This window comes from Micropterus salmoides, unplaced genomic scaffold, assembly GCF_014851395.1.
Source record: "Micropterus salmoides isolate LMB-PRFRI ecotype aquatic unplaced genomic scaffold, ASM1485139v1 Ms_hic_scaffold_1, whole genome shotgun sequence".
Lineage (NCBI taxonomy): Eukaryota > Metazoa > Chordata > Actinopteri > Centrarchiformes > Centrarchidae > Micropterus > Micropterus salmoides.
The window spans coordinates 33417132-33561310 of NW_024040040.1; the positions used below are offsets into that span (position 1 = coordinate 33417132).

Below are 144179 nucleotides of genomic sequence, written 5' to 3' on the forward strand. Positions count from 1 at the left end.
CACCAGTCTAAATGGTTATATTGACACATTCTGCTTTATCACTGCTATGTAACACACACCTCTGTGCAGTACAGTAATACAGTACTGATCATCAGAATGTTTATGTTCTTAAGCACGATTTCAAGTAATAAGTTAGGGGTGTTACACCTGACATGCAGAATCAAATTCTACATTTCACTTACACCATTTCACTCACTATGGCCCTATTGGATCTTTGTGTAAGTGCATTGAACAAATGACTAAATGAAGCATCATTTTCTCCAACTGTAGAGTGAATATGGCTGGTCTAATGCATCCCAGGATTGTTTTAAAAACTCAAAAGTGGACACGCCATAGGGGACTACTTCTACTTCTATACGAGCAGCCGTAAATTAAACATACCTCCCTTCAAAGACTAATAAACAGGTGTCACAGGGTACACGCGTAGCAATATCTTGTCTCCTAAACAGCTAGAATAACTATAAAGTACTCTTGACAGCATGCAAAGCCGCACGAGCATCCAAATGTGTTATGTTGAAAATGTAAAATGTTATTTCAACCAGCTAGAAAAATCAAATCTCTGATTTATAAGTTTTTAACACTCCGACACTATACATACAGTCCCCTCTTGAGTAAAGCTGCTTCATTGTTAAAAGTTATATTTCTTGGGTTACAGCTGAAAAGATACGGTGGTGGTAAAGAAAGAGGATTTTTCTGTGGTAGGAATTTATTACATTTTGAAAGCATTACACTTAAAAAGGGCCATACAGCAAGTGTAAGCCCACCTCATCTTTTATTTCACTCAAGCACAAACTACTCATACCATCTGATTTTAAGGGAGCAGACTACAAATGTGAGGAAACAGAAAACATTCATGTGTATTCAATATATCATTCTGTGTTTAATTGTGAGTGAATTACATTTTTCTTCCTGGTAAACATCTCTGCTATAGCATGTGTAACAGAATCTACAGTATCCATTTCAGATTTAGCAGTGAATTATCCCTTTAAATCAAGGACATTAATAGTGATACCAAATGTTATTCATATAAATCTTTTATAGTGCAACTATAGGTGGCTATCTTTGAACTAAGACTTGGCATTAATTTATGTAATATTACAAAAACATTGTCAGTTCAATCTAGTCCAAGCAACGACATATACAGGAGTGGCATTTAAAACATTAGTTCCATCAGAGTGACACAGTGGGATTGTTTCATGTCCTTCACAAATCTATAAAGCTATTTTAACACAAAAGACACACACACAAAAGAAAAGTTAACTGAAAGATTTTCAAGGCACTTAGAAGTATGCATGTAGGGCATTAATAGAAGAACATGAACAAAATTCCATATACACGAGTCACATAATTAACAAATTAGTTCCAGTAGGGAATCAAGACAGACCAGTGATAGAAAAGGCACGTTTCTGTCTCAAACAAATGTAGTAAAAACAAAAATCCTAGCAAACAGTATGTGTTGCCATTCATCCATAAAGTGCATCACATGTCCTTTTCAACCTGTTGTTCTTGTACACTTCATTAACTCATTATCGAAGAGCAAAAAGAACAGCTGGTCAGCATGCACACCGCCACATGTGAAATCTCTGCTTCTGCCAAGTGTTATTTGGGTCTAAAAATATGGCTTTTGAGGATGATGTGTAGGCCTGGTAACATTCTCGATGCTTATACAGAGCCAACTAGGCTGAATAGTGTTTATCAGTCGCTTATGTCCTGAAATACCAGTAGAATGGTTCTGCATCTTATTTTTAATAGTCTTGATTTAATAAACCCAAGGCTGTGTTGTTAAAATAAATGTGACAGGCCCCTGCTCTAAAATGTCCCCTCCTACTGTTTTCAGAACTGTGTCTGATCAGTGTCTAAAGTCAAAACATCTGGATTTCTTTCAGATAAAGTTGCACCACTGTGATGTTATGGGGGGCGTGTTTCGGCAGTCCTTGAATGGAGCTGAGGTTCAACTTAAAATAAATAAATTATCAACTGTTTGAGTTTCTTAAAGGGTTATTAGTTCACCCAAATTACAGAAAAAACACCACCACCACAAAAAAAATTGTTCTCACCTACTCTTATTGCAGACAGTTGTGGTTTTATGTGCAGAGATTTAAGATATCTGGCTAATAAATATCTGCGTCCACCCTAATACAAAGGAGGTTAAACAGTTACTCGGGATGTTAACCAAGATTGTGGTCAAGATTGTCCACAGCTGTCCAAAAAAAACAGTTGAATGTGTCGAGAGTGAAAATTTTTCTCAATACGCCACAAATTTACAAACTTCCAATCAGCTCAATTCTATCATGATAGAGGCAGAAATCTTAGAAGTGGATTTCATAAAAGCTCCAGCAGGTAAAACCAAACTATCTGCATGGCAACACACCAGCAGGTGTAAGTAGAAAAATATGTCTCTAAAATGGTGAACTGTACCTTTAACTATATTCATGTCACAATATAATCTAATGTAACAATATAAGCCCACGTCAAGTCTACACTCGATTAACAGTCAAGGGGCCTGAAGAGGTCTGGTGGAAATATTTATGGACTTCACTTAAACTGGTATAAGGAACGCCTAGAAGCAAAGTGATGCATGTGTGTGTATCCAGAAACAGTGGAATGTGACAGGGAAATGACATGATTAGTTTACACATAGGCGATTAAAGTCCTCAAAAAGCAAAAATAGGCCACATTCCCTTGGTTTTCTCTGGATACAGCATGTTACGGTTTCTTACATTATTACATGATTATACTGTCACTTGCAGGACTGTGTTTGCCACAAATGACATATGGCACTAAAAACACAAGGGAATGTAGGCTTTTAGATTGCTAAGTGAGCATGACTGAAAGTGAAAGTTTCCCAAGTAAGGTCCGTCTACAACCTCAATGAGAGTCAATGGCAGTGGCATGGAAGTACCCGCAAACACAATGTTATAAATCCTCGACACCCACCTGGTTACTAACGCTTATCCTGAGACATTTCATTTGTCCAGACTTTTTTCTTATGTCTATAGCCACATGGGAGCGTTGTTTCTCTGGTTTGAGAATAGGGCTTCTTGTCACAAGTAAGGAACCATAAGGCATTGGTTCAAGTTTTCTGTAGATTGTCACAATTGTGAATGTCATCAAACCACCCAATGGTGCGAGTCTTCAAGTTGTCATCATTTTTTTGGTCAAGAAGCCAAACTTTGGCTTTGTGACCGCAGGATCAAATTTGATCCAAAAAGGCGGCCAGGGTAGGAAGTTCAAAAGTCAACAAGGAGGGCTGAGAAATCCCCACAGTTTAGGAAGATCAACTTAGTCTGAGGATTTCAGAAGTATAACCATGCAATTCCAGATATAGTTATTGTTCTTATAGTAAGTTGCACAAGGTCTTCTGTAGGTGTCAGATAAAATATCCCATGACCCATTGTACAGGGGGAAATTTAAGTGAAACAGTCTGTTCCCTTTAAACCCTTTACAAACATCTCAAGATAAAGGCTATGTCAGATCCAACTAAAAGACTGGAAGGTGAAACAACGGCTACAATCTGGAAGGTGGAAAGGGGAGTTGTGATGGGAGGAGGGAGTGGTACAGTCAAAGCGAGGACAGAAAAAACAAACATAGGGTATTGAATATCACTCAAACACAAGGAAGGCAGAGTGGTCCAGTGGGGGAGGGGGAGGAGGGAGGAGAAGGAGAACAGGAGGACCAGTGTTCGTTGTTAGTGTTCCAGCTTCTGGTGGTAAAGCTGAGTGACCTGGATGACCGGAGGAGAGCTGCTGAGCGACGGCCCACACCAACAGGCAGAGGATCGCACCGGTTGGACCTCACACCTGCCGCTGGAGAGAGGGAGGTCACAGCAGAGGAAATACATTCAGTGTTTGACTCATTCACCTCCACTTAAATCACTGTACCCCAGGTGACATAAAGCCAGAAAAACTGAGAGGATCCAATAGGAAATGTACAGTAGAGAGAGTAGGAGAGATGCTAATGTAGCCCAACGTGTGAGCTTCCTTGTGGGAGGAGACAGATACTGCACAACATGTTATTAACACCAGCAAGTTACAGTTAAAGTACAGGCCCACTGAAAAGACAGCAGAAAGATAGGTTTTTACCTCGGAATCCCTCCCATCTCGCACTTTATGGCAGATAATGGAGAAAAGTATCAGGACCTTTTACTACTGGTCTACATCCTCAAATATAACCTGCAGACATCATATGTTGTATACAGTACCAGGAATCCACACTCTAATTTATGACTAGACCCAAATCTAGGTCTTCATTACTATAAGCTCCAAGACAAAACATTCTGATATGTTGTTATAAAACATCAGAGATATCAAATGTCCATTTGTTGAATAAATTACTACCAGGAATCCTTTAAGATTTAGTGCTATTATTAGTTTACAGACTTTCAAACACATATGTATTGCTTTGCCTGGCTGATTTAACAATGGGATTTTCCTTGTGTGTCAACACAATTTGTTAACAGATGGGGAGAGGATGAAGGAAGACCTGAAACGCAACAACCTACATTGCCCGCAGAGTGAGCATACATCACCACGTGAAAGAGAGGCACGAACAGCATGTGTTAGTAACATTTGATGCAGGGGAGCAGTGCGGCACAGCCAAGAGATTTACAGAGCACAGAACACTGCAGTTCAATGAATCCAGACCACGGTTGGGACAAATCATTTTCAGGTCAATTTAAAAAGTGGAAATACTCTTCAGTACTTCCCTTTACTTTCTATAATTTGGCCAGGTGTTGTGACAACCCCGTTCTTTAAATGCGAAGGGTGTATGAGAAGATATTAGCAATTTTCCTAACTTAGGAGCAGTGAAACTGAATGGAGCCCAACCTTGATAAACATCATTGACTGCAAGCACTAAAAAGATGGGTTTGTTTGTTATTTTTGTTTGTTTTTCCGGGTAAATCTTCATACTATACTCACATGTCATATGTAGGGCAAGAATGGAGAGACAATAACAGCATCAATTTACTGTACTTATAGCATGTGAGTATAGTATTAAGACTTCAAAATCATTCAAACCAATTCTTTAACACCCTGATACCACAAAACAGGACACCTCCGTTGTAATACAGCAGGTAACAGTGGGATGCATGTTACTGAGTACTGTTAAGAGTAAGAAGAGACAGGATGCTATAGGGTAAGCCTGCTGAGCTGGTATTTGAAGTACCTCACATGTTATGGGGCCCTTTTTGTCAGATTGGGGCAGCACTGCTGTGAAATATAAGGGCAAAAAAACACAAGAAGGGAAAGGAAACATTTTAAAACTATGATGAAAATAATAATAATAATGGTAATAATCTTTTCACTTTAAAACCATCACTGATATCTTTACATAAGTACATGCAAATCGATAACATTTCAAAAAGGACAAATCACAGACTGACGAGTTTATCCAGACATGTGCTCAAGGTCAAAAGTCTTTGCTTCCAGTTTGGGCCTGAAATTCATTAAAAGGAAACTATCAATCAAGTTCACTGCAGTAGAATTTACCTCAACTGAAGAGGGATCCAGGCCCTTGCTTTACATTTGTATATGTGATCATATTTTAGTAAGAAACCTCCAGGTTTTCCAACTGTTGACGCAACTCAACACTCCATCTGTTTCACATTAAGAGCTTCCAGCGGGTAATGTGGCATAATTCATTTACTTCAGCGTAAGGCTTAAAGGCAGAATGAATAGGATTTGTTGATTGTGGTTTGTAAACACAACCTTCAAAGTTGGCCCCTCCTCCCCGGGTCAACGACTCCAGAAGCACACGCCTAATGCTGTATAGGACTCTGTAGCTGTATCAGTTCTTCAGTGTTAGAGAAAAAAACACACTGCCCAACAACATGTTAGCTATCCGCTGCTATAGATCTACTCATTACAGACACTGGATCTCCAACGATCAACTTACTCTGTTGGTTTAGGAATTATGGCAACTACCGGCGTGGCGTGTGTGTTAGACACAAAATTATTCTAAGATCAAACTCAGCACTACAGACCTCAAGGGTTATTTCCATAAAACATAGTTATTTGCATTAAGAGCAGTGTTAGGAGTAACACGTTACAAAAGTAACGCAATTACAGTAATGTATTGCTTTTTGCTGTAATGTAGTAATATAACGCATTATTAAAAAAAATCAGTAATATTATACTGAAGTGGTGTTCTGTTTTTTTAATAATTCACAAACACCGAGAAACATTTCAGCACCTGGGAAAAAAATCCATGAGTAAAAGATTAACATTATTTCCTTTTGCGGGAATCAGATGGTCCACATTGTAGGCAGGGTGCAAACTACAGGGGAGCTCGACTCCTCTTAACAAGACGGTAGCTCCCCTGATGGATCATGCGTAAATAGATTTCTATAGGCTGTGTGTTTGTGCTTTAATGAATTACTTTCTTAAATAGAGAGGCTGCTGTCACTTCATTCTGTCGGAGTGTCTGGAAATTCAAATAATCAATGACATTATGCTGCTGTACCTCGTGTGTAAATGCGCACAGCGTCTTTCTTAATGGGGAGATGATTCATCCTATTGAGACGGATGACTAAACAATAAAAAAGGGTTGAAATGTCTCTATTTGGACAGCCTGTTACCCTGACAGGAAGAAGCAAAGGTATCGGTGCATAATTTATGTGCAGCATTCCATGTTCACCCCTTAACCTAGTCCTCGACCCTTGAGCCACATTCGAAAAGCACTGGGAAATTAACTTTGGGTTCTGTTTTAGTGGCCCCCAGAAAAACAAATCTGGGGGAAAAAATGTGTTGTTGTCATTTACTTAGTGTAAAACAGCTAACTGTAGTCGAGGGGGAAGGGTGTAGTGAGATTTACAATGTGTTTGGCATTTGTGGTGGTTGTTGGTGCATGTGCTCCTACATCTTATTCACTACTTAATATGTGTGGCGTTTGTGTGTGTTTTTTTTACCCAGTCTCGACAGGCATGTCCTGATCAGCCTCTGCAGCAGACGACTCCACATCTGCATCTGCACTGCTTTCACTACCCTGAGCTGACAGACCACACGGAGACTCTGGGCTTACAGACTCACCACTGGCACAGACAGACACACACAAACAGATGGTTCTTACTGATTACATTTAATGCTATTTAAGCAATGAGAACTTTAGTGTTGTTATTTTCTCAATTGCAGTCTTCTGGTGGGAACCAGCTGTGGCTTACATGTATGTAATTTGTATGTTACATGCGAGTCTAACCCTTATTCTCATACCTTGTATTATGTGTGTGTGTTAATGCATGTCTACTGACTTGATATGTTTCTCCAGCAACAGGATGGCCTGCTCCCTCTCCTCTAGTCTCCTCTTCAGGGAGTCGATCTCCTTCTGCTTCTCTAGCAGCTCCTTCTGGAGACGATAGTTGCTCTCCTCCAGAGTCTCACAGAACGCCTGGAGGCAGGCGACAGCAGAGAAAAGAAAAACAAAGACCATTTGTTTCCAGCGGAAACGAAGGGTTGAGGGAAAATATAACGGGCCACACAGGAGAAGACAGGGATAACATTTCTGAGCAAGAACGAACATAATCAACAAGCAAACCTACAGGCAGGCTGTACATTCATCCCAAGGCATATTTAAATCTATAATTGTTTACAGGTTTTAAATGTCTGCCTGAAAAAAATGTCCACATTAAGTAGGCTTATTTTATGACTGCAGCTATAGGGAGCAAACTTGTGACATGTTTGTTTTTTTAATTGCCTGTAATGAGAGTGAGTTCCTGCCCTTGTCACCACATGCCATCAAACTACTTCATATCCCTGTAAAATGTGGGACGGTATCATTTATAAATGTTTAAATACAGAGTCCATATGATACCTGAGGTTTGGTAGTGACTTGAAAATTATACTTTATTTTGCTGAGTATAAGCACTAAGCACTCAGAAAAACACAACAAAAAAACCTACAGGTCCAGTAATGCAGCAGCTTTTATTTTTCACACAATTTCACCTTTCTATTTTCCAGGTTAAATGTATTTTCCTTTTAAATGTCTGTAATATCTGCTAAATCAGCTAAATGCATGTATCTTTATTCTGTGTATATTTATCTGTATGTTTCTGTGTTGCAGTGGCTGTGAAAACTAAAAGCAGCAACAGACTTACTAGATATCCTTAAGCTGATGGTACACAGAGCAACTTTTAGAGCAATCATGCAGGGCAACGTTGCCGTCAATGGTAATGAGTAAAGATTACCGCTGTAATCCCCTTCCCCACCACTTCGCCACCCGCACCGTCCCTATCCATTCAAAACATAGTTTGACTTGCCACTAGCAAGATTGCCCAGCAACATTGCTCAAAAAGTTGCCCCGTGTATCATCAGCTTTAGTGTCTATGGACATTTGTGTAAACTTCAGATACTTGAAAATGTTTTTATACTCCCAGCTATGCAAAACATAATTGGTTTGTCAAAACTACTATATGACTGTTCATTACCAAACCCTATTAAAATGACAAGCATGCTCTTTAAAAGGCCTTGAAGTGATATAGATAGCGGCACAAACACACAGTACATATTTCTGCATGGACATGCACACTTACTCTGCTCTCCTCCAGACTATCAAAAGGCCCAGGTGGGTCATCCAGACACAGAAACTCTCTCACTGCCTGGCTGTCAAGGAGAGCAAACAGTGTAACGTGAATATGCGTGTGCATTCTTGTTGTTATTGCACAGACCAGTGTGCTCAGTAACAAAAACAAAATCATACTTCACACACACACACACACACACACACACACACACACATACATAGCACTGACTTATCCAGCACAAAATAAAGAGTTAGAAACCAAGATAACAACTTTTGTCTGTTCTGATCAGTGTCGGCCAATGCCTGCACTCACTGTGGCTGCAATCAGTGTGACAGCTGTGGAGCGATGTTAGAGCTCCCCCTTTTGGGTTTTGAGAAGTTGGTGAAAAAGTTAGTTTCAAGCCCTAAATGTCTTCAGTCACCATCGTCTATTCTAAATGTTACCTTGTTTCTCCCTTCCTAAATGACAGCAGACCTAATCTAAAACCATTACTGGCTAGCATTAAATATATATTGTTATCCAGTAGAAAATAATGCAGTGGAGTGACAAACTACCCCGCTGTCCCTTAAACACCAGTCACGTTGTGAAATCTACATCAGAACACAATGTATTTTTCTATTTCATTAATAATAATTGAATTAAACATGACTTTTCTTTGTTTTCATATCAGCACTATATCTGCTATCGGCCATTGAAAAACCCGTATCGTTGACCATTAGCTCTGAGGTCACTGCTTTATGCAAAATTTTTGGTGATAGTTGTGACATCTAACTTTGAATGCTTCATAATTTACAGCAGGAATTATCAATGATCAGGTGACTACTTTACAAAGCACACAGTTCACACAAAAGGCTAAATAACTCCTTTTAAAAATTAAAAACTGTCACGTACCAGTTGGAAATGTCCTTGTGTGCAACCAGGTTTTGCAAAAAGGCCTGTAATCCCAACTGTCTGTCTTCCAGGAAGTCGCTGTCATAGTTGTCTTTGAACCACCGCTTGGGAGGTAGTGAGAGGCGGAAGCCTGGGAACATCTCCTTCAGCTAGAACACGCAAATACAGACAGAGCCAGGGATGAGTATCACATGATCTATCCGTACGTTTACAGCAGTTACAATAACGAGGTTATTGTCATGCATGGACATAACGCAGAGACAAAAGTGGCAAACTTAGTGATATAAGAAAGATAGTACATGCTGCTGCTCCCTGAAACACTCACACTCTACTTCTGCATTACATGCTCTTATCAAATAAATAATGAATATATTATATAATTTTATTACAGCATTAAAAATATGATCATATATTTCAAATTACAGACTAGCACAGATTTGTAAAAAAAAGTTCTATTGTGTGAAAATGCGCTTCAGAATTATGTTAACAGGAAACATGGGGGAAGACAGTCTCCTTTTATCACTTATCACAAGCTGAATTTCTTCTGTCTGCATATGTTCATAGTGTTGTGACAAACCACACTGTGCCGGTGCCATAATGCTGTCAAGTAAAGCTGGAGTCATGCACCTTTGCTACCAATACCGATATCAATATTTGAATGTTTAAGAAACATTTGTCCGACAATAATAAATTGGCCTTTTATACATTTTCTACATAAATAAATATTTTGATAGGGATCCCTTTAAATGAGCTATTTATCAGTTGTAACCACAAAGCAGCACATTTGCATTTGAAAAATAAACTATTTCTATTAACTCAAACATGTCTTTATTATTTCTGTACTTAATTTTTTTAAATTACAAGTGGACATATACACAAATGCCTATATATCTGTAAAAAAAAAACCCTGACAAAACTAAAGCTATTAGCAGCCAATAATATCAGCTTGCAGATATTACCATACTGACTTGCTGCTGTGGCTACGGTCGCTCCCCCCTTCACCTCTGGCAACGTATCAATACTGGTGTGCCAGGGTGAGAATGTCGCCACAGACACTAGATTTAAAAAATGAATACAGAGAGATTTTTCTGGCAGCGATCAGCACAGTTTGAACGCGTTTATCAACGGCTTGAATGTAACGGCCATTCATTTATATGTAAAAGTAACACACGCCTTAAACCATTTAACCCTGAACTCCATGCTGCTGTGTACACAGAACTCAACAGCAAATAATGTACATAATACAATGTTTCAGTGTCTAACACAGCAGGGGGGGATTGCATCATTACACCAAAATGTGAATAAAAGAGTTGTGTAGTTGTGTTCTCCTCTGGAGAACACTGAGATATTTTTTATAGACATTAGGATCCATTTTTCTGAAATGAAAACTTGTCACTATACCATCATAAATTAACTCAATCCAAAACCAGTTGCTGCTCTTTATCAAGAACTAGGACTGTCCACTTCCTCTGTACTGTCGGTAGTCACTTTTAAATCATTGTTGCGTGCATTTCAAGAGGAATTACAAAACATTGCCAAATGCTTTTACTGCACAAACTTACTTAACTGTTGTTTGCCTTGCCTCCCTTGAGTCTACTGTTCATTGTCCTGTGCTGACTGCCTTTACTGGAGCCTGCTGAGTTAATCATGCCTATCGCCAGCCTTCACTCCGGGTGTAAACATTAAAGAACTGCTTGGCAATTTACTAAATCTTCAAAAAAGAATTTTTGACTACATGTTGTCATCTTCGGGAAATACTGTAGTGATAACAGGCCCTGATGTCAGTTTGCTCAGCAGGAGGTGGAATGGTGTGTGCACGTATGCACACCTCCTTGTTTTGACAGTCGGTAGCTTGAGCTACAGCTATGTGCATAAACTTGGAATAGGGCAATGCTCCACACTACTACACAAAAAATGTTTGGTGCCAGCCACACAGTGTGGGGAAGTGCTGCGTATTTAAAACCGGATCATGTATTGACCATGCTAGGTTTCTCTGCTGCCGTTTTAGTTAATGACAGGCGCTTGCTCAGCCTTTGGCTTGTGTGTGAGGTTCACACGCAGCAGGCAAGCCCTCTTAAACAACTGTAACTTCACTGCTTTTTGCAATACTTCTTGATGTTACATATATGAATATCATCAAATGTTTGTACTTTTGTGCCAAACTGATTACAAATGCACTTGGTGTTGAAACATTTCCCGACTGTTAAATATATGACCAATGAGGTCTTTACAATTACAGTACGTGCATGGCAAAAGACCATCCAGTACAGTGTGAAGATTACTGCTGCCTCTGTGGAAAAAACCACAGGAATGGAGAAAAGGATGTCCACACCCCTTCTCTGTCCTCTCTCTCCTTGTTGAATGTAGGGTGTTCCCATAACCTGTGTCTCTATTCTTCTTGCCTGGGGTTACTGTGTCTGATTTAGTCAATTGTGCATTGCAGTAAAAGGTTTTATCAGTATTTTGTCGGCCTCCAGATATCATTTGTTGCAGCTTTCTAACCATCATCATTTGTTGCTCTAGGTTGTTTGTCCTCATACAGTGTCACACGGCTTAATATTTTTCCCTTCTGTACTCTGTGATTAGACTGTCCTTCCTGAAACCCCGGGAGACCTGTTCCCCTAGTTGGCTTGGGCCTGTTGGATATTCAGGAACAGAAGGCTTCTTTGTGTAGATCTAATCGCTTCCACAGTTCACTCAAAAACAAAAAGCAACCATGCTGAAAGCAATGCATTGATTAACAAGGGCAGATGATCACAAAATAAAGCTTCAATTAGTCCTAAATTTGGGACTGCGAATACCTTCCTCACAAACATGCCCACACACACCTTGTCGTTGAGTCTGGAGAAGTCTGTGTACCTTCTAAAAACAACCCAGCTCTCATCTGGAGTCTTCCTCACCAGGACCTTGAATACCTGCAGCAGAGATAAGACAACACACACACTGTAAAGCCCTGTTTACTGCAGAAGTACAGGACTTGTGAGAGATTGTCCTCTACCAACTTAACATGTGTGATGACTAAACATGATGCTTACAACCTAGAATCACATCACAAGACAGTTGTGCCACAGATACGATAAGTTCCAAAAGGCCGACGGGATGATATATAATCCAATTTTCTGGTTTCATACCGTGAACTTGGCCCTCTCTTCCATGACCTCATACCCTAGCAAAGTGGGGGTAATAGGCCTCTCCTCATCTTGCTGGCTGCCAGCAGGACCCGATATGGAGCGAGGACAGCTGGAGTACTCTATGGAGGGCTCTAGAGTCCCGTTCACCCTGGCCCGTGTCACAGTGCTCTGGTGGAGTGGTGGTGTCCTGCTCCGGTTGCCTCTGTCCATGCAGCGGGATTGTCGTTGGGAGCCTAATGCCTGGTCTTCCCCGGCCGCCCTAGCGATACAGGAAGAGGATGAGCTGCTGGAGACGCTGCCCAGTGATGAAGCTCGCTGTGGCCGGCTGAGGTTGCTGCTACCCCCTGACCAGGCTCTGTCCAAAGGCACAGGGACGGGCACAAAGGGTGATGCCATCTTCCTGAGCTGTGTGCTCCTGCCCTTGCCACCGCAGTAGCCAACAAAGCTTCTTCGCACCGACACTGACCTTGTGGCGGAGTGGTACTGTGTGATGATGAAGTGAAGCAGTAACGTTCACGCCGAAGGGCTGAAGAAGACTCTGAGTAAAAAAGACAAGAATCATTTGGTATGTACATTGTACTTATGATCAAAACTAACTACAAGCGTCCTAAATACAGACTGCAAAAATGGGATCGTAAGAATCCCATTGAATTTACTGCAATGGAGCAAAATCTGTCAGCGAACATAATCCTGAAATAAGGGTACCAGACTGCAAGGGCAAATGAATTATTGACAAGAGTGAGCTACATGTCATTCATCATTTATGAATTTCTGCATTATGTGTAAAGTTCATAATGGGAAAAGCATGTTAAGATCTGTACAAAATTAGCGTGTCAGATCATCTTGTCAACTGATTAGCTTTTCCTGTTCTAACTGAAATCTGAGCTGCAAAAGAAATGAATGAGCCATGATGCTTTAATTTGAGACAAAGGAAGAGGAAACTGCATGTTGGTTTTCATGGAAGAGCGCGGTCTGAAATCAATTAATGTTCAGACTGAGAGACTGGCAGCTACCTGTCAAACATGTTCACATTAGTTCAGCATCTGCGGAGCTTAGAGAAGCCAGCAACGTGCTTCGGTGGGACTAGAGTTTATAACCCTTAACAGGCTAGTAATACACATTTTATAGGGCGCATAGAAATATGTAAGGCCAGATGACACATCAACAACAACACAGAAGTACGAACTGTGTAAAAGATAAACATAAGGAGCTAACAAATGACAGATCTTGTTTATTGCTCACTCATGACTCGTGCAGCTATTTTGCTTAATAAACATGACGAAACAGCTGGGACGAACCAACGTTACCCCCAACATGGCAACGAAACGCTCGCTGCCTAATATTGTGCTTCATACTTTTTAAGTCACATTTTGACATCAAGTTAAGTGGCTTGTGATGTAGCTAGCGCGCTAACCTAACTGCGATACGTTAGATGCCGTCATTTTACCAAACAGTATGAACTCCATTAACAAAATGTGCCAATGTGTTTAGTTAGCTAGCTAGAGTAACGTTGCTGTGCTTATTGATTCAGGGCTGGTAACTAGAATTGACATTAAAGTAAAACAGGTAGGCCTAATACAGCAAATACTGTTATAGGAAGCAACCACCAGGCAACGCAGTTTTTAATCATAAGTTGACTGCAATAGTTTCAGCTAACGTTAGCTTAACTAGCTAAGTCAGTTGACGTTACAGTTGCTTACCGTTACTATTCACAACAGTCCAAACAAACCAGGCTAACTAACATGTTATTGAAATAAGAGATTCTTATAATATAAGATTGATGCCGAATTGGGTTCCAGTTATACAGTTCGTCAACGGTATACTTTTATTGTCTTTCTGATAACTTATTTGGCCAATAATAAACAAGGCAAGGCTTAACCGATTAATTTCTACACGGCGTTTGGCGTGTCTTCCATTCCCTGAAAGACCCTGGCATAACGTCCAAGGCTATAACATTACCTTCGCCTTAGCTGGTAAGCTAGGACGGGCAGCCTATGTTGACAAAGCTAAGATTACGCATGATGACAAGGACTTAAGCTTACCGTAGAAGTCCCGTATCTTTCCCTTCAAAAATAAGTCTGATATACAGCCCGATGTCTGGTTGTCATGTTGCTGTTTATCCACTGCAGTATCTCCTCTCCTGTCCTCTTCATGTTAGCTCGCTTGAATTCAAACCACGACCGCTGCAGTGCTTTAAGATATCCACATGAGGGCGCTGTAACACATATAATATTGGACTGAACTGTAATACAATTCCGCAGCAAAAAATAGTTATAATTTGTCAGAGCATCCCATCTGGTCAGCACATGCAAACGCTACTAAAACTACTTTATTTACCCTGTAGATAAATTATGTGAATACAGGCCTATATAGTGCTAAATAACTGCTGTTATGTGAAGTAGCATGCCACTGATGATCCCTGGAGCAGCGCAATGAAACCAATGCACATACAAATATGTGTGTACGTCGGATTCCTTGCATGACAATGATTACACTTGCAAAGGTATTTGTTGCAAAGTTTTCCAGTCCTAACTTTGAGAAGCCCAGTTTGACACAGCAGTTTGCACAAGCTGCTTAACTTTTAAAAATTACAAATGCTCAAGAGCATCTCAAATTCACTTGACCTTTCCAGACAAATAGATGCTTTTGAACTCTATTCTGTTATGCCACAACATCAGCATCTGCACTGACAACAGATACAAATACTAGGCTCTGTTTAAACTATTGTTTTTAAGATGTGTTATATAAAACTGATCTTAAACTGGTTTTAATCAGTTGATTTATTTCTGGGACTCACAGTGCCTTCATGAATGAGAAAATCCCATTTGTATACATCAGTATCAGTTTATTCTATTCATTCTTATCTGGGGTGTCTAATAGCAGCTGTTAGCAGACAAATCACACCCACTGGCACAAGACATTTACCCAAAGCATAATATGGGCGGGCGTGGCATTCACTGATGGGTGTGATTTCTAGATACTTTCTCGAGCCACGGCAAAGCTCAAGCTTCCTTTAAGTGAATCGTTCTGGATATCTTGCTGACTTGAGGAAGTTTTCTGTGAGTAAGTATAGAACGTGCCAATTGTCACATGATTTTCATGATAAGAGTGACAGCAAGAAATAACCGGCTCCAGTCAGGCTTTGCGCAACTAACACTGCTTGATTTGTGCCCTTTTCAGCTAGTTTCCAAAGACAACAGTGATTGAGTAGTGATGAGCAATATCTCTGTGATTTTATTGAGTTTTACCAAGTACCGGGTGACATTTAACTTTGGTTTAAGAAGATTTAGACTTATGACCGAGTAGAAAAAAATGGGGACTTACACACTGGGGAAGGGATAGCATTGTTGGAGGACACTGCTAAGTTGTAAAATGTGGCTGTGGCTGAAGAAAAGAGATGGATTCCTATCAAATGAAACTTTTTTTAAAGCTTTTGTTATGATGTCAAATAATCAGGACAACACAATTGTCTAAACAGGAGAGTGCTACTTATCAGATGAAAGCATATAATACTACAGTTTGTAAAGAAAAATGCTCTTCTATCCTTTCTTTGTATTAGAGAAAATGACGACATCAACTCCTCTATCCAAGGCCAACACCACCTTCTCTCTGGCTTTGTTCAAAAAGCTGAGTGATGACGACAAGACTGCAAATGTCTTCTTCTCCCCTTTTAGCATCTCTTCTGCCCTGGCTATGGTGTTGCTGGGGGCCAGGGGCAACACAGCCAAACAGATGTCAGAGGTACAATACACACACACACACACACACACACGTACACGCACGCACACGCACACGCACACGCACACACATGCACGCACGCACACTTAAATTCACACTGTGAAAATTAACAGTACAGAAGTTACAGTTCTTTTCCTAACACACCCATTTGGATTAAGTGTTTATACAGGCACACGTTCAAATGTCATTGCAAGTCTGGATCTGGTTTCATCACCATATTATTGCATCCCAAGATTAATAAAAAGGCGTGGTTCAGTCATGTGCACTGGTAATCTTATGTATTCTTGACACAGAATGGCATTAGAGATGACAGGACGGTTTAGGTCAGATTTTTCACTAGCTTTGTCCAATATGTTCAAATGTTTGCAACTCTATATTGAAAACGTCTGATATCGTGGGACACATGGTAGAACCACAGTTGGCTGTAATTTGGGGCACTGGGAGAGACTGTCCTCATAGCTAACTTACACTATGTTGATCAAAGACGTTATGCAACACTTTAAACTGGAAAAACAGGTCAAATTTTTTTTTAATATATTTATATGTATGTGTATTGTAAATTCTGTCCTGTTTTTGTAATATTTTATAGAACTTATACACAGTGCTTACTGTTTTTCAACTAAAATACGAAAAAACAGACTTAAAAAAAGAATTCTCTCCCAAAAACCTTAACCTAGCTGACAGTGAGGTGTGGCAGGAGAAAATGCCTGCACAGGCATTATTTACTCATTCTGTCTCACAGCATCAGCAAAAATGTCAGGGGTGTGTTCTGTTCTGACACACACATAATAGTTCTATTTCTCTGTAAGTAGTAGACCACAAAAATGTTCTGCATGGTCTTAAGTGAATTTCACTGGTAGAAAGTATCTAAGTACATTGAGGTTTTTACTTGTATTTTACCTGAGTATTTTCATTTTCCACTTTATTCCATTTCAGAGGCAAATATTGTACTTTTTACTACATCTATTTGTAGCTGTAGTTGCCAGTTACTTTTCAGGATCAGACAAAAGAAATGCATTTTTATAGATTGAACAACTCAACGGGACGGGAGTAGTTAAGATTAGTTCCAAGTCGACAGTATTGCTTACATGTTAATGCATAATGTTTTGCATGATGAATACTTTTGAGACTTTAAGTTCATTGTGCTGTGAATGAATTTAACTTTGTTTTTACCACATTTTTATGTTTGACAGCTACTGTCCAGAATGGAATGACCCCTGGCTGAAACTGTACTGTTACAGAAATGTACTATGCAAATCACAAAACTAGTCTGAGATAAAGGAAACCAAAATTGAAAAAAGGGACAAGGGTAGGCGCATTCTGTACACACTATAGTGTACAGTGGTAAGACACTATTGCACTGTGCAGATAGTATAGGAAAACAGGAGTAGGAGTTGTACAAATGTTACACTGCAAACCTGACAACCAAATATGGAGGAATTGTGCCTTGTGTAAAAAGGCTTGTAGATTGAGTAACAATTGCTTTAAGCAAGAAACTGCAATGAGCCAAAGCAAGGCGAAGCTTCACAGTTTCAATGGGAGTAGGAGTAGATGAGTGTTTGACAGTTTCTGATGAACATTCATTGGAATTTTACTTGTATGTGATTCTGACATAGGTTATGCGTAAAAAGAGTAGAATCCTGAGTCATCAGTTGTGGTAAGGAAATCTTGTATGTACAGGCATGCCTTGGTGCGTAAATGTGTGATTGACATGACACAGTTGCTGTAGAGAGATTTCTGTTTGCTGGCCTGTTAACAGAGAGTGCAGTTGCAATGCTTCAGTTTTGGTTAACCTGTGCAAAAATCTGACCTGTCACACACACACACACACACACATACACACACACACACACACACACACACACACACACACACACACACACACACACACACACACACACACACACACACACACACGCTATTAATGTTAACAGAAATGATAAGAGAAACTGTTGGCACCCCCAGGTCCTATGCTTCACTGAGCCAGAGCAACCGAAGCAGGTGGAAGCACAGCAAACAGAGCCTCCGAAGCAGTCGCAGATGCAGTCGCAGATGCAGACGCGGATGCAGATAAGGACACAGATACAGCAGTCCAGCAGATTGCCACAGTATCTGCGCAAGGTGGTAACAAAGCCAAAATTAAAGGAATGATTAATGGTTTGGCTTGGGTGGTGTCATCTGGTGATGAAATCTGAGATTTGGGTTCCAGTGTATTTCACACTTAATTTCCCACAAGACAGAAACTGGAAAGTGTTATGTGACGCTTAAAACAGCAAAACAAGCAGATGTATGCAGCAGGTGGAAAATTCACTGTCTTGACACACCAACAAAAGTACAGCATACTAAATTTTCTTTGGTCCCCTGTGAAAATGTTGTGGATAATTGTGTCTGCATATTCTTTTTAAAAAGCTTCCACATGGGTTATTTTATATTTATGTTAATAGTTTGAAGGCTCTTGTTTGGTCAGTTTTTGCCTTTTTTCATACATTCTTTCCAAAAGGTGCTCAGAGTCTCATAAAGAAATTAAACTTCTAAAAACTTCAGGCTTGTTGGAGGTTTTGCCAAGGATCACTCTAATTACAGTAAATTATGAAAAAATGACACCAAATTCATCCATTTTATACCAGTACAGTAGCATTATCCAAAAGAACTTACCTCATGTAACCAAAGTTAAAGTTCAGATTTGTCTTCCTTGATAATGGTTGCCTCAACATTCAACACAGTGTATGCAAACTGTAGCATGGTACCCCTGGGTTAATGATGATTTGGTGTTTATTCTAATCATCTATCTGGTGGGAGGTCAAGGCCAATGATCCATGTTAACATAGTAAAAAGTTGTCTTTCATCTCTTGCTGGCTCAGCATGTCTTTATAACACGCTGGTCTTCTCTGGCTTTTCTAGTGCCTGAAACCCCAGAATGGCCAGGATAGTATTCATGCTAGCTTTGCCCAACTGCTGAGTGAGCTCAACAAGGCAGACGCTCCCTACGCCCTCAGCCTTGCCAACAGACTGTATGGGGAGCAGTCCTACCTGTTTGTTCAGGTGGGTGTATGTGAAGCTGTTGTGCTCAGCATTACCGAATTTATTGGTGAGAGAGGGAACTGCACCCCTGTAACTTAGTTATGTGGATCGAAGATTTACGACATATCTCAAACTTGTAAATGTGCAGGCTTATTACCTTGCCTTCTCAATGTTCTGCACATCCAGTTGTATCCTTACAGGCAACATGTACACTGTTGAGAAAACATTGAGATCTCTTGGTATACATTTAAAGTAAAATGTTCCAAAATAATGATAATGATATGACAGTAATTTTATTTATCTAGCACTTTTCAAGAAAGGAGCACAACGGGCTCTCCTACGCAGGGTAAAATGAAATGCAACAAAATAGGTTACTATAAGAACAGCAACATAAAAAGAGTTTTATTAACTATTAAGACAAGTAACTAGCTTTAAAAAAGCTAGTGAATAGTTAATACAAGCTAAAATGCATGTGAACATGCAATTGAATTAATTACCTGACCTAAAATAGAACCAGTTTGGTTTAGACTACCAACAATTGAATTCTAACAAAAAGCATTGGAACCATAAATCATTGCTTTTAATTATGACATTTAGATTTGCCATCTAGACAAAAAAAAAATTAAATGCCTACTTGTATAAATTTGGATTACTTACCTATTCATACAATGTCATGGTTATAGTGGTGAGTCTGTTGGCTATTTAAGGTCTTGGTGTATTCAGTTATGTACATTATGTTTTACCCATGTGATGCTCCTCACCATTAAATCAAATCCTGATATGCAGTTGCAGTAAAAAGAAATGCTACCTGTATTGCTCATCCAGCTAACAGTATGAGGCAATTGGATGATCAGCTCTCAAGCAATCCTACTTTCAGCTCTCCACTCATGTTGCCTTTATTTCAAAAATAAAGTTTGCTGTTCGCCGGTGTAAACAAATCCCTTCTACATTCAAAGAACTGATAAATGTTAACATGCAAATGAAACCCACGCAAATGAAATAATAGTCATTGAAGTCTCTCTTGCTTGGTTAATGTGAGTATTTAATTGTGGTGTGAGTATTCAAATGTGCTGTTTACCATCACAGGAATTCTTAGCAGAAACCAGAAAGCACTACAACACTGAGCTGGAGTCTGTGGACTTCAAAACCAGCGCAGAGGCGGTCAGGGTCGACATCAACAGCTGGGTGGAGAAGCAGACACAAGGTACATCTCACAATAACATGTCCACAGTACATTACGGAGATGAGACTTGCCATATGAGCTACAGGGCTCTGGTGTAATCGACTGGAGGAAATTAGACAAGCAAGCTCTTAATCACAATTTAATTAGACCAACCTTTACTTTGTGGCGTTTTATACGTTTCTATAATAGTTTTTCCTCTTTTTCCAATGTTCTTTGCCTTTGGTCTTTTCCGAGAACTCTGTAACTCTGTGCATCTCTAGTTGTTCCTCTTGTTAGTACTGCTAGTAGTTGAAGTAGAATAAGTAGCAGTAGAAATCTAATTTTCCTGAATTTTGCATGAAAACATTGCATGAGCCTCTGTCCCTGTCCTTGTCTTTGGCTCTGCTCATTACTGTTCACCATGCAGGTAAAATCAAGGACGTGCTGGTCCAGGGTGTGGTGGACAACACAACCAGGCTGGTACTGGTCAATGCCATCTACTTCAAAGGCAACTGGGACAAACAGTTCAAGGAGGATTTTACTGTTGATGCTCAGTTTAGAATAAACAAGGTAACGCTGCACAAAGACATCCCTGGTGGAACAAAAGCAGCATTCGAAAATGCCAAGTATGTATTGGAGTTTCAGGGACTGCAAAGTTCGACTACAAGAAATGTGCATTTTGTTTGCTGTTGTCTTTAGAATGAAACTAAGCCGGTGAAGATTATGTGCCAGACAAGTGAATTCGCTATCACCTCCATTCCTGAGGCCAACTTCCAGGTAATGCCCATGTTCTTCAACAGTGTGGTTTTTGCCCATGCCTGTCTGTCTGCCATAAAATAAAATGTTTTAATCATTTGCGATCCGATTTCAATGAAATATGTTAGAAAGATTAACCATGATCTTCAGAACAATAGGTTCCATTTTGGTGATGATGGAAACCATCCGATTTATAGTTTTTATGATCCTTTCCATTGCCATAACTATGAAATGATAATCAAATTATCTTTAAATGAAAATAAATAAAAGCAGAATATTTCGTACAGATCCTAGAGATGCCCTATAAAGGAAAGGACCTCAGCATGCTTGTCTTCCTGCCCAATGAGATAGAGGATGACACCACGGGCTTGGAGAAGGTAGGACATATATACACATACAGATACAGTAAACAAATGCCTAATTTTAAACAGACAGACTAATAACTGATATTGCATCCACACTAGCTGGAGAGGGAGCTGACCTACGAGAAATTTGTGGAGTGGACTCATCCAGACAAGATGGGTCAAACTGAGGTTGAGGTGAGGCTGCCTCGATTCAAGATGGAGGACAAGTATGACTTAAAAGACGTCCTGACCAGCATGGGCATGGTGGATGCTTTTGATGTCACAATGAGAGACTTATCTGGTGAGACATATGCTATAAATGTATATATTCTGCATGATTACTTTAGGAGCACAACATAACTGAACAGACAAAAAAAGTGAAATATGTAGACCAAAGAAAAGATGTTACTGTAATAGATTAATTGGAGATTTCTCAGAAGGGCAGTGCAAAAACACTCACTGGTTTAGCAGAGACAAAAACATTACTGGCTGGAAATAAATACAAACATCATCTATCACCAGCACTGTAAGGAAAACAGAAATATACAGAAATGTCATTAAATGATCAATCTTTCAAAATATCCAAAAGGTTGTGCTTGAAATCATGCCAGCGTGATCCGGCCACAGTGTGTTATCTCAATTTTACCTTTTTATATTCATATTTGCAAGTTTACTTTTGCACCCTTCAATATGCTTGATTGAGCAAACATGTTTTAATGTGGTAGGCTATATGAAGACAACATCAAAAGCAATTAAAAGCTAGGATAAAATAGCACAAGACTCCTAAGGGCTAAACAACAAGCATGACAATAACATGACAGACATGGCATCAATTATTCGAAGCACAAAATAGCCTACTGATTTAGTGTGCATGTTAAAGCAATGGACTCTCTCCTCTGCTGACAGGCATGTCTCCCGCCAATGATGTAGTATTGTCAAAAGTTGTCCACAAGGCTTTCGTGGAGGTCAACGAGGAGGGAACTGAGGCTGCAGCTGCCACTGCTGCTGTCATAACGCCTTGTGCTATAATGATTCCTACCTCCTTCATCGCAGACCACCCCTTCCTCTTCTTCATCAGACATAACTCCACCATGAGTGTTCTCTTTGCTGGCCGATACTGCTGCCCTGAGTAAATGCTGTATGTCCTATAGACATGGATGGATTGTGAGACAACAAAAGGCACACCGTCCCTCCTTAATAAGCCTACAGATTCAAAGAGACATCTTTTGGTTGTTTGTGTCTCTTTTTGGTCATTTGATGTCTCTTTTTGGTCTCTTTGTTCATCCATTCATCTGTCAAGTGTTGCAATTGTTTCCTACAGTCTGTTATTCGAGGTTTGTGTTAAACCTCAAATTTGATCATGTCATAAAACAAACGAAATGAATAAAAATAGTCTTTTCCTGTAATTAAGCCTATAATATATTGTGGCCATCTAAATGTCTTACAATTTGAGGTGTTCTCCTCTTTATCCAGAGACAATATGTAAATCTGACATCTGTCTGATAAACTGAGTAAACCAAAGAGAATATTATAATAGAAGCAGATTGCCTTGTATGTCACGTTTAAACACTGAATTATAATACCTATTTTATTTTTTTTACAGTAAATCAATTTACTAAACTGTAACATTTAGCATATGCACATACTGAAGCTGAAGTAAAGAAAGGAGAGTTTACATTAGGATTTTACTGCTGCCATGGAATGCAGACCAAGCCAGTTTCCTTTACCTTAACAAACAGAATCAAGAGTAGCTATGAATCAATGTGTGTAGTATTTTTTCCCTTAAATAAATCCTTGTTTTACGAATGTAACCAGCAGTTTAAATATATGCGTCCACTTCATGCATTTCACCAATGCAATGAATTAGTTTGTCAAGACCATTGCTGCTTTTCAAATTGCATACTTTTAACTTTTAGTACATACTGCAGCTGCTTTGTCATAACATTGCACTTTGAACTTTGACCCTCTTGGTCATACTTATTCTGTGCAGAGGATTGTGGGTTAGAATAGCCAGAAAAGCATGTTGGCTTGCATACTGCAAAATGCAACCGGGTGCAATAGGACATCTGTTGAGCTGTTGTATCTACACATCAGATGTAGTTTACTAAATGAGTATGTTGAAAGAAGAGGTTGTCAGCTAATGAATCCAAAATATGTATCCTAATGCCTGGATAATGGAATAAAGGGGATTAGTTTGAAAATGCTTTGTGCCTTGTTTTGTTTAATTTTATAATTCCGTGTGCTAGTGTTGTAGTAGCTACTCAAGACTGGTCTTAAGACCACTTTTTGATGGTCTTGGTCTCGTCTCTGACTCAACCGCATTGGTACTCGGTCTTGTCTTGGTCTCGGACGTTGAGGACTCGGGATTTTATTTCAAGACCAGTCCATAACTTTGGGAATATAAATAAAAAACTGTTTTTGCATTATCTGATTTATTTGTTAACATCCTAACTTTGATTGAATATAAAACGTATTGCTTCAAATTCAACCAATAACCCTAATTAAAAATGTGTTATTATATCACTGCGATGTTAAACATGGAAAAGGAATGTTGAAGAAAGATGCTTGTGTTGATTTCAGCTCTTAGTGTTTGTACATGTTTTTATGGGAATGTGGATCTTTCAGATCAGTTTGAGAAGTACCTATGATCTCGTTCCACATTTTATTGTGTGTCATGTAATGTGGGGAACTGGTCTTGGTCTTGACTCAGTCTCGCCTTCCCTCGGTCTTGGTCTCGACTTGGTCTCTGCCCCTAAAAGTCTTGGTCTTGTCTCGGTCTTGATAAACTGCAGTGTTGGTCTTGACTTGGTCTCGGTTTGGGCAGTCTTGACTACAAGACTACCGTGTGCTGCAATACATTTGTGCTGAATTCCCTCAGGCTTCATGTTCTCTGAATGTCCGAATATTTCCTCAGGCTGGACCCAGCATGACCAGTAGAGGGAGCTGCTGCCTGTGGAACTGTCCAAGTGACAGGTGGTAGTAAAAAAAAAGTGCTCTGCAAGTTGCTACAAGTATGATACACTACATGTGTTTGTGAAGAGTATGGCACACATACATACTATACTCAATCCAGTTGTATAGAGAAAGCTTACAAATTTCCCTTCCTCTGCTCCTTTATCTGTATCCCACTGTGGATGAAGTAGGGGAGACCGGGGGCAATTGTAACAATTTTTGGTTTCTTGGTTATAACTCAAAAACTTCTTGAACTAATTGGATACAGTTTTTATAGAGGTAACTTGTACCTGTGTTTTACTTGTTAACAGTCATCAAATGTTTTTACAAGCAATGTTAAAGTCACAATATTGATTCAAACACTAGATGTAAAATGTTACATCTGCCCCCATGCAGGGGCGATTGTACACACATAATTCCTTCATATGGATACCAAGGATCAAAATAAACTACCAAGAATATAGATATAATTAAAACAATTTAAGACCCATTGATATTACCGCTTGAAACTTCTCCCTTGTTATTAAGTGGTACAAGGACACATGACAAATGTCATAGCACTGAGTTGCCCCTCAAAACATCATCAGAGGTAACATCCCTATAAAATGGATCCCCAAATTGAGAGGCAAAAACTTGAACCTCTGGACTATGCCAATAAGTATTAGGCCTATTGATAACCATTATACATAGTAAGTAGGTTATAAATCATTCATATACATGAATGATTTATAACCTACTACTAATGTTTAAACTGAACATTATTAGAAAGATGCTATCATCTATTCTTTTTTATATTGAGCTTCAATACAATGCTACTATTACAAACCAAAGTCTAAACAATGTTGATCTCTTGATAAATATGTTGATAGATTATTATTACAGTATTTAACATTGTGACAACTTCTCATTTGTAGACACTGAAGATATTAAAAGCATGAGCAATTGGCTCTTGCTGGGAATTAATTCAACCCGGTTCCCAGAATGAAAAGGCCAAAGATTTAACTATTGGACTATGCTGCAAAAGACATATTATATAATATAGATATTTAAACTGACCACAACACTTTTCTAAAAATTATCAGGAAAAAAGACTATATATTTTTATGTTATTTCTAAGCCGAAAACTATTTTAATTGGTTTTGGGGGCAATTGTAACACAGTGTTACAACTGACCCCAACTGTAACTCCTCCATGACAAACATACCCTGCTGGCTAGAAACAATGAAGTTTATATTTGACAAAGATATCAACTGTTAGACAACAGAATGATGATCAAAAAAACAGATTTAAATTCATAGACATTAAGGGTTATGAGAAAATTACTGTAGATGAAAAAATTACTTTCATAGCTCAAAAATGACTCTTGGCTGAAAAACATTGTCAAGAATGTATCATCGGCTTGTCCTTCGGCAGGCAGAGAGAGATGGTCACAGAGAGCGTGCATGATAAGTTTCATGATTCTGTCTTGTTTCTGATTGGTGCAATTTGAGATGTTACAATTGCCCCTTGTTACAATTGCCCCGGTCTCCCCTACACAGCTTCACGGTCAATCATGACTGAATGATTTCCTATAGTTGTTGCCTGGTCATTTAAAACATTGGCTGACTGACCACTTGCTTGATTACCTGACATCTTCCGCTGTCTGGCAGGAGAGACTGTCGTACCACCAGACTGCAAAGCAATACTTCGCTTAAGCTGATGATACACGGGGCAACTTTTTGAGCAATGTTGCTGGGCAGTCTTGTTGGTGGCAAGTCCGACTATGTTTTGAACGGATAGCGGTGGTGCGGGGAGGGCGGTGTAGTGATGGGGGAAGGGGATTACGGTAGTAATCTTTACTCATTACCATTGACGGCAACATTGCCCAGCACCATGGCTCTAAAAGTTGCTCCGTGTATCATCAGCTTTATAAGGCTATGAGACTCCTCAATTCGTCCTCAGCCCTCCATCATGTAAACTACTTTTTAACATTAATAATAATAAATAATTAAATTGATTATTTGTCATAAAAACATGTCACGCAGCAGAGTTGCTGCATCTTCCTTAATTAATCAAATCTCCTGACGCAGATTACCGCACACAGAGAGATAAGACGTCAAACACAGGGTCCAAGCTGGCGAGCTGAGGTTTCCCATGAAATGAACTCAGCGAATCATTTCTGATTCATTTTACGCCAATTGCTTTTTAGGTAAGAGATTCCTTCGATATGCAAGTTATTATGGTAAGTCAGTGGTCAGTAAAAACAAGCCTACTGTAATTTCTGTGTGAATCAGGTTAGAACATCATAGGAAAAACATTTATATCACAGTGTTTTATGTTTTTTTAATATACACCGGGCATAAGACAGAGGTGAAAAATGGTACCCTGGACCCTACATAGAGAAAGGTTCGCTGTATCCCATAATCAAAACAAAATTGTATTAGACTTCACTAGAATTATGTTTAATTTGCAGAATTAAACTAAATTAGTTTCCAACAAGCGGTCGCCCAGTCTGATGCAGCATTGAATTAGTAGGCCTATAATACAACTACCTGGAGAAATTATGTGTTCGCAATCCAATTCATTTTCTGATAAAAATGTATTGAGATAACCTAAAAAGCGAGTAAGTTGTTGTATCCGTTCGGCTTCCGTACAATGACATATGAGAACGCGGAAGCTCATCTGATGATTTTCGGGGCGTGTCAGCTTGCAAATAATACAAAGCTGAAGCTTCAAGCAGAAGTCTTCCAGTGAAGGAAAGACATCTGATCTTTTGAAGACCTCAAGAAAAGTGTCTGTCAGTAAGTACAGAGTCTCATTCTGTTTGTGACAATGAGATCTGATTTAGTTTGTAGATAGATGGTGTAACAGCAGTTAAAACAATTTTACATGACAGGTTAAACAGAAGGCTACAGGCATTATGTTACAGGTGAAAAGTACAAGTTTGACAGTCGTGCAACCTTATTGAGTCATGGTATGGCGTTATGTATAGAGTGAAGTAGGCGTAATGTAGCAAACTTGGTCGTTTCCTTGTGCAATCCCAGAGCGAAGTTAACCTTTCAGATGTTTTTCCTTCCCGAGTCCATTGCAAAATCTGGAAGTTAAATATCATCTTTAATGTATGAGGTTTTTTTTGTAAATATATTTACAATCTGCTGATAAATTTGAATACACACCACCAAAGATGCAGTATAATTTCAATAAAATCCTAAATTACTAGACAACTTCTTTACTAATAAGGTTGGGATAGGTGAACCAATTGTTTAAAAAATTATATTGAATCAACCCTCCTAGGTCAATTTAATGTTTGTAAAAATTTGCCACAATAGGTATTTTTAATTGCAAATTAACTAACTTGGCGCTTGTCCCAATGAGAGAGTGAGAAACTAATCAGATGAAGAAATAAAAGCTTTCTTTTAAGTTTGTAATGTAATCACTAATGCTCTGCCCTCCCTTCTTTTTAGACACAATGGCATCACCAACTCCTCTATCCAAGGCCAACACCTCCTTCTCTCTGGCTTTGCTCAACAAGCTGGGTGGTAATGACAAAACCGCAAATGTCTTCTACTCTCCTTTTAGCATCTCTTCAGCCCTGTCTATGGTGATGCTGGGGGCCAGGGGCAACACAGCCACACAGATGTCAGAGGTACAGTACACACACACACACACTGCCTTTGTGAAAAGTAACAAAGTAAAAAAAAGTAAAAGTTGGTGGACCTGGTTCAGCTTGGATTTGTGAAGCTTATAATCTTACACATCTTAGACTGTATTATTGCCTTTTCCATCTGGTAGACCCCATGGTGCAGATGTTCTATAAAATCTGCTCCATTAAAGAACCACCTCTGTGTCTTCTGAAATGACCATAAAGGTAACCCAGCACCTCTCTGAGACAATGTAGGTTGGGAATGAAGGGCAGAGAGAAAGTACTGCAGGCGTGTAAGCCCTCATTCTGGATGAATCACCCTTTTTTTTTATTTTATTTTTTTTCTTTCAGCATCAGCAAAAATGACAAACATCTCTTGTGTTCATACTCTTGCTAGGTTTTATGAGGGGCGTCTCTGTGTTGTGTAACTAGGAATGTCATACATAATATGGAACAAATGTTGTTATGTGCAGCAGGCATGCCCACTTGTCAGGCTGCCTGAGTGTCATCTGTGAGAAGTTTTATCAGTCACTGAATGTATGCCAGCTGGAAGAATATTTGTAGTCCTCTATAACTAAACTCACAAATACGGGTATCCTTAAGAAAATGCATTTGCAAAGCTTAATGTATGTTTGAACGTTGCATATACAGTGATACTGCACATTGCTTAATGCAATAAGGGACTGATTTATACTTTTAAACCTTGAAGAGACTAAGACCCCTCAGACAAGATAAAGAGTCAGGAAAGTTTAGATTAAACATCTAATCATTGCCAGAATAAGACACAGATGACAAACGTTGATATGAAGTTTAGAGTCTTCAGTAAAATCCCCCTTCAGTTTTGTCAGTCTGTACACTCAGTAGAGATAGGTTGAAGTTAACATGGTGTAAATCAGAACATTTGGTGACATATTTCAAAATGATTGCTAAAGCAAAGCCACACCCAGCTAGGTCAGGCTTGTATAAGAATGTGGGAGGGGCAGAGCTTCACCCTAAACCCACCCACCTCCAGTCATATGAAATGATAATGTTGTGGAAGATAATGGATTTATGACAGTGATTACGACATACCATTTTAAAGCATGTTTTATTTCTTTAAAAGCCCTTCTAGGGACAGGTGTTGCAAATTAGCAATTGCTATGGTACACACTAGATTGCTGTTTTCAGTTTATCTATGTTAGATGTATTGGACCCTAATGAAAAATAAAATAAAATTGTATTCACAGCATGTGCAGGTTAATTTTTATTGTGAAGCTTTACATTAATACATACAGTGCAAGGAAAATATGTTGGGGTTTTTTGTGCCCTTAATCTATTGCAGTAATCTCTTAACATGCTGCTTGACAGGATCGGGGACAACGTTGGTGTTAAATATGTAACAGCATGCATTTCCTTTTTATAAAAGTGTTCACTGTTCAAAGCAAGGAGCTGTGACACAACCTGTTTTCATTGCTTGTGCAAAAAGGCAGGGTTTGTTCCTGAAGGTAGTAAAATTAATGATGAAGCATTCAGCTTTCTGCATGATGCAATGACTACAGCTAAACCGCACCTACGCTGCAACAACTACCAAAGAACGTATTGACATTGGTATTGGCACTGTCATTACCTGTGTCAGTAAAGTTAATTCTGTGAGAAACCTGCTGTGTTACCAGACACAGCAGGTTTTTTGTTACTTACACAGTAAGAGAGACCCACCTAACAACACCAGCACTATCCCCAAGACAGAAATCCAACTGATTTATTGTTTTTCATGGGAGGTACTTCTAATGGTGTGTCAACAAAATAGGGTGATCCTGCCTCTGTGGTGATAAAACTCAACTGTGTGCATGACTTGGTGAGTAAGAGACAGTGGGTGTGTGATTTGTGTCAATTTATGAAAGAGGGCAAAGGTGACATGATGTGGGGCAACTGTGAGGATTTATCAGCCAATTATCAGAAAGTCCAACTGTGTGAACTGGTTTCTACTTATAGTAACTTGTTCATTTGCCAGCTGGCCAACATTTGCTCCACAAATACTGCAGTCTGTTGATGGAAATAACAAATGTGGATGTAATGGCATTACTGAAATTTGTAAGATCTTGTTTTTTACCTTCTCGTTACCCATTAATGTTATGTTTTAGAAATGTGCATACTCTACGATTAAAAAACACAAAATAAGGCCATGAGAATCTTAGGTTGAAAGCCAATAAAAATATATTGGTAGGCCAGTGAAGCCTGTTACAGTTAAGTTATTTAAATAAGGTTATCTAAAATATTTCTGAAATAGCGCTTCAGTTTTACAACTAAGATGCCTTTTGATTATTATTTATTAGTCTAATATTTTTTATTTATTTTTTTTTTTGTCTGAAGTGCCTCCACAGCCCCGTCTAGTGATCTAAAGTACCCTTTCATCCACACCAGCTGTCATGTTCCAAAATGTGGTGATTTTTTAAATTTATTTTAAACTCACAGTATTTAACCCCATTAATTCAATAAAAGCAGATATTGGTTGAGCTGTTTTTTCATACAATCGAGCTGTCAGTGTTAAGGACAGATTGGTCAAGTTTGCATTTGTATGCTAACGCTTTTCACCCATTGATCCCTTACTTTTATCTTTCCATTACTTTTAGCTAACTATTTCAACCATTTATCTATTGCACTTACTGAACTATGTGAACAGTTTATTCATTAGTTTAAGCCAACCATTTCAACTAATTATCCATTACTGTTGACAGCTGTTGGATGTCTCGCTTGCTAACTAGTTTTCACGCACTCAATCGCAATATGTAGCATTGACATCTTACAAATGACTTGACATGTAAATTTGTTTTTTCAGTTTAATTTTAATCTCTATTCTGTCATTTACTTTAAGCTACTGCAATCTGTCAATTTTTCCAGGTACATCTGGCAATTTTAGAAGTACCCCCTAGTGTACAAGAAGCCCCAGTTAGTCTGGTCTAAACAATGCAGGCCTATAACTTCACAAGAATAAATTGCCATTGAGAAGTGAGGTCATAACCAACTACTCAAAGTGCAACAACAAAATAACAAACCATGTAAATCAAGGTCAATCAGTAGATTGACTTTAACTGTCAAAATTGGCAGTCCAATTAATTTTCTCTTCACTTTTGGCTCTCTGCCAGCTGGTGCACCTTTCCCAAGGCACACTGGTTGACTAAAGATGCCAATGCAATTACACTCATCAACTTTCTAGGTAACATAATTCAGCAAATGTGTGTAGGAAATGTTATGTACATTCACAGGTGAATATTGTGTGTGTTGTTAACCCCATGTATTCTGAGATAATATGTAACATCTTTGTGCTGAGAGAAGTTTATCTCACAACTGCATAAAGGTGTTTTATTGAGGAAAACATGATTTACTCACTCCTCTCTGATCAGCTGTTGGTATAATTTTGATCAGCCTTCCAAATCTAAGGGTGGTGTACTGTACGAGGCCTGTGGATTACAACTCAACCCGGCGCACATCACTGCCAGGATGATATTATAACTTCCTGTACACAACCAGAGACACACGAGGTTTAACTTAACCGTGAACACTACCATCCCTAGGTCCTCAGCTTCACTAAGGCAGAGAAGCATCGGCATGCAGGAGCACCCCACATGCAAACGCAGCAGCAGGCCCAGTCCAGACTGCCACCAAATCTGAAGGTGGTAACAAAAACCAACAGTACAGGAGCGCTAAACTAACTGAGGGGCATTTTACTAACTGTCTGGGTGGTGTCATGTGGTGAGGGGATCCTTGGAAACAAGAGCCAGTGGTTCCTGAGACAATTTCACACTTGTTTTCCCTCTGCAGGTCTCCCGTTGTTGCTGTACTGACCTGAATTGGTGACCATTTCTTTTATGGTTTCTTTCTGGTGTGCTTTTTATCTCCAATAAGCAGCTGCTGGAAACCACAGTGTGATTAGACGTAACTGTCAAGTTTGAAATTTTGACAACAAAGTGCATTAGGAAAACGGAGTGCACACAGATTAAGTTGTTTCCGTGTGTGTATTGCCAATATTCTAGGAGATTGTATGTACTCTTGTATGCAGGCTACTACCAAATTTAGCAAACGTTGTCTGCGGAAGATGATGGTTTATGTGTTTTTGAAGATACCATGCAAATAACAACATGGTGGAGGGATGGCGTGTATGTGTCATTTCTGGAAAGGCTCGCCAAAGCTTGGGCAGCATTTCTATGGGTTCTTTAAAGTCAGTTAACGTGTTCCCTCTACTTTTGCCATGTTTTCAGTTTGTGTTGGGATGTTGTGCATTAACGCTGGCATATAAATGAGATAATCTGTTCTCGGATACAGTGTGTACAGGATGTAGAGAATAATTAATTACTGAAAGCCTTCAACTTTAAGGATCACCTTATCCATTAAGTGTGCATTTTCCCAATAGATCATTATGACCCCATCTATTTGTTAAACTAGGTTCCATGCTGATTTAATTTGCGTTTTAAATAACTGACCTGTTTGACTTTTTGTTTCATGACCAATTGATTTAAAAGAGATTTATAGCCAAATATGTCAGGCTTTACTTTTGAGCGACTGCATACTGTAGTTACCGAACACAATACAACATACTGTACATAACTGCATAGCATAGTTAACCAAAGTCAACAGGAAAACCTTGCATATTTTGTCTATAGTCTCATCACTTAATTGGCAAGATGGCAACCAGGTCAGTCTAATACACTGTTTATAATACAGTGGTCTGTCACTTGCTCATTGTGTCTCTAACATCACTTGTCTGCTTTTTCCACAGTCTCTGAAAACCCAGAATTTACAGGATGATGTTCACGTGAGCTTTGCCCAACTGCTGAGCGAGCTCAACAAGGCAGGTGCTCCGTATGCCCTCAGTGTTGCTAACAGGCTGTACGGAGAGCAGTCCTACCAGTTTATTGAGGTACGTGTATGTTTCAGCGTGTGTTTGCATTGCCATAAGTAGGTGTGGTTTTGTTTGCATATGAGTGGTCGGGCTGGAGTGAATGAGAAGCACAGACAGGAATCTAAAAGCTGTGAAATAACGAATAAGGGAGTTCCCAGCATTCAAACAAATAGAGCAGTGATTGTGAAAATACTTTTCTGGCTGTAAAGACTTTAAAATCCAAGTTAAGTGTATGTATATTATTTTTTTTGTGTGATCAGAACTGGTAAATGTGTTGATGGTTCCAGGATTTCTTAGGAAAAACCAAGAAGCACTACAAAGCAGAGCTGGAGCCTTTGGACTTCAAAACCAACTCAGAGTCAGCCAGGGTCCACATCAATAGCTGGGTGGAGAAGCAGACACAAGGTGGATCATACACACTAACCTACTCACGCATTAGTATGTTAATAGACCTGCATGCCCCCTTCATTCAATGGAAATGTATTGAAGAACCAAGACCACATTAATGTAAATCACAGTCCTGCGTCAGTCTCTTTTGCGTAGGCAGAAACAGCTGGATTTCCAGACTGGCAAAATTGCACATTGACATGCAAACTATCATGGCCTTTCAATGCTATGAGTTCAAAAGTTTTTCAAATGGTGGTGCACAATTGATTTCATTTTGAAAGGCTGAGTTCTATTTCCAAGACTTTTCTGGTCTAATAAATATGATTTCACAAAATTCTGTAATGGGGAAACTGAGCTAGCCATTTTTAAACACTTCAGACGTGACAGTGTTTCACATATGTATCAATTTGGTTTGCCAGGTAAAATTAAGGACGTGCTGGGCCACGGTGTGGTGGACAGCATGACCAGGCTGGTGCTGGTCAATGCAATCTACTTCAAAGGAAACTGGAACAAGCAGTTTGAGAAGAGTTCCACACATGATGCCATTTAGACTCAACAAGGTAACACTGCTCAAAGAAAACATTCAGTGGACTAACACTGATTGACAAGTTAGTCTGTAAATTTTTTTTTTGACTAGGGTTTTTAAAACTATTGCACAGTAGCATTTACCATTTAGGCCATGAATTCTGACTTCTTCACTGAAAGTAGTGAAAACAGGTGAATTAAAGGATTCCTCATCAGGGCCATGGCAGCAAATCTGACCATAGGAAATGTGGAAATTGTGGTCAAAGAGGGTGAAATCTGATGACTTAATAAAAGGTCATTTGTCAGACACTTTTGTATGAAATATTGTTCTATTGTTTTTTGTTTTTTTTAAACATCGAGTGTTAATCATGATTTGCTATGCTCCAGTAAAAACTAAATCATGATGATTCCACTTGGTGTAGAAGACACCTTTTCTCAGACCACTAAGTGTAAGAATATGTTTGTGGCTTAAGTAAGTTTTAGTCTGTAGACACACCTATATAGTGGTACCACAAAATAGATACTGCTTTGTTTATTGACAAATGCTTCACCAAAGTAAAAAGGATTGGAGATTGGACTTCTCATAAAAAGTGATTTACCTTTAAACTGGTCAACAAAACATTGGAGCTGCACTAAGTGATTAAGTAGATAACAGGAACATTGAAAAAGATTAACAGCAAGCTTTGATACTTTTAAAATATGCTGAATATGTTAAAATAACTTAATACTAGACTTAAAATCAGTGATTTGCTGCCATGTCAAGTATGTTGCACCTCTGTGCACCCCCAACAATGATGTCACATTCTACTGAACACACCCTGCTGTACACTTATGTATCACTGCATCAAGGGGATGTGGAAGATTTCAGCTGGTGGTGAGTTTCTCTTCAAGCTCAGGTTTTTTTCTATTTGCTGTTTTCAGAATGACACTAAGCCAGTGAAGATGATGTATCAGAAAACTAAGTTCCCTCTCACCTACATCCCGAAGCCAACTGCCAGGTAATCAGGCAAATCAGTTAGTTAATTGATTAATATGGTATGTCAGTCAACCAGCTGTTAACTGGTCAGGCAACTAATCACCAATCATCTATTCATCACCAGTCATTGTTTGATAATGAAGTTAAGCGGGACTTAATTAGATTTCAAAGATTTGATAAGATTTTGGTTTTGATCCAGCTTTCTTTTCTTTCTTTCTTTTTTTTACCATAACTATGAACTACCTTACAAGAGTTGTGTGTGTTGCATGTAATCACGTAAACTATCCTGGTAAAACACACAAATAACCAAACAGAACATATTTGCTGTATGTTTGAAACCTTCTGTTGGACAGATCCTAGAGATGCCGTACAATGGAAAGGAGCTCAGCATGCTCATCTTCCTACCAAATGAATTCGAGGACAGTACAACAGGTCTGGAGAAGGTAGGACACAGAGACACACACACATACACACTGGCACACATAAAGAAACGAACAAGATGCAGACAACCTAATAACTGTTTTTGTGTCCACCCCCAGCTGGAGAAGACGCTGACCTATGAGAACTTTGTGGAGTGGACGCGCCCAGACATGATGGATAACATTGAGGTCCAGGTGGGGCTGCCTCGATTCAAGATGGAGGAGAAGTATGACATGAAGAATGTCCTGATCAGCATGGGCATGGTGGATGCCTTCGACATGGCTTCGAGTGACTTCTCTGGTAGGACATGTGTCTGGAACATTTCACATATATTCATCATCATTTAAAGAACAGGGACCAAAAGCTGAACTGGCTCCTGTCAGTTCAAAGGAGCAACAAGTCAATACAGAGGTTCTATTAAATCGGTGTGCTCTACATTTCTGTCATGTAGGGTGAGACAAGGCATTATAGTTATTTAAAATATTCTCTTTCCTTCTCCTCTGCTGACAGGCATGTCTCCCGCCAATGACCTAGTACTGTCAAAAGTCGTCCACAAGGCTTTCGTGGAGGTGAACGAGGAGGGAACTGAGGCTGCAGCTGCCACTGCTGCAATCATGATGCTGCGCTGTGCTTTGCCTACAGCCAGGTTCATCGCAGACCACCCCTTCCTCTTCTTCATCCGACATAACCCTCCATGAGCATTCTCTTTGCTGGCCGATACTGCTCCCCCAAGTGAACACTTCGTTGTTCAGAGCAGTGTTGTTTCTCAAGTGGAGGGGGGGGGAGTTACAATACATATATTGCAACAGTCTAAAAGTTTTTTGGTATTACTGGAAGATGTTGTGAATCACTACTTTAGTTTCCTATAGCTAATCACACTCTGAGTTCCCGTCCTATATTTTATCCTGTGCCTTACTGAACATTAGGTTTTTGCACTGTTTATCTTTTGCACCTGATGTCATCTTTAGGATCTGGTTTACCCTGTCTGTAATACATGTATGGTCCTGTTTGCTGCACACTCACACCCTAGTTTAGCTATACCATTAGAGTTTATTAGTTAGTTTATCTTATCGTATACCTTACACCCTTTGAAAGAGTTTACCTTTATCAGAATGTCTATAATGCCTCTTCAAACACTAGCACGGACATCAAGTGTACTTTAATACCATACGAAGGTGTGACTGTTGCAACTTTTTTTCTACATTACATGCTACATCTATATTTTCATATTTCTTTGTTTTAGATATTCAATAAACCAAAGAGAATAATGTGATGAAATCACATTGTCCGATAGATATATCCATAGTGATTTGTAACTGAGCAAAGCACAGATATGTAATTGTACCATTATGCATAACATAAATATAGACTACATGAGCTTACATGAAGGTTTGACCTGGTCCTTTTTATGTATCCTATTTCTCATGGAATAAAAGTGTGTGTGGTTTGCAAATATTGTGTGTCACTTTTTTTTAAATTACATTTGTCTTTATTGATATTTTCTCAGATTTGGTTCAGCCACGTGTAATAAAATTACTTGCAGTTCATTCAAATAATACTACTGTGAGAAGTCTTCATATTCAAATCATATTACTTACTGTTAATGTTTAATGTAAACTAACAGCAGTATGATGCTTTTATTAATTCCATAGATATTACTTACATGTAAGGAAGAATAAGTATATTACATTATATTAATACTACTTTTACTCTCCAATTTCTACTTTTCTTTCCTGGGAGTACAAGAATAATACATGTTATACAAAATACAGCAACGCTGAACCCCTAAAACTGGGGCTGTTACACTTTCAAAGCATAAATATCTAATAATATAAATTATATGTTTAAGGGAATGCAGCCACAAGTGTCTTGTCTGACCTGAATATAATCTGCCTGTACAACGTTTTCAGATAACCTCATCTGCTGCATACCAGAGCAGTGAAACCACATGTATGGTGTGTTAAATACAACACAGAGGGAGAGAAGTGATCTTTCACAGCGACGGTTTAATTAAAGTCTTCCTCCAGCCCAGTAGGTGGTGATAATGCATCTCTGTGTTGGTGCCCTGAGCATAAGTCCAAAAAGAAGAGAAAGTTAGACAACGCACTTCCGGATAACTTCCTAGCTGTCATGTTTGAAGTATGGATATTCAAAAACGAATCGCTTATTAACAAAACATGATGAACGGTATTATTACCAGACCTCTCCGTACGTTAAAGGCAAGCTGAGATGGCCAGTGTTTGGCTAACGTATTCCAACTCGGAGAGACGACAAACTAGCTAACCTTGCTCGAACTGTAGCCTGCTAATCTGGTTTTCCCTGCTTGGTTTGCTGATGGAGAGGCTAATAACCCAGCTCACAGAGAAGCATGTGCTTTTCACGGCTTCCTTCGCTATACGACTGGCCCTGGTCGCTTATGGAGACTACCAGGATAGGACTATGGCGGTGAAGTACACTGACATTGACTACCATGTGTTCACAGATGCTGCAAGATTCATAACTGAGGTAACTAACACTGCAACCTTAAATAAAACTTATATATTCCACTATATGAATTCATAAAATATTATTCATTGCATTAATACAACTACCCAATACGACGCAGTCAAAACTGGCTCCACCTTGACCAGCTAGCTACACCAAAGTACTACTACTCATTGCATTTTAATGCATCAATAATGACCCAATCATATTATAATAAAACACTTCATAGTGAGTACTTTTGCTTTTGATACTTTAAGTATACTGTTGCTAATATTTGTGTACTGTACGACATAATTTCAATGTGGGAAAATCCTGCACAGGGGCAGTCCCCATACAACAGATCAACCTACCGCTACACCCTCTCCTTGCCTGGCTGCTCACCCCTAACATCTATCTCAGCAACGTGTTTGGCAAGATCCTCTTCATTGTTTGTGATGTGCTGTCAGGTCTGCTCATCTACAGAATCCTCCGCCTGAGAGGTCTGGGCCCTGAGGTATGTTTTAAGACAATCTGCTCCTTATGGACCAGAATCCTCTATCAGCAGAGTTTATTAATAATTGCTGACTATAGCTGCATACCTCGTTTGTTTTGTCCTGTAAAACAACAGAGTTTAAAGGTGTCTTGGTAATGCAAATAACATTGTGTTTTGGGGGGATTTATGTTCAGACTGCATGTCGTGTTTGTTCTCTGTGGCTCCTGAACCCACTGCCCATGGGAGTATCCAGCCGAGGGAATGCTGAGTCAATCTTGGCAGCCCTGGTGCTGGGAACGTTACTCTGTATGGAAGGTAAGGGTCTGTTTGTGTGTGTGTGTATTGTGACATTTCTGTAAAATAATGTGTATTTTGCTTATTTTGTAATTGAATGTTAGAGACACACACAGCTCCTCTGCTAATACTTTGACCTGTTTCCCCTCTAGCCCAGTGTCTGATGTGGGCAGCCATACTGTATGGTCTGTCTGTCCATATGAAGATCTACCCCATTACATATGCTCTGCCCATCGTTCTGACCCTGCGCACACTAGAGACCGGATCAGAAGAGGACAAAAAGGGGTGGAGGAGGCTCATTGGGTTTATGGGAAGTTTCCTCAACCGAAGGTTGTTCCTTTTTGCAGGTGTTGCCGGAGGAGTCTTCTGTATGCTCACAGCACTCTTCTATTACATGTGAGGTGAACAAAGAAATAACACAAACACATAGTAAAATGTTTTCATTGCCTGTGATGTTTGCAGTTACTGTTTAACCCTACACAGCTAGTTTTGAGCATGGAGTAACATTTCCCCAAACAGCACACATGTCCTGGTTCTGTTGTCCCTTACCTGATAAAACACACAAACGTTAAATGATGTTGAACGAAATGTCAAATCATGTGACTCTCTCCTGTATCGTCAGGTATGGTTGGGAGTTTCTTCATGAAACCTACTTGTACCATCTGACCAGAAGGGACATCAGACACAACTTCTCTCCATACTTCTATATGCTCTACCTCACAGCAGGTATTTAACCATTCAGTCATTTGTAGCCTCGTAGTGTGACACCTTGCTGCAGACAGAACTACACAGCAAAGACCAGCATAAAGTTCTAGCTCATGTGAAGAAGTACACTGCTTCTGGTCAGCAGCGATGAAGTGCTTATTGATTAAACTTACAGGAGGGGAGGCCACTTTTAAAGCCTGGTCAAGATTCTTTTGTCTTTTATTGGTGCAGACAGCAGGTGGAGCCAGTGGCTTGGCCTAGCAGCATTCCTGCCACAGCTCATCCTGCTGTTGGTAGCATCATGGGCCTTTCACTCTGACCTGGCCTTCTGCTGTTTCCTGCACACCGCCATCTTTGTCTCTTTCAACAAAGTCTGCACTTCACAGGTACATAAACCAGCATCAACAAACAGAGTCTAAGTAGAGATTAGATGATGCATTATCAGCTGCAATTCAAGAGCTCAAGCTCAAGAGAATATTAGGCCCATCTTTCACCCCTCTGTTTTTTCAGTTTCCCCTGTCAATCATCCAAATTACTTTCAGGATTGAGAAGAGCTCTAAAAACAAACAGTTTTGTTGAATAGGATCCAAATTAAGAAGAAATGTATTTATGTTGTTTACATCATCATTTGAATACCCCACCCACATTCTGACAGCTGGTTTTGAGTATTAGAACTGACTCACACCCATGAGATGTTCATTTGTTTTGGCCTCCAGCTTATCCTGCAGCCACACATAAGGTGAATTTTAACATAGTGTAAAATACCATGTGTATAATAATATTGTCTAGCTTTAGCTCACACACGTCACACAGCCTTTAACAATGTTGCTTGTTATCCTTTCATAGTACTTCCTGTGGTACCTATGTCTTCTTCCTCTGGTCATCCCTCACCTGAGTCTGTCACTAAAACAGGGAGTGGGACTGCTGCTCCTCTGGTTTGCTGGACAGGTAATTAAATTGATCACATTTTGAGTTACAGTGACTTCAATATGCACCGTGTTAACAAAATGTTAATATCATAACAAAATGGCATTAATTATACAGGATATAAAATAGAATGGGTTTTTGGGGGTTGATGCCGATATTACTAGTATTTTTCCTTACACATAATCTGCCTTAATAACTACATTCACTGTAGCATATTCACATCTAGTTTATCCCTGTACTAGCACTCTTTAATAATATCCAAAGCTACGAGAAACCATCTCTCAGCAACCAGCTGGCTCTAAAACATGCCATCTACGACAACGTTACAGTGACTTGCTGACGAATGCATCTAATACTACATGACTGTCTACAAGGAGGACTTGCATCTTTGAGATTTCATTTAACTAACATTATAACTATAACCAGAGCCGTCACGGCTCTGACTACGTTTCACATCTACAACGTCACACAAAGAGGAGCAAACGTTAGATAACTTTGTCTGGCAAGAAGCCGTGTTAGATTCTTGTTCAGCTCATGTTTATTTACATGTCTGCTCTGGTTTAATAATTTCAGACACGCTGACTAACTGTAGACAGGCGGTTAAACTCTTGTTTACGGTTCATTAACGTTAGCGCTCCTCCACTAATAAACACAGCATTAGCTTTGTGGCTAATTTAGCAACGGGCAGCATTAGCTGCTGTAATGTTACGTGATTTCAAAAAATATTTAGAAGTTATTAACTAGGGACAAATGATGACTGTTTGCTAAAACTGGAGGAAGCCAGGAGAGGGCATGAGAAACAGGAGGGTTAGCAAGTCATGAATGTTTTTAAGTTATGTAATTAACATCACAAAGGACTGACTCACCGCTAACATATATTGGCCGGCCGATATATCAGTCGGGCTCTAATTTAAAATGGTGCATGTTAAGTAGTAGATGCATTGTAGCCTTTGAGTCACTGTTGAGTGCTGTTAATGGTCTTTTGTTAACCTTATATTTAAACAGTAGACTAACTGAACTTGTTTTGCGATCCTTTGGATGAAGTAACTATAACTAACCTTTTTTTTCTCTACTGTCAGGGCATCTGGTTGGGCCCAGCCTACTTCCTGGAGTTTGAAGGCTACAACACCTTCTTGTTGATCTGGCTTGCGGGATTGCTTTTCTTGATCATCAACTCGTCCATCTTGATTCAGATCGTATCCCATTACAAACCAGCACAAACTCCAAAGAGACTGAAGGTGGAATAACATTCAGTCATTGTAGAGATAGACGGAAGAAGATAATGGACTATGAATGTATGTTGAAGAATAAATTGTTTTTGTTAAATATCAGTCTCCCTAGTACTTAATTGCGTTCTTATTTAACCAGAAAGCAGATTTATACGGTATCATTTTCTGAGTGACAAAGTCACATCAGAAATCAGAATTTTCAGTTGAATTCAATACTTATCCAGTATGTTGAAAGTTAGTTTGTTAACATCTGTTCATACAGGAATCCAATAATGTAAAATGTTTGAGTGTTTGAAAAATGAGTAGTTTAAATTGCTTGTTGATTTTGCTGTCTTTTGTTGCCCTTCACAGTTGGTCAAAGTCATAACAAATGTACCATAATCTGTGATATACAGACAGATATTCAACTCTGTCCAATAATGAATACAATGAAATGGAAACTAAAAGCATACCTGCGAACAACTCTAATAATATTGTGTATTTCGCTACAGTGGAACTACAGGGATTGGACAATGAAACTGAAACACCTGGTTTTAGACCACAATAATTTATTAGTATGGTGTAGGGCCTCCTTTTGCGGCCAATACAGCGTCAATTCATCTTGGGAATGACATATACAAGTCCTGCACAGTGGTCAGAGGGATTTTAAGCCATTCTTCTTGCAGGATAGTGGCCAGGTCACGACGTGATGCTGGTGGAGGAAAATGTTTCCTGACTCGCTCCTCCAAAACACCCCAAAGTGGCTCAATAATATTTAGATCTGGTGACTGTGCAGGCCATGGGAGATGTTCAACTTCACTTTCATGTTCATCAAACCAATCTTTCACCAGTCTTGCTGTGTGTATTGGTGCATTGTCATCCTGATACACGGCACCTCCTTCAGGATACAATGTTTGAACCATTGGATGCACATGGTCCTCCAGAATGGTTCGGTAGTCCTTGGCAGTGACGCGCCCATCTAGCACAAGTATGGGGCCAAGGGAATGCCATGATATGGCAGCCCAAACCATCACTGATCCACCCCCATGCTTCACTCTGGGCATGCAACAGTCTGGGTGGTACGCTTCTTTGGGGCTTCTCCACACCGTAACTCTCCCGGATGTGGGGAAAACAGTGAAGGCGGACTCATCAGAGAACAATACATGTTTCACATTGTCCACATCCCAAGATTTGCGCTCCTTGCACCATTGAAACCGACGTTTGGCATTGGCACGAGTGACCAAAGGTTTGGCTATAGCAGCCCGGCCGTGTATATTGACCCGTGGAGCTCCCGACGGACAGTTTTGGTGGAAACAGGAGAGTTGAGGTGCACATTTAATTCTGCCGTGATTTGGGCAGCCGTGGTTTTATGTTTTTTGGATACAATCCGGGTTAGCACCCGAACATCCCTTTCAGACAGCTTCCTCTTGCGTCCACAGTTAATCCTGTTGGATGTGGTTCGTCCTTCTTGGTGGTATGCTGACATTACCCTGGATACCGTGGCTCTTGATACATCACAAAGACTTGCTGTCTTGGTCACAGATGCGCCAGCAAGACGTGCACCAACAATTTGTCCTCTTTTGAACTCTGGTATGTCACCCATAATGTTGTGTGCATTGCAATATTTTGAGCAAAACTGTGCTCTTACCCTGCTAATTGGACCTTCACAGTCTGCTCTTATTGGTTCAATGTGCAATTAATGAAGATTGGCCACCAGGCTGGTCCAATTTAGCCATGAAACCTCCCACACTAAAATGAGAGGCGTCTCAGTTTCATTGTCCAACCCCTGTAATACTGAATACCTTAACTAGAATGTGATTATAGAGCAGGATATTATCTACTGTTCAGCAAGCAGAAGCTCCAGAAGCATACTGTTCTCTAGAAGCTGCTGTCAGCTTTAGCCACGATTCCAAAGTACATGCCATGAGACGTGATTTAAAAGGACCTGACTCTTCCTTCAAAATAATTATTGCTGTAAGCAGATGAATCAGTCAACTGGAGCATGAACGCAACCCAATACAAACAGTGCTGGCAGTGGCTCCATAATCTCACTTTACTCCCCCTAATCTCACATGGAAACTATTAGAGCATTCACTTTAGTCCTGTAGGTTCTGAGCATGATTACAAGCACTTTTCCACAGGATTGATTGTGTCTGTAATATTAATAACATGTATGTATGTGTGGCGAGGATGCGGGATGCATGTGTTTGTGCCAAAAACTTGAGAGAGACAGTAGTTATGGTTGAGTGGCTTTCCTGAGACATTTCTATATAGCAGTTTGTGTCTCTGTAAGTGAACAAGCTTGATTGTGTGTTGTGCATGTGTGTATGACTCAGGGTCAGCTGTGCCCTGCTTATCTAGTTTGTGAATCACCAGGTAATGCTCAGTAACCTTTCAACTGGCTAGTTGCCCCTGGGCACATATATCATTTAATTTTAACACTGCATCCTACTGAATACCATCACATTCAGCATTTTACTTTAAAATCTCTGGGACTGAATAATACCTATGAATGTTGTTTCTTCTTCAGTTCATTCCTTTAACTTTATTTTAGATCAGTTATTACCAGCCAGGGATACCAGCAGGTATCTCTATAGTTGCTCAGATTATTTGTACCATTTTTATTTCTATAGTGGTTTTGTGGCACTGAGCTCACTCCTGGGTTCAGGGGTCTTCTCACTGCATTGTCTTGGTGTTTTGGTTGACGAAGTACACTCGGTCATTGGAGTCCACACGCCTTTCTAAAGATGATAAAAGCACCGACAGGAATCTGTAGCTCAATAGACAGAATGGACAGTTGGTCCCACAGTGTGGCAACACATCAGTCAGATTATCACCAGCGCTGACTCATGCTATAAACAGACTTATTCAACTAACTGTCATCTGTGATCTTTGTGAACAGCGAGTAATGACAGCAGAAGGAAGGAGGACCTCCTTATGCCCGCATAAATGGAATAAAGGGGGGTGGTTTGAAAACACTGTGCCTTGTTTTATTTATTTTTTCTTAAATTCCTTGTTGCAATACAGTTTGTGTTGAATTCCCCCAGTACGGCCAGTAGAGAAAGCTGCTGCCTGTGGAACTGTCAAAGTGACACATGTGTTTGTTAATAATAATCATCTGCTCTGGAAGTTGCTGCAAGTATGATATACTAAATACAGTATGAAGAGTTTGCCACACATACATAACATATAAGCTCTGTATACTCAATCTAGTTGTGTAGAGAAAGCTCACAAATCTATTCCCCTGCCTCTGCTCCTTTATCGGTATCCACTGTGGATGAAGACCCAGCTTCATGGTCAATCTCAACATGAAATTTGATGGAAATCTAATATTGATAGAAAGACAAACTACTCATTTAGCAAATGTAATTCATGACTGATTGATTTCATTCAGTCCTTACTGACCATTAAATAAAGATGAAGGAAATGAAGGAAAGAGGGTAGAACATCTGTTTTATAATCATCACTGGCTTAATGTCATTCTGTGTGTTAAAATACTGTGTGCTCTGCAGCATATTTTAAGCTACATTTTGCAGTACTGTATTTTGTATACTAATGATCCGATTACTCTGAGTAGCTGCAAGAAAGGGAAACATTAAGTTAACAAAAGAGACCCCATATTTGACATAAAATGCTGGTAAATATTACACTTCCAAATTGGGCATGTATTATAATATATGCCAATTCAGTACGCTATCAAGAACTATTCTTGAGTTTATTTTGGGTTTCTGTCCCTACTGGTCAAAAATCACTTTAAGCTTTACGTTTCAGATCAAAGCATTTCTCATTACAAATTAATTTAATTTTAACATTTTTCAAATTTCAGATCAGAAGTTCCACTACACAGACTCAACATTTGTGTACTTTCTAAAGACATACTGATTTATGTAAAAAAACAACATAAACGTTTATTCAATGACACCATCTTCACTGGAGCTAAACAATTTATGATCAGTAAGGAGTGGGTGCAGATACTGTATGCACATAGGCCTATACCCGAAATGAAAGGATCTTGCAAGCTGGAAGGTACTGCGTGGCGTTTGGGGTGACGAATTCACCCATAGATGAAAACATTTTCTCCTTGCTTTGGGTTACAAACATGATTTTTTTTTATTATATATTTTAAGTAGCCTAATCATAAGTGATGCCCTTTCCTCTCAGATTTCTACTATTTCCTAAAGTTAGATTTGTTTATTTGTTAAAAGGGAGTAAATGTACTTTTGTCTGTTCGGCTTCCTTAGAATGAAAATGCGGAAGCTCATCTGAGGATTTCGGCGCGTGTCAGTTTGTAAATAATAAAGCTGAAGCTTCAAGCAAAAGTCTTCCAGTGAAGGTAAGACTCCTGATCATTTGAGGACCAGAAGAAAAGTGTCTGTCAGTAAGTACAGAGTCTCATTCCGTTAGTGACAATGAGATATGATTATTTAGTTTGTAGGCGCTGTTGTTGTGTTCCATCCTCCATCATTAAGTTTTTAGTACTTTACCACTAGGTGGCACTGTCGTAGAATTGAGATGGTTACTACTGTACAATACAATGAACACTTCTTTTTTTCGTGTGAATACCTTTTTATATACAGTCTATGGTGAATACAAAGATGTAAGAGCAGTAACTTGATTCAGGCTATTAGCTTATTGGTTCTTAAATTAATTTTAAATTACAGGTTAAACGGTAGGCTCAATCTGCTGGTAATTACACACCACCAAGGGTGCAGTATAATTTCAATAAAACCATAAATTACTAATGATAACAACTACTACTTTGTTATTACTAATACTGTTAGGGTAGGTAAACCAAAACAATATTGAATTAACCCTTCTTGGTATATTTAATGTTTCCTGCACTGAGTCTTAACGTTTAGAAATTGTGTTAATTATCGTTGAGACAATCGTTGTAATTGTAAATTAACTTCTGTGGCCCAACATGAGAGTGAGAAACTAATCAGATGAAGAAATAAAAGCATTATTTTAGGTTTGTAATGTAATAACTAATGCTCTGGCCTCTCTTCTTTTAGACACAATGGCATCACCAACTCCTCTATCCAAGGCCAACACCTCTTCTCTCTGGCTTTGCTCAACAAGCTGGGTGATGACGACAAGACTGCAAATGTCTTCTTCTCCCCTTTCAGCATCTCTTCAGCCCTGGCTATGGTGTTGCTGGGGGCCAGGGGCAACACAGCCACACAGATGTCAGAGGTAAAATACACACACACAGAACAGAAGAACAGATTAACATTAATGGAAATGCAGGTTGGTGCTCCTGGTTCAGCTTGATTTTGTGAAGCTCATAACCTTAAATCTTTCTAAAATTTTATTATTTATTATTATTGCAGATTTCTTACCAGAAAATACACTCTATTAAAACACCACAAATTGTGTCTTCTGAAATGATTATTAAGATAACCCAGGACCTCTCTGAGACAATGTCAAGCTATGTCACTGAAGCTAGTAGTTTAGGAATGAAGGGCAGTGAAGTACTGCAGGCGTGGTGATGGTGCAATGGATAAGACACCTGTCTTTGGTGTGAGAGACCCGGGTTCAATTCGCCAATGTGTCCCTGAGCAAGACACTTAACCCCTAGTTGCTCCAGAGGCGTGCGACCTCAGACATGTATAGCAATTGTAAGTCGCTTTGGATAAAAGTGTCAGCTAAATGAATAAATGTAAATGTGTAAGGTTTTTTTCAGCATCAGCAAAAATGAAAAAACTATCTTGTGTTCTTTCTTTAATGGAAAAATTGACTATTGGTATCGACAATGTCAGTAATTTACCCAACAGTCCAGGAGTTGGCATGACTACCAATAGGAGTACCGGTTTAAAGCTCTTTGAACTAACAGTACCAGTCATTGGAGAGCTGCCCCCACCCTTGACCAGAGACGGCAACCGGAACAAAGTTCTTTTCACTTTCCCAACCAAAACAATCAATTGCCTGCCATGTAATGCTACAAGATGAAGTGATTTGCAGAACTGCTTTAGGTCCTGGAGGTGAGATGGTCGTGTACGTTCAAACTCAACCTCAGGTGGTGACGAAACCCGTCCCCAACCAGTACAGTCTTATCACAGCTTTGAGTCAGAGATTAAACAGCAGCTATCAAAAACATTCACTGACAATGGAGGTGAAGAAAGACACCGTCCGTGGAAGAAATCCAAAGCACTCATGGAAATCTGTAAAGATAAGAGAAACCTTTCTATTAAACAAAGGTAAAACTATGCTCTGCATCCTGCCTGGCTTACCCCACACAAAGTGCTTATCTTTACGGATTTCCATGAGTGGGTTGGCTACCCTGGAGGCTAGAAAGCAGTCACTGAAACCTGTCACCTTCCTGAACAGTCAACAGGTGAGGGAAGGATGAGTGTCTAACAGTTGCATCTCCTGGAGGATGGCAGTATTGAGGTCGAATACGCCAGAACCACAAGATGGCTCCGGATCAGGGCCTGGCTGAGTACAAGCACTGTGACCGCGAAGGACAAGCGACTAATTGTCATCACTCAATTGCTTCGTTAAATCATCATTACCACATTAAAAATGTGTGTCACGTGTGTGGGCAATGCAAGGGAGAATTTAGTCCAAACTTTTCTTTTCATGGGTTCTTCCTGGTGTACTTATTATTTCCTATAAGCTCCTGCTGGAAACCACGTTGTTATTAGACGGTCAAAAGTTTGAGAGTTTACACAAATTAAGTTAACTACTCTTTTATCTGGATAATACCTAATTTAGCAAATATTGTAACTGTCTAAGGAAACTTAATGTTTATGTCTCCCTGATTTGGATGCACACTCGCCAAATACATACCATCCTGAATTCTTGGATCCCCTAACCTTTTTGAAGGTTTGTTTTTGACCAATGGATTTAAAAGAAACAAATTTACACCCAAATATGTCAGTTTTATTTTTGAGTGAGTGTTGTAACTACATAGCATGAAACACCAAAGTTAACAGGAAAACCTTGCTATTTTGTGCATAGTCTCATCACTTAATTGGCAAGATGGCAACCAGGTCAGTCTAATACACTGTTTATAATACAGTGGTCTGTCACTTGCTCATTGTGTCTCTAACATCACTTGTCTGCTTTTTCCACAGTCTCTGAAAACCCAGAATTTACAGGATGATGTCCACGTTAGCTTTGCCCAACTGCTGAGCGAGCTCAACAAGGCAGACGCTCCGTATGCCCTCAGTGTTGCTAACAGGCTGTACGGAGAGCGGTCCTACCAGTTTATCGAGGTATGTGTATGTTTCAGCATGTGTGTTTGCATTGCCATAAGTAGGTGTGGTTTTGTTTGCATATGAGTGGTCGGGCTGGAGTGAATGAGAAGCACAGACAGGAATCTAAAAGCTGTGTAAGAAGAAATAACAAATAAGAGTGGCCAGCATTCAAACAAGTACAGCAATGATTGTGAAAATACTTTTCTGGTTGTAAAAACTAACTCCAAGTTAAGCAAATATATTATTTATTTATTTTGTGTGATCAGAACTGGTAAATGTGTTGATGGTTCCAGGATTTCTTAGGAAAAACCAAGAAGCACTACAAAACAGAGCTGGAGCCTTTGGACTTCAAAACCAGCTCAGAGTCAGCCAGGGTCCACATCAATAGCTGGGTGGAGAAGCAGACACAAGGTGGATCATACACACTAACATACACACCTATTAGTATGTTAATAGACCTGCATGCCCCCTTCATTCAATGGAAATGTATTGAAGAACCAAGACCACATTAATGTAAATCACAGTCCTGCGTCAGTCTCTTTTGCGTAGGCAGAAACAGCTGGATTTCCAGACTGGCAAAATTGCACATTGACATGCAAACTATCATGGCCTTGCAATGCTATGAGTTCAAAAGTTTTTCAAATGGTGGTGCACAATTGATTTCATTTTGAAAGGCTAAGTTCTATTTCCAAGACTTTTCTGGTCTAATAAATATGATTTCACAAAATTCTGTAATGGGGAAACTGAGCTTGCTACTTTTAAACACTTAAACTTTAACACACATACATGCTTTCAGTTGTGTGACGTTGCTTCACATACGTGTTAATTTGGTTTGCCAGGTAAAATTAAGGACGTGCTGGGCCAGGGTGTGGTGGACAGCATGACCAGGCTGGTGCTGGTCAATGCAATCTACTTCAAAGGAAGCTGGAACAAGCAGTTTGAGAAGAGTTCCACACGTGATGCTCAATTTAGACTCAACAAGGTAACACTGCTCAAAGAAAACATTCAGTGGACTAACACTGATTGACTAAAGTCTAAAGTCAGTAAATTTGGGTTTTTAAAACTGTGTTGTGTGGTAGCATTTACCATTTAGGCCATGAATTCTGAAGTCTTCATTGACAGTGGTGAAAAGGGGTGAATTAAAGTAATTCGACATCAGGGCCATGGCAGGAAACCTGACCATAGGAAATGGAGGACATCTGGGTCAGAAGGGGGTGAAATCTGATGACTTAATAAAAGGTCATTAGACACTTTTGTATTGCAGATGAAAAATAGCCTTCTGGCTAAATCTGGAATATTTATGTCATTGACGTTCATTAATGTCCACTGTCCCTTTTAAATAAATAAATTGAAATTGAATTGAACCAATGTCATAGGTGTTGTTTAAGTGTCAAGTGTCCATCATGGTTTGAGAGAGGTGGTGATGTTGCAGTGGAATGCTCACACACGCCTTTGGTGTGAGAGACCGGGGTTCAATTCCCCATTGTGACACATCCACCAGTGTGTCCCTGAGCAAGACACTTAACCCCTAGTTGCTCCAGATGTGTGCAACCTCTGACATATCAATTGTAAGTCGCTTCGGATGGTTGCTTGGGCGCTTTTTGAGTAGTACGTTACAGCGTAAAACATTTCCTGTTGCCAGCAGGTGGCATTAATAACTTGAATGAAAATTGGCATATGGATGTGTCCAGGGCGGGACTCTTATTATACATATCAAAATTGGTGCAGATGTGAACATGTATACTGAAGTTATAAGAACTGCCTGTTTCATGGATGGAAATCATGGATTTTTTGACGACACGCCCCAGGCAAGCTGGTTGATTTCGGTTTTTCGAGTATGTTTAGGCCCCCAAAATTGAGGTTACTTTGCAGAAAAATAAAAATAAATAAATAATCCCTTCATTTTCAATAGGAAGCTCGCACGGTTTGTGCTCGGGCCCTAATAAATATTAATGAGCCTGTTCCAGAAGCAGCCATGCACGCCCAAGCCATGACATTGCCTCCACCATGCTTCACAGATGAGCTTGTATACTTCGGATCATAAGCACTTCCTTTCTTTCTCCACACTTTGGCCTTTCCATCACTTTGGTAGAGATTAATCTTGGTCTCATCAGTCAAGAAGATTGTGTTGCAGAACTTTTGCAGCTCATCTCTGTTCTTCTTTTACAAATTTCCATCTGGCCTTCTGATTCTTCCTGCTGATGAGTGGTTTGCATCTTGTGGTGTGGCCTCTATATTTCTGCTCTCTGAATCTTCTTTGAACAGTGGATTGTGATACCTTCACCCCTGCACTGTGGAGGTCGTTGCTGATGTCACTTACTGATGTTTTGGGGGTTTTCTTCACAGCTCGCACGATATTTCTGTCATCAACTACTGTTGTTTTCCTTGGCCGACCTGTTGGACGTCTGTTGCTCAGTACACCAGTAGTTTCTTCATTCCAAATTGTTGTGCTTGCTATGCCCAATGTTTGTCCAATGGCTCTGGTCGATTTTCCATCTTTTCTCAGCTTGACAATGGCTTGCTTTTCTCCCATAGACAGCTCTCTGGACTTCATGTTGGTTTATCCTCTTTAACAGGAAATGCAGTTTTTATAGGTTTGAACCAAGGATGAAAATTTAGACTAGTCATGCAGAGCTATTTAATGTTTGGACAATCAACCTAAAAGGCAAAACCTGGGCAACAATAGTTTAGCTCACTTGAAAAATGGGTGGGTTCAAACAAATGGTGGTATGCCCTGAGTTGTTTAACACATCTAGATGTGAATACCAGGAAATAAAAGCTGAATTTCTGAACTGTCTCATACTCATCTTTTGATCTTAAACCCAAATGTCTCCAGTGAACTACAAAAACAATGGAAATTGCCTTACCGTTCCAATACTTTTGGAGGGCACCATCAACAATGATGTCACACTGCATCAAGGTGATGTGTACAAGATTTCAAGTTTCTCTTCAAGCTCAGTTTTTTTTCTGTTTGCTGTTTTCAGGATGACACTAAGCCAGTGAAGATGATGTATCAGGAAACTGAGTTCCCTCTCACCTACATCTCCGAAGCCAACTGCAAGGTAATTAAGCAAATCAGTTAATTGATGAATATAGTATGCATGTTGGTATCTGCCCAGTAAACCTTGTTACATCTTGCCATCTCCGACTCTACTACACTGTGTACTGAGTCTTGCATCTGCTATTTATTCAAACCTAACAGTAATAAATGATTGGTTGATTAGTTGTTGTCTGAACCATTTAACAGTTGGTTGATGGTTACATTAAATGTGCAGTGGGCTGGCAGAGTCAGGGGTAGGAGGAGAAAGTGGTCTTAGAGGGCAACAGGTTCCATGAGACAGAACTGAGAGCAGAATCCAGTTGGGAATCCAGTCAGGCAGGGGATCCAGATTCCATGCGTAACAGGAGTGAAGCCGCCGCGACGGGGCAAGTTCAGGTGGGGAGTCTGCGCACAGAGAAAAAGGGTTAGGTGGTACACTACAATGATATGGGTCCAAAATACTGAGGCTAAAAGCAAGACTGACTGAGAAGTTACAGTCTACAATCTGGCGATGCAGGGATGACCGGGTATATATGAGCAGCTAGAACCTGACTCCTGTGCACCTCGCTCGACTCCTGCAATTAATCACAGACACACAGAGATACACAGGGAGGAGAGGGGAGAGAGGTGTGCTCACAGGGCTGCAGACAGTTACCTGACAATTACCTTTATTAATGAGGTGAAGCAGGAATTTTCCCATGGAATGTGAATGAAAGAAGATTTGATGAGATTTTGGTTATGATCCAGCCCTTTGCTGTAATATTTGAAACCTTCTGTTGGACAGATCCTAGAGATGCCGTACAATGGAAAGGAGCTCAGCATGCTCATCTTCCTACCAAATGAATTAGAGGACAGTACAACAGGTCTGGAGAAGGTAGGACACAGAGACACACACATATACACATAAAGAAACGCACAAGATGCAGACAAACTAATAACTGTTTTTGTGTCCACCCCCAGCTGGAGAAGACGCTGACCTATGAGAACTTTGTGAAGTGGACGCGCCCAGACATGATGAATAACATTGAGGTCCAGGTGGGGCTGCCTCGATTCAAGATAGAGGAGAAGTATGACATGAAGAATGTCCTGATCAGCATGGGCATGGTGGATGCCTTCGACGTGGCTTTGAGTGACTTCTCTGGTAGGACATGTGTCTGGACCATTTCACATATATTCATCATTTAAAAGAACAGGCACCAAAAGCTGAACTGGCTCCTGTCAGTTCAAAGGAGCAACAAGTCAATACAGAGGTTCTCTTAAATTGGTGTGCTCTACATTTCTGTCATGTAGGGTGAGACAAGGCATTATAGTTATTATTATTTAAAATATTCTCTGTTTCCTCTGCTGACAGGCATGTCTCCCGCCAATGACCTAGTACTGTCAGAAGTCGTCCACAAGGCTTTCGTGGAGGTGAACGAGGAGGGAACTGAGGCTGCTGCTGCCACTGCTGCTGTCATGATGGTCGACATGCTTCCACTCACTTTCATCGCAGACCACCCCTTCCTCTTCTTCATCCGACATAACCCCTCCATGAGCATTCTCTTTGCTGGCCGATACTGCTCCCCTGAGTGAGCACTAAATCGTTCAGAGCAGTGTTGTTGTCAGCTCTAAACCTGCACTACTAAGATAAAAAATTTCTACAAAAGGTTGGTTTTATATTTATTTTTTTAGTGTCACAATTCGGCAGGTGGAGCAGAGTTGCCAGAAACAGAAGATGTCGGTTGGCATTCATTCATCAGCAATTACCATTGAAACTGTGGGGTCAGATTAGTTGGAAGAATTGTAGCTACTTGTGTACACAATTTTAATAGATAAAGATAAACAGGAAACTTACCAACTGTATCACTGGAACTAGTTATAGGCGACAAATATGTGTCAACTGAGGTGGCGATGGGGCAGTGGATAAGACATACCTTTGGTGTGGGAGACCCGGTTTCAATTTCCACTGTGACAGATCCACAAATGTCTCAGGGACACATTTATGGATGTGTCAAGACACTTAAACCGTAGTTGCTCCAGAGGCATGAGATAAGTGTAATGTAACTTGAATGTGGTAGGATGGCGGGCCTGCAATGAAATAAAACATTAACATTTGTTATGATTATTTGTTTTAATTATTTTAGGGTCTATTAGTTTAAAGCATCTTAATAATTATAAGTAAATCATACATATGGTAAATTTTTTGTAAATAAAGACATAATTAATGTACCATTGGCAAAATTATGCAGAGTCCTCCACCTGAGAGGTCTGAGGTATCTTTTAAGACAATTTTTATCAAGCTGATCCTCGTTGACAAAAAATCAAAAAATTTGGAGAATAGTTTATTAATAATTGCTGACAATAGATGTAAATACCTCAGTCATTTTGTCCTTTAAAACAACACTTTAGAGGCTTCTTATAAATGCACGTTCTCCTGAACCCACTGCTCATGGGAGTATCCAGCCGAGGGAATGCTGAGTCAATCCTGGCAACCCTGGTGCTGGGAACGTTACTCTGTAGAGAAGGTAAGGGTCTGTTTGTGTGTGTGTGTGTGTGTGTGCGCGCGTGCGCGTGTGCATATTGTGACATTTTAGCTCTGTATAAAATAATGTAGATGTTGCTTTGCAATTGAATGTTAGAGACACACATGCAGCTGCTGTGCTTATAGTTTTGACCTGTTTTCCTTCTAGCCCGGCATCTGATGTGAGCAGCCATACTTTATAGTCTGTCTGTTCATATGAAGGTCTACCCCATTACATTTGCTCATGCCCATCACTCTAACCCTGCGAACACTACTGACCAGATCAGAGAAGGACAAAAAGGGGTAGAGGTGGAGGAGGCTCATTGGGTTTATGGAAAGCTTCCTCAGCCGAGAGTTGCTCCTTTTTGCAGGTGTTGCCGGAGGAGTCTTCTGTATGCTCACAGCACTCTTCTACTAAATGTGAGGTGAACAAAGAAATAGCACAAACACATGGTAAAAGGTTTTCATTGCCTGTGATGTTTGACTCTGCATAGCGAGTATAACATATTGCAGTTACTGTTTAACCCCATGCAGCTAGTTTTGTGCATGAAGTAAGATTTCCCCAAAATGCAGACATGTCCTGGTTGTGGAAAAAGTCCAGAGATTATTCAGCTCCTAACATGTGGTGGATATTTGGTATTAATTTAAATACCAAAATAACAGATATCCAGACTTTGAACATGATTGGCTATTATTTGAGAACAGTGAAATGTGGTTCTTAGAATTTAGTTAAGTACTTTGTTTCAACAAAGTCTGCACATCACAGGTACAGTATGTAAACCAGAATCACCAGTCAATCATCCAAATTACTTTCAGGATTGAGATGAACTGTAAAAACAAACAGGATGCTTGTTTTGATGAATAGGATCCAAATTAATAAGAGATTCTATATTTTTTAGTTTATATCACAGGGTCATTAGTATAACGTCTTAGTGTTATTTATTAAAAGGGGAGATTTTCATTTGAGAACCCCACCCAAATTCTGACAACTAGTTTGAGTATTAGAACTGACTCCAACCCACCAGAAGTCCATTTGTTTTGTCCTCCAGTGCACCCTGCAGCTACACTCAATGTGAATATTAACATGACTCATCTGAGTCTGTCAATTAAACAGGGAATGGGACTGCTGCTCCTCTGGTTTCCTGGACAGGTAATTTAATGTATCACATGACTTGATCCTGCACGGTGTTAATAAAATAACATAATGCCATTAATTATACAGGCTTTAAATTGGTACATCTTAAGTGGTGTACTTTAATTTGTTAAATATCAATCTCCCAAAAAGCAGATTCATACAGTCAATACAATACAATGCTGAGTTAAGCCCATTCCTTCATCAGTGTCATGGCACTGCTTTCTTAGGGTTGAAGTCTGTTTCACCTTTGACCATGCCACACAAATGTTTTCCATTTGTCCATTTGCTGTCAAGGGCAACATACCTGCTGTTGATCAGAGATCACGCACAGTTCCCTCACAGTTTTTACAACCATGATGAAACAGCCAAACAATTTTAACACATCTGTTAGGGTTTTTGGTTGGCTCACATTGTTTTGCATAAAAAAGTACTTGCCAATTAAATTGTGAATGTCAATTCAATGTCAATCATTGAATGTACTATCTATACTTGATTAAACTCCTGACATGTTTTATGTGTAAAAATCTTAATTTGTAAAGTAACTGAAGCTGCCAGACAAATGTATTGAAGTAAAAAGTACAATATTTCCCTCTGAGATGTACTGGAGTAGAAGTAGAAAGGAAATGCTCAAGTAAAGTACAAATACCTCTAATTTATACTTCAGTACAATGCTTGAGTAAATCTACTTAGTTACTGTCCACCACTGCAAAGGGATGCTTGTGGGTTAGGGTTAAGTTTGGATCAAGCTGTTTTTATTCTTTTGTAACTCTGTCTAATAATGAATACAATGAAATGGAAACTTAGAGCATCAGAAAATAAGTCCGTTGCCGTTAACAGTTTATCAAAATCATAACAAATATATCATCATCTGTGTTACACAGTCAAATCTTCAACACACATCGCAGATTCTAGTGATGAGTACGAGAGGGATAAGTGACAATTGAACAAAGGGATGCTTGTGTTTTAGGGTTAAATTTTAAATTTTAATGTTTCTATACTTTTGTAACTCATCACTCCGTCCAATAAGGAATATAATGAAATGGAAACTAAAAGCATTCCTGAGAATGCCATTGACATGTAAGTGGAGAACTGCTCTAATATTATGCATTTGGCTACAGTGGAACTAATCAGTACTGATTACTTAAAGTAGATTGTGATTGCAGAGCAGGATATTATCTTCTGTTCAGATCAAGTAAGTAACTACAAATACAGAATAATTCTGTTCTGTAGCAGCTGCGTTCAGTTTCAGCCATGGTTTCAACATTCATGTGATAAGATGTGATTTTAAAAATGCCGGACTCTTACTCAGCTGCTGTGTGCAGTTGTGACCAGAAGGTGGAAGCATTCGTGAGCAGAAGACAGCTGGCATTTTGCCTCCTGTAACACTCATCATTCAGCTGGAGCATGAACACAATTTAATACACACAGTGCTGGCAGTGGCTCCCTAATCTCACTGTACTCCACCTAATCTCACATGGAAATTACTAGAGCATACACTTTAGTCCTGTTGGTTCTGAGCATGATTGCTGGCACTTCCCTAAGGAACTGATTCTGGGAGTCCATAATAATGATAATAATAAAATGTATGTATGTGTGGTGTGGATGCATGTGTTTGTGTCAAAGACTTGAGATACACAGTAGTTAGGGTTGAGTGGCTTTCCTGAGAACTTTTTTGTAAAGCAGTTTGTGTCTCTGTGAGTGAACGAGCTTGCTTGTGTGTTGTGCATGTGTGTATGACTCAGGGTCAGCTGTGCCCTGCTTATCTAGTTTGTGAATCACCAGGTAATGCTCAGTAACCTTTCAACTGGCTAGTTGCCCCTGGGCACATATATCATTTAATTTTAACACTGCATCCTACTGAATGCCATCACATTCAGCATTTTACTTTAAAATCTCTGGGACTGAATAATACCTATGAATGTTGTTTCTTCTTCAGTTCATTCCTTTAACTTTATTTTAGATCAGTTATTACCAGCCAGGGATACCAGCAGGTATCTCTATAGTTGCTCAGGTTATTTGTACCATTTTTATTTCTATAGTGGTTTTGTGGCACTGAGCTCACTCCTGGGTTCAGGGGTCTTCTCACTGCATTGTCTTGGTGTTTTGGTTGACAAAGTACACTCGGTCATTGGAGTCCACACGCCTCTCTAAAGATGATAAAAGCACAGACAGGAATCTGTAGCTCAATAGACAGAACGGACAGTTGGCCCCACAGTGTGGCAACACATCAGTCAGATTATCACCAGCGCTGACTCATGCTATAAACAGACTTATTCAACTAACTGTCATCTGTGATCTTTGTGAACAGCGAGTAATGACAGCAGAAGGAAGGAGGACCTCCTTATGCCCGCATAAATGGAATAAAGGGGGGTGGTTTGAAAACACTGTGCCTTGTTTTATTTATTTTTTCTTAAATTCCTTGTTGCAATACAGTTTGTGTTGAATTCCCCCAGTACGGCCAGTAGAGAAAGCTGCTGCCTGTGGAACTGTCAAAGTGACACATGTGTTTGTTAATAATAATCATCTGCTCTGGAAGTTGCTGCAAGTATGATATACTAAATACAGTATGAAGAGTTTGCCACACATACATAACATATACTCACCTAAAGGATTATTAGGAACACCTGTTCAATTTCTCATTAATGCAATTACCTAATCAACCAATCACATGGCAGTTGCTTCAATGCATTTAGGGGTGTGGTCCTGGTCATGACAATCTCCTGAACTCCAAACTGAATGTCAGAATGGGAAAGAAAGGTGATTTAAGCAATTTTGAGCATGGCATGGTTGTTGGTGCCAGACGGGCCGGTCTGAGTATTTCACAATCTGCTCAGTTACTGGGATTTTCACGCACAACCATTTCTAGGGTTTACAAAGAATGGTGTGAAAAGGGAAAAACATCCAGTATGCGGCAGTCCTGTGGGCAAAAATGCCTTGTTGATGCTAGAGGTCAGAGGAGAATGGGCCGACTGATTCAAGCTGATAGAAGAGCAACTTTGACTGAAATAACCACTCGTTACAACCGAGGTATGCAGCAAAGCATTTGTGAAGCCACAACACGCACAACCTTGAGGCGGATGGGCTACAACAGCAGAAGACCCCACCGGGTACCACTCGTCTCCACTACAAATAGGAAAAAGAGGCTACAATTTGCAAGAGCTCACCAAAATTGGACAGTTGAAGACTGGAAAAATGTTTCCTGGTCTGATGAGTCTCGATTTCTGTTGAGACATTCAGATGGTAGAGTCAGAATTTGGCGTAAACAGAATGAGAACATGGATCCATCATGCCTTGTTACCACTGTGCAGGCTGGTGGTGGTGGTGTAATGGTGTGGGGGATGTTTTCTTGGCACACTTTAGGCCCCTTAGTGCCAATTGGGCATCGTTTAAATGCCACGGCCTACCTGAGTATTGTTTCTGACCATGTCCATCCCTTTGTGGCCACCATGTACCCATCCTCTGATGGCTACTTCCAGCAGGATAATGCACCATGTCACAAAGCTCCAATCATTTCAAATTGGTTTCTTGAACATGACAATGAGTTCACTGTACTAAAATGGCCCCCACAGTCACCAGATCTCAACCCAATAGAGCATCTTTGGGATGTGGTGGAACGGGAGCTTCGTGCCCTGGATGTGCATCCCACAAATCTCCATCAACTGCAAGATGCTATCCTATCAATATGGGCCAACATTTCTAAAGAATGCTTTCAGCACCTTGTTGAATCAATGCCATGTAGAATTAAGGCAGTTCTGAAGGCGAAAGGGGGTCAAACACAGTATTAGTATGGTGTTCCTAATAATCCTTTAGGTGAGTGTATAAGCTCTGTATACTCAGTCTAGTTGTGTAGAGAAAGCTCACAAATCTATTCCCCTGCCTCTGCTCCTTTATCGGTATCCGCTGTGGATGAAGACCCAGCTTCATGGTCAATCTCAACATGAAATTTGATGGAAATCTAATATTGATAGAAAGACAAACAAACTACTCATTTAGAAAATGTAATTCATGACTGATTGATTTCATTCAGTCCTTACTGACCATTAAATAAAGATGAAGGAAATGAAGGAAAGAGGGTAGAACATCTGTTTTATAATCATCACTGGCTTAATGTCATTCTGTGTGTTAAAATACTGTGTGCTCTGCAGCATATTTTAAGCTACATTGTGCAGTACTGTATTTTGTATACTAATGATCCGATTACTCTGAGTAGCTGCAAGAAAGGGAAACATTAAGTTAACAAAAGAGACCCCATATTTGACATAAAATGCTGGTAAATATTACACTTCCAAATTGGGCATGTATTATAATATATGCCAATTCAGTACGCTATCAAGAACTATTCTTGAGTTTATTTTGGGTTTCTGTCCCTACTGGTCAAAAATCACTTTAAGCTTTACGTTTCAGATCAAAGCATTTCTCATTACAAATTAATTTAATTTTAACATTTTTCAAATTTCAGATCAGAAGTTCCACTACACAGACTCAACATTTGTGTACTTTCTAAAGACATACTGATTTATGTAAAAAACAACATAAACGTTTATTCAATGACACCATCTTCACTGGAGCTAAACAATTTATGATCAGTAAGGAGTGGGTGCAGATACTGTATGCACATAGGCCTATACCCGAAATGAAAGGATCTTGCAAGCTGGAAGGTACTGCGTGGCGTTTGGGGTGACGAATTCACCCATAGTTGAAAACATTTTCTCCTTGCTTTGGGTTACAAACATGTCCCAAAAGAGATTTTTTTTAATTATATATTTTAAGTAGCCTAATCATAAGTGATGCCCTTTCCTCTCAGATTTCTACTATTTCCTAAAGTTAGATTTGTTTATTTGTTAAAAGGGAGTAAATGTACTTTTGTCTGTTCGGCTTCCTTAGAATGAAAATGCGGAAGCTCATCTGAGGATTTCGGGGCGTGTCAGTTTGTAAATAATAAAGCTGAAGCTTCAAGCAAAAGTCTTCCAGTGAAGGTGAGACTCCTGATCATTTGAGGACCAGAAGAAAAGTGTCTGTCAGTAAGTACAGAGTCTCATTCCGTTAGTGACAATGAGATATGATTATTTAGTTTGTAGGCGCTGTTGTTGTGTTCCATCCTCCATCATTAAGTTTTTAGTACTTTACCACTAGGTGGCACTGTCGTAGAATTGAGATGGTTACTACTGTACAATACAATGAACACTTCTTTTTTTCGTGTGAATACCTTTTTATATACAGTCTATGGTGAATAACTATAAATAATTTAATACTGCATCCTACTGAATACCATCACATTCAGCATTTTACTTTAAAATCTCTGGGACTGAATAATACCTATGAATGTTGTTTCTTCTTCAGTTCATTCCTTTAACTTTATTTTAGATCAGTTATTACCAGCCAGGGATACCAGCAGGTATCTCTATAGTTGCTCAGGTTATTTGTACCATTTTTATTTCTATAGTGGTTTTGTGGCACTGAGCTCACTCCTGGGTTCAGGGGTCTTCTCACTGCATTGTCTTGGTGTTTTGGTTGACAAAGTACACTCGGTCATTGGAGTCCACACGCCTCTCTAAAGATGATAAAAGCACAGACAGGAATCTGTAGCTCAATAGACAGAATGGACAGTTGGTCCCACAGTGTGGCAACACATCAGTCAGATTATCACCAGCGCTGACTCATGCTATAAACAGACTTATTCAACTAACTGTCATCTGTGATCTTTGTAAACAGCGAGTAATGACAGCAGAAGGAAGGAGGACCTCCTTATGCCCGCATAAATGTTTTTTATTTTATAATTCCTTGTGTTGCAAAACATTTTGTGCTGAATTCCCCCAGGATTCATGTTCAAACAAACCAACATTTCCTCAGGTTGGACCCAGTATGGCCATTAGAGGGAGGTGCTGCCTGTGGAACTGTCAAAGTGACGCGGTAGTAAAAAAGTAATATCCTCTTAAATTGCTGCAAGTGTGATACTCCATGTGTTTGTGAAGAGTTTGTCACACATACAGTGGATGAAGACCCACCTGGTCAATGTCAATATGAAATTTGCTGGAAATCTAAATATAGATAGACAGACAAACAAACTACTCAATTAGCAAATTCATGACTGATTGATTTCATCTGGTCAACCATTTTCTAAGCATTAAGTGAGAATTCACAGCAACGGGTATCTCAGGTGCCTTTGAAGTAGATGGTCCGTTACCAAACCTTGCACTGACGGCTCACAGTTTAGGTTCATTACGGTAACCCAAATGCCAACATAAAGTAAACTAAATACTCCAACCTAAAAGAGGTGCTGTGCACGTTGGAAGCACGAGTCGCTGCACCTTCATAAATGAATCATATCTCCTGACGAGGCAACAGAATAAGGATTACCGCAGTGTTCGTCAACACAACAGAGTGATAAGAAGAATCCAAGCGTGTCCTGGCGAGCTGGGTACTGTAGCCTATTCTATTTTTTCACTGGGCATAAGACATAGGTGAAAATCGTACCCAGACCCTACACAGATAAAGGATTGTTGTATCTCATAATAAAACAAAACTAAATTAGACTTCACCAGAATTATGTTTTATTTGCAGAATTTAGCACTAAGCAGAAGTAGCCTAGTTTCCAAGTGTTTGTTCATTTTGACTTAAAGCCATATCAGCGAGTAAAATGTAGTTCAGCTTCTGTACAATGACATGCGGAAGCTCATCAGATGCTTTTAGTTGGGGGGGGGGCGTGTCAGTTTCTAAATAATAAAGCTGAAGCTTCAAGCAAAAGTCTTCCAGTGAAGGTAATACTCCTGATCATTTGAGGACCAGAAGAAAAGTGTCTGTCAGTAAGTAGGCTATAGGATGAATCTCTTTTAGTGTGAGACACTGAGATCTGATTATTTTAGTGTGTAGATAGATGGTGTAACAGCAGTAACTTGATTCAGGCTATAAGCACATTTCTTAAATTAATTTTACATGACCAGTTAAAGGGTAGGCTCAGTCTGATGGTAATTATACACCACCATGGATGCAGTATAATTAAAAAAAAAAATCATAAACTATTTATGATAACAAATAATGTGGTATATAGTGTCGCGCACTTATACTATTGTGATGAAGTTACTGTCTTACGAGGGGGTTGGAGTAACTCAGATGGTGTGATTAGACCACTTACCGCTGAAGGAATGTAACGTTATGATGTTGAGGGTGGATCGCAAAATAAACCAAGAGCTCATGCAATACTTTGTTGTTAATACTTGGCTTTAATGTTTGATGAACTAAAGACTAAGGTATTTATATTCAGAGACAATCATTTTAATTGTAAATGAATTTACTCTTCAGTGGTGTTTGGCCCAACCAGAGAGTAAAATTTATCAGATGAAGAAATAAAAGCATTATTTTAAGTTTGTAATGTAATCACTAATGCTCTGGCTTCTCTTCTTTTTAGACACAATGGCATCACCAACTCCTCTATCCAAGGCCAACACCTCTTTCTCTCTGGCTTTGCTCCAAAAGCTGGGTGACGACGACAAGACCGCAAATGTCTTCTACTCCCCTTTCAGCATCTCTTCAGCCCTGGCTATGGTGTTGCTGGGGGCCAGGGGCAACACAGCCACACAGATGTCAGAGGTACAGCACACACACACACACACACACACACACACACACACACACACACACACACACACACACACACACACACACACACACACACACACACACAGATTTACATTAATGGAATTGCAGGTTGGTGCTCCTGGTTCAGCTTGATTTTGTGGAGCTTATATCCTTAATTTTTTATAAAACGGTATTATTTATTTTTTCAATCTGGGAGACAAAATGATACAAATTCATACTATAAAATGCACTCTATTAAAACACCACAAACTGTGTCTTCTGAAATGATCATAAAGGCAACCCAGGACCTCTCTGTGACAATGTTAAGCAACACGGAAGCTAGTGGTTTAGGAATGAAGGGCAGTGAAGTACTGCAGGCGTGCCAGACCTCATTCCAAAAGAATCACCAGGTTTTTCTTTCAGCATCAGCAAAAATGACAAAGATACCGTGTGTTTAGAGTTTTTTTTATATATATATATATATATATATATATATATATATATATATATATATATATATATATATATATATATATGTATGTATATATATATATATATATATATATATATATATATATATATATATATATATATATATATATATATATATATATATATATATATATATATATATATATATATATATATATATATATATATATATATATATGTATATATATATATATATGTGTATATATATGTGTATATATATGTATATGTGTATATATATGTATATATATATATATATATATGTGTATATATATGTATATGTGTGTATATATATGTATATATATATATATATATATATATATACCAGTAAATCACAATCAACAGCCAAATAGCATACGTCTCGCCGATGTTTGGTCATATAATTAGAATATCATCAAAAAGTTGATTTATTTCAGTAATTCCATTCAAAAAGTGAAACTTGTATAATTTATACATTCATTCCACACAGACTGATATATTTCAAGTGTTCATTCCTTTTAATTTTGATGATTATAACTGACAACTAATGAAAACCCCAAAATCAGTATCTCAGAAAATTAGAATATTGTGAAAAGGTTCAATATTGAAGACACCTGGTGCCACACTCTAATCAGCTAATGAACTCAAAACACCTGCAAAGGCCTTTAAATGGTCTCTCAGTCTAGTTCTGTAGGCTACACAATCATGGGGAAGACTGCTGACTTGACAGCTGTCCAAAAGACGACCATTGACACCTTGCACAAGGAGGGCAAGACACAAAAGGTCATTGCTAAAGAGGCTGGCTGTTCACAGAGCTCTGTGTTCAAGCACATTAATAAAGAGGCGAAGGGAAGGAAAAGATGTGGTAGAAAAAAGTGTACAAGCAATAGGGATAACCGCACCCTGGAGAGGATTGTGAAACAGAACCCATTCAAAAATGTGGGGGAGATTCACAAAGAGTGGACTGCAGCTGGAGTCAGTGCTTCAAGAACCACCACGCACAGACGTATGCAAGACATGGGTTTCTGCTGTCGCATTCCTTGTGTCAAGCCACTCTTGAACAAGACACAGCGTCAGAAGCGTCTCGCCTGGGCTAAAGACAAAAAGGACTGGACTGCTGCTGAGTGGTCCAAAGTTATGTTCTCTGATGAAAGTAAATTTTGCATTTCCTTTGGAAATCAAGGTCCCAGAGTCTGGAGGAAGAGGAGAAGCACAGAATCCACGTTGCTTGAAGTCCAGTGTAAAGTTTCCACAGTGATGGTTTGGGGTGCCATGTCATCTGCTGGTGTCTGTCCACTGTGTTTTCTGAGGTCCAAGGTCAACGCAGCCGTCTACCAGGAAGTTTTAGAGCACTTCATGCTTCCTGCTGCTGACCAACTTTATGGAGATGCAGATTTCATTTTCCAACCGGACTTACACACAGTGCCAAAGCTACCAGTACCTGGTTTAAGGACCATGGTGTCCCTGTTCTTAATTGGCAGGCAAACTCGCCTAACCTTAACCCTATAGTAAACCTATGCGGTATTGTGATCTCCAGTCGACTGCTGGGCAAGGCAAGGGAGAATTTAGTCCTCCTGCTGGAAACCACGGTGTGATTAGAATTAACAGTCAAAGGTTTCAGTTAACACAAATAATATAAACTGGATAATACAAAATTTTGCAAACATCATTGTAACTGTCTAAGGAAACATTGATCAAATCAGGAAGACAGTGTTTATCAGTGTCTTCCTGATTTGAATGCACACTTGCCAAAAACATACCTTCTTGAATTCTTAGATCCTCTAACCTAATTCACTGTTTATAATACAGCGGTCTGTCACTTGCTCATTGTGTCTCTAACATCACTTGTCTGCTTTGTCCACAGTCCCTGAAAACCAAAGATTTACAGGATGATGTCCACGTTAGCTTTGCCCAACTGCTGAGCGAGCTCAACAAGGCAGACGCTCCGTATGCCCTCAGTGTTGCTAACAGGCTGTACGGAGAGCAATCCTACCAGTTTATCGAGGTACGTGTGTTCCAGCATGTGTGTTTGCATTGCCGTAAGTAGGTGTGCATACTAGGCTCTAGTGAATGAGGGGCACAGACAGGAATCTTAAGGCTGTGTAAGAAGAAATAACGAATAAGGGAGTGGCCAGCATTCAAACAGGTAGAGCAGTGATTGTGAAAATACTGTTCTGGCTATGAAGACTTTAAATTCCAAGTTAAACAAATCCATAATTTTGTTTGTGTGATCAGAACTGGTAAATGTGTTGATGGTTCCAGGATTTCTTAGGAAAAACCAAGAAGCACTACAAAGCAGAGCTGGAGCCTTTGGACTTCAAAACCAGCTCAGAGTCAGCCAGGGTCCACATCAATAGCTGGGTGGAGCAGCAGACACAAGGTGGATCATACACACTAACATACACACTTACCAGAATGTTAATAGACCTGCATACCCCCTTTATTCAATGTAGTTATAAAGAATTGACAACACATTAATGTAAATCACAGTCCTGGGACAGTCTCATTTTTGTAGGCTGAAGTAGCTCGATTTCCAGACTGGCAGAATTGCACATTAAATGGCCTTACAATGCCATGAATTCAAAAGTTTTCACTATGGTGGTGCAGAATTGATTTCAGTCAAAAAGGCTTACTTCCAAGACTCGTGGTCTAATAAATATGATTTCACAAAATTTTGTGATGGGGAATGGCTCGCCATTTTTAAACACTTCACACATGTTTTCAGTTGTGTGATGTTGCTTCACATACATATCATTTTGGTTTACCAGGTAAAATTAAGGACGTGCTGGCCCAGGGTGCGGTGGACAACATGACCAGGCTGGTGCTGGTCAATGCTATGTACTTCAAAGGAAGTTGGAACAAGCCATTTAAGAAGATTGACACACGTGATGCTCAATTTAGGCTCAACAAGGTAACACTGCTCAAAGAAAAAATTCAGCTAGTCAGTAAATTTGTTTATTTTAAAACTGTGTTGCGTGGTAGCATTTACCATTATCATTCTTCACTGACAGTGGTGAAAAGGAGTGAAATAAAGGATTCGACATCAGGGCCATGGTAGGAAACTTGACCATAGGAAATGTGGAAATTGTGGTCAAAAGAGGGTGAAATCTGATGACTTAATAAAAGGTCATTTGTCAGACACTTTTGTATTAAATATTAGTCTAGACAAGGAGGAAGCATTTCCCAATGTCTTTTTTAAACATCAAGTGTTAATCATGGTTTGCTATGCTCCAGGAAAAAGGAAATCATGATGATTCCACTTGGTGTAGGGAAGACACCTTTTCTCAGACCACATGGGTACATCTCAGGCCGTGCATCCACACGGGGAAAATAACAAATGATGAATATTACTGATAAATGAAGAAAAGTGTTTGTGGTTTGTAACCTTTTGTTGTTCAGACCTACAATGAACTCTACTAGAAGGTGATTCAGAAAACAAATCAGATATAAAACTTGGGAGTGATACACCTGAGTTTAATCTGTCTTCACTCCCGTATGAAACTCTGTTGATGTTGGGATGTATCAGATCAGTCCGATCAGGTGGAGCATTCAGTCAAAGACTGATATCCAATAAGGGGCTTGTTGGCCAGTATGAGACTTCCGTTAAGGCTGCTCTCATGTATCCTTGCTCATGGCTCCTCAGAGATCCCTCTTCGCTCCTCGGAACAGAAATAATAGCTTTGGCATGGCCTTCAAGATGGCGGACCAGAACAACTTCTGGTTCAAGTGGGGAGCGAGCAAATATCAAACAAGAAACTTTGGGTGTACCAATTGTGTTCGTAAAAAAAATGTTTGTTGCTTAAGTTCAGAGTTTGAGTCTGTAGACACACCTTTACCTGCAGCATAAATAGAATTAGATATCGCTTGGTGCACTGACAGATGGTTCACCAAAGTCAAAAATGTGAAGACATTGGACTTTATACATATCAAAAGTGATTTTGTGAACTGGTCAACAAAACGTTGGAGCTGCATTAAGTTATTTTTAACCAGCGGGTCAACACTGAAAAAGAAAATCAACCGCAAGCTTTGATACTTTGTCATTTTAGTTTTTGCTAACTTGTTACTGGCACACGAGAGGATGTAGGGCAACATGGCCATCCCATTAGAGTGTTTTACTCCCCACTTGATGAATAACTGAACTACTTGTTTATTTCTGCTCTCCACCATTTCCCACTGAGCTGAGAGTCTACAATTGGCCTCTGCGAGTTTGAGGGTGCTTGGCCCCTTAATTTGAAGTGTGGTTATTATTTTTGGTGATGTCAGCAGGGCCAGCAATCGTTTTACGTCAAAGAAGTCATTTTAATTCATGTTAATATCCAAAATATACTGTAGCTTAATGCAGCTTTAAATGTGATTTAGAAAATATTAAAGTGTAACTTCCTACTGTTTTGCTGCCCTGTCTGGTTGAAGGTTTCAAGTATGTTACCTCTCTGAGCACACCAAACAGTGACCACAACCTGCCGCACACTTCTGTATCACTGTACAAAACACTGTACAAAAGATTTCAGCTGGTGGTGAGTTTCTCTTAAAGCGCAGGTTTTTTTCTGTTTGTTGTTTTCAGAATGACACTAAGCCAGTGAAGATGATGTATCAAGATACCAACTTCCCCCTCACCTCTATCTCTGAAGCCAACTGCCAGGTAATCAAGCAATTCAGTTAATTAATTAATTAATATGGTATGTCAGTCAATATGTCTGTTGGTCCATCAACCAACTATTAACTGGTCAGGTAACAACTAATCAACCAATCATTTAATCATCAGCAATCATCATCCTTTGATAATGAGGTTAAGCAGGATTTTCCATGGAATGTGAATTAAAGAAGATTTAATGAGATTTTGGTTTTGATCCAGCTTTTTTTTTTTTTTTTACCATAACTATGAAACGAACTACCTAATAAGGGTTTTGTTTGTTGTATGTAACTACATAAACTATCCTGTTAAAACACACACGTAACCAAACAGTTGCCAGAGCAGAATATATTTGCTGTAATGTTTGAAACCTTCTGTTGGACAGATCCTAGAGATGCCGTACAAAGGAAAGGAGCTCAGCATGCTCATCTTTCTACCAAATGAATTAGAGGACAGTACAACAGGCCTGGAGAAGGTAGGACACAGAGACACACACATATACACATAAGAAAACGCACAAGATGCAGACAAACTAAGAATTGATTTTGTGTCCACCCCCAGCTGGAGAAGACGCTGACCTATGAGAACTTTGTGGAGTGGACGCGCCCAGACATGATGAATAACATTGAGGTCCAGGTGGGGCTGCCTCGATTCAAGATGGAGGAGAAGTATGACATGAAGAATGTCCTGATCAGCATGGGCATGGTGGATGCCTTCGACATGGCTTCGAGTGACTTCTCTGGTAGGACATGTGTCTGGACCATTTCACATATATTCATCATCATTTAAAGAACAGGGACCAAAAGCTGAACTGGCTCCTGTCAGTTCAAAGGAGCAACAAGTCAATACAGAGGTTCTCTTAAATCAATGTGCTCTACATTTCTGTCATGTAGGGTGAGACAAGGCATTATAGTTATTTAAAATATTCTCTTTCCTTCTCCTCTGCTGACAGGCATGTCTCCCGCCAATGACCTAGTACTGTCAAAAGTCGTCCACAAGGCTTTCGTGGAGGTCAACGAGGAGGGAACTGAGGCTGCAGCTGCCACTGGTGTTTCCTTTCAGCTTCAGTGTCTCAGATTTGTATCAGCCAGGTTCATCGCAGACCACCCCTTCCTCTTCTTCATCCGACATAACCCCTCCATGAGCATTCTCTTTGCTGGCCGATACTGCTCCCCCGAGTGAACGCTACATCGTTCAGAGCAGTGTTGTTTCTCAACATCTACTATTATAATGTTATAAAATGTTATTTGGTGTTGCAAGACCGGGATGAAGAATAAAAACTATGGTGTTAGATTTTCTGAACTGTGGCTTCTTGTCTGCTTCACTTCAGAGCAGTGTTGTTACACAACTGGAGGGGGGGTTACAATACATCTATTGCAACAGTCTAAATGTTATTTGTAGAATAACTGCTCTAGTTTCCTATAGCTAATCATGCTGAGTTCCTGTCCCAACCTTTGATTTTCCAAATATCCAGATTCTGTGGTTACTCTGTGCCTAACTGAACATAAGGTTTTAGCACTGTTTATCTTTTGCACCTGATCTCATCTTTAGGACGTGGTTTACTTTATGTATGCATGTAATGTGTGTATGGTTCTATTTGCTGCACCCTCATAACCTAGTTTAGATATATCGTTAGAGTCCATTAGACTTAAATATTAGTTTATCTTACACCCTGTGAAAGAATTTGCCTTTATCACAATGTCTATTATGCCTCTTAAACTACTAGCAAGGACGTCAACTCTGGATGAATTTTTTATTTTTTTAATCATGTGATCTGGAGATAATGAATGTTGTTTTCCTGTGATAATGGGATTATTTTCTCGTGATCTCGAGATAACAAACCCTAGCTCCTGCTGACCCCTGTGTTAAACTACTGTTCTAATCTCGAGATCACCAGAAAATTATCCTTTTATCACAGGAAAACAACATTCATTAGCTTGAGATAATTATCCTGTTATCACGGGAAAACGGAGTAAGAAAGATATTTGAATAGATGGCTGCCTGTGGCCTCCGTAGCGCTGTGCCTGGGGATGGGGATCATTAATTTTTATTAATATTTAGACTGCTTAGTGATCCGATTCTTTAGCGATACTTTACTATTATGTGGTGACAGTTATTTGGTAAGACCAGACCCAACGGGCATGAGGTAGGTAAATATTGAAGTGTGCATAGCTGCCTCGTTGTTTTTAAATTAATTACAGTATTAGAATTTAATATTTTAAATACAGAGCTGTGTGTTTTTATAACAGCAATATTCAAACCAAACAGATCCTTTACCTTTGAGTTATTACATTTTTATTAATTAATTGATGATTTATTGATGTTTTAACCTACTTTCTCTTGTTCAACCTCCTTAATATAGAAAGACTGCAATGATTCTGTCATATTACCCTGTGATATTTAAACTGGTTCAAAATTTTGAGCAAGCTCCTCTACTGATTTAAGTAATTATTAAATTAATTTGAAATTTCTGTACTGTCATTGCTAGTCACTCCACTACTACTTCCAGCCCCATTATTAATTTTTGTTGGCTGGGCTTTAGTTTGGTAAGACTGTTTAGGTGTTTCCAAAAAGAGGTGCTATTTCCTTCAGATTCTGCAATCAGTTGCGTAAAATATGTAGTTTTTGCCTTGTGCATTTCTCTGACTATCTATTATCTCAATCCCTTAAAAATGAGGAGGTCTGTATTCATTTTAGTGGACAGTAAATCACTGTGAAGAAATTTCAGTTGAATTGAACACTCACTGATACAACAAGATGCTCTGTGGTGTGACTCGAGGTACTGACACCCATAGCAGAATGTTGCTTTGTTTATAATAAGAAAATATAATTCAACATTTTATTCAAGATGTTGAAAGTTAGTTTAATGTGATCGTACAGGAATCCAATAACGTAAAATGTTTGAATGTTTGGAAAAGCAGTCTGTTGTTGCCCTTAACAGTTTGTCAAGGTCACGACAAATGTATCATCATCTGTGTTACACAGACAAATATTCAACACACATCGCATATTCTACTGATGAGGAAAAATATTTTTGGCAATTGGACAAAGGAATGTTTGGGTGTTAGGGTTAAGTTAGGATTAAACTCTTCAACTTTGTCCAATAATGAATACAATAAACTTGAAAATAAAAGCATTCCTGAGAAATGTTATTGGCATGTAAGTGGAGAGCTACTAAATATTTTGTATTTGGCTACAGAGTGGAACTAATGAAAACTGATTACTCAAACTACATGATTACAGAGCAGGATATTATCTACTGTTGAGTGAAAGTAAGTACAGATACAGAATAATGCTGGTCTGTAGCAGCTGCTGCCATTTTTCATTATCAATCCTCGCCATGGTTTAAACATTCATGTGATAAGATGTGATTTTAAAAGGCCGGACTCTTCCTCAGCTGCTGTGTGCAGTTGTGACCAGAAAGTGGAAGTATTCGCCAGCTAGTCAACTGGAGTATGAGCTCATTCTTGTCTTCCCACTGCATTGTATTGGTGTTATGGTTGACAAAGTACACTGGGTCAGTGGAGTCCACACGCCTCTCTAAAGTTGATAAAAACACAGACAGGAATCTGTAGCACAATACACAGAATGGACAGTTGGCCCCACAACGTCTAAATGGAATATAGGGGTGAGTGTGATACTCCTGGTGTTTAAGAGTTTGTCACACATACAGTAAATGCTCTATAAACTCACTCCAGTTGAAGTTTACAGATCTATTTCCCTGCCTCTGCTCCTTTATCAGTATCCCAGTGTGGAAGAAGACCCAGCTTCATGGTTAATCTCAACATGAAATTTGCTGGAAATCTAAATATAGATAGAAAGACAAACAAACTACTTATTTAACAAAGGTAATCTATGACTGATTGATTTAATCTAATAGTCAACCAGTTTCAAAGCATTTAAGTGAGAATCCACAGGAACAGCAGGTGCCTTTGAAGTAGATAGTCCGTTACCTCACAGTTTAGGTTCATTACGGTAATACAAATGCAAACAGAAAGTAAACTTAATACTCCAACCTAAAAGAGGTGCTGTGGACGTTGGAAACACGAGTCGCTGCACCTTCATAAATTAATCATATCTCCTGACGAGGCAACAGAATCAGTGTTCGTCAACACAACAGATTGATAAGAAGAATCCAAGCGTGGCGAGCTGGGTAACGTTTCTGTAGCCTACTTTAGTTTATTTCTGTTATCCTGGACCCTACACAGAGAGGGGATTGCTGTTTCTCATGTTAAAACAAAACTGAATTAGACTCAATAGACTGATGTTTTATTTGCAAAATTAAGCTGAAGTAGCGAAGTTTCCAACAACCCAATCAAGTGTTTGTTCATTCTGACATTAACCCCTATGATTTATTACGATAACACATGACAATTCCAGTTTGTGTGCTACAAAAGCAAGTAAAATCTCGTTTGATCTCGGCTTCCGCAATTACAGCCGAGCGGAAGCTCGTCTGTTATGCCGCATTATTTTCTTTCTTTTTTTTTATTGATTGATTGATAAGTATCAAGATTTACAGACAAACATATGGCTGCACAGAATTCGTTTCTACAGAATAAGATAAGTACAAAATATAGCCATAGGGAGCAGCTCTTCATACAAACAGGAGATAGTTATGTAGTCTTAGTGACAAAATAAGGATGATTTATAAAAGAGAAGGAAGCATTCAAATAAATAAATTCAAATAAATAACCGGTAAGAAATTATAACATAAAAGGGAGGATTCAGTCTCTGTTCAGCTATTTACCTCAGTTGGGAAGTGTTTTAGGGTATCAAATATTTTTTGTGCTTCAGGACCTTTCAGCGTTTTTAAGGATTTTATATATAGTTTAAATTAATTTTAAAAAACAACAAATTTGGGAGATGACTTCACAATTCTACATTTGTGAATGAAAAATTTAGCTAAACATACAATTGTATTACTACAGAGCTCATCACCCTTGCTTTGCAATATCAGTCCAAATGTTATATTGTCTCTGGAGATAGAGGTTGGGAATGAGGACATCTGTTGCTTAACCCATTTATAAAAATAAAATATACAACAGTATGAATTGAAATATGCTTTATTATTATTATCATTACGCTATTATAATAAATATTTACAGTATTTATATACTACAATAATATTATTATATAATTATAGTATAAAGTAAATATTAACGCATAATGTACACTGATTGGTACGTCGACACCATAGACTGCTCTTTTTTTTTAACGGCTCTGCGTGGGCCGAACGGCCGAGATAAACGTCATCACGTTTTGTGCGCGGTGGCTTGTGGGATGAACCATATATGGAAGTTCAACTTCCGTCAACTTCCGTCACATTTGTCTGGTTTGTCTGCGGGCTGCAGCTGGACCTATGAGCTGGACCCTTCTCGCATTCAGACCAAACGCGAATTTATAAATAATAATAAAGCTGAAGCTTTAAGAAGAAGTCTTCCAGCGAAGGAAAGACTCCTGATCATTTGAGGACCACAAGAAAAGTGTCTGTCAGTAAGTACAGAGTCTCATTCAGTTTGTGACACTGAGATCTGATTATGTAGTTTGTAGATAACGTTAGATGGTGTAATGTTAACAGCAGATTCAGGCTATAAGCCTATTGATTCGTAAATTAATTTTAAACGACAGGTTCTGAAGCGGTAGGCTCAATCGGCTGGTAATTACACACCACCAAAGATGCTGTATAATTTAAATAAAATCATAAATTACTGATGATAACTACTTCTTTGTTATCACTGTTAGGATGGGTCAACCAAAACTATATTGAATGCACCCTGCTTGGCCTATTTAGGCTAATGTTTTCTGAACTAAAGACTGAATGTGGGGATTTCGGGTTTCAGACACGGCCTCAGGTTTCGAAATTGTCTTAATATATCTTCTACCAGGTATTTATATTCAGAGACAATCATTTTATTTGTAAATTAACTAACTCTTCAGTGGTGTTTGGCCCAACCAGAGACTAAGAAACTAATCAGATGAAGAAATTAAAGCTTTCTTTTAAGTTTGTAATGTAATCACTAATGCTCTGCCCTCCCTTCTTTTTAGACACAATGGCATCACCAACTCCTCTATCCAAGGCCAACACCTCCTTCTCTCTGGCTTTGCTCAAAAATCTGGGTGATAACGACAAGACCGCAAATGTCTTCTACTCCCCTTTCAGCATCTCTTCAGCCCTGGCTATGGTGATGCTGGGGGCCAGGGGCAACACAGCCACACAGATGTCAGAGGTACAGTACACACACACACACACACACACACACACACACACACACACACACACACACACACAAAGTCTTTGTGAAAAGAAACAGATTTACATTAATGGAATTGCAGGTTGGTGCTCCTGGTTCAGCTTGGTCTAATTTTTTTTGCCATCTGGTAGACAAAATGATACAGATTTCGTACTAAAAAATGCACTCTATTAAAACACCACAAACTGTGTCTTCTGAATTGATCATAAAGGCAACCCAGGACCTCTCTGAGACAATGTCAAGCAACACGGAAGCTAGTGGTTTAGGAATGAAGGGCAGTGAAGTACTGCAGGCGTGTCAGACCTCATTCCAAAAGAATCACCAGGTTTTTCTTTCAGCATCAGCAAAAATGACAAAGATACCGTGTGTTTAGAATTATATATGTATACTTTGTTTAACGGAACTACGAACCTCTGGTACTGACAACACCAATACCAGTGTCAGTAATCAGAATCAGTTTTAATGGCCAGGTATGTGTACTCATACGAATTTGACTTCTGTCTTACATTGCTGTAAATGTACATAAACACAACAAGCATGAACAAAACCTCAGCACACAACAGGCACAGACTAGAGCGTACAGCACACACACATACACTCAATACACTCACATAAAATTTCTAGACAGCAACGCAACAGTGTAGTGAAGCATAGTGCAAAGGATGCTGGAATAAATATTTTTGTTATTATGTACATGAGGTCAGTTGATATGATATATATACAGCATATAAAATATGACCAGCTACTGAATTACAAAAATGACAAATTAATAAGAATAAATTGTAAACAGTACAGGTAGATTTTAGAGTCAGAACAGGGACTGGTTTTTCGAGCTTAATTTATTCTTGATAATCTGTTGATAGTGTTCATGAGTGGCCAGGGAAATAAGCCCCTGGTCTATGACTGATACTGCACCAAATAAGTATCAAGATGAGATGTCACTGCAGTAATGGTGGCATGTTAATCCGCCTACAACCTAGAACACTGGGTAGAGAGTGTCAATCTGATTCTTAGTGGTGTCAAAAATATTAATGTAACATGGAAAAAGTTGATACAAATGGATTTTGTATCTCCTATTATAATGTTTTGTCTGACTGTAGTATTTTTGGAAGTAAAGTTCCTGTAATTTCAGGGATGTGTCATTCTTACATTCCTTAGTCATTGCTTGTTGTGTCTGCTCCAGCACTGTTACCCATTTTTTTGTAGTTGCTAGCTGCTTTTGCCTGTGCTGACCATTGTGAAGTTATTATCAAGCCAGCTGCTGAAACTGGAGGTGACCTTTACATTTCAAGTCAACATCAGCACTTCAGCACAGTAGCCAAAGGAGACCGCTTCATCTTCTTCTCCTCCTCCTTGTTCTTCTTTGCCTCGGTGTCCGCAACAGGCCGAGACCAGTCCACAGAGGTCTGGCTGAAGGTTTCTTCATCCTCATCATCAGAGTTGATGGACTGATTAGTTAAAGAACTGCTCATCTCTTCCTGATCCCCATCCACTGAAACACCTCTTCCGCTGTGACTTCTTCATCTCAGGGGACTGCAATGTCATTACATATATGTGTGTGTGTGTGTGTGTGTGTGTGTGTGTGTGTGTGTGTATATATATATATATATATATATATATATATATATATATATATAGACTGTGTGTGTGTGTGTGTGTGTGTGTGTGTGTACTGTACCTCTGACATCTGTGTGGCTGTGTTGCCCCTGGCCCCCAGCAACACCATAGCCAGGGCTGAAGAGATGCTGAAAGGGGAGTAGAAGACATTTGCGGTCTTGTCGTTATCACCCAGATTTTTGAGCAAAGCCAGAGAGAAGGAGGTGTTGGCCTTGGATAGAGGAGTTGGTGATGCCATTGTGTCTAAAAAGAAGGGAGGGCAGAGCATTAGTTATTACATTACAAACTTAAAAGAAAGCTTTAATTTCTTCATCTGATTAGTGTATATATATATATATATGGAACTTACAAAGCCAAACATAAGCTAGGTGCTAAACACGGTCCAGAGTGAGTGGCTTCCAATATCCTACAGTTGGACAGTAAATGCCATCAACCTTGGTTGGCAGGTGAGGAAAGAAAACCATCATACCTGCACCTGGTAAACCTGATTTATTCGCCAGCTATTCAAGCTATCTGGAAGCTAGAATCAAACTGTCCGCAAAACACAGTTCACCAACCCCATCATTTGAGTCAGATGAGCTGTGAGCTCTCTGCCTTGACCAGGTGCCCTTCAGGCTGGAAAAGGACCTGTGAGTCTCTAGTATGTTGTCAGTTTTAGCCAACCCTACAACTCCTAAGAAGGGGGGTCACAATCCCCTGGTCCCACCTCCAAGTTGATTGGATCGGACCCGCCCCAAAATCCTCTTAGGGTAACAAAGTACTTCCTCATCGTCACCCGTGCATTCTCAAAATAGGTTGAATGCCTTCTAGCACCTAACAACATGGCTATGACGTAGTCCTAATACTGAACTACATGTTCAGCCGCTGGGGGCTATGCCTCTCTGTCGATTCAGATCAAGGCATCCATTTTACCTTCAGCATTTTGACTACCTTATTCAACATCCTGGGAGTGAAAGTAAAATTCCACATCCCGTATCATCCCCGGAATATTTCGAATGTGCAAAACACATCATTGTCAACGTGCTCAAGAAGTATGTTCATAGCAGCAGTAAGGACTGGGATGTGAAACTCCACTTGTTATTGATGGCCATCAGGTCCACCCCGACTGACTGCGGACAGACCAAGCAGAGTCCAGACAGAGTCCATTTTATTTAAATATGATTTACTCCCTACTCTCTGATCAGCTGTTTGACTTGGCATAACTTTTGGTCCATCTTCCCAATATAATGGGGATGTACTGTATGAGGCCTGTGGATTACAACTCAACCCACACATTACTGCCAGGATAATCTCTGTTCCTGTACACACTTGTTTCCGCTCTGCTTTACTTGCTAATCTCCAAACTACTGCTGGGAAATGCAAGAGAAAATATTGTCCTGACTTTTCTTTTCATGGGTATTTCCTGATGTCCTATTTAAGCTCCTGCTGGAAACCATAGTGCGATTAGACTTGCACACAAATAATTTTAAAGGAGACCTATTATTATTTCTAGCCCTATGTTGTAGTTCTCCTGTGACTCCTGTATGGTAGCTTTGCATAATTCAAAGTTAAAAAAAAGTTTTCTATCTTATACTGGCCCTCATTCCAGCCTCTGTCTGAAACAAGCTGTAGATGCTCCTGTCTATATATGACATCATACAGAGCCGAGAGTAGAACAACTGTAAAAACTAGAGCATTCAGAATAGTGGGAAATCTGAGGTTTGGCTCACTGGGATTTCTTTTAAATATGTTTACCTCATTATTTGAAGCTTTGGTCATGTTTAACATGGACATCTGACATTGTAACACTATAGATAAGACAGAAAATACAAAAAAGCATAATAAGTCCCCTTTAAGACAAAAAAATACAAATTGGATTACACAAAACTTTGTAAACATCATTGTAAATGACCATGGTACATTTTTATTTATGTCGATTTGAATGCACACCTGCCGACAACATACCTTCCTGAATTCTTAGATCCCCTAATTCTGAAGGTTTTGTTTTCATGAACAATTGATTCATATGTTCAATATGTTGCTTATTTTTGAGCTACTGTTTACTGTGTGCAACTGCATAGCAAAGTCAACAGGATAAAATGACCAAACTTGTCTATAGTCTCATCACTTAAAAGACAAGATGGCAGCCAGGTCAGTCTAATACACTGTTTATAATACAGCGGTCTGTCACTTGCTCATTGTGTCTCTAACATCACTTGTCTGCTTTGTCCACAGTCCCTGAAAACCAAAGATTTACAGGATGATGTCCACGTTAGCTTTGCCCAACTGCTGAGCGAGCTCAACAAGGCAGACGCTCCGTATGCCCTCAGTGTTGCTAACAGGCTGTACGGAGAGCAGTCCTACCAGTTTATCGAGGTACGTGTGTTCCAGCATGTGTTTTTGCATTGCCATAAGTAGGTGTTGGCTTGTTTACATACTAGGCTCTAGTGAATGAGGGACACAGACAGGAATCTTAAGGCTGTGTAAGAAGAAATAACGAATAAGGGAGTGGCAAGCATTCAAACAGGTAGAGCAGTGACTGTGAAAATACTTTTCTGGCTATGAAGACTTTAAATTCCAAGTTGAGCAAATCCATAATTTTGTTTGTGTGATCAGAACTGGTAAATGTGTTGATGGTTCCAGGATTTCTTAGGAAAAACCAAGAAGCACTACAAAGCAGAGCTGGAGCCTTTGGACTTCAAAACCAGCTCAGAGTCAGCCAGGGTCCACATCAATAGCTGGGTGGAGCAGCAGACACAAGGTGGATCATACACACTAACATACACACTTACCAGTATGTTAATAGACCTGCATGCCCCCTTTATTCACTGCAAGGTATTGAAGAACCAAGACCGCATTAATGTTAATCACAGTCCTGCGTCACTCTCATTTGTGTAGGCAGAAACAGCTGGATTTCCAGACTTACAAAATTGCACATTGACATGCAAACTATCTAGTTTCTCTTATGGTGTTGCAGAATTGATTTCAGTTTGAAAGGCTGAGTTCTATTTCCAAGACTTTTGTGGTCTAATAAATATGATTTCAGTTGTGTGACATTGCATCACATATGTGTCAATTTGGTTTGCCAGGTAAAATTAAGGACGTGCTGGCCCAGGGTGCGGTGGACAGCATGACCAGGCTGGTGCTGGTCAATGCAATCTACTTCAAAGGAAGCTGGAACAAGCCGTTTGAGGAGATTGTCACACGTGATGCGCAATTTAGACTCAACAAGGTAACACTGCTCAAAGAAAACATTCAATGGACTAACACTGATTGACAAAAGTTATCTAAAGTCAGTAAATTTGTTTTTTTTTTAAACTGTGTTGCGTGGTAGCATTTACCATTATCATTCTTCACTGACAGTGGTGAAAGGGAGTGAAATAAAGGATTTGACATCAGTGCCAGGGTAGGAAACCTGACCACAGGAAATGTGGAAATTGTGGTCAAAAGAGGGTGAAATCTGATGACTTAATAAAAGGTCATTTGTCAGACACTTTTGTATTAAATATTAGTCTAGACAAGGAGGAAGCATTTCCCAATGTCTTTTTTAAACATCAAGTGTTAATCATGGTTTGCTATGCTCCAGTAAAAAGGAAATCATGATGATTCCACTTGGTGTAGGGAAGACACCTTTTCTCAGACCACATGGGTACATCTCAGGCCGTGCATCCACACGGGGAAAATAACAAATGATGAATATTACTGATAAATGAAGAAAAGTGTTTGTGGTTTGTGACCTTTTGTTGTTCAGACCTACAATGAACTCTACTAGAAGGTGATTTAGAAAACAAATCAGATATAAAACTTAGGAGTGATACACCTGAGTTTGATCTGTTATCTGTCTTCACTCCCGTATGAAACTCTATTGATGTTGGGATGTATCAGATTAGTCCGATCAGGTGCAGCGTCCAGTCTATAGCCATGTTTCCATCTAATTGTCATGCGAATTTTAAGCAGACTTTTGTGAAATATGTGCGTTTCAGTCAGCTGGTTTGGAGCGAATAAACCAGGCTAAGGCAAGCATTGTTACGTCAGTAGTTGACGTTACACATGGCTGTAATAAACAAGACCTATGGGTTCCAAACCAGAAACAAAACCAATTGCATGGAGAGAGGTCCTCAGCAGCAATGTGTTTCAAGCGGGCAAACTGCTACCAGCTCTGTCTCTGGACATTATGGGAAAATCCAGCAAGACGCCGACAGTGGAAACAGCTGATCAGACGTGAGTTACAAGTCAGAACTTACTTGGCAAAAGTGTTTCCGTCTCCCTTTTAGCGTATTTATTCTTTTTCGACAAATGCAAAAACCACCTCAAGCGAGCGTAAAAACTTGCCATTTCCATCAACCTTTTCTAATGCGACTTAAAAAAACGTAGATGGAAACACGGCTAATAACTGATATCTAATAAGGGGGCGTGCTGGCCACTAACAGACTTCTGTTAAGGCTGCTCTCATGTATCCTAGGTCATGGCTCCTCAGAGATCCCTCCTCGCTCCTCAGAACAGAAATGGGAGCTTTGGGATAGCCTTCAAGATGGCGGACCAAAACAACTTCTGGTTCAAGCGAGGAGAATATCAAATAAAAGGCTTGAGATGTACCCATGGTGTTTGTAAGAAAATGTTTGTTGCTTAAGTAAGTTCAGAGTTTGAGTCTATAGGCACACCAATGTAGGGGTACCACCGATATGATTAGATTTTGCTTTATTCCTCCACAAATAGTTCACCAAATTGTAAAGTGTAATAAGAAGTGATTTAGCTTTAAACTGGTAGACAAAACGTTGGAGCTGCATTAAGTGATTTTTAACCCGTGGGGTAAAGAAAATCCACAGCAAGGTTGATACAGTAATATGTCAGCTTTCAAGTTTTTATCACTACGTAATGTTCTAGCTCACTTTGACTCGAGTAGCAGCCCTCACAGTTAATGTTAGCTTGCTACTTTGAGCGTTTTAAGTTTCCATCTGTTGTGCATGAAAAAAACAAAGCGTTTCAGAGTTCCATCCATCCATCGTCAACCCATTAGCCTGCGTACAGGGTTGTTTTACAATATTACTTTATATTGGCACGAGATGGTGTAACTTGTTCAGTGCACACACGTGTGCCTTATTGACATTAACAACATGCAATGCCATTAAACAGCAGATGGTGAACCCATCCACCACTTGTGTTTGTTGTAGCTCATGTGATGCAAAGTAGGTCCTTCCACCAAATACACTATATTGCGACAAGTTTTAGGACACCCGTCCGAATCATTGAATTCAGTGTTCCAATCACTTCAATGGCCACAGGTATATAAAATCAAGCACCTCTGCATGCAGACTGCTTCTGCAAACATTTGTGATAGTGAATCCAAGCGTGGTACCATGATAGGTTGCCACTTGTGCAATAAGTCCATTCATGAAATTTCCTCTCTACTAAATATTCCACGGTCAACTTTTAGTGGAATTATCAAAAGTGGAAGCGATTGGGAACAATAGAAACATAGCCACGAGGTGGTAGGCCACCAGTGGCCGCAAGTGGACACTGGAGCAGTGGAGACGTGTTCTCTGGAGTGACGAACCACGGTTCTCTGTCTGGCATGCCGATGGATGAGTCTGGGTTTGGTGGTTGCCAGGAGAACTGCATTGTGCAGTCAGGCAAGTACCGTGCGGGCTTGTTCTTCAGGGGTTGGGCTTATCCCCTTAGTTCCAGTGAAAGGAACTGTTTATGCTTCAGCATACCAAGACATTTTGGACAATTTCAAGTTCCCCACTTTGTGGAAACAGTGTGGAGATGGCCCTTTCCTGTTCCAACATGCCTGCACATCAGTGCACAAAGCAAGGTCCATAAAGACATGAATTAGCAAGTTTGGTGTGGAGAAACTTGACTGGCCTGCACAGAGTCCTGACCTCAACCCAATAGAACACCTATGGGATGAATTAGAGCGGAGACTGCGAGCCAGGCCTTCTTGTCCAACATCTGTGCCTGACCTCACAAATGAGCTTCTAGAAGAATGGTCAAAAATTCCTATGAACACAACCCTAAGGCTTGTGGACAGCCTTCCCAGAAGAGTTGAAGCTGTTATAGCTGCAAAGGTTGGGCCAACTCCATATTAAACCCTGCGGATTAAGAATGAGATGTCATTAACCTTCATGTGCATGTAAAGGCAGGCGACTCTAAACTTTTGGCAATGTAGTGTAACTAAATTAGGATACAATTAGGAATATCCTAACTGGATATGTGAATATCTGCTCAGTTAACTGATTGCATAATTATGTCAGATTTATCACATAACTCATTAAGCAGAAAAAAGCTGTTCCTTTCAAACAATGTCCACTTAAGGCGAGACACCGCAGTCAAATAGTTTTTTCCCCAATTTTACGTGTATCACAATGAAGCTTTACATGCATAAAGTAAAAATACAGTAAATAGAAGCTTGATATTAAATTTTTTTATGTTTTTTATTTTTAATATGCAATTGTGGCATTTCCTCATTAAATAGGCGCTGATTTGTACATCAAACAGACCCATTTTCCAGCACATTGGCAAGAGTCAGATGGATTTTTTTGTTTTATTTTGATAATATAAGGCATTTACTGAAGGGTTTATCAATATGTTTTTTTTTTTTCATGGATTTATATAAAAACACCAACCATGTGTGACTGACCTTTTCCCCCCACACATTTACACATAAAATACCACATAAAATGAGAATGATAAAATATATTTGAAAAAACAAATCTCTAAATGTCTTGCTATAAGACCTAAAACAGTGTGTAAAATTATGGGTGAGGAAAACGACTTGGCAAACAGGAAACGTAATTTTGAGAAAACCGTTGGAAACGGAAAAGTGTCACATGAACAAATCTCTTCTATCTATCTGATATCTAATATATGGACTAGCTAACATTGTGCTCAAGCCTTCAAATGATAGATGATTCAATATGGAAAGTTAAAAAAGACTTTTACTTGGATTCTAATGCTAACAAAGATGAAATTTTACTCGACCTGTAGCTCGTGGCATGTAGACAAATAATAATGTTTATATATATTATTCAAGATTGTTTTATATATTTTATGAAAGTATGTTGATATGTTGGACTGTGGTGTCTCACCTTAATCAGCTGAGTCAGTGTACTGCTGAAGGAACGGATCAAATCAGGCTGATAGAAAGTTAGAAAATTCATTTAATGGTACCTTGGAAAAGTATTTTTGAAATACAGTAGTTTATTTTAATAAACGGCATGGCTGATGCTTTTGTAGTTTGTTTTTATACACTTGAAATTAAGGTGCAAAATTTGGTACATTATTTTACAATACATTTCTTTGCCCATCCCTGCCAACAGAGAGGTCACAGTGTACTGACCACATCCTGCTTTACACTTCTATATCACTGGCAACAACAAGGCAAAGTGTACAAGATTTGTTTTTTTTCTGTTTGCTGTTTTCAGAATGAAACTAAGCAAGTGAAGATGATGTATCAAGAAACCAACTTCCCTCTCACCTCTATCTCTGAAGCCAACTGCCAGGTAATCAGGCAAATTGGTTAATTAATCTGTTAATATAGAATGCAAGTCAAGATGTCTGTTGGTCCGTCAAGCGACTGTTAACTGGTCAGTCAACAACTAATTTGTTTGGTTTTATCAACCAATAATTTATTACCTTTATTAATGAGGTTAAGCAGGACATTTTTCCATGGAATATGAATGAAAGAAGATTTGATAAGATTTAGGCTTATTTGTACTGTAACTATGAAACTAACTACCTAATAAGGGTTTTGTTTGTTGTATGTAACTGCATAAACTATCCTGTTAAAACACACACGTAACCAAACAGTTGCCAGAGCAGAATATATTTGCTGTAATGTTTGAAACCTTCTGTTGGACAGATCCTAGAGATGCCGTACAAAGGAAAGGAGCTCAGCATGCTCATCTTTCTACCAAATGAATTAGAGGACAGTACAACAGGCCTGGAGAAGGTAGGACACAGAGACACACACATATACACATAAGGAAACGCACAAGATGCAGACAAACTAATAACTGTTTTTGTGTCCACCCCCAGCTGGAGAAGATGCTGACCTATGAGAACTTTGAGAAGTGGACGCGCCCAGAAATGATGGATAACATTGAGGTCCAGGTGGGGCTGCCTCGATTCAAGATGGAGGAGAAGTATGACATGAAGAATGTCCTGATCAGCATGGGCATGGTGGATGCCTTCGACATGGCTTCGAGTGACTTCTCTGGTAGGACATGTGTCTGGACCATTTCACATATATTCATCATTTAAAAGAACAGGGACCAAAAGCTGAACTGGCTCCTGTCAGTTCAAAGGAGCAACAAGTCAATACAGAGGTTCTATTAAATCGGTGTGCTCTACATTTCTGTCATGAAGGTGAGACAAGGCATTATAGTTATTTAAAATATTCTCTCTGTTTCCTCTGCTGACAGGCATGTCTCCCGCCAATGACCTAGTACTGTCAGAAGTCGTCCACAAGGCTTTCGTGGAGGTCAATGAGAAGGGAACTGAGGCTGCTGCTGCCACTGCTGCAATCATGAAGGCGTGCTGTTACATCCGTCCAGCCACCTTCACCGCAGACCACCCCTTCCTCTTCTTCATCCGACATAACCCCTCCATGAGCATTCTCTTTGCTGGCCGATACTGCTCCCCCGAGTGAACGCTTCGTTGTTCAGAGCAGTGTGTTTTCTCAACATCTGCTATTGCAACATTATAAAATGTTATGTTATTTTAACACCGGGATGAAGAGTAAAAACTGTGGTGTTAGATTTTCTGAACTGTGGCTTCTTGTCTGCATCACTTCTTACAGGAGTGATTCTGTGTTTATCTTGTGCCTTTCTGAACATTAGGTTATTGCACTGCATCTTTTGCACCTATAGTCTCATCCTTAGGATCTGGTTTACTTTATGTCTGTAATACATATATGGTCCTATTTCCTGCACCCTCACACCCTAGCTATACCATTAGAGTCTAGTTTATCTTATACCATACACCCTTTGAAAGAGTTTATGTCTATTATGTCTTTTCAACCACTAGAACAGATGCCAACTGTACTATAATACCATATGAAGGTGTGACGGTTGCAAGACTCTGCACTATGTTTCTACAGAACATGCATTTTATTTCATTGCTTGATATATTTGCTTAACCAAAGAAAATAATGTGACGTAATCACATTGTCAGATAGATATGTCCATGGTGTTTTGTAATCAATCAATCAATACATGTAACTGTTCCTTTATGCATTGCTATGACCCTGGGGACATATTTTGTTTATCTCTCTCCCTGCATCGTCAGCTGTTCTCCCTTAGAGTGTGTGTAGGTAATAGAGAACAGGTGGGATTGGTCCTGCAGAGCTGATTGGAGCCTCCTGATTGGTCACCTGGATGACAGCAGCCATCTTAAGCCCCACTGACAGGCACTCCCTTCTCTCTCTCTCTCTGCCATTCCCAACCTGAGCCTGTGTACTGTGTGTTATGTCTGTCATGAGTAGAGCACTGTTGTGATTAGATGAGACTTTGAAAGTCAATCTATGAAGTGGACACATTGAAGTTTAAATAGCGTAGCGTTGTTATTCTTATTGTTGTTGACAACCTTCTTTTGTTGGCTTTAGCCATTTTCTTTGTTTTAGCTTCCTTGTGTCAGCTACTAGCAGTGTGTAGGAGGGAGAAGCCCTTATTGTTTGCACCCCCCCCCCCCCCCCCCCCTTTTTTGAGATCAGAAGCCTAGTTTAGAGCTTTGTCTTTTCTTTACTTTTTGGGTTAGGAAAGTTTTAGGTTTATTAGAGTGTTTTGGTTGTTGTTTTGGGCACTGCTCAACTCTGAAGCTATTAAAACTGCTAAATTGTATTTTATTTGTTCTGGCATTGCTTGGGAATGTTGCGTCCAGGATACCCCTAGACCTTGGGATGTAACAGCATATAACAAATATAGACTGTAATGAACAAGAGCTTACATGCAGGTTTGAACTGGTCATGTTATGTGTAAGTGGCCAGCCATTGAGTAGCTGGTTACATATAGCTTAGTCTAACTGCTTTCAAAATGAAGACTTAAAATCAGACATAGTGATACTTAGCTCATGATGATGAGGGTACAGCTTGGTTGCTCACAATAGCTGTCTAAAGTTAAAAACAAACATTGCCTTCTTCCTTCTCTTATGAGAGCATTGTGGGTAGTGAAGTCCTTTAAATGCAAAATAAGGCATTTGGCCTCTAAAGGATCTTCTGTACTTATTACTACACAAATCAAATATTCAGTGAAACGTAAAGTCTTCTTCTCAACTCAATATTTCCCACATAAGCGGTACCTCTGGGAACTCTAAGCAGGATACTTTTGGGGACTCGCAGTGGACAGACAGTGAAGTATTATTAGAGCCAGCTATTGTATGCAATTATGAACCCTTATGCATTTTATCTGTACCTCTGGCAACATGATGGGCCGCAGTTTCATTTAATTTAGTAGGATCCCCATTAGCTGTTGCCGAAGTAACAGCTATTCTTGCTGGGGTCCACAGTTTTTTGTGCTGGTGATTAAATACCTGGTCTGTCACTGACAGACAGGTCGAGCTGTGCTAGGGGTACCCCTCCTCTTAATACCACAGTTGATTCAGACCGATTTCTGTCATGTCTATGCAAGCAGGGAACTAATGGTGGAACAACTCACTCTGTTATCAAAGAACCGGGGCCAGCAAAGTGTCAACACCCCTCATAGAATGAGAGAGAGAGAAATATAGATGACATTCCATCAAACTAATTTTGACGGCTACTTCCGGTCCCGCCCCCATACCGGATATGTGTGTGTAACTGATAAGAGGGGTGTGTACATCCTTCCGTTGTGTGTTTTTGACTGATAATTGGATAATCATTTCATTGATTTAAAGACTTCATTAAGTAATAAAACATGAACTTGAATGAATTAACTAGTAGGTATTTATTAATTAAAATTTATCATTTAAAAAAATAAAGCAGTGAGGAATCTGCGGGGCCAGCAAAGGATCAGTAGGAGGTTTCTTCATTGATTTGGAATCAAGTCAGTCTTTATTATTAAACAAGTAAAGAATAAATTGAAATAATTACAGTAAAGCAGTAAAGTGGAATAAAGGTGAGTTAAATTAAACAGCATTTTAAATTACCTTCAACAGCATGAAGCAAAATAAGAGAGAGTTCCAAAATTAAACTTTATAAAATCTTTGCTAGTGCTTTGTCTTACAAACTTGCCATCATTATCACTCTTGTGAAAAGCTGTAGCCTAGTCTTAAACTTGTGAGTCTTAAAACTTTAATCCTTCTAGAGTCTGTGTCTCTTCTTCTCTGTCCTCTCTCTTTCTGGTGTAGCATAGGCTGTGCAGGGTGAATTGAGGAATGTGCTCCACCCCACCGCACCTCCTTCCATCCCTCCACTCCCTCCTTTTTCTCAATTAGCCACATCAAGTTGTGTGTTTTATTTGTCTTCTTCTTCATCTTCAGGTAATCTTGTAGACCAGTTATTAACTATGGTTATCTATAACCCTAGACTCCAGTTGTTAAAAACGGTCTAGGTTTATCAGACAGAGTTTGTTTTCAAAACAGGAACCTATTTTTATCAGCCGGAGACAAGAGTTTGGAACTACAGACTTTATATAATAATCTGGTTGTACCAGAAGTAACGGTCCCCAACCCCTCACCCGTTATTTCCCACATGCTGTCACATACAAAATAAGAGGATGGGCAGAGTTAGCCGTGAGCCAATGATAAGAGACTAGGAGGGGTTACCGTAGGCCAATGATGGGAGTCTGTGAAAATAAAACGAGAATATTGTCTTCAAGAAATTGCCAAGAGGGCACTTGGATCCTTGAACAATACCTACCAAAGAGGGGACCTCCATGCGGTGAACTTCAAGAGTTCCACAAATGTAGCAGTAGGTTATATTACTTACTAAAGAGGATGTGTTTAAAGACTGTATGTACTGATCGTCACCAGTTTCAGCACTATCCTTAACAGATGTGTCTTCAGTATTTCCAAGAACTTTAGCCCGAACTGAATAAAATGTATAAATATTAAATATTATAAATAACAACAATACAGCATTTACAGTAATAATAATAAGTAGTATTTTAAATGACATATTCATTGGTAGTTTCCTTTTAGTGGTTTGATTCAGGAACCGGACCTTTAGGTGTGAACCCACCCTTGAGGATTATTGTAGAAATTTGTAAAGTGATGCATATGATTGGTGAATCTTTGGTTCACCAATTTGACACAAGCTCATATTTCTCTCTAATGAGCCCTCAAAGCCTGGGGGGGGCTGCAAACTCTTACAGAGAGATAGTCTCTGGCCTACAGGCCAGTTAAGTGGGACAGCTGCTGGCAAGATAATCTCTTGCCTTTACAAGGAGTAGCCCCAGCTATTAACAGCTGATCCTCGCTCACTGTAGGTAGACCTTTGTGAGGCCTGCTGACCTGTGCTACTGCACGCCGCCCTGAAGGTTGATGTATGCTACTGCCGCGGTGGAGTTGTGCGTTTTCACCAAGATATGGCAATCTTGGAGAAAGTGCAGAAAAAACCATGCCTGATATGGTCGGCCCCCACTGTGACAGGGACGCACGCGTCCATTGTCATGTTCACCCTGAAAGACATCTCCCCCTGTGCGACGCAGTGTTTGTTTAGCGCACTTTCTTTGGATCGAGGCAGTAAACATATGTGCATTTGACGCATAACAGTTTAACATAGCACTGTAGCAGCTGGATAGAGGATTAGTGACCTTTAAGGGGAGAGTAGAGGTCAGTGGTTACGTGGAGGCTCAGACCCTTATCTGGTGTCCAGCAAGTGTCTACACTTATCCTATAGAACTTTGCTCTTATATGGATTGGTGCCTTAGTTTGCAGACTCTGACCCTTATAGGGTATTTAGCAGATACCTAAACATGTCCTATATAAGCTGTGTTTGATGTACAGAGAGACAGAGTGGCCATCAGGTTGGGTCACTCTCCAAGCTGCTGCAGAGCTTGTAATTGATGCTGAACTCCTTGATGTAAAACTTTTATGATCAAGAACAGTGTCAAGCGGATTTCTTCTCAACACATCATCGCAGCATTATTGATCGGACACCACAGCTTCCTTGCCCGGGATGGCTCAGATTACTTGTTTATTTAGCAGGGATGCTATTTCGTCCTCATGGTGTAGAGTTGAGAGAGTCCTGACTGTGAAGTGCCAAAATAGAGAGAGAGACAGACGGTTTAGGTGACATTCAAATTTTGTGAGAAAATACTGTTTCGGGAACTGTACAAATTGTTATGGTTTAGGATCCAAATTTCCAATCCAACGAAAAGACTGTTTAGGTGATTATACAATTTTTTTGTCCTTGAGAGTGGCGTCTCCAGTCTCCTCACTTTCTGGAAAAGAAGAGTGCTCTGTTTGGAATACCGAAGCTGGGTTTGAGTCCCGGGGAATTCAGGACTCCCGAAGTGTCAAGGGTGGAAGGCCCGGATAGTTGGACTTTCCAAGCATCGTGGTTTAGGCTCTCACAAGTTAAATTAAAGTAGAGATCTGGGACCTCAGCACGCTACGTGTGAACGAACGGAAGAGTGAATGTGAGTGTGAGTGATATTCTCCAAGGGATATTTTTGTGCATCAGTGTCTCAAACAGGAAAAGCCTCCACTTTGTTCACAGAAACCTAACAGTGACAACTGAAGTGAACTGAGACAGGGAGTGAGAACTACTGTTTGATTAGGTTAGTTGCTCGAGTGAATTCCATACAAACTGACTGGCTGGTACACACGTTAGGCAGGGTCAGGATGGACGGAGAATTTGATAGAGAAATTGATGATGGAGGTTGGGGCTCGTGGAAGCCGTGGGGGGAGCAAATTGATAATGTGTTGTTGGTAACAAGCAACAGAAGTAAACCTAAAGATAAACAAAAGCAAAAAGAGGACGCGAAACGCCGAATGGAGAGTGCAGTAGCAGAGGTCCCCAAGGGGGAGGAAGGTAAGTGGTCTCTACACTCTGTGTTGACTGCAAGTTTGTTGCAAAAGAGAAAGTGCAGAGCTGAAGTGGAGAAAATGGATAAGGAGAGAAAGGAGTGGTTCACCCTCACGGTGGACGCACAGGAGAAACAAAAGAGAAACAAAAGGTCTACCACCACCCTATGCCGGTCCCACAGAACCCACAGCTCCTCCGGTGAGTATCTACCCGGTATTGGAGGTTTCTGGAGGTAAGTTTAGGGTAGAAACCAAACCACAGCATCAAACTCAAGGATCATCGATGCCAAAGTTGGAGAGGGAGACTGGGAAGAGAAGAGAAACCCCAAAAAGAACGAGACTATCAACCATTTTAGGCTCGAGCACGAAGAGAAGAGGGGCTGAAGAAGCCCCAGCAAAGGAGAAGAGACCCAACACACAGAGCGGAGATATGGGGCCAATTGTCCGGAATCTGGAAGAAGGATGAAACTGTCGTGGACATGGATACAGAGGACAGGGAACCAGAGGATGAGGATAGTGCTGAGGAGGAAGGTGAGGGGACAGGCTCTCTAATACTGACAGTCGCAGAGTTGTTTGGGGAGGCTGCAGGGGAAGCCGATGGACACACCTACCAGAGTCCAACGAACACAGGGATAGAACATATAAGTGAGGAAGTACAAGCCTTACTACAGGATTCTAGGGAGAAACAAAGGAGCAAAGGAAAAGCTGGACGAGATAGAGCAGAGGAGAAAACACACAAAAGAATTAAGGGAGCGCAGGCAGTCATAGACGTTATGCCACTGGTCCAGTTAGGGGGAGGATATAGGGAAAAATACAAACCTTGGGCACTAGGGGATGTACAGGCACTGGTAGACAAAATGCCCCCAGTAGCGGAAGGGGGAGGTTTATGGTTAGATCAGTTAGATAAGCTTACAGCAGGTCAGAGGCTAGCTTTAGGTTACTGGAGAGCTGTAGCAGCCAGGTGCCTGCCAGGAGATGTAATGAGGGAGTTAGAGGAAGATGCAGGGACTGAGCATGAGCCAGATAACAAGCCATTTATGGCAGTAGTGACTAAAATAGGGAGAGCTATGAGAGAGAGATTTCCCTTGCCGAATGCAGCTACGGTCCCCAAACTCCCATGGAAGCCAGGCCAAAATCCCCGAGACTATTTAGATCAATGTAAAGAAATATGGACAAAAAAACATGCCACCATGGCCACAGTGGAGTCCAGCAGGAGTGGTTCCGCAGAGCAGTACTGGAGGGAGTGCCAAACTCAGTTAAAGAAGCCATGTTGAGCAACCCAGACCTTCCAGGAAGTGAGCCACAGGTGTGGGAAAGACACGTAGTACACAATCTGCAGCGACAAAGGACCAGGAGGAAGGAAAATAGAATGAGATAAAAGAGTTACAGACACAGCTACTGAAGCTGCAGCTGGGGAGGGCGAGACAGGAGGTAAATGAGAAAAAGAAGGGCCCTAATAAGCAATTGGTGGCTGGAGCTCCACCTACTGACCCACATACTCCAGATTTATATCCAATCCCAACGTGGGTGGATCCACACCATCCCTCTCAGAATCGAGGGTGGAACTAACAGTCATGGGGACCTCCCAGGGGGGGAAACAGAGGTGGTCGTGGAAGGGGGAGAGGTAGAGGTGGATTCCAGCGGGCACCACGAGGAGGAGGAGGGTATGGAGGATGTTTCATATGTGGAAACACCTCCCATTGGGCTAGAAACTGCCCGCAAAATCCAACTAACCACCAAGGGAGTCAGGGAGCTACGCAGAGACCCCACCACGTGACCAAATCTCCAATGACACCGTGGAGGTTGTAGGTATCTCTGGGGTAGGACAGAAACTGCCAGTGACCGAACCGCTGACAACACAATTGGGACACCAATGCTTGCTTCATCCATTTGTGGTGTCCCCTACAGTCCCTGTAAACCTACTGGGGAAAGACCTCCTGATAAAACTAGGAGCCACCATCCTGTGCAGCGCTGATGGACTGGTAGTTACCCTACCAGATGGAACTCAATTTCGATGTGGATACCCTCAGACTGGACAATGGTTGTTACAACCTTTGCAGGCTCACACAGCTGACATCTATTGGGGCTCCAGAAAAAGGGAACCCGATGAGCTTCTATCTCCAGGGGAAAAAATGGATCACCCTCCTCGAACCACACAAACCTGCTGCAGAGGAGGGGATTGCTCAGACCATTGAAGGATTGATAATGTCAGGGGTGTTGGAACCTTCACAGTCAGCCTGGAACACTCCCATTCTGCCCGTTGAAAAACACGGAACAGGTAAATATCGCATGGCACATGATCTGAGATCCATCAATTTGATTCTTACCACCCCCACCATTCCAGTTCCCAACCCCTATGTGGCACTGAATAACCTCTCTCCTAAACAAAAATGGTTCACTTGCATTGATCTTGCCAAAGCTTTTTTCTGCGTGCCTTTGGCTGACTCGTGTAGAGACATCTTTTCCTTTACTCACAAAGGTCAACAATGGCGTTACGCTCATTTGCCACAAGGGTTCGCTTTATCCCCTGGAATATTCAACCAGTTTCTTAAAGAGGCATTAGCAGGCTGTCCCTAGCCACCAGTTGTGACACTGCTGCAATACGTGGACGATCTCCTGTTGGCCGCTCCCTCGCCATCTGCTTGTTTGCAGGCTACCAGGTCCATGTTGTAGAGACTCTCTGACAAAGGGTTTAAAGTCAGTAAAGACAAACTGCAGTTGGAGCGGACGCAAGTATCTTTTTTAGGGCGCACATTGTCACAAAAAGGGGCGGGACTATCTTCGGCACAAAGGTCCACCATTTTGCATCACTCCCAGCCACAGGTGGTTAAAGAAATGCTCTCTTTTCTGGGATTAACAGGATATAGTCGCATCTACATCCCCAGCTACACTGGCCTGACTCAGGTGCTGAGGGACTTGGTGAAAGAACAGGGCATGTGTAACATTAATGATCGGCTAAACTGGACAAAAGAGGCAGAAGATGCGTTCATCTCCCTTAAACAGAAACTGGCTCAAGCAGCCGATCTCACATTACCAGATAACTCCATTCCATTTCATCTTGATGTTTCTGAAACAGGGGGAGTGGTGAATGGCGTTCTGTTTCAGAAAAAAGGGAGAGAGAGAAGGGTGCTTATGTACATCAGCGTAATGCTAGATGCCATGGAAAAACGACATCCCAGGTGTACTCAACATGCGGCAGGGGTAGCAAAAATCATTTTGAAAACAGCACACATAGTCATGGGACATCCACTACAGGTACTCACATCACATAATGTAGTCTCGTATGTCAACTCACAGATTTTTAAAATGACATCACTAAGACAGCAGCGACTGAGTAAGGTGCTAGAGGCACCAAATTTGAGGTTTACTCATGAAGGGATTAATATGGCAGACAGAATAGGAGTAGGGACTCCTCACATGTGCGAACAGGAAGTGACCAAAGAGGAAAAAGTGAGGCCAGATTTGCAGGCACAGCCACTACAAGGCTCAGAAGAACTGTTCACAGATGGTTGCTGTTTTAGACATGAAACAGAAGGACTGAGGGCAGGATATGCAGTAGTCAGACGAGAGGGGCATACATACAGAACAGTGAAGGCAGAAAGGTTGAAGGGACAGCAGTCAGCGCAAAGGGCAGAGGTCAGAGCAGTAATAGAGTCACTGAAGCAAGGGGAAGAAAAAAAGATAACCATCTACACTGACTCAGCCTATGCAGCAGGAGCAGCACATCTACAACTGGGACAATGGAAAAGAGCAGGGTTTCTCACTGCTGGAAATAAACCAATCAGACATGAAGAGGAAATGAAGGAACTAGCAGAGGCATTGCTCCTCCCGAGTGAGGTAGCAATTGTCAAGTGTAAAGGGTCATGACACCACAAACACACCAGTGGCCAAAGGAAATCAAGCAGCAGACCAGGCTGCTAAGCAAGTGGTGGGATATTCCCCCTCACTACAAATGATAAGCACAGAGGAGGAAGTGCAACAACACACGAGCCTCACTGAGGAACGTATCAAACGGTGTCAGCAAAAGGCCTCTCCACAGGAGAAAACAGTGTGGAAACAAAGAGGAGCGACAGATACAGGTGGTCTCTGGAGAGGACCAGATAGGAGATTAGTTCTTCCCCCTACCATCAGACAGAAGGTACTGGAAGAGGCTCAAGGAGTAGGACATGCTGGTCCCGCTCAGATGAACAGGCATTTGTGCCATTGGTGGCATCCATATCTGACAGATATGACAAAGGAGTTCATGCGAAGGTGTCAGGTATGTATGGTGTATAATCCAAGGCCAACAGTGAAACCGGAAATGGGTGCATTTCCAATGATCACTAGGCCAGGGCATGAAATTTCCATTGGTTACACAGACATGGTGGACACCGTGAGGGTGTACAGGTACGTATTGATGTGCGCTGACACCTTCACAGGGTGGCCAGAGGCGTGGCCTACAAAAAAGGAAGACAGCAAATCGGTGATTAAATGTCTGATTAATCACTACATTCCAGGACACGGGTTTCCTGAAAAAATCAGATCTGACAATGGTACACATTTCAAGAACACACATCTCCAGCAGGTGGAGACAATGTTGGGGTTGAAGCATGCATTTGGTACAGTGTATCACCCACAGTCACAGGGAAGGGTTGAGAGAGTGAACCAGAACATTAAAGGTAAATTGGCTAAAATCTGTGCACAGGCGAAATTAAACTGGGTGGATGCACTACCACTAGCTCTGATGTCAGTAAGGAGCTCTGTGAACCAGAAAACAGGGTTTACTCCCTATGAGTTACTGACAGGGAGGCAGTTTCCAGGCCCAGGAGCTGAACTGAAAATGCAAGAAGGGTTTGAAAATGAGGTTTCCCTCAGAGCATATTTTAATGAACTGCAAGCTCTCGTTTCAGGTTTCTCCAACCAGGTGGGTGAGAGAGGCACACACGGGAAGCAGTACACAGTGCCACAAGCTGACTGGGTGCTGCTGAATGTGATAAAACGGAAGTGGTCGGAGCCAAGGTGGACAGGACCATTCCAGGTGGTGGAAAGAACATCTCATGCAGTGAGACTCAAGGGAAAAGGTGACACGTGGTACCATTGGAGCCAGTGTGCAGCAGCACCAGAACCAATGAGGTCCCTAACAGAGGTGCAGAAGGACCTGCACAACCAAGCACAGAACACTGACTCGGACGAGTCAGAAAGAAACCAGACCTCAACATAGGGGCAGAATAATCCCCTGGTCTGTGTTAAGGGTCTCAGGGTAGTCTACCCCTGAGACTGAAGAAAGAAGATCAGCAGAAGGAGATCCACATCCAGGAAGAAGACTGCAGCAGCGTAGTAGTGCTCAGGAGGTTTCCTAGTTCAGAGTTTCTAGAACTAGAACCAAAGAGAGGAGTGTTAAAATGGGGATGTGGGGAAATCCTACGCTGTTGGGGGGGTTATCAGTGGGAATTGTTATCATTTGCTACTTTTATGGCTATTTTAGTTACATGTGGTTGTTGTTGTATTCCTTGTATTCGTGATTTGATCCAAAGGGTGATCACCACTGGTGTGGAGAAGAGAGATGGTCAGCACATGCATATGATGCCCCTGTTAGCTGATGATAAGCACCAGGTGGATCAACTCCAATTTGAGGAGTGTTCTCTTAAAAGAGATCAAAAGGGGGAAATTGTGGATATACAACACAACCCTACAGTGATATTGCATGATATGATTCTCTTATATGCTTACTTATTACTTATGATTGCACTTATGATACTCAATATTGTGTGACATGCTTATCTTAGGTAACTCAGCAGTTAAGACAGATAGAAGCTTATGCTGAATAACAGGAAACCCGGGCCCTGACAATAATACACTCTGACACACTTCACACTTTTCTTAATACAGTCACACACACACACACACACACACACTCACATGACAGCCCTTAAGGCACACTAGAAATATTCTACACCTATTGACAACTTCCATATAAGGTAACATGGGATGTGCAGCTGGGTGATGTCTCATCAACATATACACAGTGGAAGAGTAGTCAGACCCTGACTTAGGTAGCGTACAGGAAGGGTCTCCAGATATATCTGTCTCAATAAAGGTGTGGTTTGAATCTGATCTCTCATCTCCTCTAAGTCCTTTTCCATCAACCAACTCGGGGAAGTCGTTGTACTTCCACACCTCCTAGGCCACTGACCCTAACACAGTTGAATCTGGGTGGTTTCATAGCGAAGTGTGTTCTGTACCCCTGAGAAATAGCGGACAGAACGTACGGTTGAACTGTGCATGTGCGCCACCGGTCTGCCCTGACAGCGAGTGGGCCCCTCTAGTCTCAGTACGATGATGTCAACCCCGGGACCTGGATGGAGCATGAGCTCCCCTGTAGGTATTAAAGGGACATGACACTGTTTTATTTTAAGGGCCTGAACATGAAACATGCAAGGACCCTGTTGAAACTGAAGGAATTCTTTTTTCTTCTTTCTTTTCTTTTGGTGGTCTAAACAAGCTCGAAAACTCATGAAACTTTGCATAAAATTCAAACGTTGTGAAAATTTATTTTTTTGTGCTTGAGTGTGGCAGAAAAATTCAACAATCATTGATACAGTTGCTCTCTTTGTTATGACTTGAGGCACTGACACCCATGGCAATTGGTTGCTTCATTTATAATAGTAGAGATAATCTTTACATTTTTATCCAATATTTGTCAAAGACAAAACAAAATTATCATCATCTGTGTTATACAGACAAATAGTCATCACACATCACATATTCTAGTGCTGAATAAGAAGACAATGTTAACAATTTGACAAAGGAATGCTTGTGGGTTAGGGTTAAGTTTAGATTCAACAGTTTATACTTTTGTAACTCACCACTCTGGTCCAATAACGTATACAATGAAATGGAAACTAAAAGCATTCCTGTGAATCCCATTGGGATGTAAGTGGAGAACTACTCTAATTTGGCTACAGGTGAACCAAAGGAATACTGATTACTTAAACTAATATGTGATTACAGAGCAGGATATTATCTTCTATTCAGATCAGCTAAGTACAGATACAGAATCATTCTGTTCTGTAGCAACTGCTGTCATTTGTCTATGTCAGTTTCAGCCATGGCTTCAACATTCATGCGAAAAGATGTGCAGTGTGCAGTTCAGACCAGAAGGTGGAAGCATTCGCCAGCAGAAGACAGTTTGAGCATCTATCCTCAAGTAACCCTCTAGATTAATCAGTCATCTGGAGCATGAACACAACCAATACAAACAGTGCTGGCAGTGGCTCCATAATCTCACCGTACTCCCCGTAATCTCACATGGAAACTATTAGAGCATTCACTTTAGTCCTGTAGGTTCTGAACATGATTGCTGGCACTTCTCCACGAGATTACTTGTGTCTATAATAATAATAACATGTATGTACGTGTGGCGTGGATGCATGTGTTTGTGTAAAAGAATTGAAATACACAGTAGTTAGGGTTGAGTGGCTTTCTTGAGACCTTTTTCGTAAAGCAGTTTGTGTCTCTGTGTGAGTGAAAGAGTTTGCTTGTGTGTTGTGTATGTGCGTGCATGTGTGTATGACTCACGGTCAGCTGCAGCCTGCATATCTAGTTTATGAATCACTAGGTTGCACTCAGTAACCTTTCAACTGGCTAGTTGCCCCTGGGCACATATATTATTTAATTTTAACACTGCATCCTACTGAATACCATCACATTCAGCATTTTACTTTTAAATCCCTGGGACTGAAAAATAGCTATGAATGTTGAATGTTTTTTTCCCCTTCCACTTCCTTCCTTTAATGTTACTTACTTTTATACTTTTACTTGATACTTGTACCCCAGAAGGTATCTCTGCAGTTGCCTGGGGGTACTTGGAAAGATTTTAAAGTGGCTCAGTTTATTTGACAAAATATAAATTGCAGTTCTTAAAATAGCCTACATAATATCAACATATATTCTGATAATACTGATCAGGTGTAACACCTGAACATGTAGTGATTGAGTGTGATTTTAAAGTAGTTAGCAAGATTGTAGAGAAGCAGAACAGATAGCTAAAATAAATGGTTTAATTATTCAAATAAATGGCTAAAAGTAATGAATAAATATGTTCAAAGGGTTAGGTCAATGAACTGTATCATGGATAAATGGATAATAGCTAAAAGTAATGGATAAAAGGTTAACAACATTAAAAATTCATAGATCATTCAGATAGCTAAAAGTAATGGATAAACAGTTTAAATAGTAAATTAAAAAGGGCTATCTTCACAGTTCAAATTGCAAAAGAAAGTAGGGAGATGGACATTTCAAATGCTGTTTGAATAGTAAAAATCTAATTAGTTACTGTGGAGATATCAATGTCTTAAGTCAAGAAAACTGTATAGTCTGCATATTTGAGGGTGTAGGTTTAAGGAGTATAACATCAGTAAGCTTCATAAGCTGTAAGTGGGTGATTTCAATATTTTGACCCGGCTGGGAAAAAATACTAAACATTTGAACTAGGGAAAGAGAGCATAAAACCCTTTGAAATATATCCTCAGTGTGTCATATTCAGAGGATATTGAACTGGGGAACATACTATGACCCTGGGAGCATAGATATGCTCAAGGGAAAATGGTGCTAGATAAAGGGTTAAAATAGCTTACTTACCTAACTTCCGGAATAAATAGCTAAAAGTACTGGGTAAATGGTTGAAATGTCTGACTTTCAAGTGGTGGTCGTAGCCTACAAATAAAAACCTGAACAAAGACCTAAACACTGAGAGTTCAGTTATGTGAAATAATTGCCACACCCCGCCTTTATACAATCAATAGTTTTAAATAACATCCAATTTAAATCATCAGACAGAAACGGTTGGCAACCACTGTTTTAGAGGCATTGATACTAAAGACAATAAGACAAGGTACTGTTTATTGTTCATTAGCTAATTGTACTCACAAAGCAAGAAGTGGCAAGGTTGTGGGGGCTATGGGCGGGGGATTGCGTGACTTCCACATGCTTAGTAGGGTGTGTGTATATGTGCATGACAATGTGCATGCATATGTGTATGTACATGCGTTTGTGGGACATAACCTCAAGGATTGTCCTTGTTGTCACCAGGGGATACGGGTAGAGGAGATGCGGACATTGTTGTGTCTATATGTGCATAAGTGCATCTGCTAATATGAGTGTGTATTAGTGTGTGTGAGAAAGACACAGAGTGGGCGTGACCAATTAGAGCATATGGTGTGCAGAAAAGCAAAGAGTGGGGTATGAACGGTCACGCAACCTTGCATGGTATAGGATTATAGGTCTTGATTTGCACACACATACACACACACACAGACACGTACTCTCTCCCCCTTACAGCTGTCAACAAGCATCAAACACTTTGCCTACATTACAGTTGCCCTAAGCGGTCACTCCTCTCTCTTGATTGGATGTGCTCTTTTCATTGTTTACACCCCCTTCCCATGCTAACTTCTCACCTCCAGGTTTTGTCTCTCCACCTCTCTCTCTCTCTCTGTGTCTCTGTCTCTTTCTTTGTCATTCTCACTCTTTCTCCTCCCTGTACAGAACAAGTGTCATACAGATGGCGTGATGGAAGCTTGCGTGCATGCGGACAAGTATAAATCATTTAAAGTCAGCGTCATAACCCCCCCCCCATCGTCACATCATCAGTCATGAAACTACAGTGAGACAAAAGCAAAGTACTCCTTTGGGGAAAAGATAGAGATGCTACTCACTGTATCGACTTAGTTATTACTCAAGAGAGCTGTGTGTATGTGTGTGTGTGTACGTACAAGAGAGAGACACAATTGCATATGTAACTGATGTGATAGAGCTTGATCCCAGTAAGGCCACAGAAAGGCACTACTACTACTACTACTTGGTGTGTATATTCCATTATACCTTTTAATAATCATTGATTGAGTGCAAGTCTAGTTAGCAAAACAGAAATGACTTCTTCCTGTAAAACAGAAAATGTAAGTTCCTTTAAAGAGTATTTTCAGAGCCAGAGCTATAAACCATACAGTGCTGTCCATGGATTATTCATGGATTATTACTGTATGTTATGAACATCATTTAGCTTTTAATATCCCTCCTCAACTGTATTTTCCTACTCCTTACCAACTGCCAAGTACTGAATCTCAAAAATGTTCTGGCTAACCTGTCACAATAAGCCCTACAGCGCTGCATGCAAACGTTACAAGTTAAAGGGAATCTTTAGAAACTCCCTCTTAAGATGAAATACTATACAATACAAGGACAATACAAGACCTTGTTCAATTGAAGGCACAAACAACTGAATGCAGTGTTTCATCTCAGGACCACAACTAGAGGAGGAAGTATGGTCTTAATTGCATAGTGCATGTGTTAAGACAAGAGGAAGAGAAAAGTTCTTCTGTACAACTGTCTGGGTATACATGGTTGTACAAAATATCAAAGGCCATTGTATAACGTGTTAAATAGTAAATTAGCAAAATACAGTTCACCAGAGGAATTAACAAGGGTTGCTGTATGGGAAGTGTAGTTTAAAATGGAGAAATACTAGCTTTGACGATACCATTCATCTTTTGACAATAATATATGTATATAGAATTCAACACACTGACACACGTTGACCAACATGGACTTCCATTATAAACAATGTGCACAAGTGACTTATGTGGTTTTTGAGGCAGGATGTGAACCTTCAGCTATTGTAAATCCACAACTGTTGGAATAAAAAAAATATTTTTTGACTGAATTGTTGACAGAAAAGTTTCATGCATTATTAAGCACATTGTATTTACACGAGATTATTATTTTCCAGTATCTTTTTTGTTCAGGGTTTATGAGTTATATTGCATGGTGCTGAAGAGGATAGTAATAAATTAATCAAAAAGCCTAATACTTAAAAAACAACAACAACAAGGTGATACAATGAACCTGTACTGTGTCTGAATGTTGGTCCTGAAACACATGGTGAATAATATTAGTTAAAGATCATAACAGGATTTCTGGTAATTTCATTAGTAGTCTGTTCGCAAACAAATAATAATATTTGGTTATCTGGTACTTACTGGATATACAAGCATGCAAACACACACACACACACACACACAGACACACACGTACATACACTCATCATCCAATCCAATCATCCCATTAAGTAAAATCCCACCACTAACTGATCCTTGTGTATCCGGTAATTCCCTTTAAACTATGCTGCCTGCTAAATAAACACAAGCTTCTGCGAGGGAGTAGAGAGAGGAATGACCATAGCTGTGGAATTAGTAGAAGAGGCTTGTTCCTTCAAATCAGAGCAAACCAGTGAGGTAACGGCCACATAAAATCAAGAGCTCATGGCTGCACAGAGTACAATATTATACAAAATCTGAATTCTGTATCTGTAACGGCAAAAAAGTAATCTCAAGGCGAGGGGATGGCAATTTATTTCAGAAGCATTTTTTGTTGGATTTGTTGAAATTGTCTTTACATCCTGGCAACAATCAATAAATCAAATGCCCTGACACAATAATAAAAAAGTCTGGTATCTGTGGCTGTTGCAGGACTGTAATAAGCATGGCCAATCATTTAATTCGGGCCGATTCGTCTCTGGAGGGTGGCTAAAAGGGAGTGGGTTGGTGTTTTTTCAGTTGGATACTAAAATCTAGCTGCTTCAAGCTAGTTATGCCAATGTTGCCTACCCTAGCTTTGGCTAGCTTTTTACCCTAGCAGGACAAAAAGAATTTCTCTCAATTCAAATCATGCTTATTTTCTGTGGATCTTGTTTCTTAGTTTTACAGTTTTCCCAGTCCCAGGGTGTCATATAACTTGCGGTTTTGAATGTGGCCACTATGCCAAATAATGTTGCACAACAGAGCACTAGTCCTGCAGCAGCTATTCCTGTGGTAAATCCAGTTATTACTCTTAATGCGTAGTTTCCATGTTTAGGTGTGGTAATTATCACCCACTGTTTAGTAAACTGCATTTTCTCTATTTATAAACCCATGTTTTGTGTCCTATTATTTGCAATCACATGACTAGAGAAGTTTATTTTGATCTAATTTAAATATCATATAAGCAAATTAGGCCAAAGACCATTAATAAATGAATCTGCATACACTTCATTTTTATTACTGTGTAGAAAAATGTGTATGATCTACCTATAAGGGTGGGTGATCATTTACCTTATTGTCACTGTCACAATGCAATTAAATTTTGGAGAAGGGTTTGAAAAATGCTACGAACTGTAATCCAAACTGAGTAATTTTGTTATTGCTCCAGTGTTCAGAGGGAGAAACATGGGATAATAAAGACAATGAATGTTCAGGGACTATTCTAAACCTAACTACCAAGTGAATAAAAAAAGACCTACCAGTTCCACTGGGAATCCTGAGGACTAAGATTTAACCACAGCTTTTAGGTTACATCTCTTAATCTTCCTGTCCCCTGCCTCTCTTCATGCCATCTACCCCTCTGTGGATGCCAACATTCCCCTGGCTTTAGAACATGTCCCAGACAGCAGTAAGAGACTAGTGTTAAGTTTCCCAGATCGTGTGAAGGAGCTGTCATGCCAGCTTTACAGCACATTAATCATACAAGCAATGTGGCTAGAGATACTCTGTATTCTGTTCTGCTGAGTATTTATTATTAATAGAGACACAAATCTGAAGGATGCAGACCACATTTGATATACGTGAAAAATTCAGAAGCTACTAAAGAGACAAGGGCGTTAACTGAACAACAGAATGTGGCCATTTTTCATTCTGGAAAAGTTATGAGAGCAAGAAACCATTATATTAATAGAGTGACCATGTTGTACATAATTTCCCATAAATTTGAGCTCTATGATATTCTGGTGTATCAATATATATTTTTATACTATGACAAAGTCCATTGAACATTGTACCAAGCTTTTGAAAACTGCAACATCTGGTTTAGTCAAGTGGATCCTGCTGTGTTTCTTTCATAAAGCCACAAACTACATGTTGCTGTGTGCTTTCACTCATTTATTGCTGTGTAATATTCATATTCTAAGTAACTAATTGTCTGTAATCTGATTGCTCTGGATATGTTTTTTGTGATTGTCCAGAATGTCATCACATGTGACATGTTCATGTTACTCGCCCACCAAGCTGGCAGTTTAGTATTTGTTTATTATGTGCCTAATGGCAAAAGAACAGCACTTCACCCAGATCTTCCATATAAAGAAAAGTATTTTAATAGATAAGTCCCATTTGCAAAAACACGTAGAAACAATGGAAGACACTGCATATATACACTGTGTTCGCTACCTTGCAGCTACCTCCTCCGTGAGACAAAAAAAAGCCATGTTTATTTACCTAGGTGAAACAGAAAAGCCTTCAAAATTGTAGTTTTTAAATTATGTACTTTTGCCTTTCAATAAATACGAATCATCAAACATTTATTGAAATGAACACACACAAAGAGAAAAAGACAAATTCAAAACAGTGACACCATGTACAGTTGTGCATGTCGACTCAAAAACTTGTCTGGCTAGTCTGAACTTCAACTGAACTGCTCCCAGTAGTGCAATTTAGAAACTACCACAGCAGCTTCACAGAACTGAGACTCTGACATTGAATCAATTTGGTGCTTTTAATAACATTGTGCAAAAATACTGATTGTGAAGACATTGTCTGATGTTTTTGGACTGAAAAGACGATATTAAAAGTGTATATTCATTTCAAAGGAAATGTGTGGTATCTGCAGTGAGATAGGCTGCATTGTGTTGAAAAGCATTTCAATGTAATCCACACTATACAACATTAACGTTGACATAAAATGACATAATATTTGTACTTTCAACAGGAGTTATGATTTAGGATTATGAAATTATTCTGCTCATTGAAATTAGAATTAACATCGAACCATTTAACAACACTGCCTACTTTTCCTTCAGTTCAAACTAACACTTTAACTTTGTCCAGAAAAAACCTTTAACTAATAATTAATATAGTCATTTTTTAGTTCGTCTTGCAAATTTAAGGTCAATTCTGGTGTGATCTGAGTTGAGATGATGATGATGATGATGATGATGAGTTGATGCAAATATAATGCTGTAGAATCGTAATTGTGATTTATAGTTAAATCAGTTTTGCCATCAACATCCTTATGCTTTTTATTATGCTCACTGAATTTCACTTTTCCTTTTATCCCTTCCACAAGGAGTTTAAAGCCAACGAGCAGGGACAGAGTGGCCCCCTGCAGATCATGTTAGGATTCAGTACCTTGCTAAAAAAATGCTTCAGGCAGGACACATGCTTGAACCAATGGTTTGTGGTTAAGGGTTTATTACCCCTTCTTATATAATGCCTTTATGTGTGTAAGCGGGCAATGTAGTGAATATGGGCTGCTTAAAGCTTTGGCCGTACTAATAGTTTTCACATGTTTTGGTCCATTAACTTGAAATTGCATAAACTTTACATTACTGTCAAGTTTTTCAATGGATTCTGCATTTGCAAGGAGATACAATTTTTTTTTTTTAAATAAATAAAGGCCTGTAATGGTGAATTCAAGGATGCTCTGACAAAAGCATTGCATTGTAAGCTATGGTCTTGAAAAATCTAATTCAAAATACAAAGATTGAGTAAACAGGGATGTTGTGAAAAAGATAATGTGAATTTGGTTTTCATGCAATAAAAACTGCTTTTCCACAGCTGCTCAGTATTAGATATCAGAGTCCTTTACTGTAGGAATGATGGTTGCAAACATGTTATGTTGCGATAATTATATAACGTTTACCAAGTAATTATTTTTTATGGCAATTGATTAAGTTTTGAAGTCTATGTAAAATGCATAGAAACCAGTAGTTTCCATCAGACATCACTGGAGGCAGTATTGAAAAAGGTAGGTGATGTATAGGTAAAGCTTTTAAACATGGGAAACCACCATCAAGGCAGATCATCCTTTAAGTTGATATCAATGACTGCTAAGTGTGCTCTCATAATCACCCATCTCCCTTGATAAGCCCAGTAGTTAAGTGTGAGTCATCTCCTGTGTACAACATTTTTAAAAAAAGTATTTTTTACAGCAAAATCTTTGCCACAAAAGCCACGTGTACACAACACATAAAACAAAATGAAATTGTGTTTCTAGACGTAATTTGTCTCATTGTCACTAAATCCAAAAGTGCTTGGAACCAACTACAAAATGTATTCCTTAAAAACTAAATCATCTATCCATAAATTGGATTAAAAGTATTATTTTTGATTGTCACAACACTAACACTAGAACCTGAGCCTTGTTTGTGACCTCTTCATCAAATAGAAGAAGTAATATAAATGTTGACATCCTGGGAATCCTTGTATTCAAAGACTGTCCTTTTGTAATGCTGGTGCATGTGGCGCAATAGAAAGTACTTTAATGCACACTGATTGCTTGCTTGTGTGGAGGGTGGGGAGTGGGGCGGAGGGTTGGGGACAGGTAAATATCTGATGTGTTCGCACCAATCACTCTTACGGCATATAAATGTAGGGACTGGACTTGTGGTGCCCTGTGCTCATCACACATGGCATAACGTTCCTAGGACCAACCATCATGGACTGGCTTATGTCGTGACCGCTCTCGGGCCACGGTGGGGAGTCTATGGGCTCTCGCTTGATCGAGTGGATCAGGCCATGACCTTTGAACTCATAGGCGTCGTGCTTGTTGTAGTCCTGGTGCATGTAGGCTTTGTGAGGGTCGTAGACATGCGAGTCCATGAGGTTGACAGATTGGTTGCTGCATAGAGAGTCTGAGTGAGAGAGTCTCTGAGGACTAAACTGGGTGTTGTCATTGTTATTGCCCATGGCTTTGTCACATTTTAACAGACGTCCGGGTGTGTTGCCGCTGTTGTTGACTGCATAGTTCTGATAGTTGCTGTTGTTGTACGGTGGGCTGATTCCTGCTTTCCCTCGCTGACAGGGCGAGTACTCTGGATCATAATAATCTGCCTCTGATTTGAGATGGAGGCCTGAGCTCTGGTCGTATACCCCGTTACCATAGCGACGGTCAATGGCCTCTGGGTCGCGGCAAGCCCAGGGTCGCCCGTAGGCATCGCAGCCATTCTCAGAGTCTGAGTCGTGCTCCACCTTGATGGGAGCCATGTCGGGCATCAGATGGCCATCGTAGCATTCTCCGTAGCCGTTCTCGCTCTTCACCAGGTCCACGCAGTAGGCATCTGGGTCTGTGGGAATCTGGACGCTCCCGTAGAGCTTAGAGACAAACACCTCACCACCTCTGCTGCTGTGGCAGCTGGGGGAGAGGCGGTATGGCTTCCCGTACTGGCCAGCTTTATTCAAGCGGTTAGAAGGTATGTAGCCGACACCCTGGCCTGCTCTGAGGGGACCTGAATTTGGCCGAAGAGGCCAGCCACCGCCCAGGCCTGGGCTGATGCCTTTATGGGGAGCCATCGAAGACTTGCAGTAGTTGAGGGGCTCCTCCTGGTTGTAGTAACCATCAGGGCGGTATTTGAGATTGTCTTTGGAGAGTGGGGTCCAGGGAGTGTGGTGACCTCGCTGGGTAGGGCCAGGAGTAGGACAGGAGAGGAGGAGAGGGTCTACAATGTCACCCATTCCTCCACTGAAGGAGTGCCTCCGGAGGTGTTCCCCTCGCTCACTGTGAGGGAGAGGTGGAAAATGGGTTGGGAAGGAGAGAGGGATCAAAAAAGGAGAATAAGATCATTAGTCACAAAAAGACAGCTCAATCAGTGCAGATTATTCAAAGTTTCTGTAGTCCTTGGGAACATTCAAAAAGAGGTGGTCTCTTAAAATATCTCTGGTCCACTCAGATATCCATATGGGAATGTCCACAAACTGCATGTTTTTTCTATTGATTGATAATTGACTCAGAACACAAACATCTATGTTTGGTTCACTTAAGTTCATGAGAGAATCATTCCAGAAGTGACTCATTTTTTCCAGGATTCATCTCATCTGAAAATTGAGAACAGAGTCAACATCCAGGACCCAAAGATCAATGACAGCCAGACGGCCAGCACAAGTTTAATGCAGAATATTTCCTCTTAAACCTTCTCTTAAAACACTCCAGTCTAGAGGCAATTGTGCTTCAGCCTTTGGCCTTGTTGAGTATGTAACAATCATTTTGATTATCTGATCTCCTCATTTAGGATGATTAATTTACCACTGAATCTGTTGCACTGTGAACGTCTTTTATGATCCAAAGTTTTATGCAGCATATGTAGGTGGAGAAATTAAGCAATATCTCTTGGTGGATTTGACAGCACAGGGGAGGTATTTTATGCCTATTCAACAACATTACATATGTAAATATACACATTATCATACACAAGTATTGCCCATTGCATTATATGTAAATATCCACTTGATATTAGCTGACCTGTGGTACTTGTTTAAATCAGGTGCCATCTATACTGTACATGGCAGTCTTCTCAGCCTCCCAAACATGTTAATGATGCATGAAGCACAGGGGGCCCTATCCAAGCTGAGACATGTAATTTGCTCCTAATTGGCCACAGGTAAGGCGTCCAGCACTTGTTGGTGTCAAGCCTGCTGGGTGAAGAAAGGGCATATGTTTGTGTTGGTAACTGGGTGTCAGGGTAATTGCTTTTATGTTCATAAAACTGTCGCTGCGTAATAAGCCAGTATATCTCCAAATAAACTCAAAAATGAATAAATAACACACAAGGTCTGATTCCCACGTAATTTTTCATCACTCTTACACTGTTTTGAGTGTGTTTTTATGTACCCTTGCCTCATGGATCTTAGTCAAGCCAGTCACTAAGTATGTTTTTACATGTAAACTGCACTATTCCAAAGTAAACATGTCACCCCTTATGAATTATGAGACCATCTCTGGGTTGACTGCTGACAATGTGCACCATAACTCCAAGCTTCAATAAAACATAACTGATGATGTAGCGGCTGTGGCCTTTGAAAGTTTCAAATGTTCTCCCCCATCAGGCAAATCAGTGTAGAGGCCATAACAAGGTGCCAAAATGCATCAAACCTCAAGTTTGGACCAATGGTGTCTGAGACAACAAGTTTGTGTTGAAAAGCTTGACCTTTAATTATAGTATAGCACCCCAATTAAAACAATCAGGGGATTTAAACTAGGACACAGTGTGAATATACATCATCCCTCCAACTTAAGTTAAAGTAATGCAAGGATATTGCTCATGTTTGAGGTTTCATTCCCTCTTACCCATGCTCCAGTGCAGAGATAATCCCTCCTCCTCCTCCCTTGTTCTTTCCCCGCATTAACATGTTCTTCATTTTCATCTCAGTGATGGAGGGCAGTAGGAGGGGTACACCTATGCAGAATAGAGCCAGCTGGGGAGGCATCAGAGCCCCGGAGGCTGACTTCTTTTTCTGACCGTGGAGGAACTTCAGCCGACCCTGGAACTGTATAGTCTGGGAGAGAAGAGAGTTAGAATTTACTAAGTGGAGGTAGTTTACCAGTTTCACCATCTTAGTTTTGCCTGTTAGCTAACGCTACATTAGCTAATTTGCACTAAACACAAAGTACAGTTGAGATTGATGGGAATTTTATAAGTTGTTGAGATATTCCAGTGTGGACCAAAGTGGTAGACCAATAAACCAACATTGCCATCCATGAAGCCACGCCGCCACTGTGGCTAGCATGCTCAATAAAGCTAATTTAATTGTATTCTTTCAACAGGGATGGACGATTCTTTGGCCGGAAGATTCTTTGGCCGTATTATTTGCTAACAGAATGAGTATTGTGCATTGCATTACACATTTTGTGTCCCTACTGTAATTATGTTGACTGATGAGGAAAGCATCTCACCAATATTTGCTCACTACTTGGCTAGAAGTGCTTCCAGTATATGTCAGAAAATTGCCATCTAGAATTTCTATAGTGCAGCCAACGTTAGTGCAACCAGAGCAGACTTGGAGACAGTGAACTCTTCTGACCCTGATGAAATGGTCCAAAACCATATTCTTGTTGCTCTGTCATCAGGGCCTCTAGGCTTTTCCACTGCTGTTCTCCAAACCACTCTAGTCACAGCCATGAGGGATGAACTAGGCTTCTATTCTGCTGCTGTGTCAAGGCACCCAATTACCACATAACGCCTTGCATTACAGCTATAAATACCTGTATACACAACAATTCAAAATCAAGTTTTGCTGTACCAAAGGGGTTGTAATCCTCCAGAAAGTGGGCCACACACTCCATGCTTCATTTCTATTGCAATATTCTGCATTTTTCTGTTTTGTTTTGTGTAAACTTTAATATAAGAACTGTTCACTTAAGCTGGCAGTTTGGTTCAGACCACTCACCAAGAATCCAGAGGTGCTGTCCAAAAGGCATCGGACTCTGGCAATGAAACATCTGTTGAGAAAGCAGGAGAGCTCAGGAGGAATTCCCCCTGACTCCGGAGAATGGAACAGGCTGCTCACTACTATGTCCTCACCTGAGATGTAATAGAGAAAGATGGAGGAAAGGAAAATAATTTTGTATGAACAGCAATTTGTGTGGCAAACCTACAATGTGCTTCATTGTCAGGAAAAGGGGAAAAACAAAGATCATCTATTTATTATGAAACGTATATAAGTTTTCAAAAGGTAATATTAGTTGGTCATTGGTTGGCAAATTATGATATACCGATAGACTTTGTCTTTTTAGAGATGGATGTAGCTTTTATGAAATTATATGATAAAAATAGATGTTTAAAGTTGATCTGCCATAATATAATGTGATTTTGCTGGTCTGACTTAAGTGGGAAGAAATTTATGTGCATCTCTCTACTGATGACATAATGTATATCTGCCTAAAAGTAACCAGCAAAACTTCAAAATCGGATCGTGATCTAAATATTTAACAAAGACAATCCACGATCACCACCATATACCTGTTAACTTTTAACCAAGCAGTCTGCTCAATAACACTGGTGCCTCTGTTCCCAGTAAGCTACCCACCACTCCCTGCAACTGCCGGGTTATCCTGATGAGCCGACGTCCCCTGGTGCTGCGGAGGACACATGGCCCAGTGGAGCTGCTGCCTGAACTCCTGACGGTCGTCTATGTGAATATAGTCAAACACATTCTGGTGCATCACGTCAGTCTGTGGGGGAAAGTTAGTGGGTTAGTTTGTTGAAGAAATTTGTTGAAAAAAACATTTTATTAAAACATGTATGTATAGAGACATTTCTAGTTTTATGTTAGCTTTTTTTTATCACGTCATCTCCTGAAAGTCTTCAGAGACATGACATTGCGTGTTCATAGCACTGTCCGCAGACCACTGTGTTTTCCTGCTATCAGTGTAGCTGGTTCTGTAGCTGCAGTGTGCTGCCTCAGATACATTCAGTCTGCCTCAGGTTTCCGTGCATGGCTATATACCTCATAACCATGCCAACTGCCCCCATCTCACACACAAGGACTATACTGTACACACAAAGTCAATGGAAGTCACAGAAACATGCATGCACACTTGTATAGATAGATGTCTGCACATACACACAAGCAGGAGCATTTCCCCAGTACAGTAACAGTCTAAGGGTAGCTGGAGGGCCAGTGAGGGCAGCTGTGTTTGTCAAACATCGCGTGACACCGGCTCCTGAACAGCAGTCCAGCCCAGCTTACCCTCCGCATCCATACACATCTACACACACACACACACACACACATACATAGAGTGAGTCGGGTTTCAGCCCACTCTCGTCATGGCCTCTCTTTCTTTTCCAGCAATAGATTTGCTTTCTGTCATTCCATGACAGATTCCTCACTAAAATGTTCAACCTTCTCCTCTTCCCTCTCTCCCTCCTCCTTGCACTCTCTCCGTAATTTCCACACTGGTGGCACGCGATGGTTTTTGATCGCCTGCCTCTTAAAACACAATCTGTTCCCACCGTCTTCGGCGGGCGCTTCGTCCTGTGGTTTGGTTCCCTACCGGCAGTCAGGCAGACATACGGATCGAGTGACTATTGTTTATGTTTCTCGTAAAAAGCACAGAGAGGAAAAGAAGAGGGGAAAAAAAGGAGAATAAGTGATATTTTTGCTGACCTTCAAAGGCTAACTGCCCCAGTAACAAATGGGATCAAAGGCCAATGGAGGTTTTCTGCTCTTCTCCAGGGCTTTCTTGTGGTGCTACTTAGTGAAGTGTTCTCTTTTCTTTTTTTCCCTGTGGTATATTAAGTATAAGTGTCCTTCTGACTACAATTGTGGGCTCAAATTATGTGACATGTTGTCAAGGCCTTAAAGGCAAACTATGAGACTTAAAAACAACCAATAGCTCCTTTGCGAGAATTGAACATGTGGGGAAAGGCTAAAAGAATGTTTTGATGACAGTCTCTGAAATATAACATGATGATCTGTATGTACTTAAAGGATTTTTAATATGTTTATGCACTGCAAGGACAGACTTTTTATTGTCAACAACAAATTTATTCTTAGGTTTTCTTGTATACAGTAGAATGATGTATTAAAAATCACCTGAATTTTGGTTCTTAGTTTTCAGTATTGACTTGTACAGAGAGCTACACTATTTGAACTGGAAGTTGATCTTGTGTATAGATAAACATTGATTTTCTACTGCCTCTGGTGATCATACACCACCACATCACACAAAATGCTTTGGCTGCTTTACATGCTGGGTTGCTTTGGCTCCCAACCAAGTTTGCTGCCTGTCAATACCATGTCTCTTTCTCCTGAGTTAGCAAAGTATGTTTTTGCATTTGTCAAATTTAAAATATTGATATGGAATCAGTGGCGTCATGAACATGTCTTATGTGTGACATACTGCTACAGCTTTACTGTACACAGAGGACCTGTTGTGGTTTAATGGTCTGTTGGTGAATTTTGTCAGGTGCATTTTTTTGCTTTCCATCCAACATTACATCAGACAGCATGAAATATAGCAACCACTCCTGATCCCAAGACTTCACTTGTTCCACATTTGCATGCAAACATAAACCATATCTGGTCTTTTTAACCACGTAGCTCTAGGGACGGCACTGTTGGTCTGTTTGTTGGTCCACCGCTTTGGTCTGGACTGGAATATCTCAGCAACTACCAGATGGTTTGCCATGACATTTTGTATGGACATTCATGGTATCATTTAAGTATATTCAAAGGTGTTCTGTCTTTGTTTACATCTAACATTACATAACATCAGACAGCATGTGTCAAACATAAGTTGACACAGAAAAACTAATTAGCTTAATACTAAATGTGTCAACATTTTGCAACATACAAGACATCCCACATTAAAACCTGTTGACAGACCCACCAACACACACATGGATACACCCATTTTATGCACCATTCAGTTTTCATTTCCTTTGTCTGTCACTCCCATGCCACTGTGCACACACACACCCATGTGCACACAGGCACACACTCTGGCTGGATCGTTCAGACCGCTTTGGTTTTGATGTCGATTTCATGCCGCTACGTTACTGCCCTCGTCTGCTTGTAAGCCAAGTGGGAGCGCTGTTGCAGAAGAATTTCTACCCCAAAGTGTACGTGTGCTGTGTGTGTGTGTGTGTGTGTGTGTGTGTGTGTGCACATTGGTAAGCAGACATGAGGGCAAAGGAGGGATTTTAACAGTGAAAAGCACTTTATTCATGGTTTTGAAGGAGCGAGATGATTTCAGCATCGCAGGACAGGCGAGCCAGTGTTGATATCATCCATAAGTAATGACTGGCTGCGTATGGCCGCTGGAGAGGAAGAAAGCTAAACCGTCGGTGACTTATCAGTGCCTGCACACACACACACATGCAGACAGACACACACACTCACAGACACACACAGAGTGTATGCCAGGGTGAAACAAAGGTCTTCACCTACATGTGGCCTCTTAGCTGTGACTTAGTGGGTTCACTCTGCCCCCTAGATAGAGTTATCAGGCAGCAGAGAGGCAGACTGTGAGAGAGACTTTTACTCTGGCTTATTATCCTGATGAAAAGGAAAGTAGAAAGAGAGGAATGGACGAGAACAGAAAGGATTGGCTGAGGGGGAAAAAAAGGTGAACTTGCTGATTAATGCCATTTACTGACATTTGTTGAGGGAAAACCTTGTGAGTGACTATGCGAGAGGCTACCAGGGAGGATTTATTAGCCCTCAATTGTTGCTCCAGTATTTTTAAAATTATAAAATATATTTTATTTGATCCAAACTATTAAAGGAATAGACATTTCCTATATAATCAAAAGCTTTAGAAAGATGAGAAGATCGATATCACTTTCATGTATATATGAAGCTGAAGCTAGCAGCTGGTTAGCTTAGTTTAGCCTAAAGACTGGAAGATAGGGGTGTGACGAAACGAGATGATACACGATATTGGGTTCACGAGAATGAGATAAGACGATCCTTTTACAGTCTTTTATTCGACTGAAAGTTACAAAATGCAAAACAATGAAGGTGCATTTTGAAATGTTACTTACATATTGTTTGTGTCTTGTCTTTCACTCAGTTGCCGTTTATTGTTTCCACTGGGTACCCAAAATGCTGCCACACAAACAATTTTTTAAAGCATGTTCAATGCTAGTTTCACCCTCTCACTCTGTCATGCTGATATCACGAGGCAGGTTTTCACCTCGATGAGAGATATCATCATGTTTAATATCATGAGATCTTGTGGCACAAGAACCCCTACTGGAAGATAAAGACAACCACCTACAAGTCTCTCTAAAGCTCACGAATGAACCCGATATGTCTCATTTATTTCATATGTACAAAAACCAAAGTTTAAAAACAACAAGTTATGTTATCTACAAAGCAGACTTTCTCTTTTGGCCAGGACCAGAAATTACTCAACCTTAATATTGTTGCATTTTTTTCATATTGGTTGTGTTTGCTGTCAGGTGCCTAAATTCCTGAAATAATTTTATGGATTCAGGTTACCGTAGCCTCAGGCAGGAGGACGACTGACAATTTGTCGAAAACATGATAAGTTGGGCAGGTAATGTGACCAGCTGAGTGGAGGGAGGAAATGACAAACCCCTCCTTTTTTAGAGAAATGTTGCACATTGGGGCTTGAAAGATGACATTGTTAACTAGTTTGTCCATTGATGTGTTCATCATTCAGTATTATACCTTCATTATACATCTTGTTACTCACAACATTGGACATCAAAAATATAATTGAGATGTTCAACTCACCTGATGAAATCCCAGATAGTCCACAATAGTTGAGGAGGCATAAAAGACCATCCCATCACTGCTCACCACCAAGGCAAAGCCTGTCAAAGACTACAAACACACACAGAAAAAAGATCATGTAGCAAATACATAATTGACAAACACAAACAACTGCATTTAACCAGCACCACGTTTGCAAAGCTATCTTTAGATGGCATGATTGCACCCAGCAGAAACACAGTGCAAAAGAGTCAAATGGTTTTATTTGCGACCCAACTGTGCTGTGTTACAGTCATCACTGTGCAATTATTTTTTTTAGGCTTGAGACAAAACACAGCCAGAATTTGACTCCAGCCAGACTTTTTATAGCGCAATGTTCAATTTATATCATTCTTTCCATAATTCTCAGAACAGCAAATAACAGTAAAAATGGAACAAAAGGTAGAATAATACAATACTGGAGAAGGAATGAAAGACAGATGGACATGGAAATGAGTCGGCCAAACAAAACTTGCTGATTTGTAACGCAAAATATTGCTTTTGAAAGACTTTTTGACTTTGGGGTGGAATTTAGATTCATGGTATTTTGAAAGCAATTCACTTGAGGATGACATGCACACCAATTTGTTCGCCTTTAAACTTACATATTTCACAAGTTAGAAACTTTGATAATTAAGTCTCTTTGACTGGTAACATGCTTTGATTTGCGATACTAAACACACTCATTAAAAGCAGACAAACTTTAGACACAAACAATCTCGTTCCCACTTTCCCTCTTTACACACACCCGTGCACACGATGGGGGGATAATGTGTTTTGCCAGCACAGCTTACAAAGACAAGTGTTGATTAAAAAGAAAATTTAAATAAATATGTAACTGGCTTCAGTCAAATGAGGCGGGATGGACAGATGGAAGAGATGGAAGCAAGAGTATGAGAGAAAAATGAAAACACAGGAAAGGGACGTGGAAGGTAGTGTTGGGGGGGGGTTCCTTCGTGTGTGTGTGTGTGTCCGCATGTGTGCGCACAGCTGTGATAGCGTGACAACTGCAAGGCTACTTGACTTGCGTGACTGCTGCTGCCAGAGTCTGTCACCTCTATTTTTCTGCGAGATTATGCAGGTCCTCCCTGGTGTGTGTGTGTGTGTGTGTGTGTGTGTGTGTGTGTGTGTGTGTGTGTGTGTGTGTGTATTTTATGTGGTATATAGCCATGCGGCCTCTAAATTCACAATCACACTCACTTTTCCTCTATGTCTCCCTCTTTAACTTTCTCCTAACAGTGATCTGATTGCCTTAGCGAGCAGTGTAATGCTCTGTCACTGCACATGCTCCACCTTAACCACATAATGCCCTCTGATACCTGGGTGAATAATGCCCTTTGTCCTAACTTTGAGGGTATTTGAGTCACACTGTGACAAAGCAACACTGTGTCAGAAACATATCCTGACTATGACATGACATGTGAAAAACATATATGATGGGCAGGGAAGCAGGGATGGGAAGATGACTCAGGTGCTTTGCGGTGTAGATGCAGATGATGTTTGACAATTTTAACTGGCACATGCTCATGACATCCAGGGGGAGGGTGATCCCCCTGCAGACTCACAGACACACAGCGTTCTCCAGCAGGCACTCACATCCCAATAATAGACGCAATACACATCTACGAAGGCATATCTGCATCACTTTTCATCTTTCATTTGAAGCAAGATAGCAAGATCAAAGATCCGTGTGTAATGTTATGTACAGCAAAAGGCATACAGCACCGTTTGGACTGCTCTGAAGCTTAGATAGGGTAATGTGGGATCAGTATAGCTTTGTATAGTTTCCAATACACTTAATGTATTGGTTGCATGGGAGTGTGTGAACATCTGGTAACAACATGTCAGGGCCAAATCTAATATATTTATGAAAACAGTGAATTTTGTTCAAATCCAACATGTCAGTGCTGAAAATATGAAAATGTCTGGTTTTTAGATCAAGAATTTGGATCTTATATACTATACTGAAATCATGTGTCTGGGAGACAAAAGGTATAGCTTTAAGGTCCATAGCTGGGATTGCTTGTTTAGTTAAGACATCTTATCTAATTCATAAATATAAAGTAGTGCACTAAAAGTATACTTCCAGTTACAGAGCTCATCTGTAAAGCTTCTTGCATATAGAACTCTCATAAATGACCCAGTGATCTAGGATTTCGAGAACCTGTCCAAACAATTGACATGAAAACAGCCTGACTATACTTGAATGTGATGTTGGCTTAAGGAGGTCCTGCAAGGCCATAAAACGGCCAACATTTACACGCTGACTTCATTTAGGTTTATTTACCCTGTTCACCTATTCTATTCCTCTACTAAATTGTTGAAATACTACATTAAATTTTAAACCCATTAAATATTTTTATTCTTCTGGAACAAATAGGACTTGGACTTTTGACCTGAATGAGCCCGACTAAAACAGTATATTTTGTAGGTTGATTGCTGTAATTGGCTCTCCAAAATGGAATGCTTGGCAAACATATTAGATTAATACAGTGTTCTTAATAACGTTTATTTTTCACATGTCCAAAACCATTATGTGAACACCCATGATTTATGTTGGAATACGACAGACCATTTGGTGGTGGTGCATAGATAAGATGCTTGCCTTTGGCGTGGGAGACCGGGTTTGATTCCTACTGTGAGACATCCACCATTGTGTCCCTGAGCAAGACACTTAACCCCTCGCTGCTCCAGAGGCGTGCGACCTCTGACATGTATAGCAATTTTAAGTCGCTTTGGCTAAAAGCGTCAGCTAAATGAATAAATGTAATTTACAATTTATTTCACAGATACAGAGCTCGAAAGAAAAATTAGCAAAATGCCTATACAACTATAGTGATTATTATCCTATTTTATTTATAAAAACCAAAAAACTAAGTAAGAACCAAGAGAGAGAGCTTTATATGTCTATTATAAAGTAGGAAAATAGTAATAGATAGAAAGAGAGAATATGTATTGATATTGGCTGCACTGTGCACCATGCTGTTTTCTGTTTGTTTTCTCATTCATATTTCCCTGAGTTCCTTGCATACTAAAGCCTTTACGTAATGGAAACAAGCACCTGCTGCTGGCCCGCTCTGCTACATATCTGCAACTAAGACACCCCCGGCTCCCATAACCGCCCCTGGGAGACTAAAAGCTTTGACTTACAAATCTTAAGAGGCGCTTTGCACGCAGTGCCCAAAATAAAATATTGGTTCACTGGATTTGGAAGCAAGGGAGGGCAGGGGAAGAGGTAGGAGGTGGTGGTGATGGTGGTAGTGGGGCAGCCTTCTCTCATTCTTTCGACAGGGTTTCTTTGGTTTTCCTTCTGTCTAGCTGTCAGAATGAAAGCAGCGATGATGAGGTCATGACAAACATGGAGACCTTCTGCCACTGGGAACATACCCACATCCTACACACACAACCTGAGTTTAGAATAATATGGGATTCTGATGTAATTTTGGCTATCAGCCAAAGAGTGTAGCCACAGTCACACATAAGAAACAGTACAGTACAGAATCAGAAGTTTAGTTTTTAGCCACGCTAGCTGTGGATGGCAGTATAGTGTACTTTGTGTAAAGTAGGAAATGTTACCAACTAAACTAAGTTGGTGAACATCAAGAGAGTAAATTAATGTATTTCTGGTGAAAATGATATTGTTTAAGAGGTTCACTAAATCCAGTGTAACATTTGCTGTTTTTATTTGATTTAAACAAAATTTGAATTTGAAAAGTGAATAGGAGATTACATGTTAAAAATGGCTTACTTGCACTTGCATTTTTCTTCATTCATAACATTCTGTAAAGACAAGCTTCATCCTCGCTGAAGTGTGTAGAGGAAACAGTAAAAGCTTTCCAGCTCCAGCACCGCTGTTCTCAAGCTGAACCTAACCTCTGACCTGAAAATTTAGAATTTTGAACATGGGAAACCCTAACTCTGACCACAGTCTCAAAGAGCCACTAGTGTGGCTGTGGACTCTTAGTCTTGTTATTTAGATGTTCCATATCTTATATACATAATACAAAATTGCAAATACAATATAGACAATAAAATAACCAATATATTGTATATTTATATACATTACTGTGTATTTTGTGAGTATGAACCTCCAAAAATAAATAAATAAATAAAAAACACTTGTACACGCACACACACATACAAAGACATGCAATCCCAACAAACACACACAAATAAACACAAGCACACACATTTATTCCTCTATCCCCATGGGGACATGTCATTGACATAATGTATTCCCTAGCCCCTTACCCTAACCTTAACCATCACTACATGCCTAACCTTAACCCTACCCCTAACCTTTACTTAATTCTAACCCTAATCCTAAAACCAAGTCTTAACCATCAAAAAGCCTTTTAAACTTGTGGGGTCCAACACCCATATGTATAGTAGAATCACAGTTTTTGGACCCCACAAATATAATAAAAGTATAATAAAACAAACCCATGCACACACACACACACACACACAAATGTCTCTTCCCTCTCTTGGGATCCCATCACCATAACAACTAATGCACTGTTTGCTACGAGGCCCCAGCGCAGGTTGAGTCACGCAACGGTAGGCATCACATCACTACGGTCAATCTATCCTTTTGTGTACCACCCCGCTGAGACAACCTAACACGTTAACAGAAGCATCAGTGGATCAGCTCAGCACTGTGTGTGTGTATGCTCACACAGTTGTTGGCGATGATCAGTGTCATAATTTGTTGTTTAACAGATAGCCATTAGGATATTGAGCGCGTAGCAGTGATCTGATGCTCTCACAACTCCCATGTAGTGCAGCTGTACAGCATGCGATTATGACATCCTGTTTGCATTGATACCTTCAACAGAAACATTTGCCTTTGTAGGAATTTAACAGTCTTCACATGTTTCATTTAAAATATATAAAAATATGCATTGTTTGCATGTGTGTGTTATTGGTCATAGCTAAGTACAATTGGGTGTCCTGATATCAAGTCAAAATAATAGGACATTACTTGTCATACCCTGAATAAATGCACACTTAATCTGTGGTTAAAATCGTATTAAAGGTCTTAGGTCAACTGACAAAAAAACAAATATTCTCTTTGCTCTGATTACTGTCGACAGGTTTGATATGTTCTTCTCGATCTCTTCTGCTCACTTTACCACATGTATTTAGACAGAGATGCACTCACACACACACACACACACACACACACACACACACACGTACACTTGACAGGCTGTTCAAGCCTCTAGCATGTGTGAGTCCCCACCTCCTTCATCAACTCTGACACCCCATCTCACCCTTTTGTCACGCAACACCACAGCTCTGCAAAGGAGGTCAGGGCAAAGGGCGAAGGGCCCACACGCATAGACACACACACACACACACAAAAACCCTTAACCCCCCCTCCCAAATCACACTCACTCCCTCAGACACAAATGGTCCCCTGACTGGCGTGTATGCAAGCTAGCAAGTAATTTATCAAAGGGGACATGCAGGAGGCAAGACCGTGCAACCAAAAAGGCAACGATGTGATAATAGCATAGTAAAAACTGGCATTATTAAAGCTTTAGGACAGTATTTACATACACACAATACTTTCTGTCCAGTTTCTTACATGAACAGGGGTCGTACACACACAGAAATATGTGGCTTCTTACTTCCAGGAGGAGGCTGCTTTCATTGACCGTGGTGCCCATTGGAAGGCTCTCTTTCCTGGATTCAGGGTTAGAGGATGCTGTGCTGATGATGTGCTTCCTGGAGGCCTTTTCTTGGTTTGCTATAAAAATAGAAAAAGAAAAGGGTAAACATAAAAAGGGCCGTATTTATGTTAAAACAGTAATCTAATAGCAACCTGTGGGTTTAAGGATGTCAGAAATGATAACAAAGGTTGTTACAAGTGCAGGTGACAATGGAAAGAACATTTGAGAATAACAACAATGACTATTTTCCAAAGCATTCTTACCAACTCTCCCAACCTCTGTGATATGGCAGTGAGAGAGTTGGACCGACACTCAGACATATGGCGGACACATTAACTTTATCAGTCTCCTTTAATACTGCACTAACGCCAGGTATTAGTGTGTGTGGTGGGCCTGCCTTCCAAGACAAAACAGTGGAGGATTTCAGGACTTTACAGGATTCCTCTCACACGATATATCCACATGCACATGCAACGCTCATTCTACCACACAGAGTGAGGTAGAAGACAGCAGTCACTGCGTTTGGGACGGTCTGGTTGATTGTTGAGTTGCGTAAACTGGTCGTTCAAAAATATAAAGAAAGACACATGTAGAGCAGCAAATATATTATGAATAACATGTTTTATTTATCTTTTTAAATCTTAAAAATAGTTTAAGAGGTTCACTGAATTCAGTGTAACATTTGCTGTTTTCATGTGAATAGGAGATTTTTTGTTTAAAATGGCTTAGGGTGTGCAATGTTCTTCATTCATAACATTCTGTAAAGACAAGCTTCATCCTCGCTGAAGTGTCCTTGAGGAAACAGTAAAAGCTTTCCAGTTGCAGCGCTGCTGTTCTCTAGCTGAGCCTGACCTCTGACCTCTTTGTGAAGGGAGCAGAATACAAAAGAAAGTTTTGCCTATGGATCTCAAAGTAGGATCCTCGGAAGAACACTTGATTTTGCTTTTCACGAATCTCCTGCTCCTTTGTGCTATCTGATTGTTAATAAAGTAGAAATACTCATCAAAGTGATAAAAAGTAATTAATTCACACTCCATCAACCACTATACACATACTATGTTCCATGCCAGAGTGTGTATACATTCAATTAGCCTATACGACTGTGGCGTGCAGAACTGTCACATGTGCATTTGTGACGTATGTGTTGCGTGTGTTCCATGCATGTTTGCGTGTTTCTCGTATGGGTGTGCTGTCGGGGGGCATGTGGCTCACTCCAAGAGATCAGCCCTACGCTCCATCACTCATTGTACCAGGCCCAGATTAGTCACGCAACACACGCACACACACACACACACACACACACACCATAGCCTCATTATGAAAATCTACTATGTAAGTAAGTATTTATGCATGTATGTATCTTCCGATGTCTCTTATAGTCCCCACCCCCTTGACTAACCCCATTACGGCTTCCATACCTCCCCTTTAAACCTTCTACCATCCCCTGTCCTCTGTCCACCCACCACCTCCCCAAACGCTTCTTATACCCTCCTTCTCCTCATCTCCCCTCCATTTCTTTATTTAACTCAGCTTAGCAGGCGATCGACAACCGATTTCGTGATGCTTAAAGAGTTTCCCTTCTCTTAATTTCCTTCTGAAGCATGCAAAGCTAATGTGTAATTTTTTTTTTATCCATACATTTTGCCTGGATTAATTTTTTTCGCATATAATCCTGTATTCCCCCTCATGCAAGGCCAGGTTTTTTCAAGCTATGGGTGAAAATAAAGGCTTTAATGTGTGTGTGTCTGCTGCTAAAAATCAGGTTAAACGCTGTTTACTGCATTGACGGGCAGCTTCTCATGAACTCATAAATGCCAGTAATAATGTTAAGTATTTTGTCATCACCTCCGCTAGGTGCAAACACATGCAGACAAACAGACTCAGGCAACCGCACACATACACACAAAACCATTCTCTTCAATCACCGCAAAATCATCCAACCAGTGGAAACTAGTGCAGAGGGAAATGAATCTAATAAGCCTCTTTATTTTGCTCCTTCAACGCCTCATGTATTTTTGTTTTCTCTCTTACAGCAGCTTTTGGAGAGGATGCAGAGTCAGGAAAGACAAATATACGGGATGATTAATTATCGGCACCGGCACTTCCTCTGCCAACAATACAGGCTTTATTCATCATCGCCCATGTCTTCGGGTTTGCTTTTCTTTGCCTATATTTTCTCCCTCTCTGGTCTAAAAATGAAAACAGAGTAGGTAATGGCGAGGAGCTTATGTGCTCTGTGTGAGGACAGGTTGTTAAGTAAGAAAGTGACAGGTAGCGGGATGTAGATGCTGCCAAAGGGTGAGGCTGAAAGTGTCTAGTGCCGTTGGTTGGCCAGGTCTGTCTTTCCACTTCCACTGAGTACACAAAATATTGGGACCACCCGCCAAATCAGAGAATGAGCAACTACGGAGCCTAAAATGACATCACATGAGTTTGATTTATTGAAATAAAAAGATAATCTGATATTATGAAAGGGAATATGAAGGAAAGAAATAGGAGAGGTGAGAAAAGATCTATAAAGACTGGTTGTAAAATGCGATAAGATTTATGAGTGATTGCTTTGAGATTGCTGTGTGCCAAAATAATTATTTCTGGTGCTCCTGTTATAGTGAAAAAACAGCTAAATTTTCCCTGCTTCTACACAACTTTCACTGCTTGTTGTCAGAGACTGGGAATGAGCACATATGAAAAAAGGAGTGTATGTATGTGTGAGTTGAGGACACAGTTCCTATAAACCAGATATTCATTTCTGCAACCTCTAGGGGGTGAGTTTGGCCATGCAGCATTTGGGTGTGTACAGCACTGTCTGTGTGTGTGTGTTTGTCTGCTTTCAACACTCTTTCCACTAAAGCCACTTCCTCCCACACTACCAATAACAGCTGAAAAAGAGAAATATGAAGAGAAAACAGAGAAGAGAAAGAAGAAACCTCTCCTCTGAGAGTGGTGAAAAGCAGGGAGAGATGTCTCTGTGGGCCCATAGTGTCACTGACATGCTTTAATTCTGGAGATAATGGAGATAAAACACTAATAAAACAGAAATGTCTCACAAAATGATGAAAAATGCACAGATTAATATTTCAATACAACCCTGTACATTAGAGCATTAGATTCAACGATGGCATGGCATGACATTATGTTAAAGAGCGCTGTGTTGCATGTCTCAAAGCATTTTATAAATTGTGAGTACAAGAGTAGCATGGATTTTGAACTGAATGGTAGGTAATACTCCAGATCTATTCATTGGCTCATGCTTCTATCCAGAACAATATGCAGTGAGGAGCAGGTAAGTGTTCATACATGGCTGCTCATAGACACAACACCAGCTGCTGCACGGTTTTAACCTGGGACTTACCAACCTGCATGCATGCTACTCCAAAACAAGTCAAACAAGTGGTTATTGCTGCCAATTCTATTGTGTTTCTTGACATTTCATTACTTTATACTTTGCCTGTTTGCAATAATTTGTTTTCTATTTAAATTGATTTCTATTTCTATAAGATATACATAAGTAATTTCAATAAGTACAGGGGCCATTTTTCTGCTTCATGAAAACTTTTAATTTTAATACTTTTTGCTAATGAAACTTCCTTGGTTCCTTGGTAAGAAGTAATTATATCCAAAATTTTTTAATTACATTTTTTGTCAGAGGGTTGGTGTTTTGTAAATGTCTTAGATAACCGATGTGTTTTGTGACACCAAACACATCAATGTTATCTATCTGTGTTCAGGTTCTCTGTCTCCCTTATTTCAGTGGCATGGGTGCCATCTTTTGGCAGCTGATCCTCTGCTGTATGTTTGGCTTTAAAAGAAGAGCTGAGCATGCGCATGCTGTGCAGCACAGCAGTCCCTCCCTCCTACAAGGCTTGCGTGAGTAGAGAAAACTGTGTGTATGTGCATGTGTGTGTGTTGAGGTTGGGTTGGCTTACAGCCACTTCCTTTGCCTATTCCCGCCCCCTTCCCTCAGCACTCTTTTTCTCTGTCTCTCTCTCTCTCTCTCTCTCTCTCTCTCTCCCTCCCTGTCTCTCTCTCTCTCTCCGCAGGCACAGGAAATCCACAGCAGAGAAAGCAACACCAACAGACAGAGAGAGAGAGAAAGAGAGAGAGAGGGAAGCTGGCTGATCAAGAGCTGGTTGTCACGCGAGCGAGCCGTCTGTCAATCTCCCCCCCTTTCCTCCTGACAGGGTGCTGGCGGCCGGCCAAGGCCTTGCGTGCAAGCCGGCGAGCCACATTAGCCCATAAAGAATTTCATAATAGCAACAGCTGTTAAATATTGATGACTGCTGGCAAGCGCTCAATGGTGCTCCGCAAAAAGGTTAAGCTTACACTGTAATGGAAGCTAATACTTCATTATGCCACAGATCAAATGTCGGGATCTCGCCCTGTCCAAATCCAACCCTTACCATTTCAACTTTTTCTTGTTTTTGTTATGTGGCAAAAAGAAAAAAAGATGCAGTGAAAGAAGTTTTTTTGGCATTTTCATAACTTTCTGAAGACAAACAGGAGCTTTTTCCACTTTAACTCTGTTCCACTTAGTAGCATGCATTCAACTACGATTCCATCTTTAGTCATTCTTGATACCAATATTCACACTGGATTGAGGTCTATAATCTTTCTGATATTGCTTTGGATCAGAATGTTTTGTGTCCATGTGACATATAAGATTACATTTGAAGGGATAGACTGCCAGGATTTAGAGCAATTCCCTTTGTCTGCTAACAGAACAACAGCTGCAAAAAGTACTTTTCTTGGAGGCAGGGCAGGAATCACAAATATTCATCTTTCAGAGGAGATTATAAGGTGAGTGAGTGATTTTTGTGGCGAGTGTGCATGTGGTGCTGCTGAGGGAAGTCTATCTCTGAAGAAGAAGGAAAAAAAATGTATTCCTGAATAGAACATAAACAAAGGATTTGGTTGTGCGCCTAGACACTGAAGTGAAGGGGAAGTGATATTATGACAAAGCAAATGGGATCACATAGATTGGAGATTGGGATGTAAACTCAATTGTTTCCACTTCTCTGTTTTGGTTGGCAAGGAGACACACTAGTCACCATGTTGAACAGGAGAAATACATCTTGACACATGAGCCCTTGGGCAAAACAGACTTGTATGGCGACTACTCTACAACGTGTATACTGCTACTGTATGTGGCTTGAGTACACGGTGCATCATAAAACTGGCGCCATGCACTCTACACACACACACACACACACTCACACACACAATGGAGGACTATAATAGCAATCATAATATGATTGCTTCTATAAATAGAGAACATGAATAATCTTGGCACACATGTTTTATGGAAGCATGATGTTTGTCTGCTGGGAAAACTGTTTTTCTGATGAACCCGTTGAATGAGCGACAACACATGCCAGAGCTAACTAAATTCCTAAATCTGGCTTGTCAAGCCTTGGGAAAATTAACCACAACATAAGGCCAGTGTGGTGCAATGTTTATACAGACAATTAGAAAAACTAACAGAATGCAAATGGTTGGAGGCCCAGGGAGAATGTGCTTCAGTGTGAAATAAAGTGCTCTCGACTCACACACACAGAGGCTGCATTCAGGCGTGTGTTGCGTGAGATGAGCCAGTTATGCAGGAAAGCTTTTTATTTGACTGTATCCAAATGAATGCAACAGTGTATTTTCTAATTGAAGACAACAAGATGATCCAGTTTTCCTGCCGTTGCCAGGGATCGGACATGTTCCACCGGCTAAACGTTGACCCTGGCCCTCAGTCTGCTCAACAAGGGCCAACTCAGGATACAAACTCCCTCATGAGTCACATACTGTATATCCCTGCAATGACTCTGCCTGGAAGCTGAATGACAACACACGTGTACACACCGAAGCCTGTGTGTGAAAGTAAACTTTTGTGGAAGTCAAGGGGAAACTCCATTGTTAGGCCTGTTCTCCACTCTCCTTTGCTTCTATATTCATCTCAAACTTCCCCTGAAAGGTGCATTCAAATAGTGACAAAATTAATTTCCTTATGGAGGACCTCAGTGTCCAGACATACTTTATTTTTTGTGGGGAAACTATGGCCCTGCCGAAGGTAAACTTTATACCCTGCTGTAGCAAGAGCAAAAAAAATAATTTTTATTGTTGGTGTAAGTGATTTTTTTATGTTCAGCTAACTGTTAAATTAATGCTAAGAACGAAAACATTTGTAATGCAAATTTCTTTAAAAAATAATGTGTGCCATGTATGCAGAGGACTGCAATATTCACATCTGAGACACACTGCATTACTGTAAGAGACATCACATCAGCTCCTGCATGCATGTATGCGTTTGTGTGGTTACTCTATAAATAGCTTTTCCTTGGATTCCTGTTTTGATGAGGATGTCTGTGGCTTGCTGCTCTCTCAAGGAGCTGGTGGTTAATAAAAGTTGCATTCAGAAACCCCACCTGGCCACAATAAAGCACAAGCAATCTATTTCGGTACTCACACAATCTCCATTTTCACAAGCAGTCTGAGATTCAATTAACTTACAGCGTGTCCTCTTAAACTGTAAAGTGTATGTGCATATTTGCTTGTTGCCCATCTCACTGATCCTGAGTTTAATTTGAGCTAGATTTGAAATAAAAACCACTGTTTGCTTGATAAACAAACAAGACGCTCAGAAACAGATATGCCATGAGAGGTGAGAGTTTTATATTAATTAAATATGGTTGAAATCGCAAAGAGGACGGAGGAGGACGGAGGAGGACGGATGAAGACGGAGAGGAAGACTGAAAGACTGGCAGGGGATAAATAATATTTTGGTTTCTCATAACTTAGGGCCAGGCTTGGGTCCAAAAGTCTAAAGTAAATTCACTTCATTAAAATCTAGACTCGAACAAATGCAGAGCACAGGACTGTTGGCCCACAATGTATACAATAAACACCCATAAAATGTTTATATACAGCTCTTATTTCACTCAGTCTTCCTGTAGTATTTACCACTGCAAGTTTTTCATTACAGAATGCACCAGTTCTTTTTGCTCTCCTGCTTATTCAGACTAAAAAAGAAAAAACTAATCCAACTCAGGGAATACTTATTAGTTTTCTACCCCTGTATTTTAGTCTCGCTGCATTCCTGCATGAGAGAAGAGGAGAGCAATAGAAAGACAGAGAGTTGAGCAGAGGTTACATTCTGCAGCACCACATGCACCTCCACTCAAGCAAAATGCTGGTTCCTTCTTTTGCGTGCCATCTAGTGTCACTCGCATTATTGAAAATAACAGGGAGAAAGAAGTACAACAAGCCTTAGATTATCCCTCTTGTATTCTCCTCCCCGTTGGCCAGTAAAAAGCAACCATTGCCTGTTTTGTGGTCACTGTAAACAGAACATTCAACAGGTTTTCTGGAAAAGAGCCACACCTTTCATGAAAAGTTGATTTCATCAGTGATCCTGTCAGCATTTTTTTATCCATACAGCTCTATAACAAGAGGGTAATCTGTTAAAAAGATTATGGTGCCGTTTCGGCCCATTGAGGCATAATAATGGGCAGATGGTCCCTCAGGCTGAATCCATATGGGAGGGAACCTGCAGTAATACTGCTGTAGCACGCAATGCTAAACAAATGCTAACCACTAAGGCGGGGTGGAAAAAGAGAACTTTACGACTTCAACAAGCTGTGTTCATTTGCGGAGCTTTTACTAAAGAAGGCATCATTTTAGTGCAGGCAAAGTAAGTACAAAAAGAAGAAATGACTACTAATGACTAAAGTTGTACTGGGTTCAATGGAAGAGCTAGGCAATGCAAACATGAAATAGGTGGAAAGAGTATAGAGGTACTTTTGTACTTTGTATACAGTGCTTTGCTGAAACTCTGCTGGGGTAAAATCATACTGTCGTGTAAATATCATGCATCTTGAGCTATGAACAAACACTTTTGTTTGCTTTGTGACAATGTGTTTTAGATAATCCAATTTGATTTTAAATGGTTTGTCTGGTATTTAGTACAACCCTACAGAAATCAAAACCAAATTTGGCAACACATGATTTTCAGGAACAATAAAAAATGTATTAACATACACAGCAACATACTGTATACAATATGTCCCTAGCAAAATCCAGACCTAAACACATGTGTAAAAACAGCCCACCAGTGTGTAACTAAATGGGTGTGAGGTGGTTAATGTGTCCAGGGTTGACAGGGATCAAGTGATAGCCATGATGCTGATCATGCTTTATGCATGAAAGACATTAACTTGTCAGTCAGTAGACACTATCAGAGGTGTTATGTATCCACGACCTATCCGTGAAGCAGGTAATCTAGAGCAATAGCATAATGCAGTATTTAAGGTCTCTCTCTCCTCCTCTCTCTCTCAACATGCAGTCATAGTTCAATTTACCCTTCCACAGCCCTTCATAATATTAAAAGCATCTCTTTCATTACAAAAGGCCCGTTCCATTTTAATTTCATATTTCCAAATTCCAGGAAAAACTATTTATTACATCACTGAAATTAATTATTTCATGCAATGTTATCCTTTATTTATTGAAAGGCAGACTATGCTAGTAGTGCAAGGCCTAAATGTTTCAGCCTGATTTGATTTAACGTAGCATCACCTGTCAGCTTCATTTAATCATGAGTGACTCGTCTCCTGCGTTTCTCACCAACAATATCACACAACAATTTGGCCTCTGACAGAGCTAATTCAGTAAGCAACACGCTAATCTGATTATCTTTCTCCTAACACCTTGTCCCTGTGTTGCAGAGCATTAGGCTGGGGCAGCGGGCAAACCCTGGATGCTCGAAGAAACATCCCAGAGGCATCTCAGCTGCTTTGACATTTTACACATCAACTTGAGAATTTAGAAAATAGACAAAAAGGTTGTGAAAGTGAGGACAAAAAAAAGTTTTAAGTATTGAAATAAGGCAGGGCATCTCACCAGTGTCACCAGGAGAGTCGTGGTGCTTACCAGTGTGCTGTAAGATTCTAAATTATGCAAAATGATTTACGTGGATGTGTTTCCAGTATGCCCAATTTATAGAAAGCTCATATTAAAAATCCTATATCGCTGATACATAATAGACACAGTGAAGTTAAAATTTAAAAGTATTGAACACTGAGACAAAATGCTCCAAGAACAATAGTATCAGCTTTCCAAAAAACATGTTATTTGCTCTAGTTGTGAGCTCTGGGAGGACAGGTGAAAGTAAGTGAGGTAAGCACAGCAAGAAATCCATTGTCAGGTCTGGACATATCGTGGCTGTCCAGTTCACATTCTCCCATCACTCTAATCCAAGAGTGTTTATACCAACAGTGTTTGCTCCGATCACTTCATTTGGCTCAGGGAGGGAGCACATATCCCCTGTGCTAATGCCCAGCAGGCGATATGTGTGTTTGCATATGTGTGTGTGTGAGTGAAGGATATAGGAAGGGGGCTTGATGGGGAGTGATAGTGGGATCACGCAAGCTTGCTAAAAGAGGCAAAGTCAGGAGAGAGTCACGCATGGAAGGGCTTTGCTGTAGATACCACTCTGTCGCCACTCTTCTCCCTGGCATCTGGTGTTTGCGTGATGCTAAGAGTGTATACGTGTATGTGTGTGTGTGTTATGTTTAATTACAAACCAATTGAGGAGATTTTCAGAGTGCAAACAAACACCGACTTGTCTGCCCCTTCCAAACAGGCTGTTGCTCTGAATAGGAACCCTATTTTTCTCATTGTACATGCAAAGCTCCCAACTGTAGCACACTCCATCATCTTCCTGGATGTGTGCAGTACAGGGAAAATGTAAGATGAAAGTTTTAAGAGAAACTTTTTATTTAAAGTTGCACAGCGTCTATTTTTCACTTGAAGGTCAAATTACTAAAGGAGCTCTCCACAGTCTGTGGAAACAGTTGTATAATGTCTTCTGCGAGTCTGACAAAATAACCTGATGATGTCATAGTGATGTCATCTGGGATATCTCAGCTTGGTCTTGGAGACTACACATATATAAAACAAAGCCTGTACAATAAGCTGAAAGTGTGGTTTTGGAAAGACAAAGGCATTTACTAGACAAGGAGGACTGAAGAAAAATATGCAATTAACTGCATTATGGGAAATGTAGGATCCGGGTTTAAAAATTAATTTACGGATATCTCAGCCTCCACTGAACCAATTTTGACCATTTTTCTTTAAATGTGTCTCTTTTGAGTGCCCTGACATTATGTAAATGTAATACCAAATAATTAGAGGACCCTTTAAATCTAAAGTAGTAGTTATAGAGTTATTTGGCACTCTGAGACCTGTAAACAACTCAGATTTCCATTAAATAATGACATTCTTTTTATGGACAAAACAAAGAAGTAATTGTCTCTGCCATCACATAATAGTTATATAGTGTCCAGATACCCTGAACAAGTCTGGCAGGTTTGAATAAGTTTTTAAAAGGAACTATTCCTACTCCTGACTTTGAGCTGCTAGGTCTACAGGTTGTCATTTTCCTACTAGAACTTTGTATGCGGAAGCGTTACTATACTAAGTTGTGTGAAAACCGGGGTACGGTCACTTATGCAATAGAGAGAGCTAGGGCCAAGGCATAATTTAGGGGTGAAAGAAGGATTTTAGTTAAAGGAATTATTGGCAAAAATCTAAGAAGAGTAAAAAAAGAAAGATTTCTGTGCCCGCATATGTGTGTGGTTTTGTGAGTCTATATTTGTGTAAATCGGTAGGTCAGTCTTTATTTGTTGCTCTTTGCACCTATGTATGTGTATGCACATAATTGTTTATGTGCATATGTGCGTTTCACCCGGGTGATCAACATGTGGCTCAATCTCTGTGTCCACTAAAATGAGACTCTGCTTCTCACGGAAGCAAAGTCGGAAGCAGTTGTCAGTGTGTGTTGCTTGTGTGTGTGTGTGTATGTGTGTTTGGATCAGTGTAAAAGAAGGATTGTTTTGGACAGGCAGACAGAGTACAGTAGGGCACAGTAGGGTCAGCAGACAGAATTGAGTGTCTCCGTCCACTGACCCAAAAGCTTCTGTGTCCCACACAGACACAAACACTGAACTGTATGTTTTGCTGCCTTGAAGTTACTATACAGCTTTCAGACTAAAAAACATTTTCACTTGGAAGGTGGGTATATATTGGGTATATATTTTCCAAATATATGTTACAATGGCAACCGGCAGCACTTGTAGAAGCAACAGCCGGTAGCTTCTTCAAACTTCGCTCCACTTTTGTTTTTTTATCTGTTATTTCCAGCTTTATTGCCAAAACATGCGTTACCTCTGACATAAGTACAGTCATTGGAAGATGAAGAAGGGGTTTTTTGGATTAAAGAGCAGCAGACCACGATCCACCCGGCCCAAACAACCAGACCAGGCGCCACGGCGGGTGCGGTGATCGCTCAGAGGAGAGGAAAGAGCCATGCTGGCCCAGCTTGGACTTAATTCTGTTCCTAAAGAGCCAGTCTGGACAAAATGGGACTCATATAGACCAGACAGTTGAATTCAGAGACAGCTGTGCCCACATCGTTACAGAGACCTGCCCCATCAACTTCCCGGATCAAGCGCTCGACAGGTGGTCCGTGTTCCAACCTGTCAGCGCAAGATAAGAAGTGTTTTATATCAATGCACAAGTGCAATCAAGATGGACTCTGTTTTCCAAATGTCAGACTGTTTAATGTGAAGATGAAACTTTCATATAATCAACTGGCTGCTGCTGTTTACATTCACCACAGATGCAAATTAAAAAATTTCACAGTGGAAAGTTTGGGGTGTATACGTGTATGTATGTATGTATGTTATATATTGTTTTATTTTATTTTATATGTTAAAATAGGCCTACACTTAATTATATGTTGTGTGTGTAGCATGAAGGAACTCCAAATTTCGTTTCGTTATGCAGCCATATTTATATATATATATATATATATATATATATATATATATATATATATATATATATATATATAGGTATCAATATATAAGGTATAAATATATACATATATGGTATAAATATATATATATAGGTAGGTGGAAAGTAACAAATTACAATTACTCACATTACTGTAATTGAGTAGTTTTTTTGTGTACTTGTACTTCGCTACATTTTCAATCACATCCGTTACTGAGTAAAAGTGCAAGGAAAAACTCACGACCACTTTGGCTTCAAGTGCATGAGAACAACAGCTTTATCGTGCAGTGTAAGCTGTGAAAAAATGCTGTATTAAGTTACGGCTAATGCTGCTGCAGCTTCACATTTATTAAAGCATTTATATGGCGAAATACAAGTAGAATTTTATTTTAAAGCAGTCACGGGAAATGTAATCTGTTTGTAGGTGACATAAGTGCTGACCGCTCTCACTCATCAAACATGCATCTACACAACAAGTAAACCGTTATTTTCAACAGTTTTCTGACAGCAGACCAGTTTGAAATATTGCAGTGAGTAATGCAACTGTCAGCAGCAGACACAGTGAGTTGTTAGAAAAAGAGCTGCAGGCGACAGTCTGCACCTCCACCTTCTCAGCCAGGTAACCAACTCCTTTCACTTTCGCTGTTCGCAGACTCATGTTTTATGTACCATGAAGTCAGATCATGACTGCTCACATAATTATGTAAAATAAAAATAACTGCCCACAATAGTTTGTTTAGCTGCCCCAGACTTTTGTGCCCTGTGGGATTAAAAGGCATCTGCTGTTTAACACCAGTAACTACAGGTGGCTCATGCACAACGGAACAGCCGCATAATAGCGTCAAAACCGGTTGATTAATATAGCATGCCAATCAGAGTTACAGTTACAATTACAGATTTTAACCATCACTCCTCAGTGAACTGCCTCCTTGGCTGAGGTCTGAAAGTATTTTCTAGGCCTAGCCTAGATTTATCATTATGGATTTAGGGTTACATTTGTGCCCTTGAACAAATGTAGTTGAGGACCCCTGATGGCGAGGTAAGTTAAATAATAGCCTACTTGTACCAATTCCATTGGTGGTTAAAAATAAGTTTTCATAGTTTGGTAAAATGCTTTGCTCCAAATAGCCAAAAAGACATCGGTGCATGACAATGTTGGTTGGCATTAGCAACTTGCTACTAACTAGTTATTTATTATACTAACACTTATGATATCCCATTAAAATTACATCCTATTTGAATGTAAATAGGGATATGACTTCATGTACAGTCCAGTGTCTCCCGTTTTCCCAGTCCAGTGCAGCCCACCAGAGTCTAATCTGTTCCACAACAGTTTCTTATTGAAGCAAAAACTTTCTCAAACTTCTCATTATACCATAAACTGTCTCTAACGTTGTTTTTCGCCATTGATTTGGCAAAGTATCTGTCAAACAAATTAAAACTGAAGGCACAATATGGCTTTGTTCCCTTTTCAAATTGCAAAGACTAGAATTTAATTAAATAAGTATAACAAGTATAAATAAGATATATTATAAATCAATATAAATAAATAATTTAAATTATAATAAATATGCAACATCCAGCTACACTTTCAAAATAAAACGCAAGCTTTTCGAAACATTGTCATTTTGAAACGGAACATTGTTAAAGTTGCGAAACGTTGCAATTTGGTTAGGTTTAGGCACATGAAGTACTTGGTTAGGGTTAGGAAAAGATCATGATTTGGGGTAAAATAACTATGTACATCAGTTAACTAACATCAATTGCGTTACTTATGAAATCTACATAACTTAAATATAAAAATATTTAATGTTGACTTTTTGTTTCACAAGGGACACAAACACCAGTCTCCTGGTTCTAGGTTCTGGCCGTATAAAATGTATATATTCCAAATATGTATATTATCTTTGGCCACTTTTATGGAGAATAAAGTGGTTGAGAAATCAATTCTTGTTAGGCATTTTGAAACAGCATTTAGACCATTACAGGAAAATGAAACTACCCAGAGAAATTCAGGATGAGCATACAAATATTCCTACATCTTTTCATGTCTGAATGCTGCAGGATAATAGCATGTAACAAATAAATCCCAGAATGGATTTTAAACTTGGACACTTAGGGTAAATTGCATGCATCTTAGTTAACTTAACAGAAAGAGTTATAGAGCTGTTTAAATGCTAAATGTGCCTTTATGTTCTCATAGGAATCAGAAGACAGTAAAGACAAATGACAAGGCTGAGGCAAGGGATAAATGTGGAAAACCTTTCAGAGCAAATAGCGCAGGCTAATTTGATTTATGTAAATAGTAGGTAACATTCTGTCATTATATAATTTGATTTGAATCCTGGATGAAATGCAAGATGACCTCATGTGCATCTGATATTTGTTTTTAAGCTGGAGATAGAAATGTAATCAAACATGTATCTGTCAAGAATTAAAACCTAACAATGGTTAGGGCATGGGGTCCTGACATGACTTCGGGAAAGTTTGTACTTCAGAAATATTCAGTTAAACAATGAAGGGAATGCCAAAGGTCTGCGTTTTTCAAGGGGAAAGGCTAAGGACACATAAATCTTATTTGAAACTCATTTACAGTAAATGCATTAAACTGAACATCAGGACATAATATGTGACACGCTTCTCAAACTATCCTTACAATTATCGCCTCCACACTAATGAACCTCACATTACACTGTGTGTCAGTAAACCACCATTTGGTCTCAGCAGCATATAAACTTCCACTTTGGCTTTTTGGTGTCACCCTGCAAGCTGAAACCTGTGGGCAACCAAGTTGGACTAGGACCCATATCCTCCTATCTGTAACTACTATTTCCATGCTGTTGCTGAATTCAAAGGGTTACTGGGCATCTAAGAAATTCTCTTCAACCTCATAACCTAAGTACCCTGAGATGAAACTAAAATCGAAGCTTTTAATCTTTTGAAAATTGAAGGTATAAGGTTTATTCAAAGGTGTTACTTCTACTTGCTATCATCTACTCATGCATATATTTTCTGATCCTGTGTCGATCGAGAAATTAGAAGTAGCTCTACGACTTGTGCACCTAATAAAGTGGCAACTTCAAGCTTCTACTTCTCTATTTTTCTCATCTCTTTTAGTCTCTAGTTTCACCACTTCAGGTTTCATCTAATAAAATCTAACCGTGGTGCTGTTTGAGAGAAATGCTTTTGAAAACATGCTGATGTCTTGTGATTTCAAACCCAGACTCCGAAACTAAAGTTACTGCTTACTGAGCGTTCCAAAATCAACTTCAGTATCGTGGCTTGGTTTAACCGAATATTTAACTCAGATTGCATCTTCAAAAATGACATATTAGAACACTATTCTTGCTGAGAGAAGTCTTTAAATAGATGAAAGATTTTAAACAATTTTTAAAATAATTAATATATATATTTTTCTTTCATAAACACAGAATTTGATTTCCAGGCAGAAAAACTGCAACTAAGATGCCTCAGATCAAACATGTCTGAGGTTGAAGTGAAGAACATGCGTTTCCAAAGCAGTTTATCTGGAACAGTCCTCCAGTATTCTCAGCTTGAAGCTGAAGTTTGATTTATGAGTTGGGCCACAGAAATTCCTCTGCAATCGCTTCACGATGTCTCCAGAATAAGAGCAACCTCTCTAATTTGGGAAGGTATTAGCAGCTCAAAACACTGCAGTGTCACTGTGACCAACTCACGCGAGGCAATGCATGCCTCTTTCACTCTCGATTGCATAAGGATATTGTATATTGTGGTTTGTTTTCTGTGCTTTTACTCATTGGTTCTGTTATGAAATCTGATGGAATGACTCTCCATGGTTTTCAGCTAAATAAACAATGACATCATTTAATTTATTCTAATATAGCATAAGGTGAGTGTGATTTTTATTTATTTCAATGGAGACATTTAGATGTTCTTTATGCTTTTTTACAGTTTACATCCTGTCAAACAGAGGGCTCTAACAGCTCCAGTACTTTGGTCACCCATCACCTTGCATTTAATTTATCATTTAATCAAGTTGCAGAGTGACTCAACTAATTTGACAAAATTGGGATAAAGATTTTGTTTAAAAACATATAACGTCAGCTGTTTCTGGAAAAGTTGGATACATGTGTTAAACTCTCTATTGCCCCTCTCACTGAGATACACAGGAAAATGAGAGAGAGCGTTATGGCACTGTCACAGTTCAAAGAAATTGTCACACATCATTCCAGATTCTGATCCACTCACAGAAAATGCACACATCACACACAGACACACACGCCCAACCTCGCACATAAACACAACACAAGCATGGGGCACATTTACAGTCTAGTCAATTAGGGATGTGGTCTTTTGTCCAAGGACACTTCAACAGGACACACAGCTGCTGCAGAGTTTGGGCTGTCCATTTGCGGGGGCAGTCTCCTGTTACACACACTTTATGCACACACACAAAATAAACACTCCAAATACCCACATCCTCCTCACCCAACAACAGTACTGCAACTGTTTCTCATGTGACAGAGGGGGGAGTGAGCTGTTGAGCTGAGGGAGTGGCGGGGAATAGCGTGCGAAGACCTAATACAATGTTTCAACCCCAGATGGGTCACATCAGTAGCCCACAATCAACAAATTTGGCCCTGCCAAGTTTACGCGCTTTACATGTCAAAAGGGACGGCACAGGGAAAAGAGAGAAACCTGTTTCTTCTTTCCCCCCCCCCCCTCCCATGCTTCTTTTTATTGCCTGCCACAGCTTATAATTATTAATTACTGTGACTGTTTTTTCCATTGTGGAAGAGAAGAGAAGAAAAAAAGAGGAGTAAAGAAAAGAAAAAAGGACTATAAGGACAGAAATTCCGAGTAGAGCCCAGTAGGGTGAATGTAGAAAATAACAGAGAGCTGGTTCCTGACATCAGGGCATTTCATTGAAAATTAGTAAGAATAGGTTAAATGCAATAGATGGAGAGGTCACAGCAGGAAGTGCTCAGAAAAAGCTCTGTGGTCAGCCAATCCATTTCCTCACTGACACCAGTGATTATTACCAGCACCGCAAAGCCATTTAGGACTGGCAAAACACCTTTGTCTCTGTCCAAAGTGGTTAGGATGAGCCGAGAGGACACCTGGTGTGTAACTTTAAACGGAGGGCTTCCTAATGTGTTCACAGTAGGGATGTTTAAATAAGGCAGATGATATCACTGTCTCTGGAGAAATAAAGCTTGAGATAACAAACGTTACAGCGTCCTGCGCCGCGTTATCGGTGACAAATCACACACATGCATGCTTCAAAAACACACACAGGACTTGACATACGTACCAAGGCATAGGAGATCTCTGTCTCACACACACACACACACACACACACAGACAGAGCTCTGCGATTCTCTTCCCATAAGAGTGTGTGGTCTTGTCATTCAGTCTTTGTTTCCACTGTGGCCCCTCAGCTTTAAATAGCTTGCTATAATCTGTCCATTCAAGCACAGACACATCTCGTTTCAGACCAAATTTTATAGTGCACTGTGCAGAGCAGACTGGAAGATCTGAGCACAGATCTGCTTCAGGGTTGTGCATATGATGATGGAGGCTTAACATCACTGGAAAAGGAGTTCACTCCTGGAAAGTAATTCATATGTCCTATGTGTGGAAGTGAGTTTAAATGGCACGCTGTTTCCTAAAAGATCAATTGCACTTGACCGAATGGCCTCAGCATAATTTCACCTTTCCACTTTTTCTGCACAAAACAACACTTTGAATGGAAGTTACGCCAAGATAATGATTTAACAAACTGTTTGGGTAACTAATAATCGTCATGAACTTGTTTATGGACAAACACTTGCATTGGAACTTAAGGGTGGCTCAATATGGTATTACAATTCAAGCACCAATTCCCGTGCTACTAACTAAAACTCTAACAAAGCCGAGTTGGGAGGGGAAAAGAATGGAGGAAAAGATAAAGAGAAGCCAGGGTGGGAACCGTCGTAAAATGAACAGAGAATGAGATTCAAAGTCTTTCTCCCACCGGACAATAAAACATGAAAAAGTATGTGTTAGAAGGAAGGAGAAATCCTTTGTGGCTCCACTGCACTGTGAAGGAGAGTCAGAGAGAGCTCCAGATGTGTCTCAAACATGCTTCAAGTTTCATTGTGATACTTAGTGGGTCTTAGTGAAGCAGACCCAGGGTTTGTATTAAATCCAATCCAGTCTGGCCCATGTTCACACAGAGCCAGATGGTTAGCATATGAAAGATAGATAGCAACAGTTCTGACCCTAATTATGCAGTTATCTTTTGTACATTGTGCACACCGCCCACCAAATTACTTATTAGATATGATTTATTATATAGCTACCAACAAGATGATGAACACCACTCCACTGCACCAATAAGTCCTCATCATTACGACATTAAGTAATACGAACATGGATAATGGCTGTTTAGGTACCTGTGTATTTGAGCAAAAACAATGTTGCAGCAAAAGCAAAGGATATTGTAACACCAACCTCATTTCAACACTTCCTCCATGTGAAAGTCAGCGTCTGACATCACCTCTCCTTTCCTGCCTCCCTCTCCTCTTCCCCTTGCCTGACAGTCACAGCTTCTCCCTGTCTAAACATTTTGTCTCATTATGCCTCAATAGAGAAATTCACCGGCTTGAATAACTGAGCCAGGGGAGAAGTCAAGATGGCAAGGGGAGCGGGGGAAGGAAGGCAAAGCGTTTACACGTTTTTGTGCTAATTTTTTTTTTGGAAGATGTTAACTTATCACTGCGGATTTTAATCTAAATAATAAATCAAAATTTAATCAATACCTCTCCATCCCTTAGACATCTGGTGAAAGTATACCTTGCTAAAGACAGAAGTTATAGTTACTGACAATATTAAAGAATTCAGATGTGGTTTGGGATATAAATAAAAGACAGAGAATCCTGACATGACATGCAACGACTGCATGGTACCAACAAATACTTCATTTACCGCTGCACCGGAAGCTAATTTTTAAAATTTATATCTAGCTAATATATCAGTGCTATAGTTAAGATACCATAGTTGCCTGTCTTTATCTCAAATTCATATTTTCTTGACTCCAAGCCAGACAAGCTGGTTGATATGCTGCCAACTGGAACATAAAGTGTTATGCTTCTGGTTTCTTTCATGTAGTCATTTTTTCACTCTAAAATAAATCCTATTTGAAACAAGTGTACATTTTTAATTTGGCACATGATCACACATCATCATCAGTTTCTTTTTTGAGGAGCAAAATAAAAGGCACCTTGATAAAGGAAAGGGAGAACAGAGAAAGCTTTTGATTGGCCCTTCCAGGTGCTGATGGTTTGTGTGTTCACTTCCTTGAAAGGACTATCTTTTTGTGTGATCTCATCTGATCAGTGTCAGGTATGACAGCTCTGCATCCTGAAGCCATTTAGAAGTGTGTGTGTGTGTGTGTGTGTGTGTGCAGTCACACAGTTATACATGTGACTGCGCAACATCAGTGTTTTGTATCCAAGTGGTGTGTGGACGGTGGTGTTAACTATGCCAGCACTATATCCTAAAGGTGTGTGTGTGCCTAAGTGGGAGAGAGAGAGAGAGAGAGCTGGGATTCCCTAAAGCGTGTTAGTAAATCCTCAACCGGCACGGATTCCCAGGCATTGCGTGCAGCAGGGTGGGACTCTCGAGTTAAACCACGCCTCCCCACACATACACACACACACACACACACTCCTATATACTCACCGAAACGCATACAGTAGACAACAGTAACAGAGGCCAGTGTAACGGTTAGGTACAAGGCTTAAGCTGGTGTCGTGGGAGGGTTAATGGATTTCAGCCATTTATTCACCTGTCATCCCCATTAAATCCATAGCTGCTCTTTCCGTGACCAAACGAGACCTCTTATCTCTATAACAGCCCTTGTCTGGTTAACCTCAACCCCGCTTTCTCTCCACAGTGTGTTAGTAGAAATGCATATCCCCTGTATGCTCGCGGCAGCGCTCATCGAAACACAGATGGATACTTACCTCACGTAAATATGAAAGCAATGACCCAGTATACCTGCTGTTACAAAGAATGCTTTTAGATTAATCCTCAGTATGTTTGTGAATTCGTCATGGCACCATGACACCTTAAGACAAACGCGTTTTTTGAAATTAAAAAGCAGTTTTGGCTGATGAGTCTCACATGTTGAGGAGGTTTTGGTTGCAGTGTGGGTGGTCATTCCACAACAGATCAGAACGCTGACAAGAAAAAACAGTTGAACTGTTTGTGTGTGTGTGTTATTGAGGGAGGATGCATGGTGAAAGTGTAGACTATTATGGTTGACTGTACTAAAAACATGCCATTGCTGAGAAATGGTTGGCTCTCCACCTCCATACTTTTTTCAGTTAAACGCTTTTCCTTTTGAAGAGTATATTCTACCGTGCGCAGATAAACAAAGTCTGTTTCCTCCTTGGATTGTTGAAATATTCTCGGCGAGGATGGAATTTCAATTTGGAGAGTGTTAAAATCTGAATCCCAGAGAGTTTGGTAGGAATGGTCCTGTATAGCTCTATGAGTGGATTATTTGGCATCGAGGTGACTTACAGTACAAGAGAACCATCTGTCAACAGGAGGATAATGAAACCCTACAAGCTTCAGGTTTACTTAGCAAGAGGACTGCTGAGCAACTGGTTATGCATCTGGGACCTACAGTGCAGTCGCAAAGTTAGCTCACAAATTTTGCCTTCCTCATTGTGATCTGGCAAGTCTCAGTACAAGCATTATTTCACATGCGATGCACACTAGAAGACTGACGGTCCTTGTTTACTTTCCCACATCTAGATTAGACAAATATACCATTTTCTGGGCCATCATTGGTGTTTGCTTAGGGTGTCGATCTCAACAAACATGGCAGATGTCATTAAATTTCAACATATTTCTTCTGTCATGTCTGAAATGCTGTGGTTGAGCATTTTATTTTGGAATGCGTCCGTTGGACCAACTGATGCCATTCCTCTGGGAAACATTATGTCTGATCTCTTTTTCACCTGGAAAACAGTTCAACAGCTACATGGCATTTTCAGTGATGCTGATTCAGTCTTGACATAATCTGTAACTAGGTTTTAATGAAATAGCTATTCATTTTACATGATTAATTAATCATGTAAAAGCCTACAGGTTAAAAGCCTTTCTGTTGTAAAGTAGCTGTGTTATAAACCAGAGAGCTGCACACTTGTAACCTGGCATTCTGTACTCTCAATGAATAAAACTACAACAAACAACTCCATAATCTGTGTATAATATGGTGGACACACTCCCTTACCTTATCTACTCAGTAACAGGTAGAAGAGATATGGAGGTCTAGGAAGAGTGTCTCTGGACAGATTTACTACCTTCTGTAGATAGTTGTTTTTCTCTGCTGTTCACAGTCAAAGTGAAACATCTCAGAACTGTTTAGTTAATCAGTTTGACTGATTTGTTAAACAGTTAGTGTCTGGAAATTAACACCATTAATGAAAAAGAAATGATGCTGTTCAAAGCACGCAACCTGCCTCATTTTAGTGTGTGCATACAATGTACAATGCATATGCGCTAATGCATGTCTATGTGTGGTGCCTTGATCTGTAAACCTGACACCATTACAACATGTGATGCACAACACCTGTGCAAACAGCCCTACAAAGACTTCCCTGTTTTCATGGACTGGCCTTTTAATTAGCCTTTAATTGGGCCACAGCTCCCACAGTTAGGACAGTGAGACACAGCCAGACAGCTGTCGAACAAACAGAAGCAGAGAAGGGAGATTAACTGTTTGAATTACTGGAAAATTACTTTTTCCTCAGTAATCAGTAATTTTCAAGGGTGTGATCAGCATTTATGAGACCTGCATGCATTATGAAGGAGGATCTTTTAATAAAAAAAGATATTTACATGAAAATAAATAAGCTAAAGCTGTTAGGCACACACCTTTATACCCTAAAATACTTTATGATTTACAAACCGCATCTGAGGAGTTACGTAACGTTCAAACATGTGGCCAGTATTGAAAACAAACCATGGCACGCAACGCAACGGCAGCGAGGTCATTTTATACACTGTCTTACTGCTCTGCTCTCTCTCTTTCTCTCTCCCTCTTCTCTTTCTGAATCTCTCTCAACCTGCTCTCTCACTCTCACTTATTCCCCAAGGAGCCCTTGTGCAGCTCACAGGAAAAGCCTTCAGACATTATTAGTTCAGCAACATTCCGCTGAATTTTTCCTGACATACGTTGAGGCCTTAAATAGCAGCATGGACACGCAATGTCTTCTTCTTCTGGAGCCATTGATGAATATATGAGGAATCCACAAGCAAGTTAGAAGGAATGAGAAAACGGTCCAGAAATTGACAATGTCACAAAATGAAATGGCACCAATCCTGATGATAAGGTGATAACCCGAGAGAACTGAACTAAAGAGTGTTACTAATGGTTGATTAGAAACATGTGATGCTTCTTTGAGGTACTGAACGCTGTGCAATTGTCATGTAATTGCTACCATACTGGAGCGGCAGGACGCCAGACAGAGGGTTATCTTGCAGATTTATGCAGAACCACCAATATACATCACCTTTAATAACCGATTCTTTTTCAGACAACAATTTCTTTATTCGTCCAAAATTATCTTGAAACATTGTGATATCCCCAAAATAGGCTAATTGTAGCATTAGTGCTTTGGCCTGACATAAATGTTTATTGAGTGAAATATAAAGATCAATAAATGGAGGTCATATGCTATTTAAAAATTATTAAAAATAAAAGTACAAGCCGAATACAAATTGTAGCAAATACAAGAACATTTTACATATGACGGAGAAAACAAGAGTGAGACAGGAAAAAAACAAGATGCCTCCACTTGTTTTCCAAATCCTGTCCTTGATTCTCTCCTTCTCCAATCTTGATTCCTTTTATCAAATATTCAGCGGGATCGTACTATGTCAAAGAAGTAAGAGTCATGCTTGTCATGTTGTTGATATTTTGAATAACCTTTGTTTTTTACTTTGGAAAAAGCACAGTCTGTGTTTCTCCCAGTTGAGTTAGCTGTAACACCTGAATGCTACATGTTGCAACTGAGAGCAGCTAGCACGCGAGGAGAGAAGGCTAGCTCAAAGTAACAGATAAATGGTTGAAATAGATAAAAGTAATGACTGAATAAATAAAATAGGTAAATGTAATGGATACACAGTTGAAGTGTTTAGCTTAAAGTAATAAAATAAATAGTTAGATAAATGGATAAATGGTTACATATTCAGCCAAAAGTGATAAATGGCTCAAATAGTTAGCTAAAGTAATGCATAAATAGTTGATACATCGTGGATAAACGATGAAACGTCCAGTTTCTGCCACGAGTGAAAGAACAATTGCAAACTTCACCAAAATGACCTAAACACTGACAGTTCAATGGATGGAAAAAATTACGTATGTACAATAATAATTAATTAATCAGTATTAAATAAATAATAAAACTATTAAAAATGTTCATGTTAATAACACTATAATGTTTTCCTGTCTTTTGCAATCTAGATTTTTACACCTTGTTGCTTCACAACCAGTCTCTGAGGCTGCAACAGTTTCACAACAACTTTGGACCCATGTGCAGGGATCAAAAGTCAGGTGTTCCTAATGTTAAATGGTGGATATTTTACTTTTGAACCAGACTTGCCTCAATGACTTTCATGTTTATTCTCTTGCACAATCCAAGGAGAAAATCTACAAAAGGTGCAGCTTTATCAGGTCTGGTCACCAGATCTACTTACTGTCGTGCAAGACAAGGAACACAATAATCCTCTTTGGAAGAACATAAGTGGGGCATTGAACATCCTCTAGTGTGCCCCAGGACAAGACAGAAATGACTCTATATACATAACAAACGCCACACCATTAAATTCACATTTACCCACATTCCAATAGGATGCAACAGCTGTGGGGAGAATAAATTATTACATGTAATGCAGGAGGGATGGATGGAGAGATGGAGGGGAAGACACACATTTGGATGGAGAGGAGGATTGGCACGAGTGGCCTGTAATGTATTGCTTCCACAGAATGCCCTGCACGCTCAAAACAAGCCATAATTGGCCTTGATCACGCTCAGCCAATGGAACATACAGTAAAAGTGACAGGCATTGGAAGGAGAGGGAAAGAGACAGAGAGAGAGAAGAAGGGAAGGGGGGGAGAGATGTTAAGGCATTGTGACAGAGTGATTTTGTAGAAGAGGATGAACTGTAAATATTGACCCTGGAAAGGAGGGCAACATGTGTGCAATATTGTGTGTGTGATATCCTTTCCCTGCACCAGCAGGGAGATGATATCTCTCTCTCTCTCACACACACACACACACACACACACATACACACACACACACACACATTCACAGTTCAAGTTATTCACTGGTCTGGAAAATGCAGTAGCTACGATTCTTTTTCAGATGAGATAAACATCACGCTAGTTTTAAAATAGTTACAGCGGTTATCAGTCTAGATTCAAAACAGATTTTAAGATTTTTCCGAGAACTTTTCAGACATGGAAGATTCTTCTAAAAGGTTTCAGAACTTAAACTCTTAAACCAAAAAAAAAAGATACAAAAAATAGAGGTAATCAGGTATTTCATATCCTTGCTATTGATATATGATAAGCTGTTGGGGAAATCTGTGGGCTAAATCAATGTGAACATTTTAACTTTTTCTTCTATTTCTGGTTAATGTTCAAGTTTATTGCTTTGTTGTACGTTTGTTTTCATTCCTTCTCTTTCCTGCCAGTGTTGTCAGTTTGCGTTTAAAATTTTGTCAGTAGGACATCTTCACATGCTTGACATGTCTAAGGGACTGCAGTATTTTCTTTACATCCTGGTTGTATATATATGTGTAAAATGTCT

The 144179-nt window shown here is 40.0% G+C and overlaps 6 protein-coding genes, 1 long non-coding RNA gene and 2 pseudogenes across 10 annotated transcripts; 7 read left to right on the forward strand and 2 right to left on the reverse strand.

Annotated features, from left to right (window-relative positions):
* Positions 1-688: 688 nt before the first annotated feature.
* On the reverse strand, positions 689-14737 carry snx16 (sorting nexin 16). Of its 3 annotated transcripts, none has more exons than XM_038724461.1 (9): positions 14580-14737; positions 12538-13075; positions 12235-12321; positions 9407-9555; positions 8525-8594; positions 7247-7383; positions 6908-7030; positions 5172-5210; positions 689-3806 (listed from the first exon to the last, which is right to left on the reverse strand). In XM_038724461.1, exons 2-8 carry the CDS (start codon positions 12931-12933, stop codon positions 5192-5194), a joined length of 981 nt encoding a protein of 326 aa, XP_038580389.1. In that variant the 5' UTR covers positions 12934-13075; positions 14580-14737; the 3' UTR covers positions 689-3806; positions 5172-5191. The 3 variants fall into 3 exon arrangements, with proteins under 3 accessions (XP_038580389.1, XP_038580381.1, XP_038580375.1); XM_038724453.1 differs by having other exon boundaries at positions 5167-5210; XM_038724447.1 differs by lacking the exon at positions 5172-5210.
* On the forward strand, positions 4167-7404 carry LOC119906978. The gene is made up of 3 exons (XR_005445064.1): positions 4167-4668; positions 6912-7161; positions 7264-7404. It is a non-coding gene; the product is annotated as an uncharacterized LOC119906978 (long non-coding RNA).
* Positions 14738-15488: 751 nt separating the features above from the next.
* LOC119906925 (leukocyte elastase inhibitor-like) lies at positions 15489-23762 on the forward strand. 2 transcript variants are annotated; one of them, XM_038724399.1, is made up of 10 exons: positions 15489-15596; positions 16097-16278; positions 18241-18396; positions 19177-19317; positions 20383-20500; positions 20886-21028; positions 21158-21235; positions 21502-21591; positions 21679-21859; positions 22465-23762. In XM_038724399.1, exons 2-10 carry the CDS (start codon positions 16102-16104, stop codon positions 22689-22691), a joined length of 1311 nt encoding a protein of 436 aa, XP_038580327.1. In that variant the 5' UTR covers positions 15489-15596; positions 16097-16101; the 3' UTR covers positions 22692-23762. The 2 variants fall into 2 exon arrangements, with proteins under 2 accessions (XP_038580327.1, XP_038580319.1); XM_038724391.1 differs by having other exon boundaries at positions 15500-15600.
* Positions 23763-27142: 3380 nt separating this feature from the next.
* On the forward strand, positions 27143-36052 carry LOC119906949 (annotated as a pseudogene).
* A 1361-nt stretch (positions 36053-37413) lies between these two features.
* On the forward strand, positions 37414-41529 carry LOC119906941 (GPI mannosyltransferase 1-like). The gene is given in 9 exon segments (XM_038724410.1): positions 37414-37821; positions 38121-38154; positions 38157-38293; positions 38467-38587; positions 38719-38962; positions 39189-39292; positions 39503-39657; positions 40118-40219; positions 41278-41529. Coding segments are annotated over 9 exon segments (1236 nt in total). The 5' UTR covers positions 37414-37650; the 3' UTR covers positions 41446-41529.
* A 4123-nt stretch (positions 41530-45652) lies between these two features.
* Positions 45653-53700, forward strand: LOC119906955 (annotated as a pseudogene).
* A 7839-nt stretch (positions 53701-61539) lies between these two features.
* On the forward strand, positions 61540-84977 carry LOC119882323. Its single transcript, XM_038692363.1, has 17 exons — positions 61540-61698; positions 62686-62867; positions 65188-65328; positions 65586-65703; positions 66092-66234; positions 67885-67962; positions 68339-68428; positions 68515-68695; positions 68906-69133; positions 73999-74180; positions 78036-78176; positions 78444-78561; positions 78890-79032; positions 83225-83302; positions 83662-83751; positions 83838-84018; positions 84224-84977. Exons 2-17 carry the CDS (start codon positions 62691-62693, stop codon positions 84448-84450), a joined length of 2316 nt encoding a protein of 771 aa, XP_038548291.1. The 5' UTR covers positions 61540-61698; positions 62686-62690; the 3' UTR covers positions 84451-84977.
* An 8713-nt stretch (positions 84978-93690) lies between these two features.
* Positions 93691-95724, forward strand: LOC119899746 (uncharacterized protein K02A2.6-like). The gene has a single exon (XM_038714446.1). It carries the CDS (start codon positions 93697-93699, stop codon positions 94942-94944), a length of 1248 nt encoding a protein of 415 aa, XP_038570374.1. The 5' UTR covers positions 93691-93696; the 3' UTR covers positions 94945-95724.
* Positions 95725-102995: 7271 nt separating this feature from the next.
* LOC119882499 lies at positions 102996-120888 on the reverse strand. The gene is made up of 8 exons (XM_038692574.1): positions 120884-120888; positions 119971-120041; positions 119443-119561; positions 113789-113878; positions 109607-109751; positions 108968-109101; positions 107868-108076; positions 102996-106301 (listed from the first exon to the last, which is right to left on the reverse strand). The coding sequence occupies exons 1-8, from the start codon at positions 120886-120888 to the stop codon at positions 105161-105163; spliced, it is 1914 nt and encodes a 637-aa protein (XP_038548502.1). The 3' UTR covers positions 102996-105160.
* Between the last annotated feature and the right edge of the window lie 23291 nt (positions 120889-144179).

Coding starts and splice junctions, on each gene's coding strand:
- snx16 (XM_038724447.1), bottom strand. CDS start 12,933: ATGGCATCACCCTTTGTGCCCGTCCCTGTGCCTTTGGACAGAGCCTGG. Junction 7,384..8,524: donor ATAGTCTGGAGGAGAGCAGA/GTAAGTGTGCAT, acceptor GCCTGCCTCCAG/GCGTTCTGTGAGACTCTGGA. Junction 7,031..7,246: donor TTGCTGGAGAAACATATCAA/GTCAGTAGACAT, acceptor TGTCTGTGCCAG/TGGTGAGTCTGTAAGCCCAG.
- LOC119906925 (XM_038724399.1), top strand. CDS start 16,102: ATGACGACATCAACTCCTCTATCCAAGGCCAACACCACCTTCTCTCTG. Junction 18,397..19,176: donor TGCCACAGTATCTGCGCAAG/GTGGTAACAAAG, acceptor TGGCTTTTCTAG/TGCCTGAAACCCCAGAATGG. Junction 21,236..21,501: donor TTCCTGAGGCCAACTTCCAG/GTAATGCCCATG, acceptor TATTTCGTACAG/ATCCTAGAGATGCCCTATAA.
- LOC119882323 (XM_038692363.1), top strand. CDS start 62,691: ATGGCATCACCAACTCCTCTATCCAAGGCCAACACCTCTTTCTCTCTG. Junction 68,696..68,905: donor GGCTTCGAGTGACTTCTCTG/GTAGGACATGTG, acceptor CTCTGCTGACAG/GCATGTCTCCCGCCAATGAC. Junction 79,033..83,224: donor CGCAATTTAGACTCAACAAG/GTAACACTGCTC, acceptor TGCTGTTTTCAG/AATGAAACTAAGCAAGTGAA.
- LOC119899746 (XM_038714446.1), top strand. CDS start 93,697: ATGATAAGCACAGAGGAGGAAGTGCAACAACACACGAGCCTCACTGAG.
- LOC119882499 (XM_038692574.1), bottom strand. Junction 113,879..119,442: donor AAAGCAGCCTCCTCCTGGAA/GTAAGAAGCCAC, acceptor GTGTGTTTGTAG/TCTTTGACAGGCTTTGCCTT. Junction 109,102..109,606: donor CCCGGCAGTTGCAGGGAGTG/GTGGGTAGCTTA, acceptor ATTACATCTCAG/GTGAGGACATAGTAGTGAGC.